The sequence below is a fragment of the Sarcophilus harrisii genome, chromosome 4, assembly GCF_902635505.1.
Source record: "Sarcophilus harrisii chromosome 4, mSarHar1.11, whole genome shotgun sequence".
In the NCBI taxonomy this organism is placed as follows: domain Eukaryota; kingdom Metazoa; phylum Chordata; class Mammalia; order Dasyuromorphia; family Dasyuridae; genus Sarcophilus; species Sarcophilus harrisii.
In genome coordinates this window covers 257,826,339-257,970,517 of record NC_045429.1, presented here as the reverse complement: position 1 = coordinate 257,970,517, position 144,179 = coordinate 257,826,339, and the positions used below count along the sequence as shown (strand labels likewise).

At 35.8% G+C, this 144,179-nt stretch overlaps 2 protein-coding genes and 1 pseudogene across 4 annotated transcripts; 1 reads left to right on the top strand and 2 right to left on the bottom strand.

The window, feature by feature from the left end:
- Nucleotides 1–12,236: 12,236 nt before the first annotated feature.
- Nucleotides 12,237–12,569, bottom strand: LOC100925269 (annotated as a pseudogene).
- A 64,183-nt stretch (nucleotides 12,570–76,752) lies between these two features.
- PAQR8 (progestin and adipoQ receptor family member 8) lies at nucleotides 76,753–125,569 on the top strand. Of its 3 annotated transcripts, none has more exons than XM_003769148.4 (2): nucleotides 76,753–76,903; nucleotides 121,172–125,569. In XM_003769148.4, the coding sequence occupies exon 2, from the start codon at nucleotides 121,229–121,231 to the stop codon at nucleotides 122,291–122,293; it is 1,065 nt and encodes a 354-aa protein (XP_003769196.1). In that variant the 5' UTR covers nucleotides 76,753–76,903; nucleotides 121,172–121,228; the 3' UTR covers nucleotides 122,294–125,569. The 3 variants fall into 3 exon arrangements, with proteins under 3 accessions (XP_003769196.1, XP_031820588.1, XP_031820587.1); XM_031964728.1 differs by lacking the exon at nucleotides 76,753–76,903 and adding an exon at nucleotides 102,896–102,932; XM_031964727.1 differs by lacking the exon at nucleotides 76,753–76,903 and adding an exon at nucleotides 113,204–113,256.
- An 8,337-nt stretch (nucleotides 125,570–133,906) lies between these two features.
- On the bottom strand, nucleotides 133,907–136,344 carry LOC111720633. Its single transcript, XM_023503038.2, has 3 exons — nucleotides 136,291–136,344; nucleotides 134,206–135,073; nucleotides 133,907–134,079 (listed from the first exon to the last, which is right to left on the bottom strand). Exon 2 carries the CDS (start codon nucleotides 135,071–135,073, stop codon nucleotides 134,237–134,239), a length of 837 nt encoding a protein of 278 aa, XP_023358806.1. The 5' UTR covers nucleotides 136,291–136,344; the 3' UTR covers nucleotides 133,907–134,079; nucleotides 134,206–134,236.
- Nucleotides 136,345–144,179: the final 7,835 nt, after the last annotated feature.

Here is a 144,179-nt window from a genome sequence, read left to right as displayed (position 1 = left end):
TTGAATGAAGTAATATGAGAATCCCAAACTACCTCTTCATGAAAGTTATATATTGCATATGTTTCCAGACTTTCCCAATATTACAATCTATTATGTAGATTCTTTTTCCTGCCTCCCTCCTTCCCTTCCTCCCTCTATCTCTCTTTCTCTCTCTCTCAATCTCTCAGAAAAAATATAAAACATTGTTTATATGAATTAGCTTTTAGGAAAGGAAAAGGGCTCAAAAGTCATTCTGTCCAACTGCTTAATTTTAGAGACACAAACTATAATTAGGATACCATAATGGTGTGAGAAATAGAAAATATTAATAACAAATTATTATTTTTTAAAATGAATTGATTTCAAGGACCTCCTAGGTCCTCCTCTGCTCTAAATCCCATTATCTTCTGACTAGAATCAGGTCTCTTTCCTCTATACCACATTCCCATCAATTAATTCCTTTCCTTAGTACTATTTCTTGCTCCAGATGAACATCATACCCAAAGCAAAAGGAATGGGGAGGAGCACAAAGGTTGTGCTATTTGTAGACATTGCTACTAATTGTGTTACCATTAGGCAAAGCATAATCTTTCTGGGTCTTCAGTAGCCTCACCCAAATATAAAGAGGTTGAACCAAATGATTTCTTGGGTCCTTTCTAGCTTAAATATTCCATAATTAATGCTAAAATATTCAATAAGGAAAGACAGGAATCCTTGACAAAGCTTCAGTCTGAATGTTTAATAAGAGAGTATGGTGTGATTGATAGTCCTAGACTTGGCAAAAGGAAGGTTGGGTTCATATCCTACCTCAGATACTTACTAGTTGTATGATGCTTGATAAATAATTTGACCTTTCTTTCCTGTTTATTTATCTGCAAAATGAGGAAGTTGAGCTATGATCCAATAATTCAGGGTGTGAACTGAACCCTTTGCTAGTCTCAGGATGGATATATAGATATCTAAAATGGATATAACACTATTTGATTCGTAGGTAAGGTCAAAATTATTTGGGAAATACTAGCTCTTTAGACTAAAATATGTCATGATATATTATGATTTTATATTTCAGCAAAAGAGATGGAGATATGAGGTTTATTTGATACCTTCTTGATTATTGTAAGCTATTGTTGTTTAGTCATTTCAATCTTACCTGATTCTTTTTTTCCCTGGTTGGAGTTTTCTTGGCAAAGATAATGAAGTGATTTGCCATTTCCTTCTCTAGCTCATTTTTTACACATGAGGTAAATTTACAAATAGGATAAATGACTGCCTCGAGTCTAGTAAGTATTCTGACATGATAAGTTGACTTTAGTACCCAATACTCTATCCATGGTACCTCACCGGTACTGTAACTTGGATTTTGACTAGCAATTCTTCTCTGCTCTTAGGGTATGAGGCATAGTTCCTAGAATTGCATCCCCCCATCATCAGACCCATTCTTACCCTAGGATTTAAAGAATGAATTCTATTTCTATTCCATGTAGCTTCATTTTTCATAGTCTTAAAGTTCTGGCAGCTGGGTGGTGCAGTGGACAGAGTACTGGACCTGGATTTGAGAAGATCTGAATTCAAATCTATTCTCAGACATCTAATTATGTGACCCTGGACTGCCTTAGCCTCAGTTTCCTTCTACTATAGTATCTACCTTCCAGGGTAGTTGTATATGAAATAACATTTGTAAAGTCTTTTGTAAATTTTGAAGTAAAGGCTATCGTTGTCATTATCATCAACATCATCATCATCATCATCATCTTATTGGTACTTTTCCAGTATAGCTAGAAAATCATCTTGGAGTCAGAAACTCATGAGTTTTCATGATTTCTCAGATACTTACTAGTTATAACCTTATTTTGTTCTGTGAATCTCAGTTTTGTCATCTATAAAATGGACTCATCTATAAAACTTCCTCATCTATAAAACTCAGACCTAGGGAGGTTAAATGAGATAAAGCAGTCACTTCCTCACAGAATTTTTGTGAGAATCAAAAAGGTAATATGTAAAACTTTTTGCAAACCTTAAAGTGCTAATAATATAATATAGTAATAACTTCATTATTAGCATTTCCATCATCCTCATTATCATGATTTATATTCTTTTGAGTAGGATTCCTTGTTCTATACCCACTGACCAGAAGGAAATATTTTCTGCACTGTTTCATTTCTAAATTCTCTTTTCCCTCATTCAACTCTTTAATCCCACAATCCATTTTTATGCCCTGGATCTAAAACCCTTCCTATTCCTGAAAGTTCACACCCTATAAATAGGTGAAGTTGGTTGTCATCACCCTTTCCTCTTTAATCATTTTTCAGCCAAATTGCTGACAGGTTACATCTCAGAGCTCATAAAGTCTGTCATATTGCTCTGGTCTCAGCTTTTCTCGTGAGGCCCTAGATTTCTTGGAGGTGCCTTCTGGTATTAAAAATTTTTGGTTTTCAAAAATAATAACAAATAAATTATTAATGATATAATAAAATAAATAATAGTGAATGAAATAATAAATAAAATAATGAATAAATTTCTTTTTTTTTTAATTGTGGATTTCTAAACAGATCAAAAACCATTCCTCTTTGCACTTCTCTCATCTGCTTAGATTGTTGCCTACCTGGAGCTGCTTAGACATATCCCAGTATATACAGAGCACCTCAGTGGTCTGGTTCTGGAGGTTTCCAAACATGACTTACTTAGCTGTCCCCTTGCAGTATGCCCTTTTAACCTAACTGGAAGACCCACAACCAAGATTGGTCAGAACCCAAACTTTCCACCTCCACCAACCCAAAATTTTACATATCTGTAACAGGCATTTCCCCATCCATATCTATACACCTCTGATTTTGCTCTACCTTTGCCTCCTCCCATCTCTTCCCACTTTCCTAAGAATACTGGGTTCCCCAAAGGACCGGGAGAAACATAAACGTATATCCAGGATCTCGTTAAATCACATCACTTGGTTATCCACCAAAGGCACAAAGGGCTTCTGAAGGCTTTTTTGTTTGCTTGCTTCTTTTTGTTTTTGTTTTTAATACTCTTTAAAATACAAAGTAGGACAAGAAAATTCCAATAGTTCCTGTGGCTCCCCTCACTGACACCCTCCCTTTCCTGATCTATATCTGGCCACTGGCCCCAGATGAGTCTGGAGGGGAAAGAAGTCCGTGACCTTGCCCAGCACTCTCACTTAAATCCAATTCACTTGCACGCAGTAGCATCACCTCTCTGACATCAGGTCCTCCTCCGAAGGACAAATAACACATGGACAGACACACACTCTTGCCCCATACCCACACTCGAAGGCTTATTAAAGGGACTACCCCCAGACTTAGTGAGGTCACTTGCCTCAAAGGCGCAAGCTGCTGCGGGGCCTGCTATTTTGAGAAGTGAGGAACCCTCCCTGCGGAGTGGACATTCTAGGAAGGATTAACCAAGTCCTTCAGCATGAGCATGGAACAGAGCCAGTCTTGGCACCAAGTCGGGGACAGGGAAGGAAGGCAGCCACTGCTGCCAAAACAAATGCGGTGTGGAGTAAGGAGGGAGAGAAAGCTCTGAGCAGTCTCATGTGGGAGCTCTGAGGGGAACCGGGGAATTATCGGCAAAGGGAAGATGCTATGATCTAACCAGAAGGGAGGGGCAGGCACCCATGCGTACCCAGCTGGCAAGGGCCGGGCAGGGACCAGGGTAGGGTCACCCCCCCGGCGCAGCGGCTGCCGCAGCTGCTTCTCTATAGTCATGGCCAGCGTTGGGGAAAGCGGGTAGTCCGGACTGCCCGCGCCATGTTGTGTCTCCAAGGGACTCGGTGGGCTCTGCCTTCCCCCTTCTCGTTCCTCATCTCCTTGCTTGTCTCTCTCCTCCCTCCATTCCTTCATTCTGTTTCTCCCCGATCCCCTCCCTTCTCCCTCGACCTTTCACCACATTTCCCCAGATTCTCCTTCCTTGTCCAAAAGTAAAATTGGAGGTGTGGGACCCAATTAATGACAATAGAGGGGTTATAGTTAAGAAGGATATTCACAAAAATGAATAGATAGATAGATAGATAGATAGATAGATAGATAAAAAAGGATATTCACTCTACTCACCCAAAAAGATGAGAGAGAATGGGAAGAAAGAAAAGGTACCTGGGAATTGCCTAGTCCCATCCCCTGATTTTGTAATAATAGTGGATATTTATATAATGTTTTAAAGCTTGCAAAGGATTAGGACAATTATTTATAAAGGGCTTTTCCTCCCCACAACTTTGTGAGATAGATTTACCGAAAATTGTTATCCCTATTTTATAAATGAGGAAATCAAGGCATAAGGAGATTAAGTGACATGATCTGACCAGTATTCAAACTCAGGTTTTTGAACTCCAAAACCTGTCTCTTTCCATTACAACATGATGCTATTTTCAAGGGCTAGATACCTTTCCTTCCTGCCAAAAAATAAATAGCCCAATACCCACAAAAAGAAAAATCAGAAATATTTATCCAGACTTCTCTCCCATTTCCTTCTGTAAAGCTCGCGTTGGTCTGAGACGGGCCAAAAATCATGGCCAATTTTCCTCAGTTTGACTTCCAGGTCCCTTGTCCATTGATCTTATCTCATATTTCATGTCCCTGGAAACTTTCAATTTCTAGAATTGAAGAGGGCTGAAAGTTAACTCTTTCTATCCTCTAAATTTCTATAAACTTTACTATTAAATAGTACAGTAGTATTTTGACTCTATTTTATGTTACATAGTTTGTGTGTGTGTGTGTGTGTGTGTGTGTGTGTTCTTAAAGACTATATAATCTCTTTTGAGACTAGGGTTTAAGTCATCTTTATTTGTTTTCCCCCAAAATATATGCCCAAGAAGTATTTTTAGACTTAAAAATTATGGCAGGAAGCAAAGACTGGAAACAAAATAAATCTTTATAGACAGTGGTATTCTGGAGCACTCTCCCACTATTAAGAGCTGATTGTTAAATTTTCAATATGAATATTTATACCTTTATACCATTCTACAAATCAGAGTTTGTTTTGTTGTGTTGTTCATTATCTAAACTTAAGAAAATAATGGAGAAAATGTTTAATGCAAATTAATTTTAAAATGTATACTGTAGTACATTTTTCCCCTCAGGGATTGTTAAATATTTACCAGCATACTCTCTGAATGTCCAAACAAATTGTGACACATGACCACAATGGAAAATTACTATACCTTAAGAAAGAATAAGAAGAATCATAAAAGTATGGGAAGACTTATATGAACTAATATAGAGTAAAATAAATAGATAGGTTATTCTTGTATTTCATTACTATCAATACTATTTAAAAGGACTGATAAATATTTGAATGTCTACTCACTTATATTAAGCCTGTGATTCACTAAAACCCTGAGATTTTTTTTTTAAAGATGCTCTGTTGCTTAGTTTCACTTTCCTAATATTGTATATATTGCAAGTTGATTTTCTTTTTCCAAATATAAGACTTTATGTTTATACTGATAAAATTGTATCATATTAGTTTCAACCCTAAATGACAAGAATCTAGGTGACACCACAGATAGAGTACTGGGTGTGGAATCAGAAAGACCTGAATCCAAATCTAGCCTCAAATACTTACTAGTAAGTCATTTAACTTACATCTGCTTCAGTTTCCTCAACTATAAAGTGGGGGTAATAATAGCACCTATTTTTCACAATTGTCATGACAAGCAAATGAGTTAATATTTGTAAAGCAACTGGAATGTAGTAGGCATTTGATAAATATTCCCTTTCCTTCCCCTATCATACTGTATTAGTTAGCCCTCACAAATGAATCAATAGTATGATATGACAGACAAAAGAGCTAATGCCATTTTGGGCTTTGCACAGAGAGACTTAAAGCCAGGACCAGAAAAACAATAATAACATTGTTCTCTGCCATTGTCTGTCCACATAAACTGAAGACCAGCCAGAGGAGGTTAAGGAAGTTGGTAAAGAACCTTAAGATAAGGTGGATATCAGCTGATGAAACAGGAGGGCAGTAGGGGGCAAGAGCAATGAAGAATAGAAGACTGGAGGTAGGATAGGGTCCATATAAATGTTCTTAAGTGTAGCCACTTGACCAGAAGATGGAATTAGGAAGAATGAATTGAAATTGCAAAGAGCCAGATTTAAGATTTCTGTGAGGAAAAAACTTTGAACAATTAAGAGTTCTTTGAGCATGGACTGGGATCTTGAGATCATAGATTTAAAGCTGTTAGCAACCATGGAAACCATCTATCACAAATGATTCATTTTATACTTGTAGAACTGAGGCTGGGAGAAGATATGGGATTAAGCAACTATTAAGTATCTGAAGAGGGATTTGAATACTTTTCGATTCAGCTTCAATCTATCAATCATTATTTATTAAGCATCTATTATGTGCCAAGCACTGTCTTAAGTGATGGGGATGCAAAAAGAAGGAAAAGACAGTCTCTGTCCTCAAAGACCTTACTAATCTATTAGGGGAGACAACAAGCAAACAAGTATAGAAAAGCAAGCTATATTCAAGGTGAATAGTAAATAACAGGGAGAAAGCAATTAAGGTAAAAGGAGTTGGAGAAAGCTTCTTGTAGAAGGTAAGATATAATTTGGGACTTAAAAGGAGCCAGGGAGATCAGTAGTCCTTTAAAAATTCTCCTTCAAAGGAGTTTTTCAAGCAAAAGCTATATTTCCGTTGGTTAGAATAGAGAAGGCAAAAGGTATTAAGAGAAAGGAAAGGTCAGTATGAGATGGAGAAGTTGAGGAAGGTTTCAAGGGAAAAATTGAGCTTGGATTTTGAAAGATAGGTAGAACTTGGAAGGGAAAAACAAGAGTGATGATATTCCAGGATGAAGGTTAGAGTGTGAGCAATGCTGGATGACTTGAGCATGATTATAGAAAAGAATAAGGATATTGGTTTGGCTGGAATGGAAGATTCCCACTGGGAGTTAGTTTAACTTGAATAGAATGAAGACAGATTATGGAGGGCCTTGAAAGTCACTCAGAGGAATTAGAATTTTGTTCTCAAGTAGTAGAAAGCCATTAAATATGAGAATCAAGGGATGAAAGCAATGTTTCAAAAGATTAATCTATTTCATCCAATAGTAACTGGAGAGAGGAAAGACTAGAAACAGAGTTAATTAGAGAGCTGTTGCTGTAATTCAGTCACAGGGGTTTTGTGAACTCTCAAAGAGTGTTTTCCTTCTATTTCTTTTGTATCCTTCACAATGAATAGCAAAGTGCTGAGTTTATCTTTTTATCTTTGACTTGAGTTACAAACCACATAGTTGAGAACATAGAGAACTAGGTTTGAACAGACAACAAATTTAATCATTAATCTCTGTGTCTCTTTCAAAAAATATGACAACTTTCATTTAAATTTCCTTTGTTACCCTTGAACTATTCTATATTTATCATCAAGGGTATTTTAATTTGAGGCAAAGCATTAATTTACATTAAATTTCTTTGATGATAGAGGTATCCCTTACCCAGTTCTTACAAATAAGAACAGATGCTTAGACAAGCAGCAGGATCCAGATTTCCTGTTTTTTCACTAAAGGAGAGCAGCAACATGACCCAGTGGACAGGGAAGCATCCAGGAAGTGCTGCCACTTTTAATATACACTGGTTGTAGGATTCTAGGCAAGTCATTTAATCTTGTTCAGACTCAGTTCAAGTTGAATTTGAAGGGTTTGAGATTATGTTTGTGATCTTTCATTTATCTGGCTCATTTCCCTATCCAAGTGCAACCTCAGAACTTTAGTATCTGATAGCCTTAAGCCATTATCTTCCCTTAGACGCACTCAAATTTACAAGTCTTCAAAGTGGAATATTTTTATTTGCATAGTAAAAGATTCCAAAAGGACTTGTATCTTAGTTTACAGCTTTAGGAAACTCTCTAAATATCCTAGCTGCAAAGATGTCAACCTGTATTTTTCCTCATCTTGGAGTTAACCTTGCATAGCTTCAGTCCCTGTCTTTATTCTGATACCAGAGAATTTATATATTTAAAGATAGAAGAAAATTTAGAGACCATTTAATCCAATCCTTTTGTTTTACACAATGTATTTCCCTGTTATAGACTCATGAGAAATCAAAGGTCACATACAAAGGAACATCAGATAGTTGAACCCATGTCCTTTGACTCCAGAGTTAGTGTCCTTTCTGCTGTACCATGCTGCCTCAAATTGGCTACACATTGCTAATTCTGGCTTAATCAGATATTATCTATCAATCATACTCTGTCAATTAACAAGATGATTTAGCTTTTGGATTGACTCCTGACTTGTAATGGGCTATCATCAATAATGATGATGTCAAATTCAATACAAACAGAACCCTGCAATCTGCATGTTAACTTTAAAAAATTAACATTATTTATGCATTTTTATTTCTTTTGATAAAAATTTCCATTTGCACTTTAATTTTGTTTGAGCCTTTTAGGAAGAGCTGCTAAATGGAGCAGTGGATAGAACACTGGACTTAGAATCAGGAAGACTCATTTTCATAATTTAAAATTATGAACTGTGTGAAGCTGGGCAAGTTACTTACCCTGTTTGCCTCAGTTTTCTCATCTGTAAAATTAACTGGAAACAAAATAGAAAACCACTCCAGTATCTTTGTCAAGAAAACTGCAAAATAAACAAACAAAACAAAACAAATAAAGAGCAACAACTCTTGGGAGTTTGACAGGCAGCTAAGGTCAACAGGCTGCAAGTTTGACCCCTATGCTCTAAACTACATTTCCCTGTCTCTCAAATCATTTAGTCTTTTAGGAGTTTCTCTTAGAAACAGAGCTGTTAGGTGAAAAAAGGTTCACTCCATGTGAATTTTACAGATTGTGGGGATTAATTTCTGAGAACCAAATTGATTTTGGATGAAAAGTTAAATGAGAGCCAACCTGGATGGGTGGCTTGAAATTGTTTCTTCCAAAGATTTGGTTGCTCAGAAATTAATCTTTAATGCAGAAACAGAAAAAAAAATCCTAAAACTAAAATATAACTTGGGAGAGCTGCCAAGTTATACATATAATTTGGGATGTACCTTGTACAGGTATAGTCTTGCCTAAGAGATAAAATTTTTAATGGCTGAAGATTTTATCATTTATTCAGCTAGTTCCAAGTTGTTTAATTAGGAAGACCTCATCATTGAAAAATGCCTTTCTTCCAGTAAGGTCAAAGTTTTTAATAAACAAATGATAATAATCTTTTCTTTTTATGAATAATGTTTTGAATTCTGGCAATGAGCAACTGTGTGTGTGTGTGTGTGTGTGTGTGTGTGTGTGTGTGTGTGTGTCTTTACAAAATGCTGTGAGACATCCTCGAAAGTCAAGTACTTGACTTCAGTCGAGGACATAGGTTTTTATTTCTCTCTTTTCTTTGAAGGCAGCTAGATGGCCCAGTGGCTAGAGCATCTAGTCCTAAATTCAGGAAGACCTAAGTTAAAATACTGCCTTAGACATTTATTAGTTGTGTGACCCTGGGCAAGCCACCTAATCCTGTTTGCCTCAGTTTCCTCATCTGTAAAAAGAGCTGGAGAAAAAAATGACAAATCAATGCAGTATCTTTGCCCAAAAAAAAACCCCAAATGGGACACGAAAGAGTTAGACACGACCAAAAAGATGGCTAAACAACAACGAATAATCTGTGAATTTTCCTTGGATAAGAGTCCATTAAAAAGAGATGTAAGGTGTTCAGGTTCTTTGTTGTCTTTTTTTAAAGAAGACAAACTAATATATTTGAATTGTAAGAATATATTTTCAATATATTTTACTTGATCACACATATGTAACCTGTATCAAATTTCTTCCCATCTTAGGGATAGGAAAGGTGAGGGAAGAAGGGAAAAAATTTGGAACTCAAAAATTGTTTTTTTTAATAGTTAATAGTATTTTATTTTTCCAAATACATGCAAAGATAATTTTCAACAATCACCTTTATGAAACCTTGTATTCCAAATTTTTCTCTTTCTTTCCTTCCCCCTTCCCTAAACAGCAAAGAACTGAATACAGGTTAAACAAATGCAATTCTTCTAAACATATTTCCATATTCATCATGCTACTCAAGAAAAAACAAATCAAAATGGGAGAAAACACGATAAAGGGGGAAAAAAGTAAACAAATAACAACAACAACAGAAAAGTGAAAATACACGATGCTTTGATCCACCTTCAGTCCTCTTTCTGGATGCAGTGGCACTCTCCATCACAAGTCTATTGGAATTGCTTTGAATCACCTCATTGTTGAAATGACCCAAGTCCATCACAGTTAAACATCACATAATCTTGTTGTTTTTGTGTATTGTCTTGGCATCTCTCTTGGTTCAGCTCATTTCACTTACTATCAATTCATGTAAGTCTTTCCACGCTTTTCTGAAATCAGCCTGATCATTGTTTCTTATAAAACAATAATATTCCATTACATTCATATACCATAACTTATTCAGTCATTCCCCAACTGATGGGCATCCACTCAATTTCCAGTTCCTTGCCACTACAAAAAGGGCTGCTACAACTATCTTTGCACATGTGGTTCCTTTGGAACTCAAAATTTTTAAATGAAAGTTAAACCTTATCTTTACATGTAATTAAGAAAAATAAAATACTATTTTTAAAAAGAATATATTTTTAACATGTAATTTAGCCTCACAGTAATTTTTTGTGGATGTCATACATTTGGTGCTATCTTCACTTGCATGTAGTAAAATATGAAATGTTCATTAGATTTTAAGTCATAAGACCTAGGTTTGAATTCTGACTTTGCCACTTTCTATGAAAGGAACATTCTTATTCTGAGCCTTGGCTTCTATGCTATAAAATGCCTTTCTAACTCTAAGTTATATGGTCCTATGGAAAATTACAGAGATAATCCAGTAGAGATAAAAATGGGAAGAAGTCTTATTTGGAATTTTTTAAACCTCCTCTTCAAAGCCTAGCTTTTCTTTTATTTTAATAATATTTTATTTTTCCAAATGCATACAAAGAGAGTTTTCAATATTTACCTTTGCAAAACCTTGTCTTCTAAAGTTTTCTTCTTCTCTTCCTCCTTTTCCCCTCCAAGCAATCTGATATAGGTTAAATATGTGTAATTCTTCTAAATATATTTCCATATTCATCAAGCTATGCAAAAAAAAAAAAAAAACTATCAAAAGGGGAAAAAACAAGAGAAAGAAAAACAAACTAACAAAGAAGCAACAACAAAGGTGAAGCTCTTTCTGGATGTGCATGGTATTTTCCATCACAAGTTTATTGCTTTTCTACTAGCTATTAAGTTGCTGAACTCTGATTCTAAGTTTCCTCATCTATAAAAATGGGATAATAATCTATCTACCTCATTGTCAGTGAAGTGCTTAGTAAACTATATAAACATTATCCATCTATTTAAATTTTTTATTTAAATAGATGACATATCTTATGTACATATGCACAGAACTTTGTAAATGTGTGTACGGTGTGTGTGTATGTAATGTGACAAGCAAAAAAAGTCTTCAGCTTTCCTTACAAGATTTCAGGTTTACAAGGCTTCAAAACATAATAGTTTTATTGACATGATAAAACATACAGAAAGCTCTTGAATCTGAGCCCACATATAATCTAGAGACATAACCTTTAGAGGCTACCTTCAGTAACTTATAAAGTCACTGGGGAAGAAGGAAAAGGAATAAACATTTATATAACACCTACTATGTGCCACCCACTTATTTTTTTTTTTTTACAAATGTCTCATTTGATACTTACAACAACCCTGCAAGACAGGTACATTTTATAATGGAGGAAACTGAAACAAGCAGAAGTAACTTATCCAGCATCACACAGCTCGTAAGTGTCTGAGGCAATATTTGAACTCAGGTTTTCCTGACTCTAGGCAAAGCATTCTGCCCACTTTTGTGCCATACTTGGGCCCATACTTGGCTGTTTAAGTTAAAGTATTATCTAAATTGTAAAAACTTTTTTTTTCTTTCCAACCAAGATCAACTGTTTAAAGTCATGAAATCTAAATGTCCCTCTTTACTTTTCTTCCAATCTGCCTTTAACACCTCTGCATTTGTATTACATTATAAAATAATAACTTCTCAATAAATATTTGTGGTATCAGTGAATGAGTGAACCTTAAAAATAAAGTCTAGAATATGATGTATTGAAATTTCTCTGTCATATTTCATACTCATGTTTATTCATTAATAAATACCTATAATTATAGAGTAGAGATAGACAAGATCTTAGAGATTATTGATTCCAATCCTTATACTTTTATTACATATTTCAAAAAGTGTGTAATTTTATTTTATCATTTTCCATATTCTAGATCCTTGAGGGGTAGAACATCACTGGTATTCCTGTGTCCAATAGACTTGGCAGGAAGATTGTTTCTGAACTTGGCTCGAACCATTCCACTGTTTCCATAAGCCCAAGTAACTTTTCCTCAGATCATTCTTGTTCTTTTGGGTTTCCCACCAGGAGTCACTGTGTTGTTTTTGGCTTTTCTACATAAGCACATCTCTTGCCCAAATAGATTCCAGTTTCATCCCAAGCACAGAGTCCTTCAATTTTTGGAAAAGTTGGACATTCCCTCTGGTTTCGTAGGTCTCACTTGTAGCCAACAAAAATAGCTTTGGACCACAATCTTCCAGACATTTTGCTGTTCTAGAAATCCTGTTTCTAGCAGGCCTTCAGCTCCAATATAGAGGAAAAACCTTAAATTTTTAGACGAGGAACTTGGAACCTTTAAGAAATTTATTGACTCACTCCAAGTTGCACAGATATTTTTAAGGCTTAATGGAGGGTGTTACTAATCAAAGTTGATGATATTCAAAAGGGAATTTTGAAGACAGCATACCATTCTTTTTAATTATGTAGCAAGGGGCACAGTATCTGAATTATCCACTAGGTGGCCCTCTACTTGAGCTACAAACTCAGATTTCTGGTCCATGTGCAATATCCTTCCCACCACCAGAGAGCAGTCATTTTTACAAAAGCTTAGATGTTCCCAATATCTCTATTCAACCCCAAAGTCTGTGTAGTGGCTAGAAAATCACTTGTAACTTTTGCTAACTGGATAATCCTCAAAATATGAAATCTGTTGCCTATACTGTGATCATGCATACCACTCTGATAACCCCCCCCTCTCAGTTCACTGCTTGTTACATTCACAGAAAAGTCTTTCCCCTCCTACAATCTATATGTGTTGTGTGGAATCAAAGAAATCAAAGAGTGGCGGTGAAAAAAACCAGTAGAGTTTAGCCAGACAAATCCTAGGATTTAATGGCAGGAAAAAAAACATATCTTCCAACAAGCTGTCATCCCATGCATTAACCTGCCCTTTCTATGACTTTATGGCTTTTTATCTGGCCTTGAATTTCTGCTGCGCTCCTTTCATACTTGCTCAGTTGAAACAGGCTTCAAAATCTTGAAAAACATGCCTTCCACGGCAAAGTTCCCAGAGTTCTCTAAAAAAAACACTGGAGGAAAATGTCTTATATACTCTTGTCAGAGGAAAAATCCTGTTACTAAGGCAGACCATCCATGGTTTCCTTTCTCTAAAGAATTCCCGAGCCTTTGATTCAGCAGTGTCTCTATTGGGTTTGTATCTCAAAGAGATCATAAAGAAGGGAAAGGGACCCACATGTGCAAAAATATTTGTGGCAGCCATTTTTGAAGTGGCAAGGAACTGGAAATTGAGTGGATGCCCATCAATTAGAGAATGGCTAATAAATTGTGGTATATGAATATTATGGAATATTATTGTTCTGTAAGAAACAATTAGCAGGCTGAATTCAGAAAGATCTGGAGAGAGTGACATGAACTGATGCTAAGTGAAGTGAGTAGAACCAAGAGAACATTGTACATAGTGATCAACTTTGATGGACGTGGCTCTTTTCAATAGTGAGGTGATTCAGGCCAATTCCAATAGACATGATGGAGAGAGCCATCCGCATCCATAAAGAGGACTATGGGGACTGAATGTGGATCAAAACATAGTATTGTGTTGTTGTTATTGTTGTTGTTTGCTTGCTTTTTTTCTCATTTTCCCCCTTTTGATCAGATTTTTCTTGTATAGCATGATAAATATAGAAATATGTATAGAAGAATTACACATGTTTAACATATATTGGATTACTTGCTGTCTAGGGGAAAAGGTAGGGAGGAAAAGAGGGAGAAAAATTTGGAACACAAGGTTTTGAAGGATGAATGTTGAAAACTATTTTTGCATGTATTTTGAAAATTAAAAAAACTATTAATTAAAAAAAGAATTCCCAAGGATTTATATATTTCACTAAGTTATTTTTGTTAACTCATCCCAGGGTTTGTCCCCTTAAGCCCAGTATCATATTATGATGAATGTGCAGGATGAATACTTTGGATAGCTTCCCCTAGATCATCTTTTCACAGATTTGCCAGAACTTAGCCCTCTACTTCGGGAACAATTTAGTATAAATACCCTCTGTACTTGAAAGTCTTAATTAATGTCTATAGCCTCCTATAGACTATAGACTAGTCTATAGTCATAACATTATATGACTGTGATGCAATTAGAGAAAACTAGATGGTATGGTGCTATATCTGAATTTAGAAAGATCTGAATTCAAATTCAGCTTCAGAAATTTAACGTTTGATCCTAGGCAAGGCAGCTAACTGTTTTGGCCTCAGTTTCATTATCTATAAAACAGAATAATATTATCACTTATCTCCCAGGGTTGCTATGAGGATAAAAATGACAGGATTCAGGAAGACCTGAATTCAAATATTTTTTCATAGACTTACTAGCTATTGACCATGGGCAAGTGATTCTGTCTCAGTTTCTTCACCTGTAAAATAGGCATAAATAGCAGGGTACTTCCCAGGGTAGTTGTGAGAATAAAATGAAATAATATTTGCAAAGCATTTTATAAACCATAAGGCACTATGTAAATGTTAGCTATTATTTTTACTGTGATTATCTTGAACTATACTTATTTTTAAAATAAATTTTTTATTTTAAACATTCTTTTCTTTTTAAGTTTTGAGGTCCAAATTCATTTTCTCCTTCTTACCCCTCTCCATCCTCTGAGGAGGCAAACAAATGATGGCAGTTTTTTTGTTTTGTTTTGAGGCAATTGGGGCTAAGTGACTTGCCCAGGATCACACAGCTAGGAAGTGTTAAGTGTCTGAGGTCAAATTTGAACTGAGGTCCTTCTGTTAGGGCTGGTGCTCTATCCACTACACCAACTAGCTGTCCCATGATAGCAGCTGATAGATAGCTGATGATTGCCAAAAAAAAAAAAAAAAAAAAAAAAAAAAAAAAAAAAAAAAAAAGGAGGGAGCAAAAAATAAATAAATCAAGAAAGTTATTCTTCAATTTGTACTCAGAGTCCATCAGTTCTTTCTCTGAAGGTGGATAGCATTTTTTTCTTCATGAGTCCTTTGAAATTGTCTTGAGTTATTGTATTAATCAAAGAAGCCAAGTCTTTCACTGATTCACTGATGATCATCATTACAACATTGCTGTTACTGTACATAATGATCTCTTGGGTCTTCTCACTTCACTTTGCATCAATTCATACAAATGTTGCTGTGTTTTTTCCCAAAACAATCTTCTTCATCATTCCTTATAGCACAATAGTATTACATCACAATTATATGTCATAACTTGTTCAACCATTTTCCAACTGATAAGTATCTTCTCAAATAAGCAACTCAGTTCTTTGCCAGAACAAAAAGAGTTGATGTAAATATTTTTGTATACATGGGTTCTTTTTCCTTTTTCTTTAATCTCTTTAAGGTAAGACCTAGAAGTGCTATTTCTGGGCCAAAGAGTGTGTGCAATTTTATACCCTTCGGACATAGTTATAAATTGTGTTCCAGAATGCTCGAACCAGTTCACGATTCCATCAACAATCTGTCTACTTACTTTCCTTCATCCCCTTCAGCACTTGCCATTTCTAATAGGCATGAAGTAATATTTCAGAGTTGTTTTCATTTGCATTTCTCTAATCAATGATTTAAAACATTTTTTACTATAGATAGTTTTGATTTCTTCAGAAAACTATCTGTTTATATTCTTTGTCCATTTATCATTTAGGAAATGGCTCTTATTTTTTACAAATTTGACTCAGCTCCCTATATATTTGAGAAATGAGACCTTTAATCAGAAAAAGTAACTCTAAAAAATTTTATATTGCTTCCTTGCCTATGGGACCCATTAGTAAATTTTGTAGTTTCCCTGCTTAACTCTTTTAATTAAGTCTACTTTTTGCTTTTGTTTGTCTGATACCATGATTTCTAGTCTTTTCTTTTTTTACTTCAACAGAAACATAATAAATTCTGTTGCATCCCTTTATTTTAATTCTGTATATATCTTTGAAATCAAGTGTGTAAATAATATATTGTTGAATTCTAGTTTTTAATTCACTCTGTTAACTTCCATTTTATGGGTGATCTTATACCATTTACATGCACATTATTACTGTGCATTTCTCTGCATCCTATTTTCTTCTGTTTATCCTTCTTCTCTTACTCTTTTTACCATGTCCCTCCACAAAAGTCTTGCTTCTGACCACTGCCTCCTTTAATCTACCCTCTCTTTTATCACCTTTCCCCAGTTTTTTATCTTCTTTCTCTCCTAATTATCTACTGGTTAAGATGAACTTCTGTATCCAAATAAGACCCTCTTTGAACCAATTTTGATGAGAGTGAAGTTCAGGTATTGTCTACCTTCCCCAACACACATCATTTCCCCTTCATTATAAAAGTTCTTCCTTGTCCACCACTTTTATGAAAGAATATTCCCTCATTCTATCTTTCCCTTTTCCTTTCAACTAGTGCATCTTTTTTTCTCATCCCTTCATTTTTTTTTGAGATCATCCCAACATTGATTCACCTCTAGGCCCTGTCTATGTAGACTTCTCCTAACTGCATTAATAATGATAAAGTTCTTAGAAGTAACATGTATTCTTGAGAAGAGCTAAGTCTGTATAGTTGATCATCACTTAGCTCTTTTCAGCAATACTGTGATCTAAGACAGTTCCAATAGACTTGAGATAGAAAATGCCTTCCACATCCAAAGGGAGAACTATGGAGTGTGAAAGCAGATTGAAGCATACTATCTTTACCTTTCTGTTTGTTTGTTTGCTTTTTCTTTCTCATGCTTTTTTCCCCGTTCTGATTTTTTTTTTTTACAACTTGACTAATATGAAAATGTGTTTTAAATGATTCTATATATGTGTATATATACATATATATATGGAAGGTTATTTATATATTGTAATGTTATCTATTTGGGTTTTCCTGGGGTTTCTGAGAGCAGCCTTTGTTTTAGTGCAGTAATCACCACAAGTGCAGCCCTGTGTTAAAGTCCAAATCCTTTATTGTCTCTTTCAAAGTCTTGTCTCCTTTCCTGGGGCCCAGTTAGCTTTCTTAAAAGCCTATCTCTCTCCTTGGTTTTGAGAGCTTGAGCTCCTTCTTGTTTTCTCTGGCTTCTGAATTTCCTGAATACATTCTAGCTAAGGCTCCTAGCTTATATGCTTTACACTAAGTATAAATCAATCATTATATCACTAGGAAACCATTATTTGTTGTAGGATTAAACCAATGCTAAACTAGATTTAACCATTGTCTCAATTCCACTTAGTACCTTGTTTCAAGTTCTGACCCATAACTACACACACACACACACACACACACATACACACACACACATATATATATATATATATATAAACTATAACAGATTGCAAAAATAGGAACTCAAAATCTTCCAAAAATGAATACATATAATTGAAAATAATATTTTTTGAAGTAACATGTATTATCTTCCCATATAGGAATATAAACAATTATCCACTGGGACAGTTTTTCCTTTATAATTTCTAGAAATATGATACATGGGCCTTTTTAGAAATAATTTTTCAGGTAATCCAATCATTCTTAAGTTATATCTCTCTGATCTATTATCTGGGTTAGTCATTCTTCAGATAAGATTTCACATTTTTGTCTATTTTTCCATTCTTTTAACTTTGTTTTGTTGTTTTTTGATGTCTTGTGGAATCATTTTTAAAGCATTTTTTTCTTAGTGAGATTTTGCACTTCTTTTTTCATTTGACCAATTTTGCTTTTTTTTTTTTTTTTTTTTTGTGTGTGTGTGCCTCTTTTACCAAGCTGTTAATTGTCTTTTCATAGTTTCCCTCTATGAGACTTGGTTCCTTTCCCAATTTTTTTCTCTACAACTCTTATCTCTTACTTTAATTCTTCTACGAATTGTTTTTCTCGATAATATTTTATTTCCCCCAAAACATGCAAAGTAGTTTTCAACATTCATTTCTGTAAGATTTTGTGTTCCAAATTTTTTTCTCCTTCTCTGCCTAACATCTCAATCACTCTCCAAGACAAAGACAGCAAGCAATTTGATATAGGTTATACATATACAATACTTTAAAACATATTTCCATATCTGTCGTATTGTTCAAGAAAAATCAGACCAAAAGAGAAAAAAAAATGAGAGAAAAAAAGCAAATAAACAAAAAAAGGTAAAAAAAATTATACTTCAATCCCCTTGTAATTTCCATAGTTCTCTTTCTGGATGTAGTTGACATTTACCTACTAAGTCAATATGTCTTCTTCTAGGAATTCTTGTTGGGCTTGAGTCCAATTAACAATTTTCTTTGAGTCTCTGTTTATAACTATTTTTACACTGTTGTCTTCTGATTTCATATCTTGTTTTCTCTGCCACCGTAGTAGCTTTTTTTTTTTTTGAGTCAACTTCTTTTTTGTTTGCTCATTTTTTCTAGTCTATTTCTTCATTTTGAACTTTATATGAAAATGGAGCTCCACTCACCTAAAGTTAGAGAGGCACTGTCTCAAGCTTCACACTTTTTTGTGCTTCTGTTTTCAAAACTAGTTCTGGGCTCTGCAAGTGTTCATTTCTTCCAAGAGGTATGGTCACTATTCATCTGGTCTGCACTCTGCTCTTTACCCAAGAAGGTCCCTGTTCCTCTGCAACTACAAGTACTAGTGCTCCTCTTGGCCCTGGGGCTAAGACCAGGATTTCCATTCCCTTGTGGCCAACCACATATGTTCCTCTCTGTCCTGGAACCGTGACTTGGAACTGTACGTAGAATTAATTGCCAGCCGATGCCAGTTGTACCCAATGTCAACAAAGAGCCCCTTGTAATCTCTTTATGACAAATTGTTCAGTTCTCTTACCGTTTTTTCTAAGCTGAAAGCTCTTAAAGCTGCCAAGGCTACTACAGCTGTTGCAGCCACCTTCATGACCCACATGGCCCACCGCTGCTGGTGTTGCTGTTGGTGTTCCCACCCTGATATCATAGACCTCTTCTGCTGACCTCCTAAATTGTTTTAAAGTTGTTTGGAGGAGAATGTTGGAAGAGTTCAGCTGTGTTGCTGCCTGTATTCTGCCATTTGGGCTCTGCCCAAAGCATATTTACATAAAGAAATAAAAAATTTAGCATTTTGTCAAAAAGTAAAACAGAAATAATAATTCATATTCATATATGTGTATGGAACATTTTTCTTACATTAACTCCATAAAGTAAATTGAGCACAAATTATTATCCTTACAGTAGACAAGTATGAGAATCAAGATTCTGATTTGGCTCTTGATTTCAAAAACTGTCTCCTGACATTATGACATCTCTCCATAATTAAAGTAATACTTGAGGTCTAATATTGATAACATAGTTCTATTTTATAAAAAACATATTTCCTCCTGAAATCATACAATGATGACTTTTTTTTTTTTTGCTAACAAAGATTTATTTTGACCCAATCTGAGATTTTACTGGCATAAGGCTGTGAAGTCAAGCCAAAATAGAAACAAATCTCTGCAGGTAGCATATTGACTTAGAAAACCTCAAATTAACATTTGTTGTTGTTCGCTTATTTTTCTGTTGTATAGGACTCTTAGTGACTGACCCCAGCTGGGGTTTCATTGGAAAAGATAGTAGAGTCTTTTGCCATTTTCTCTTTTCCCATTCATTTTACAGATGAAAAAACTGAGGCAACCAGTAATAAGTAATTTGTCCAGGATCACACAGCTTGTTTCTAAAGCTGGATTTGACTCCAGGCCTGACACTCTAGCAATTATACTACTTTGCTGCCCCAAATTAACATTATCTGTATTGTATTTTATTTTTATTCATTTTGTTAAATATTTCCCAATTATATTTTAATCTAGTTATGCTGTATTTGATACTTCTTATGCAAGAAATTTTCAGTTAGAAAATTCCTTCTGCTAATTCACATTCGAACCTACTTTATGCCTGATAGGCTTAAAGAGTTGCCTCCCAACTAAAACAAAATTACTTTTCCAAGGCCACACAGCTAGCATTTGTCAGAAGTGGGATTTAACCCACCCAAGTTTTCCTTGATTCTCTGGCCAGTTCTCTATCTACTACACACCCTGCTCTTAATAACACAGATATCTGGAGGATTATAAATATAGCTAAACATATGCAGTGTTGGACAAGTTTTGAGGCTTCATTCTGATCCAAAGGTCTCTCTAGATTAAAAGCTACAGTAATATCTCATTTCATCTGAAAGGAAGACAGTCATAAGAATATTAAAAATAGGTTAAAAGTTTGCTATTAGCTACTACAAACAAAATGAGCTTGTTATATATATCCGTTTTTGGCTGCGGCTGAAACAGAAAATGGTTTTGTTTTCAATGAGCAGACAGAAGTCAGGAGTCACTGATGTCTTTGATTTTGTCTGGTTTCACGGTCATAGAGACCAAAATATCTACACAAGCCCCACCTGACATTCTGTCTGCTGCTGTGATGAAGCTTCTCATTCCAAACTTTCTGTCTTCTCATGACATTTTAAAGGAATGTCAACACAATGGTGACATGTGGTTTGTCAGTTAATTATTGCTTGTGAAAGGGGAAGTACCAAGCAGACGTTCCCTTGTTGCATAATATCACCATTTTAGGAGTAAACAGGGATTAGTACCACCATAAACAATATCAACAGGCATATTTTCCCCTTAAAATTCAACTTTCTTAAAGCTAGTTTAATTCTGTGGCTATGTCCTGACTGATATACTAATTAAACATAATATTCATGGGAAGAACTCTGTGTTCTCTATGGAACTTTTCATGGTTGGTGTACAATAAATTATTTTAAAAGCTTTATTGATGCTTCCTTATGTGAAGGGAATCGGGGAGATGGGTATCTAATTAATAGATTTTAATTAATTCTGTTTCACTGAACATTAATTAATTTTAAATTTTTTATTATTTTTAACATTCTTAATTTAAAAATTTGAGTTCCAAATTTACTGCCTCTCTTCCACCCTTCCCTCACCCATTGAGAAGCCAAGAAATGTGATATCTATTATAGATATGAAATCATGAAAAACATTTCCATATTAGCCATGTTGGGGCTGGGGAAGGAAAGCAAGAAACAAAGAAAGTGAAAAAAATAAGCTTCATTTGGCATTCAGAAAGGCATAAAGCAAGAAAGTTATACTTCAATTTGCACTCAGTCCAGCAGTTCTCTCTCTGAAGCTGAAGAGCATTTTTCATCATAGATCTTTCAGAATTGTCTTGAATTATTATATTGATCAAAATAGCTAAATCTTTCACAGTCAATCTTCTTACAATGTTGCTGTTACTGTGTACAATATTCTTCTGTTCTGTTCCCCTTCATTTTGCATTAGTTCATATTAATTTCCCAGGGTTTTTTCTATGTGACATTTTTGTATATTTTTTCCAACTACATATAATAATTTTTAGTATCCTTTTTTTTAAATTTTGAGTTCCAAATTCTCTCCCTTCTACTCTTCCCTACTTTCTTTTTGAGGAGGCAAACAATTTGAAATAGATTATATATGTACAGTAATGCAAAATATTTCCATATTAGCCATGTTGTGAAGGAAAATGAAAATTAAAAAAAGAAAAAGAAAGAAAAAAATTTTAAACTATACTTCAAACTGCATACAGACTCCATCAGTTCTTTTTCTGAAGGTGGATAACATTTTTCATCATTAATCTTTTGGAACTATTTCAGAACATTCTATTGCTGAGAATAGCTAAGTCCTTCACAGTTGATCCAACATACAGTATTGCTATTATTTTATACAATGTTCTCCTGGTTCTTCTCACTTCACTTTGCATAAATTCATATGGATGTTGTTGGGTTTTTTTCTGAAATCCTTCTTTTAATCATTTTTCATAACATAATAGTATTCCATTACAAGCATATGTTACAACTTATTGAGCCATTCCTTAATTTGATGAGTATCTCCTCAGTTCCCAATTCTTTGCCAGAATGAAAAAGAGCTGTTATAAATATTTTTGTACATATGTCTTTTCCTTTTTCTTTGATCTCTTTGGGATACAGACCTAATATTGGTATTATTAGAACAACATGTATGCATAATTTTATAACCCTTTAGGAACAGCTCCAAATTGTTCTCCAGAATGTTTGAACCAATTCACAACCCCACCAACAATGCAATAGTGTCCCTACTTTTCCACATCCTCTCCAGCGCTTGTCATTTAGCATTTGTGAGATGGTACTTCAGAGTTGTTTTCATATGCATGTCTCTAATCAGCAGTGATTTAGAGCATTTTTTCATATGACTATAGATAGCTTTGATTTCTTCTTCTAAAAATTGCCTGTTTATCTGAGGCACCATCTCACACCTCTCAGATTGGCTAAGATGACAGGAAAAGATAGTGATAAATGTTGGAGGGCATGTAGAAAAACTGGAACACTAATGCATTGTTGGTGGGGTTGTGAAATGATCCAACCATCTTGGAGAGCAATCTGGAACTATGCCCAAAGGGCCATCAAACTGTGCATATCCTTTGACCCAGAAGTCCTACTACTGAGTCTGTCTCTCAAGAAAATAATAAAAGAAGAAAAGGACCCACATGTGCAAAAATGTTTGTAGCAGCTCTTTATGTGGTAGCAAAGAATTGGAAAATGGGTCAATGCCCATCAGTTGAGGAATGGATGAATAAATCGTGGTATATGAAGGCGATGGAATATTATTGTTCAATAAAAAATGATGACCCAGCTGATTTTAGAAAGACCTAGAAAGATTTACACAAACTGATTCTGAGAGAAACAAGCAGAATTGAGAATACATTATACACAATAACAGCAAGAATGTGCAATGATCAACCATGAAAGACTTGGTTCTTCTCAGTAGTTCAGTGATCCAAGGCAAACCCAATAGACTTTGGATAGAAAATGTCATCTGCATCCAGAAAAAAGAACTATGGAGATTGAATATAAAATCAACACATGCTATGTTTACTTCTTTTTCCTAAATAAAAATAAATAAAAAAGAAAATTGTTCATATTATTTGGCCATTTATCAATTGGGGAATGGCACCTGTTTTTATAAATTTGACTTATTTCTCTATATATTTAAGAAATGAGGCCTTTATGAAAGAAACTTCTTGTAAAAAAAATTTTCCCCAGCTTCTGGCTTTCTTCCTAATATTGGCTGCATTAATTTTTGTTTTTATAAAATCTTTTTAACTTAATATAATTGAAATTATCCATTTATCTACCATGATCTCTTCTATCTCTTTTTGTCATAAATTCTTCCTTTATCCATAAATCCGACATAAAATATTCCATGCTGTCCTAATTTGCTTGTGATATTATCTTTTATGTCTAAATCATGTATCCATTTTGATCTTTGTCATTGGTATACAATGTGAGATACTGGACTATACTTAGTTTCTACCAAATAGCTTTCTAGCTTTCCCAGCAGTTTTTGTCAGATAGAGAATTCTTGTCCCAAAAGCTTATATCTTTGAGTTTAGCAGAAATTAAATTTCTATGGCCACTTGTATTTTGTACCTAATCTATTCCACCATTCTATATCTAGGCCAGTACCAGATTGCTTTCATGATTACTGCTTTGTGATGCATTTTGAGATCTGATTCTGCTGGGCCACCTTCCTTCACATTTCTTTGTTAATTGCTTTAATATTCTTCATCTTTTGTTCTTTTTTTTTTTTTTTTTTTTTTTTTTTTTTTTACAACAACCCCTTAAGGTAAGGCAGACAAGTTTTATTGTGCCCATTTTACAGATAAGCAAACTTTAGTCCAGAAGTTAAATGATTTGCCCAAAGTCACCTAGCTGGTGAGCAGTAGAGGCAATGGAACCAGATTTGAAAGTAAATCTCCCAACTCCACTTCCAGTTTTCTCTATTATATTATACTACCAATAAGATTACACAAAATAGATGAAAGTACAAGATAGAATATCTTTGAGTATAGTGTTATGAACTAATTTGGACAATACACAAAAATATTTAATCTTCTAATTCCCCTCAGGCAGATCTGAGGGTCTGGTCTAGTTTCTAGGCTTGGTAAAACCTCAGCCCTTCCAGCAAACTGTTTCCTCATTTTATCTGTGGCTATGGGCCCCATTGAACATTTCCTCTAGCCTCAAATAAAGTTATACTTCCCCTTTGCAATTATTTTGTTCTTGAGAGGAGGGAAAATGGTTCCTGATTATCTGAAGAAGGAGGGCATTTTCCTATCTAATCTTTAGAGATTTCTTTATTGATATTTTTTCTGTTGTGGCTCTTTGTGATCCCAATTGGGATTTTCTTGGCAAAATATTGGAATGGTTTGTCATTTCTTTCTCCAGCTCATTTTTACAGAGGAGGAAACTGAGGCAAACTGTGTAAAGTGATTTGCCCAGTATCACACATATCACAAGGATCTCAGGGCAGATTTTACCTTCCTTACTCCAAACCTGGCACTCTATCCCATGAGCCATCCAACTGCCTCTTTATTGCTCTATAACAGGTCTTTCCTTCATTAAGAACCTATATAGTCATGTCTTTAAACAGTCTTGGAGATCACTAGGTCTCCTAAACCTATAATTTCATCCTTGCCTCTTTTTCACTCCTCTAGCTTTTGTTCTATTTATCTGAATTATATTTATGAGCTAATAATTAGAGTGATTTTCCTTTCCAGAGAAGTTCAGTTTCCTCTATGTTCTAAGTTAGTTTCATAACTGAGTCTCTGGAGTCACCATTTCAAGTTTTCCCAGGAGTTAGTCTACCTTCTAGGAATTTCCAGCTACAATTGATCTCTTCCTGATTCAAAGAATCCTGTCTCTTTAGAGCTATAAATTATTTTGTCCCAGAGACTGATTCTATTCCTTAACTCAATAACAGAATAGAACTGACACAGGTCTGGAGCTCCATGAATGGTGGAGATTTACTTGATTTAAATTCTTTTTCTTCAATGATTCATCCTGAAGGCATCCTAAAGGAGTGGTAGAACACATCCTGAGGTTGGTTAATTATATTCCCACAATACAGTACATTATTCTCTATGCAGAATTTTAGGATTAACGAATTTTAGATTTAAAATCCAACCCCTTCATTTTATATTTGAGGAAACTGAGCTGGCAACTCCAATTAGATCCTGAAACATAAGAGTAGGATTTTGTGTATTGTAGATGGAGTGTTAAAACACAAAGATAAAAATGGAAATCATTCTTGCCCTAAAGGAGCTTAAATCTAATGGGAGTGGGTGGATTTGTACATTGAGAAGATAAAGTTGAGGTTATGGGTACATTACATTCCCACAAGCTGTGTGTGATGGCTCAATCCTCAGATAAAATTGTTCTGGAGAAGAGAGATTTTCTTCCCTTTGGGCCTGTCATCTTCATCCCATCTTCCAAATTCTATCTGGTTTAAGTATAGACCTCCAAATCAAGGGGCAAAGATTTTATTTATACTGCTAAGATCAGGCTAAATTACAAAAGAAAGCAAGAAAAAAAAGTTTTAGCAATTAACAAAGCAGAAGACAAGTACCCTAGTGGAACTCACAATTAACCAGGAGGAAGATGCCATTAAATGGAAGGCACATGTAGGGGAAGCGGGAAAGGTAGTAGTATGCCAGGGGGCTGAACTATAGAAAAGTTAGCAGACTTCTTTAAGTGTCTAAGAGCAGATCTTTTATAGGAAAAATAATCTCAGCGTTTTGACATCATAACTTGGCTTTCAGATAGGATATAGAAAAAGAAGAATTTCTAGAGCCCTCCACCCAGAGTGGGACTGTAATCAAAAGTCCACTTGAACAAAAGATCTACTTAAGAACAAAAGGTCCATTAAGACTCATTTGATTCCAACTCTGCTCTTCCCTATTTGCCTCAGGAAGTATTATAACCTCTATCAGTACTTTAGGCTTTCTTTGATTATGTCCACCTAGAAAACTAGGACCTCATCAGTATTAGTAGAGAGATAGGGTGACAGTTGAAATGACAGTTGAAAAGACCAATCTGTACATGAAAGGACAGACCAACAGAAACATACATATGGACTGACAGGCAGAATGTTACCTTGTCAGTCTTGGTATACCCTTCAAAATAGAACTTCAGAGGAATATTGAGATTTGCTCGTGAGACCGTATCAAGTGGATTTTTTTTCCATACCAGAGTATTTGTTGAAAAAATTAAGGATCACTGGCTATTATTCACATGAGTTCTGTCCAAGGAAAGGATAGTCTTGGTTGTATGGCAACTTGGATTATTTTCTCCCACCATTGCTACTTGTCTCTCTCCTCTGTATCCTCAAGCAAGCCTCCCAGTTTCTCCATTAGTAAAAATGAAGATAGTTATGACTGACCCATCCCCCATACTAGTGGAAGATCTCTCCATCATTTGGAAATACTATGTAAAACATGAAGCATTATCTTGGTCCCTTTGCATTATTGAAATAATCCCACATTGCTGCATCCTAAAATTCTCTTTTCAGTCTGTATAGAACAGATTGATGAAAAAAATTAAAATTTAATTTGTCTTAAATTTAAATTTGTCATAAAATTTAATAATGTCTTAAAATTCCTTAATTCTGAGGCTCCTGTACCAAGTCTTTTCATTGACATCATTAGATGTCTCATTAGAAAAAACCCTTTTGAACTCTGACAAATTGTTCTTACCTGGGCTTTATTCTCAAGGAAAGAAACAGTAAGGGATTCCTTAACTGCTCAGAATTATTATGCCTTTGTGTTGTAGTGCCCAGAAGGTTTATGGTTTGTCCTATAACAGATTTCCCCACCTAGAACAAATTCAACTTTATCTTCCATAAAACCCTGGGAATTGTTGGGTTGACAAAACTTCAGATAAGAACAAAAATCTTAATATAGGGTTTGGAGGATAGTATGAGGAGAACAGGTCCACAGGGAAGAAAATCTCTCTTCCCTAGAACAAAATTTATCAAAGTTACTTGCTCCATAAAAGGGCAAGTAAGAAACTTCATTATCAGAGCAAGCCTATTATGTTTTAGTGTCCTGAACACCTCTAAATCACCTTTTGGCTGTTGAAACATCATACATAGCTAGTGAGAATTCAAAAACAAGAGAGTAAGCTAAAAGAAACTTTTTTAAACTCCTATCTCTGTACTAACCTGTTCATATGATCCATCAGTTTCATTAAACATTCTCCATCTGGCTTTGGTCATATCCTACATATCTTTTCCAAGAAATCTAGAAAGAAGTGTGCCTATCATTTTTGCCTTTTATATTTTCCCTACCTTGTACAACATTGGTCACAGAACTTAAATGAACCTTGGAATTTTATCTAGTCCAATGCTTTCATTTTATAGATGCATAAACTCCAGAGATGAGAAGCAATTTATCCAAGTTTTCTGTGATAGTTTTTGGTATATTTTGCTTTAGATGTATTATAATTCTGATTAGCAGAAGCTCAAGGAAAAGAAAGCACTAGGAAAGGACCCTAAAGGAAAGAGCAAACTTTTTTTTTTCTCAGTTCTTCCAATACCTCACTGATTAAGTGACTCCTTGATGGTTTATGACCAGACTTCCTACATGCAATCCTTGTCACCTCCGTTGTATATGTTTCTGTGTATACTTATGTATATTATTATTAGCTTTTACTAGAGTCAGACATCCAGATGTTCATGGCAGAATTTAAAGGTTATGCATGGCCAACTTAAGCACTTTAAGCAAATCATAAGACAGAAGAGATTCTCCCATTATGCTTTTGTTCTAAAATGTCTTTTTTTTTCCCAGTTAGGGGTATATACATAGGTGCTATGGAAGGCTCAGTTCCATTTTCAGATTATCATTTTGCCTGAAATTCTACCATCAAGTACAAAACCCTTTGGATCTGAAAGAGTGGAAATAATAATACTCCATTTCAATGCAAAATTCCTCCTCAAAATTCTTGGGTTTTTTACATATACCCCTTTTCCTTTGCCAGCCTATGTGTATTTGCAGTGCATATAAATTCCACACATAATAAATGGCAAAGAAATGTGGATTATGGTCTAAAGTTCTTCAATTATCCATTAATCAGTAAGATTTTTTTTAATAATTCTTAACTTCTTTGTTAAGAGGTCTTGGATCCCTTTGGGTTATCTGGTTAAAACTATAGATGTCTTTTTAGATAAATGTTTTTAATGTCTCAAAATGCATTTATTGTTGCTCAATTATGTCTGATTTCATGACCCCATTTGGGGTTCTATCAGGAAAGATACTAGAGTGCTTTGTCATTTCCTTATCCAGTTCATTTTACAAATGAGGAACTGAGGCAGATAGAGTTAAATGGCTTATCCAGGGTCACAGAGCTATTAAGTGTCTGAGGCCAGATCTAAATTTAGGGAAGATGAGACTTCTTGATTTCAGACTGTACTACCTAGCTGCTCTATTAGTAAACATTTACCTACTTTGTGTCTGGCACTATGCTTGGTGCAAAGGATAGCATGAAAATGAAATTACTCCTGCCTTCAAGAAGCTCTTTAATATTCTACTGGATAGTCATTAGGTACATGTAGCAAATGAACCATGTATATAAGAACCAGACGGTCACTCACAAGCCATAGGGATTTATGTGGAATTCTACATCCCCTTTTAAATCTTAGAGAGACTAGAGTTCCATCTTTATGAAAGCAAAATACAGTAGTGGTTTATTTAATCACTCCAACACCTTTTTAACTTCAAGAGTTATAATATCTGTTCATCACATATCAGATATTTGAAATCTAATATTAATTAATATTAGATTTCAAATAATAATTAAGATTACTGGATTCAGGTAAAATCCACTGTCCCTGGTAGCTCCTGGAAAAAATCTCTGACCCAGATCTAAATGACAACAGCTAATCTCTGTCCACTTAGCTTCTCCTCCCACAATATAATTATTACATAAAAGAAAATCACAGGTAAAGAGTAAACATTAACTAAAGCAAGCAAATAAAACAATAATGGAAAAACTATATCAGAGCAGTTTAAGCAATAGAATATACAAAAGTTAAAAGTTAAAAGTTAAATTCAATCTCTGACCAAGATAAAATCTTTACTCAACTAGGGAGGGAATGATCTTACCCAAAGAGTCCATTCTTAGTAGTCTCTAGGAATATAGATGCTAGGAAACACAAGACATGTTAGAATGCTGGGATTATATACTAAAATACTGGAATTACATACATACTACATAATATAGCTCCAGGGTTCATGTGGGGTCTCCTGTTTACTTTCAGAACCTACATTTTCCTTCTCTTGCTCAGTTCCTCTATTTTTCTTTCCAAAATTTTTCAGTTTCCCATGAGTCATTTTGCCCAACAACTATATCATTTAAGGGATCACAAACCCCACATTAAAGTAAGGCTCTATACAAAAATAAATACTTAAGTCATTTATGATCTTTGAACTTCAGTTTCCTCTTTGCAAAATGAGGGGATTTATTATTATGTACAATTATTATGTCTAAACTGATTGACAAAACTAACTTCTTTATTTTTGACCAATCTTCCTTTGGGGAAGGAGATTCAGGGGGCAGAGACCAATACTTCAAGATGAGAAATCATTAGGTAAGGGAAATAGGATACAAAGAGGAAAAGTGAATCTTTTTGAGATTATAGATTTTAAGAAACAGGGACATTTGGTAAAAAAAAAAAAAAAAAAAAAAAAAAAAAAAATTTTGATGACCAATTAAAATTTGCCATAAACTAGTCAATGATTGTGAAACATTGGACTGAACAAGATTTCTTCCATTTCTAAAAATTGAGGATTCTATCTGAAGTAGAAAGTCACCTCTGGTTCTGGGAAAATGGATTTCTTTTCCTTTCCAATCCAGCCTACTTCTCCTTTCCCCCACTCAATCCTACTTCCCCAATTCAAATCTTACTGGAGATGGAAACAGAAAATGGCTAATGATACACTGTCTATATGAAGTTGTTATTGTTTTTAATGTACATTGCTGCTAAGGAAAAGCCATTTATCTTTGCCATCTAATTCCACCAGCTGAAAATTATTATACTGTTACCTTTTTTACAATTAATGAGAGGGGGCCTTTTACACTTGGAAATATAGGGCTCCTAGACTCCTTCCTAGTTATCAGACTGGCTAAGGTTCACACTGACCTGAATGAAATCCAATTGTGGATTTATTAATGGTGCAGAGAATAAGGTCATAGAATCATTATTTAGAGTTGAAAGGAAATATCTGGTTTAACTCCCTTGTTTTCCAGATTAAAGAAGCTGAGACTCAGAGAGATTTCATCTTGGCTAACAACAAACACAAATGCTGTGAAGTGAGGATTCAATCCATTTTTTTGACCAGTATTGGTAAAAAAAAAAAAATAATAATAATAATAATTATATATATACATATATATATATACATATATGCCAGTATTCTTTCTACTATACCAGGTCAGCAGTGAAGGTAGAATTTTGAACTCCTATCTGTTGCCTCCAGCTGATATCAGGCCTAGTTGAGTCAGTCCCCAGAGAGGGTTGGGATTGGTTCTGTCTCCTAAGGGATAACTTAGAATTGGATATCTTTCTTGATTGCTTGTCTCAGAGATTTGAGGTAACCTGTAATCTTCCCAAACAAACATGTCATTACACACTCACATGCACCCTGAGCAATCACTTTGCAAGCCCCAGGAGTCTGACTAAAAAAGAAGGCATAGCATATGTTAATAAAGGAGCTGAGGAGGATGGAAAGGGATGGTGACAAGTGCTTTGCTGGAGACTACATCCTGTAGAGCAGAACACACAGTTATGCTGCCTTTGGACATTTTGGTAAACCCTTAAATGTGCTAGTGACTGACTGCCCTATAATCCATCAAATGATGAGCATGTGGCTGGCTGCCTCTCTTAAAGGTTGGTTCAAAATTTTGAAAAATTCTGTTCAACTCATTAAATTCCTGGATTTATTCAACATCTACTAACTCATCTATTACTCTGGATTATAACAAAAGAAGCAAACTACACCATTCCATTTTCAAGGGAAAACAAAACAAAGATATCATGAAATTATCTTTCTATACTTAAGAATTTTATTTTATTTTTATTAAAGCTTTTTATTTTCAAAACACATACATGGATAATTTTTCAACATTGACCTTTGCATAGCCTTGTGTTCCAAATTTTCTCCTCCTTCCTTTCACTCCTTCCCCTAAATGGTAAGCAATCCAATATATATTATACATGTTTAAATATATGTTAAATCCAATATATATGTAAACATATTAATACAATTATCATGTTGCACAAGAAAAATCAGAATAAAAATGAAAGAAAATGAATAAGAAAAGAAAATACAAGTGAACAACAACAAAAAGAGTGAGAATACCATGTTGTAATTCACCCTCAGTTCCCATAATCCTTTCTCTGGATGGAAATAGTTTTCTTCTTCACAAAATCATTGGAACCGGCATCAATTATCTCATTACTGGAAAGAATCACGTTTGTCAGAATTTTGATCATCATATAATCTTCTTGTTGCCCTGTATAATGATCTCCTGGTTCTGCTCATCTCACTTAGCATCAGTTCATTAAGTCTCTCCAGGCCTTTCTGAAATCATCTTGCTGGTCATTTCTTATATAACAATAATATTCCATAATATTTATATACTGTAGCTGATTCAGTTATGGTATATTCAGCTATTCAGCTATTCTCCAACTGATTGGTGTCCACTCAGTTTCCAGTAAGAATTTTACTTATATAAAGAAAACTAATTTGTTTATTTTTAAAAGAACTAATAAAAAAGCAAAAAGAATATTAAGCAGAAGATATCCATGGCAGTGTTCTGTGGGGAGATGAGATTTATGATTCTTCTGGAGTGAATGCTTAAAGGTCACACAAAATATTTTAAAAGGTCCCCAAAGTGTACATATGTACTGATACTCACAAACCCACCAATAGGGAAAAAAACAAACAAAGCACACACATAATTGGAAAAATAAGAGACTGAAGACAATAAAACAAACAACTAAATATTATTAAATACTAAAACCTTGTGATGTTGAAATATGAAGCTGGGACTGCACATTATGGTCAAAAAGTACTAAAGGGAGACTGAGTGCACTTCTTAGTTATGGTTGAGAGGGGGACTGAGTTTGTTTTTTTCTGGGAGGAAGAACGATAGAACGGTTTACCCTAGGGATACTTAGACCTTTATTAATATCACCAAAAGGTTCCTTGAGTTGTAGGCCTTAATTGGAGTGGAGTAAGGGAAGGAACCATTGAATCATAAATTACAATTCCTATGGGATTCCTATGGGGAGCCCTAAAGAGGCTTGGGGCCCTTAGGTTATTTAACAGGTCTTGGAATTCAGGGACCATGGGATATGGTTGGTGAATCTTGCATAGGATAATGGCTATAAATGGCACTAGCACATATCTCATAAATGCTATGATAGAACATAGGCTCCTTCAATATTGAAAAGATTTAAGAATATTTCATTTTGGTTTTGCACACACACCCTAGCACAATGTTTCTCACAGACAGTATTTTACTATACTATACATACTATATGAAGCAGTTGCTTTGAAGATATTATTTTAAAGAAAATTGCCTGTGTTCTAGGCAGTAACAGTCCCTACCTCTTTGGAATTTTTCACAGTAAACAGATAACACTAATATGATAAGACATCAAGATTTTACAGACAGCTGAATAGGCATGTAGTAAGTACACAGTGTTACAAGATATTCCATATTCCCAAGGTCCTGAAAGTAGGCCAATTTTATGCTTCCTTTTCACATAACACATATAAGATGCAGAAAGATTCAGTGACCCATTCACTATAATCTATGACCCAAGAAGAGTTGGAACTCGTAGTCCTGATTTTAGAACTATTGGATTTGACACTGTCCCTCTCCTACCCTCCAGAAATATTGGTTCTTTGGAATCCAAAACACATGTTTATAATGTATCAACCAAGAGACTATCTACTGGCAGATGTTCCTTTTAGCATTTCCTAAACTGAAAGGAGTTTTCAAAGACTTGACCTGAGGACCAGCAACCCAGAATACAATTGACCCTAGAGGTAGGAGACTTGGAAACCAAAGAAAGAAGATGTGATTAAAAGGTTGAGAAAACAGATACTATGGTGATAGGACAGGGAGGTTATAGTCTAGTAAATCCTGAGCCAGAATAATAAAAACAATACAAATAGGGGCTAAGGTCCCTCTGGATCTGAAGGAGGAGTTATGATAGTCATTCTCCCTTCCCCCTCTCTCTCCCTCGAGACAGTCAAAAATATAGTTAGTCATTTATCCACTTTAATCCTTACCCCCTGTCCATTTACTTCTAGGATTGAGAGAAATTTTAGTTTATTTTTGTTTCTTGAGCCTGCAGATAAGATAAGCTTATTGATTGATAGAAATGTCAAGTTCCCTGTATATTCTATTTAATGCTCACAAGTAGAGGGAAAAGAGAAAGACCATTCTTTATTCTACAAGAGGCAGTTTTCATAGAATTAGAGGTCTGCCAACCAGTTTCATAATACTAACACATTTTGCTTTCTAATAAAATAAACATCAGTAGCTAAAACCACATAAGCAAAAGCTCTTTGGGATCCTCAGCAATATTTTTAAAAGTAGAAAGAGGACCTGAGATGAAAAAAACTGAGAACCACTGTTATATGTTTGGTCTGAACTGAACTTGTTGGTATGGGAGCTACTTCAGAAAAGTTAAATAAAGTGAGTGGATAGTATTGAACCATATAAGCCCACTAATACATATGAAATCTATATACCTCTAAAGATAAAATCACTGGCTAGCCAGGAATGGCAGGCTATGAAGGATGCAAAAGCCTGGGTATATTTTCTTTCCATTTTCTGTTTTCTTCATTATATAGTCAAATGCTGCTCTAGGTTTTTAAAAGTAAAAATAGGGGCAACTAGATGGCATGATAGATAGAACACTGGCTGGGTTCTAGCTGCCCAGGACCCAGGTTCAAATTCAGCCTCAGAAGACTTAGCTGTGTGACCCTGGGCAAGTCACTTACCTGATCACCAAACTGCTACCCAACCCCTGCACAAAAAAATAAATAAAGGTAAGTCATATCCTATGAAGAAAGGAGAAAGTGGGATACTTGAAAAGAGAAAATCATGCCCCTGAAAGAGACATAGTTCCTAAGGAAGGAGGGAAACAAATCATATGAGCATATTCAATGGATCCTCTGGCTACTGGATGAATGACAACCCAGCCGGCCTCCTACATACACAATTAATAAAGTAAAAACAAAAATAACATGAGAAGGGAGCACTAAAAGCTGGGGGGAATCAGAAGTTTCATGTAAGAAACAGCACTTGAGTTGAGCTTTGAAGGAAATTAAGTATCCCAAGAGGCATTTGAAGAGAAAATAAATTTCAGGTGTGGAAGAGGCTCCATACGAAAGTATGGAGTTGGTGATGAAATTTCATGACTAAATGATATGGATAGGCCCAATTGTCTGGACTTTAGAATGTATGAAGAGGAATAGAACCTAGAAGGGTAGTCTGAAGTCAGATGGTGAAGTCTTTAACTAGAGGAGTTTACATCTTATCCTAAAGGCAATTACAGAGATGCAAGAAATGCCATATAACTAAAAATTGGTTAAAATTTAGTGACCAATTGAAAATGGAGTATGAGGGAGAGCTGAAAATAGAAGATGACTATGCAATTGTGAAATTTTGATTGCAATGATTCTGATGTCCTTGCTGGAAATCAAAAAATTAAAAAGAATAATGGGTTTAGGGTTTGGGACCTAGAGTGTAGGGAAGATAATGCATTCTGTTCTAGACATGTTGAATTGAATGTTCTTTTTGGATATCTAATTGGTAATGTACGATAGGCAGTTGGCAATGTTACATGGGAGTTTAGGAAAGAGGCTAGTCCTGGAAATACAGATTTGGGAATTATTCACAAGGGGATGATAGTTAAACTTAAGGGAGTTGTTATGATCTCTAGAGAGAAGAAATACTTTAAACTCTAGACTGAAGACCTTTATTCTTAATTCTGGCAAAATTTTAGAACTAATTATTAAAAGGAACATTTGTAAACATTTAGAAAGAGAAAAAGTAATTACCAAGAGATAGTTAATGATGAATTAAGAACAACTTGTGCAAAATTAATCTCATTTCCTTTATTTTTTAAATAAGGTTACTAAGTGAAGTTATAAAGTCACTAAGTAAATCAGGGAAATACCAAGTATATTGTATATTTTATCAAGATGTCTGAAAACTATCTCCCAGTCCTTGTTGTCCAATATAATCTTAACCTTGTGGAGAAGATGAGGAAATGTGAGCTGGATGAGAAACCTGTAAGTTGGATTTAAAGTCAGATGACTAACTAAACAGACCACAAGAGTTTTAAAGCATCTTCTTGGAGAGGGAGCTCCAGTGAAGCCCAAAGTTTTTTGTTCTATTCATAATCTGGTTCTACTCAACATAAAAGCATAAGAACATAAAGCTGGAAAGGACATCAGAATCTATCTAACACAATCTTCTGATTTTATAGAGAGATCCCAACCACTATCTAATAAACCCAAGATCGAATGATCAAGTTATCAAGTGATAGCTGAGAATAGAACCCAAGTCTTCTCTCTTTGAATTCACTCCATTTTTTACCATACCTCAGCTATTTATTCAACTTTAATATACCCTTAGGGTCCAACTGAGTAATCTGGCTTTGAACCATGCTGCTCTACCTTCTCTATCTATCCTTAGATTATTAAACTATTTTTTACAAATCAATGAATTGATATATCTTTGATGTGTCCTAACATTTAAGTGTCCTTCTCTCCCAAGTCAGTTTTTATTCAGGAGGTTCTGGTATAACTCATGATAAAGAGAGAAAAAATGATAGTTGGTCTTTCTGTTGATAGGAATAAAAAATGCATATGGGTTTGTCAAGTTCAAATGGATAGCTAATGGGGAGAGCAAAGAGGGAATGCCCATTCATTTTGTGTTAGTGAATTCATAGGTCATGGACACATAAGATTTAGAGGGACATTAATTGTACTGGACTTGTAGTACAGTTTCCTTATTTCATACATGAGGAAAGTGTGGACCAGAGGCATGAAGTTCCCTTCTTTAAGTCACATAGAAAGTAAATAACAGAATCAGGGTACAAGCCTTGGTCTTTAGAATCCAACACTTAGAATTCTTGGTTTCCTTTAATACTTAGCTCAAGAGCCACCTTTTCTACAGGAAACCCTCCTTTCTCAAATCACTTTGCATTAATTTTGTGTGTATTTTTACATGTACAAGTTATCTACACCAAACTGAATGTGAGTTCTTTGAGAGAAGAGACTATTTCTGTTTCATTTTTGTACCTCCAGCACCTAACATATTGTCTTAGACATAACAGTTACATAATAAATGCTGATTGATTAATTATGATTCCAAATCTAATGATCTTTTCCTTATGCTATTTTAATAGGGTGGGGGGAGGGAAGGAGTTGGAAAACACAGGATTAGACCACAGTGCTAGGGTACATCAGTTTGTATTTGTTAGATACAGTGGAGATCAAACTGCAAAATAAAATAAAAAATAATAAATACCTTCCTAACCCATACCCCTACACTAATTATGATCAGGGTGGCTATTATGAGCACCACCCAAAGACTCTCCATCTTTTTTTTTGAGGGAGTGGCAACTCTTTATCCTTTTGCTGTGATAACTAGGACTGCTCAGCTTCCTTATTTATAAAATGAGAATAATAATAATAGCACTACCTCACAGGGTTGTTTTGAAGATCAAATAAGATAACATCCATAGAGTCCTTTTCAAACTTTAAAGTGCTATATAAATTATATTGTTTATTACAATTATTAATTGTTAAAATTATTGTTAATTAATTGTTATTGTTTAAGAGCTGCTGGCAGATAGTGTGATATAGTGGAAACTTGGTTCCTTGTTCTACTTTTAGCATAGCAAAGAATAAACTTTCACAGGCCCACAGTTTTTTCTCCTTCTGTAGAATAAGTGGGTTGGGCCAAATGACCTTTAACTCTGCCTGCTAATCTTTAGTCTATTTAGCAAATTATTTCTTATAGTTGTTCAGGGACCTGGTGACTGGGTTGAGCCTACGTCTAAAAGACAAGCATCTAGCATGTCCTAAATGGCCTTTGAATTGAAGTGCCAAATGAGTGGGACCAGTAAAATGATTGACCTGATGACATGAGCTGTGGAGCCACAGATCTTTATAATTTTCTCTGCCTAGAATCTGGAGTGAACTCAGATCCTAATACAAAGATTAGCCTGCAGTACAGGCACCAGCTCACCTTTTTAGCCTTCATATCTAGAACCATAAGAGACTTCAGAGATTTGAAGATACAGAAACTGAGATCTAAGGAATTGTGACTTGGGCAAGATCACAGAGTAAAGATCATATATGAGATCTGAGCTCAGTCTGTATCTCTGGATCAAATACCTTTTCTGAATTGTGTTTCATTTAGAAAATTCTTCATGTACTCCTTGCTTTAACAAAACTGCATTATTCAAAGAATTTCAGAATTTTAGAGCAGAAATGGATCCCAGCCACTATCTAATACAACCCATACATGAAAAGATTCCCCGCAATAGAATATCTAACAAGTAATCATTTGGCTTCTGCTTGAAGACTTTCAAGAAGGCAGAACCTTTCGTCCCTTGAGACAGCTCGTTGTACTTCGAGACAAAGCTCTAACTGTTAAAAAAAAAAAAAAAAAAAAAAAAAAAAAAATTCCTGGGTCAAACCTAAATTGAGCCTTTTGCAACTTGTACTCATTAGTCCCAATCCTGTCCTTTAGGGGCCAAGGACAGCAAAGAGAATTCTTTCTTGATATAATAGGTTTTCACACACTCAAATAGCCCTTCAAATAGAAAGCAATCATATCCCACCTGAGACTATTTTTCCTCCAAGCTAAATATTACTATTTCTTTTAAATGATTCACATAATATGACTGAGAACCGCACATCACCCTTGCTGTGTTCTTCTGAATAGATCCCAAGTCAGCAATGGCCTTCTTAAATCATGGTGCCTAAAACCAAGCACAATACTCTAGTAGGGGCCAGACAAGGGCAAAGTACAGTGGAACCATCCTCTCTCTAGTCCTAGAATTTTTCTCTGTTCCTAGAAGTTAAGTATCCCTTAATAAATACCAAGATTGCATCAACTTTTTTTCCTGGCTGCTACATCTCATTGCTGATTTATATTGAGCTTGCAGTCTTCTAGAATCCCAAAATCCTTTCCTTTCTTTTTCCTTTGAGACAATGAGGATTAAGTGACTGGCCCAAGGTCACACAAGCTATTCTGTGTCTGAGATAGAATTTGCACTCAGGTCCTCCTGACTCCAGGGCCAGTGCTGGATCTACTGTGCTATCTATCTGTCTCTCCACAGATCTTTTTCAAAACAATTGTTCTCAAACCTACACTCTCACTTCCCACCATCTTATGCTTATGAATTTTTTTGGTGCCCAAATGCTAGACTTTCCATTTATCTATAGAATTTCGTCTTTTGCCACCTAAATGTCCCTCTGCAGATGTTTTTCAAAACAATTGTTCTCAAACCTACACTCCCACTTCCCACCATCTTGTGTTTATGAATTTTTTTTGTACCCAAATGCGCAACTTTCCATTTATCTATAGAATTTCGTCTTTTGTTGCCTAAATGTCCCTTTGCAGATCTTTTTCAAAACAATCGTTCTCAAACACACACTCCCACTTTTCACCATCTTGTGTTTATAATTTTTTTGGTATCCAAATGCAAGACTTTCCAGTTATCTCTATAGAATTTCATCTTGGTGGATTCAAGTCAATGCTCTAGAATCTAGACTATCAAGAATCTTTAGATTCTGATTCTATCAGCAAGTGTGTTAGATATGCTTCCTGCTTCAGAACCTTCTTCAGACTTGATAAACATCATTATCCAAGTCACTGACAAAATTGTTAAACAGCATAGTTAAGAATTGATCTCTGGAGTAAGCTATCAGGTTCCTCCTGCTGTGTTAATATTGACTCATTAATACCTACTCATTGAGTCTAACCATTTCCTTCACAGGAAATAGTCTGAGATACTTTCTGAAAGATTTGATTCAAATTTAAATCAAGATAAGTTGTAGCCACAACATTCCCTTCACCTACAAGTTTAGAAATCTTATCAAAGAAGGAAAAGAGGTTAGTCTGGCATGACCTGTTCTTGTCTGTACTCTCTGCCCCCTGACTATGCCCTTGCTTCCCTATCTCTGCATCTTTGCTCTTACTGTTTGTTCTCTCTCACTGTAATGCCTCTTTACCTGTTCAATTCCCACCCATTCTTTAAAGTTCAACTCAAATTTCATCTCTTCCAAGAAACTCTTCCTGATCCTCTAATAATGACCTTTAAGTTTGGATCTTAAATACTTTTGTTTTGTAGCTCCATAAAAATAATATAAGCTATTTGATGTCCTTGGTGGAATGGACAGCAGAGTAATTATCGAGATAGTTTGAGGAGCTGGTTGGAAGAACTGAGGAAAAGTTGGAAGTATGTATCCACTTATGAACCCAGAAGGTAATACTCAAGATGGAAGGGAAGAAGGAAGCATTTAATATTCATCTTCTGTTTGATAAGCATTGAAGAAGAAAATGGCAAACTATTCCAGTATCTTTGCCAAGAAAACTTCATGGCCATCATTGGCATACTATGGTCCACAGGATCACAGATAATTGGGCACAACTCAACAACACTGGGGTAAGCATAATGCTGAGAGGTAGCTATTGCTATTATCCCCATTTTAGAGTTGAGGAAATTGAATAAGAGAGAAATCAAGTGATTTGCCCAAAATTATACAACTAGTAAATGTCTAAGACCAGATTTGAATTTAGGTCTTCCTGACTCCAGACCAGCATTCTAGAGAGCCAAAGATCTGGCCTTAATTGAGATATGAACTAGTATAAAAGTCAGCATCAAGCAATGTTAGTAGCAAGTAACCAGACACACAGATATATCAGTCTCCAGGAAGAGAACATGTGGATATAGGATGACAAGAATTTTGACTTCACTTCTTCATATAACCATAAATTTAAAGCTGGAAGACCAGCTTCTTTTAGTCCAATTTCTTCATTTACATTTGAAGAAATTGAGGCAAAATTAAATAAATTGTTTATGGTCATATAGGGCATAGAAGGCACAGTCAGGATTTGAATCCAGTTCATTTCAGCCCAAATCCAGTATATTTTTCCACTGTTCGGTTTGTAAATGAGGAAACTAAGAAATGACTTACTCAAGTTTATACAGAGAGTAAATACCACAACCAAAATTAAATCCCAAATTCTCTGACTGCAAATTCTAAGCTTTTCCCCACTAATCCAGGGATTAAAAACACAGGGAAAATCGAAGTGATGAAATTGCCGTGGAACACTGGCCCCATAGTCAGAGATTTTGGATTCAAGTTTTGTTTCTGACATTGAATTCAATAAACATTTATTAACTAAGTACCTACTGATATTAGCTTAAAATGGCCAAGATCTTCAACTGCATCCAGGGCCATTTCCAGTCGTCCTGATCCATACTTACCACTGGACACAGATTGCTTTGGAGGAGAAGGTGGTGACTTTGCACAGCCCTCCCTCACTTAAATCCAACTCACTTGCAAGTCATGGCATCACTTCCCTAATGTACTGATCTTCTTCCAGAACAAAGGACAAACAAGAACAATAGTGCCAAACACTGTGTTAAATCCTAGGATATAGAGGCAAAAAAAAAAATAACTCCTGCCCTCAAGGAGCTTACAATCTAATGGAGAAGACAATATGCAAACAAATATATACAAAGCAAAACATAAGCATTATAAATAGGAGCTAATTAAAAGAGGGAAAGCACTGGAATTAAGTGATTGGGAAGGTTTCCTATAGAAAATGGGATTTTCATTGGGACTTAAAGGAACCAAGAAAAGTTAGTAGTCAGAGTAGAGAAAGAAAAGTATTTTAGGTATGAGAGATAGTCAGGAAGAAGGACTGAAACTAAGAGATAAGGTGTCTTGTTCCTGGAAAAACCATGTAATAGTGTCATTGAATCAAAGATTACATGTAAAGCAAGGTGTTAGAAGACTGCAAAGAGAGGAGGGGACTTTGAAGATCAAACCAGAGCATTTTGTGCTTGTTCAAGGAGGTAATTTGAAGTCACTAGTTTATATTGAGTAGCAGAATGATATGATCAGACCTGTGTTTTAGGAAAATTACTTTAATGGCTGAATGAGGAATGGATTGCAGTGGAAAAATACTGGAGGCAGGCAAACCTATCAGCAAGATATAATAATAATCCAGTAACAGGTGATAAGGGTCTACACTAAGGTGGTGGCAGTGTCAGAGGAAAAATGGTTTATGTTGAGGAGATGTTATAAAGGTGAAATGAATAGATACTGGAAACATCTTAGATATGGAAGGTGAGGAAGAGAAATGAGAGATGTTAAGGAAACCAATATACCTCCTAAGTTAGAAGTCTTGGGGACTGGGAAGATGGTGTTGTTCTCTGCAGTAATGAGGAACGCAAAAAGAAGAGAGGGGTCGGGAAAATGATAATGAGTTCAATTTTAGATATGTTTAGTTTTAGATGTCCACTGGACTTTCATTTGGAGATGTCTGAAAGATAGTTGGAGATGTGAGTTTGGAGGTCAGCAGAGAGGTTGGCACAAGAAAAGTAGATTTGTAAATCATCAGCAAAGAGAAAGTAATTAATTCCATAGGAGATGATTAGATCACCAAATGAAGTAATATAAAGGGAGAAGAAATGAGGACCCAGGACAAAATCCTGAGGGATATCTATAGAGAGAAGATGAGATCTGGAGGAAGATCCAGTGAAGGAAACTAAGAGGAAGTATGGTCAGAGTGTGGTAGGAGAAGAGCCAGGAGAAAATGATGTCCTGAAAGTCTAGAGAGAAGAGAGTATCAAAAGGAGAGTGGTCCACAGTGATATTTGCTATCCATGTGAAACTTGGACAAGTCACTTAACAGCTTAGTTTCCTTATCTGTAAAATACGGGGAATGTGGAAGGGGTGAAAAAAATGGACTTTACTCCCATGTTTTATTATGCTTAAGCACAAGTTGAAAACTCGGAAAAATAACTCTGAAGCCTGATTAGGGTTCTTACAAGGCTTAAATAATTTTCAGTTATATCAGAGAGTTAGAGAAATAATTTTCGATCACTTAATCTTAGACATCCTTTTAGGCTATATATGCTAAAGAGACTTGAGTTAAACAGAATCATAATCTCATACATTCTCAAATAAAACCGATTTAGTTTAAAAGACTTAGTATTGGAATTCTTAGGTCAGATAAGTTTGCAAGCTTTAGAGTTTACAATGGGTTAATTGAGACAAAAATAACCACAAAGTCCAAGCCAGTTGGGACCCTTCCATGAAACAAGAAAGTTAAATTACTTTGGGAAACCTGGCATCCCTTTTGGCTTCTTATCTCAGGAACATCTTAAGCCTTCAGCAAATTTTAATATCCCATTGGACAGACATCAGCCAGTTCATTTAATATTAACATACCATGAAGACAGGGTTCAGTCAGCCAAATAAACTCCTAACCAGAAGTAGTAGTCCTGATCAAATAATAATAAAGATTTTTTTAAAAAGGAAAAAAATTATGTAACAAAGGACTATTCTAGAGTTATGATATGACATTGCTTCTAGTTTTCAAGAGAGGCTAGCCTGGTATCTGTAAATGGAGATACAATAAGGATAGAAAGGATAGCTGCTGATATGAGTAGATCCTGACACAATCTTGATTACTCATAGGTTAGCAAAACAAAAGAAACTACTTGAAAGATTTTGTGGGAACACATAGCTTGATAAAAATTGTAAACATTCTAGTCTAAGAGAGGGTCAGGAACTACAGCATGCATCGTAAAGTGGAGCAAGTGAAGTGGGCTGGCCAGCTCAGTCTAGTCCATGGGTGTTTGCATGTGCACATACATAGAAAGTGGAATATCTCTGTTTCAGTTTCTATTTGACTATGCACAGATGAAGTTAAATAGGGCTGACTCTAAGATATTGTCATGGGAATTTTTTATTTCCTTTTATTATTCAGGACTCAGGGCCATTCCTCCTTCAAATGTTGGTTAAATCTGACTTAATATTAATCTCACCTGACCAAAACCTGTCCTAAGGAATATACAATTTAGAGTCTTAAGTATTTTAACATTCCTTAGATAAGAAGTCAGAAAAATAATCTCAACTGTCCCTGACTCTTTGTCACATGTAAATCCTCCTGTACAGTCTTATTTAATCTATGAATCTTCTTCTTGCTGTCTTTCAGTTTGTTCAGGGTTTTTTGTTTTTTTTTTTTCAGTCAAAGCTGATTCCTTGTGGTCCCATTTGGAGTTTTCTTAGCAAAGATACTATAGATGGCTTAGTGGACAGAGCACTGACCTTGAAGTCAGGAGGAGCCGAGTTCAAATTTAGGCTCACTTAACACTTACTAGCTGTGTGACTCTAGGCAAGTCACTTAACTTGGGGGTTGGGGAGAGAACCAAAAATAATGAAGAGATTTGCCATTTCCTTCTCTAGCTCATTTTACAGATGAAGAACTGAGGCAAACAGGGTTAAGTGATTTGCCCAGGGTCACACATCTTCTAAGTATCTGAGGTCATATTTGAACTCAGATGAATCTTCCTGATTCAGGCCTGGTCCTCTATCCACTGCACCACCTAGATGCCCCAGTTTAATTTGGCTTCACATGAAAGTTTGTCCAGGAATCAAAACCACAGCTCACAACTCATCTTTCAGAAGGTCTCCATCTTTAATACCAGATTAAGACATGATAAGAATGATGTCCTGCTTTTCTTTAGGCACACAGAAGCCATTGTTTCCTTCCTATTTCAGCATTTCCCATGAGTCTAAGTAGCAAACAAAACACTTTCATTTCTCCCCAATTGTTTCTTCCAACTCGTAGTCCCTTTGGGAGCAACTGCATTGTTCCAATCCTTTGGGGTTACTAAGCTTGGAGAGTAGAGGGAGGAGACAAAGTTTTGCTACATATGCCATTAACCCTTACACTTAAACTAAAACACATTAACACAAATGAGTTAATTCTCTCAGGTATTTGCCATTTTAGCTCTAAATGTATAAAATCAATGTTCCCTCCTTTGGAAAAATGTCTGATTCACTTGGGGTAGTGGATGTGTATGCAAGTGTGGTGTGTGTGTATGTGTGTGTATGTAAAAATCACAGGACTTCAGAGCTAGCTAGAATGAATTTCAATGCTCTTTATTCCATGATATCTAATGCTGGACCTAAGATGTAAACTCACTCTTGTTACTTTGTGGAGGGGGATAGGTCAGAAGAGATAGTAATAAAATCTTGAACCTCCTTACAGCTTTGGGATTTCTTACCATTCTTTGAGACAGGATGAGCCTAAACTATATGTATTGGAAGGCAAAGTAATCTCATGGACAGAATGCTGGGTTTAGAGAACTAGGAGTCTAATCCTAGCCCTGATACAAGCTGTATGACACTTAACTTCCCTGACCATTAGTTTCTTCAGCATAAAATGAATATATTTACTCCAAGGATGGTTGTAAAGAAAGTGCTTTGTAAAAATTAAAGTACACTTGGCTTAATGGAGCAAATTATAGTCTTAAAATTTTTATTCCCAAAAGCACCCTCTAATACATATGTTAAGATCATAACAAAAAACCCCAAGTTTCCTTGAGAGATGTCATTATGGTGCCAGAGAACCATAACATTATTCAATATTCCACTGACAATCAATATCAAATCAGTCATAAAACAAGGAGATAGATTCTTGCCAGAGGTTCATCACTGGCCTGGAGGATGTCCTATGAAAAGCCCAAATGGAAGAAGGATTTCCTAATAAAGGATGAGGTCATCCAGATGCTCGTGTTTGTGGAAGACATTATGCTGACTGCAGTAAGCCTCAGACTACAAGACCTTCTCTAAGATCTTCATAGTTATTATAATTAAATTAATTATGATTCTATGCTATCATAATCTGCAACTAATTGTAGCTGATTTTATGATTATGATTATTATCTTTGGAACCAGGTACCAAGAACAAAACATTAGTGTTTCTTTTTGATGGTACTCATTATCCAAAAATGTGTCAAAACCATCTGCATGTTCTAGCAAGCAGTCTGATTTGAACACCATTCAACAGTGCCATGGTTTCTGCACTGTGTCCTTGTTCATTGCCTCCTCCTGGATCTACAGAATTGTTTTAAACCTTCCACATTACCCTAGCAGAGCAAATTCAGAATAGACTAGTCTCAGAGCACCAAATACAAAGCTCCTTTTAGGGCTCTTTTCTGAACCTTAATGATGGTTTGGAATATCACCAGCAAGTGGAAGGGTCACTCCTAGACTTTTAATCTAATTGAGAAGGACTGAAGAGAAGGGGAGAATATTGGGCTAAGGTTTCCCTAAGTCACAGTGATACAAAATGCTGTTATATAAATAACTAAGACCATGAGAACTTGAGCGAGTAAATCAGGTGGCAGCATGCATCCAAGCTCCAGAATACTTGAATACTAGAATGTAATGTTATAAAACTGGAGAGAAAAAAATGATATTTTTAACCTACTTTTTTGGGGATGAGGACAAAAAGGAACAATTGGGAAAGGAATACACTTCCATTTTAAAAAATTGTCAAAGCCTTGAGACCAACTTTGCTCATGGACAGTGGCCAGAATTTAGCATGAATAATGAAGTTCTTATTCATTTTGTCCAATGATTTCCATTTTCCTCTTTCTACCTTATTAAAGGGCCACGGAGGTAAAAATACATGTCCCCAGACAGAAATTTCAACTTGGCAGCTTGGGACAGGACATTCTGCCACTTGAGGAAATTTATAACATGCAGCAGGGTATGAACTGTACCTCTGCCATTGTTCCAGACTTTTAAATTATAAATCTACAGGCAGATAAAATTAAACAGTGATAGGCAGTGCACTTGCAGAAAGCCAACACACATCTCAGCAAGTCCTAATGCAAAGCCCAAGGATTCAAGTATGATGACTTTAACCCTTTCCCAGTTTTTCACTTTGATGAATTTGGCTGGTCCTTCTTCCCTATTATCCCTTTGGAACAAAAGCAAAGGGATTCTCTCTAAAACCCTCTCATAGTATAGTCAAAGAAGCACAGAAATAGACCATTAGATCTGGCAATTGAGAGATCATTGGTAACTTTGGATAGAGTAGTTGGATTTTTTTTGTTGTTGTTTGTTTTGTTTTGTTTTTTTCTCAATAGTATTTTATTTTTTTCCAAATATACATAGTTTCCAATGTTCATTTCATAAGATTTTGTGTTCCAAATTTTTCCCTCCCCAAGACAGAAACAAAATTTTCTATTAGTCATGTTGTATAAGAAAAATCAGACCAAAAGAGAAAAAAAACATGAGAAAGGAAAAGCAAATAAACAAAGGTGGAAAATACTATGCTTTGATCCACATTCAGTTATCTCTCTGGATGCAGATGACATTTTCCATCCCAAGTCTACTGAAATTGTTTTGAATCTTCTCATTCTGAGAAGAGCCAACTCCATCACAGTTGATCATCACATGATCTTGCTAACACTGTGTTGTCTTGGTTCTACTCAATTCACTTAGCATCAGTTCATGTAAGTCTTTCCTGGCTTCCCTGAAATCAGCCTGCTCATCATTTCTTATAGAATAATAATATTTTATCACATTCATATACTATGACTTATTCAGCCATTCCCCCACCAATGGGCATCCACTCAATTTCCAATTCCTTGCCACTACAAAAAGAGCTGATATGAACATTTTTGTATATATAGGTCCCTTTCCCACTTTTATGATCTCTTTAGGATATAGATCCAGTATTGATATGCTGAAACAAAGGATACCCACAGTTTTATAGCCCTTTGGGCATAGTTCCAAATTGCTGGGCAGAGTGGATATGATTGAATGATGAGGTTGAAAGTCAAATTGTAGAGAATTAAGAAAAGTGTGAGAAGCATCTATTGTTAAAGTCTCTACAGGCTTTGACATGGATGACTATTGTTTTCTCCTTAATAGTCTCTTTTTTTTAGATTTTCAGAACACTATTATCTCCTAGTTCTAGCCTTAACCATCTGATTGTTCCTTATCAGTTACCTTATTGTTTCTTTCCTTCTCTTCCCCTTTCTTTTTTTCTTCCCTTCCCCATTCATTTCTTTCCCTTTCCTTCTTCCTTTCCCAGTCCCTTCTCTTCTCTTCTTCTATACTACTTTACTTGGTGAAATCATTAGCTTCCTTGGATTTAATTATCATTTATGATGATGATTTTTAAATCTATCTAGCCAGCCAAACCAAGAGCTCCAGTCTTGAACTTCCCCTGTTAAACATCTTGAACTGGATGTCCTATAGGCATCTTAAACTGAACATTTTCAAAACTGAACACATTATATTTTCCCCTAAGCCCTTTCATCCTGTTTTGAGTTCATAACCAGTACTCAAATTTCTTTTTCCTTCTTTCCCCCATTCCATTGGCCATGTCATCAGAAAGAGTGGAATAGTAAAAGACAACACATCCAACCAGCAACAGAGAAACATATAGAGGACAAATATAGTCATCAGAGAGAGGAAGCATAAGCCCTTATGATTTCAGGGGATTTGAGTGTGCAAGCTATGAACTCAAGACAGGAATAAATTCAAAGAAGTTTTAGCCTCACAATTTTGTCCCTAGAACTTGAAGTAACATTATTCATCTGAGTAAATGATAAATTAGGAGCAGTGGGCTATATTACATTTTTGGGGCTTTATCTAGAATATATTTGGGTGCCCTTCTCAATTACAGGAATCCACTGGGGAGACTCTCTATCTGGGACTCTTATAATTAGTTACCCTAGTTTCACAGGAATCCCTTGGAGAAAAATCAGTGTATTTTTATTTTCCTTTAGACTATATTTGGACAGTTAGCTTTCTGGTGTTTCCTTTTCAAATCAGATTATTTCCTTTAAGATAACTTTATTTGAATGCTTTTGTACTATTATCTGCTATGTTACTTTATCTATTATCAATACTATAGTTAATATGAACTGTATGTATTTTGAATCTCGAAAATAATGGTGCCTAGCCATTTGCCTAAAGCATAATGTGATAGTTTAGACATGTTTGTATGTTTTCTTTTGGTTGTTTTTTTTTTTTTTTTTTACTTTTAAGTAGATTTAGATTGCTTGTTTTATTAAGACAAGAATCTAGATGGGTTATCTAAGATCCTTATGGACTGAAGATTCATAGGATAAAAGTTTATCTACTGACCTAGAAACTTTATTTAATCCCAAATTTTTTAATCTCTTTTGGGAGCCTCATACCAATTTGCTGTTTTTACAAATTTGCTTTGTTTTCTAGGCTATTTTTTTCTAGTGAGGGATGAGTTTAGACCTGCCATTGTATTTCCTATGTGTTTCAGAGATTTTTGAGGAAATTTTAAGTGCCCCCAAGAACACTGGAAGAATGTTTCAGGATTAAACCTGGTCTGAACCTGTGGGTCTAGAGAAGTCCTTAACTGGGAAAGGGAGAAGATGAGAACCACAACCCTGACTCATGCCAGATCACATCAAGTATCAGTTTGTTATAGTACATGGTACAAGACTGAGCTTCTGAGTATATGAAGGAGAGGTTAAGTGTCTCAGCCCACATGGTACCAGTAGGTCAGAGTTGTTACACATGTACCAAGTCAAAGAAGTTTGTGTTCTCACATGGATGAGTGGGTCAATTGTAGTCAAACTCAGGTCCTTAATCCCTGTGGACAGAGTCTTACATGTTCTGGGAATCATGTGGGGACCTGTGGGGACCAGGCTTTCACTCTGAGAAGGGAGATTTTATTTTCCTTTCTTCATTTTCTTTATTGTTTGGAGTTGGAAAGAACTTTTCAAGCACTAAAACAGGTAATAATCTATTATAACTTTATAGAATAATATCTGTTTGTTAAGTTGTATGGTCATGCATATGGAAGAATGTTAATTTCCTAATTGTGAACAATTCCACTTTTCTGAGAATCTTTAGTACAAAAGCACTCCAAATCAATAGAGAACTATCTGCAACTTAGGACTATGAGTTTTTGATACTAAGCAGTTTCATGAAACATGACCTTTTGTGACAGAGAAGCACTGGCCATATATTTGAGAAGGAAAGAAATCTTTGGAGTTTAGCTGAGCAGTTGTCCATTAAATACCAACATCTAAGGAGAGTTGTACAGACTCTACAAAGAGAATCAGTAGCAGGATTTGGAAATTGCCCTTTGCCATGTATGTAAACTACATGTATACAATATACAATATACAGTATCAGTCTATTCTAAGTTTAAGTCCACTATGCCTACAGATGTTGTATGTATTTGTGGGACATTTGTGGGGAATATTTTGTAGCAACTTTTCCTACTATACAGTCTTAGTAAATACCTTTGCTAAAATATAATTCAATGTATTGGTTGATTTTTAATGGAAAGCATATTGATGGGGGCTCATGAATATAGTTCCATGAGGTTACTCTTAGAATCTATATAGCAACTTCACTAGTGCAAGTGTTTGAGAAAGTAGTCCCAGAAAAGATGCTGATTTTTTTAAAATTCAGGATAATTCAGGACACATTTGTATGTGTCTTCTTTCTCTCTTCTACATATACCCATCCATTCATTTCTAAATTCACAGAATAGAAGTGAAGAATTTCAGGTTGGAAAAGATTTTAATGGCTATTTAGTTCAAATGCTACTTAAAAAAAAACTCTGCACTACGAGCACCTGATAAATGGTCATCTGATTTCTATGTGATTATCTCGAATTGTGGGAGGACCCACTATCTCTCCAAGTCTATTCCACTTTTGGATAGTTCTAATTGTTAGGAAGTATTTCCTCATAGTAAGCTTAAATTTATCTCTTCTCTACCCAGCATCTACATGTTTTTAGAACTGGAAGAAACCCAAAATTTTTTATAGATGAGGAAATTAAAGAGATTAGGTGACTTGTCCAACATCACCCAGATAATAAGTTGCAGAGCCAGGATTTGAACCCAGGTGTGGCCTCCAAATTCAATATCCTTTCCACTTTCATCCATTGTTTCCAATTCTACCTTCTCAGGCCACATAGAACTCAGTCATAATCCCTTTTCCCACATGTCAGTCCTTCTCTATTCTTTGAGTATTTTTAATATATCAAACCATTCTGTATTAAAATAAAATTATATTCTAATGATCCCTACCAATATATAATTGTTTAATTTTACATACAATATGCAATTGTTTAATTATGAAATAGTTTTAGCCTTTCTCATTTTAGCTATCTTGCTCGTATTTTTGGCTAATGAAAATCTTTTGGCTACTTTTGAGTGACAAGAGGTTTATTAGTCTATGTGGAAGGTATAACAAGAACAACAATAAGTAGTATCAGTTATTACTAATAACAAAGTCATCATCACTTTATTGTTTACAAAGCACTAGTTCTTCCTGACTCTTTGTACCTCTTACTCACTGTGCCACCTAACTATCTAGGTTTTAGTGGTTACGATAAGGTCCTTTTTTCCTCTCCCCATACTCTTCTCATGCCATCTACTAGAACTGCCCATCTGTTTTTTGCTTTTTTTTTTTTTTAATCTTTTTGACACTGAGTCTCCATGTATGATTCAAGCTAGAAGCAGAGTGGCTACTCACACAGCCTGATCCAAATGTCAATCTTTTCAAAAGCTTTAAACTGTTCTGTTTTTCTGGCCTGGAATAGTTTGTCCCTTATTAGGTAGCCTGGTGGATCCTCCCTTCTTATTATCATAATTGTGCTAAGCTTAATGAGGGTACCTGAGCTCAAGTTGGGTCTTGACTCCATTACAACTCAGAGCTTTGAATTCAAGAGATCTAGCAATTTCAATTTCCCAAGAGTAGCAGTGATCACAGGTATGTGACCCATGACCAACCTAACCTGTTCTTTAAATAGGATGGAATAGAGATAAGATTTCTTGAGAGTCTCTCCATTCTCTTAGTACACATCTAACAGTGATTATTCCAGCCCCCAATGTCTGAAAGCCAGCTTTACTTTTCATCCCTCTCCCAGGATTCTCCAGGACCTTGCTAGCATTTGGGATGCATTTAGTTTTTTGTTTTTTTTTTTTAAATCATAGGCACCAGCTCTGACAAATTGTCTTCCCTCAATTTTAAAGGGTCCTCTGTACTCCAGTTCTATTTAGCCAGTTAATTACAAAGGAATAATTTACCTCAAAGGTACAGCAAGAAGAAATATATACAAACATTCCCTCTCCTCAACATGTGAGGGTCATAATCCCCTTTTTACTTAGCCTCAGTTTCTGGAGAAGAAAGAAATTAGGTTTATAACTCAGTTCCTGTATAGCAACGCTTATTAAACTGGGATCATGTGACTGAATGTGGGAGTCTAAAAATTATGATTTATTATCAGTAAATGTGTTTATATACTTACTTTATATACTTATATACCTCTGGTCACATGAAAATTTCTCAGACAAAAAAGGATCACGAATGGGAAAAGTTAAAGAAATCGTGCTATATAGCATGAGCTCACCAAGTTCTAAACCCAAAGTTTCCTCCTTGGGCTTAAGCCAGGGTGCTTCTCATGGCTTCATTTCTGAGCTGGCAATAACAAACTGCCAGAAATCTGGTCTAGAATCCTGCCTCCAAAATCACCATGGCACAAATCAGGATACAAGAAATTCTACTGTATCTGGTTAGAATTGAAAAAGGCAAATAGAACAAACGGAACAAAAGTCCATGTCTGTTTCTTGGGGCCATGAAGTCTTTGAAGGAGATGGGGAAGGAAAATTAGATCTTCCCCTCACCTAGCTCAGTTTATCATACCTGAGCTGTGAATGAACAAAACTTTTTATTCCCTGAATACCTTCATAATGAGTACAAAATGACCCAAACTGGTAGTTTTAAAGATAGGACCTTTTCTAGTTCCTTAGCTTATGGAAAGAAGCTGATTCTACATTCACAACAGGGGGACACACAATGTCTTCACTCAGAAGTAGGTCCCTGCCAATATCTATATCTCCATTTTGGCATGTGTCACTAAGTCCTATTCTAGACCATTAAAATGGATAAAGCAATGATCTTTAATACTTATATTACATGCCAAAGCAAAAAGAATACACCAACAATAAGTTGACTTACAAGCAATTGCATGTTATTCCATTCTTGAGGCAGTTAGGATGGTGCCATTGCATCATATAGAGTGCTGAGAAGTGTCTGATAGAGTGCTGAGCCTGGAATCAGGAAGATCTAAGTTCATATCCAACCTCAGACAGGTAATAGCTATGTAACTAGGTAAGTCATTTAATGTGTTTGCCTCTATTTTTTCATCCATAAACTGGATGATAACCTCTACTTCTCAGGGTTGTTGTAAGAATTGAATGAATTGTAAAGCATTTAGTTAGTACAGTGTCTGGCACAAAGTAAGCGCTATGTAAATGTTAGCTATTATTATTATTTTGCCCCTTAGGGAAGTACTGTGTTATACCAGAAAAAATAGTATAATCAATTCCATGCCCCAGTTTCTCTATCTGAAAGATAAATAATAACTTCTGCTACTTTCCTACCTATTTTTCCCAGATAAGAGCAAATCTGGAATACTGTTTTCAATTTTGGGTGCCAGAGTTTAAGGAAGACATTAATAAGCTCGAGAAAAGGACATCCAAGATTGTCAAGGGCTTTGAATTCATGCCAGATAAACTTTGGTTGAAGAATTAAAATGTTTATTCTGGAGAAGTCTATGAATAATCAATCAACAAGCATTTATAAAGTGTCTATTACATGCCAGGCACTGTGCTAAGTGCTGGGGTAGCTTTCTTTGAGAGTTTGAAAGACTGTTATTTGAGAAAACACAATTAGACTTTTTCTGCTTGGTCTCTGTAGGGCAGAATTAGAAGCAATTGGTGGAAGGTACAGAGAAGCAAATTTAGATCTGACATAAAGAAAAACCACCTAATAATTAGCACCATACACAAATGGAATGGGCTGCCTTCATAGAGAGTGAGAAACCCCTCACAAGAGGTATTTAAGCAAAGGCTAGATTTCCATTTATTGGATATGTTGTAGAGGAAAAATCTTGTCTTGATCTAGATTGAGCCAGATGGTCTCAGAGGTCCCTTTCATTTCCGATATTTCAATGATATCTCCCCCCAAAAAGGCTACAAAGTAGAATAAAATAATGTTTGTATGTCTTAGAGTTTTTTTGGAAGTGATATTATGTAAAAACAAAGTAGTTGTATTGTAAAAAGTGTCAATATGGTATGTATACCACATAAAATAAAAGAAAAATATTTAGACACAAAGTAAGAGAAAAAATGATATGCTCTATCTTGCCTTTACTTTTCTAAAGCTTAGTGTGCTGCTTGAGTCCTTCATTTTATCCTACCTTGTTGCCACCCTCCTCAGGGTTTTGTTGGTGCACTCCAAATAAAGGCTGCTTGGGAAGACAAAACATTTGACTTAATAGGAAAAGAGACTGGATTTGTGATTTCACTGATATGGGAACTCCAGGGAGATACTCCCTTCTACTGATTCAAGTGGGCATTTTCTCTGCAAGTTAATGGTCTTAAATATTTTTTGAAACATTAAATGACTCATCCAAGGTCACACAGATAATATGTCAAGAAGCATTTGAATTCAAGTTTTTCTGGTTCCAAGGCCAGATCTTTATCTACTGCTTCTGGTTTAATTTTTTCCTTTAAAATTTATTTTCAATTCACAAAACAATTTCCATAACATAGCACAATAAAAAAGATGAGTGCACATGAAATTCCAAATCTACCATGTACAATTTGCTATTCCTTCCAAATATACAACAAAATTATCACATAAATTTTTTTTTTTCCCTTTATTGCATTTCTTTTAAAAAATATATCATTCCAATTATCCCAAGTATCCTTCCCTGTCTCCACCCAGAGAGCTATCCTATATAACAATTATTATTTTTAAGAGGAAAAAAAAAACCAACACAACTGAAGAAGTCCAAAAACTTGTGTAACGTGTAATTTCCACTTCCACAAAGATGTAGCTTGGAGTATTCCATGAATTTTGACATAGCCAAACAAAAGATATTTAGATAGGAAAGGTTTCTGACTTAATAGGGATAGAGCTTGGACCTGTGATTTCACTGGTGCAAGGGAATTGCTGGGTGAGATAATTCCTATGATAAATACAAGTACTGTCTATGTGACGCTGGGTGAGACACTTAATGTCTCATTGCTCTGGATAAATCTTCAAGATTATTAAGACTATGTCTTCCTTTGAGTCCTAATTGATCTTTATAATTTTGTTACTTTACATTATTTTTTTGGTGCATAGACAATGTTCTCTCTAAACTAATAAGGGCAACCATGCAGTGGCTGAGATGGCTTCAACACACTGAATTGTGGTCAGACACCTGAAATTTTCTTTTAACAACACTGCTGGTTCTAAGTCACTCTTTACATGGTCGTTTTTGCTTTCATTATCTGACTCTATATATTTGAATTAATTTATCAACTATGTTTGAATTGGTCCAGCTAGGGCCATGTGATCTTGGCTTGCCAAAAGACCTCTTAGGTGAGGAAATTGTCAACTTTCTTATTTCTTTCTTTAAAAAAAACAAAACCAACAATAATAGCTTTTTATTTGTCCAAATACATGCAAAGATAGTTTTCAATATTCACCTTTGCAAAACCTTGTGTTCCAAATTTTTCTCCCTCTCTCCCATCCTCATGCCTCCCCAAGACAGCAAACAATCCAATATAGTTAAACATGTGCATTTCTTCTAAACATTTCCATATTCATCATACACAAGAAAAATCAGATCAAAAGGGGGGAAATGAGAAAGAAAACAAAAAAAAATAACAATAACTACAAAAAAAGTGAAAATACTATGGTTTGACCCACATGCAGTCTCCATAGTTCTGTCTGGATGTGGATGGCTCTTTCCATCACAAGTCTACTAGAATTGCCAGTCACCTCATTGTTCAAAAGTAGCTTTTCTATTTTCAAAGGAAGGGAAAATGATGATGATTAGAGTCATCTAGCTGTAAAACTTGAATTTATTTGAGATAGTTTCAAAGACTTTATGAAGATGATAAAACTGTCAAGGAAGGAAAAACAACCATATTGTGACTAATGATTGTAAATATTCTGATAAAACTATATTAAATTTTATTGTATTACCATCCAACTCAACGTATGTAGATTTTCAGTTATATTTGAAAATGTGCATATTATTTGTGTGTGCATAACCAAAAAAAAAACCCAAATCTTTTAAAGTATCGGATAGTTATTATCATATAAAAAATTTATGCTCAGAGAAGTAGCAGGTCCACACAACACAAGAAGAAATGATATGTGCTATTGCGTTTTCCATTTATATTGTTGCATGTGTATTGTTCTCTTCTATTTACTTCCCTTTGCGTAAGTTCATATAGATGTTTTCATGCTTCTCTACAACTATCACATGAATCATTTCTTAGAGCACTACTACTTCCTTATATTAATGTAATACAATTTGTTTAGCTATTTCCCAATGGATAGGCATCTACTTTGTGATTAATTCTTAACTATCACAAAAGGTGTTGCTATAAATATCTTGTTGAATATAGGGACTTTCTAACTATATGGATATGTATACATATATTGTATTTAACATATACATTGACATATTTAACATGTATTGGTCTACCTGCCATTTGGAGGAGGAGGGGAAGGAGGGGAAAAGTTGGAACAGAAGGTTTTGCAAGAATCAATGCTGAAAAACTATCCATGTATGTATCTTGTAAATAAAAAGCTATTTAAAAAAAAAAAAGAATATAGGGACTTTTTTCTTATCAATAGCTTTCTTGAGGCATAAGCCCAGTAGTAATCAAGTCCTTGATTCAAAAGATAGGGATATTCTAGTCATTTTATTTGCAAAATTCCAAATCCATCATAATGGATGTACCAATTGACAGCTCCACCAACAATGAATTGGTGTGACTATCATTCTATAAACCCTCCAACATTAAGTATTTCTATTTTTTGACATTTTCCCCCAATTTGTAGAGTACAAGATGAAACCTCAGTGTTTCTATTTGATTTTTTCTTATTAACAGTGGTCTAGAGCACTCTTTCATGTGTTTATAAATATTTTGCTTTTGAGAACTGCTTGTTCCTATCATTTGACTCATTATTTATTACAGAATGACGTGTGTGTAAACATACACACACATACACATTGTTCTCCAGAATGTTTGAATCAGTTGACAACCCCACCAATAGTGCTTTAGTGTCCCTGTTTTTCCACATCCTCGTCAGCACTTGTTATTTTCTTTTTCTCTCACATTAGCCAATCTGATAGGTATGAGATGGTACTTCAGAGTTGTTTTAATTTGCATACTCTAATCCAGGGGTCCTCAGACTTTTAAATAGGGAGCCAGTTCACTGTCCCTCAGACTGTTGGAGGGTCGGACTTTAGTAAAAAAACAAAAACTATGAACAAATTCCTATCCACACTGCATATATCTTATTTTGAAGTGAAGAAACAAAATGGGAACAAATACAGTATTTAAAATGAAGTAAAGTTAAATCAACAAACTTACCAGTATTTCAATGGGAACTATGGGCCTGCTTTTGGATAATGAGATGATCAATGTCTGGTTCCATATTTGTCACTGCTAGTCGTAATAAGTGATGCAAGTGTGCATCGTTAGTCTGGATCTGGTTGGAGATTTCCAATGTTTCATTCTAGAAAAAGTCTGTTCACAGACATAAGATGGTTGCCATTTTGAGTGCATGGTTTCTGAGATGAGGATATGTCTCAGAGGGGAGAGATGCATAGAAATTATGAAGGCTGCTTGACTTGAATGCGTCTTTCAGAGAGTCACAATTCTACAATTCAGCCAGTTCTATTTGGTAAATTGTATTCACATTTTCAATGTCAATAGAAAATGGGTTACAGAAAAGCTGTATGTCCTGTTCATGGAGATGAAGCTCTTTAAATCTAAATTAAAACTCCTTTTGCAATTTTTCCAGTGAATCCACACATATTTTGTTTGGGAATGCAATCAGAGGTTTTTCTGCTAACAGATTTTGAATTGTGGGGAGATGGCAGAAGTTTTCCTCCTTTACTTGTTTGATGAGGAGGCCTAATTTTACTTCAAATGCTTTGACATGTGATTGCATATCACAGATGAGCTTCCCCCTTCCTTGAAGTTGCATATTGAAATTGTTGAGTAGCTCTGTTACATCTGTCAGAAAGGCAAGGTGCCATTTCCATTCTGCACCATTGAACTCTAGTACTTCTTTGTTTTTTGAAAGCAGAAAAGTTGTAATCTGTGGAAGTAAGTCATAGAAACATTTCAAAACTCTCCCTCAACTCAGCCAATGGACTTCTGTGTGATATAGAACATCTTCATACTCAACATTTTGTAGAACATCTTTATATTCAACATTTAGCTCAGACAGAAATTCCTGAAATTGTCTGTGATTTAGTGCATTAGCTCTAATGAAGTTAACACAAGATACCACAATTTTCATAACAGAGTCCCACTTCAGTGATTTACTACACAGCGCTAGTTGATGGATGAGGCAGTTTATGGCTATTGGATGAGAAAGGTTATGTTTGTCCATCTCTTGGTTAATGCAAGCAATTACTCCTTTCTTAGGCCCTACCATGCTAGGAGCACCATCAGTTATCACGCTGGCTAATTTAGCCCAGTCCAACTCCAAACTATTCATAGTTTAGCAAACCTTTTCATATCCTCTCCTGTAGTTGTTCCTTTGATGCTTTGCAGTGCAGATAGCTCTTCTATGACTTCAAAATAATCATCATCCCATGAATAAATTGTGCAGAATCATGAACATCATTGCTTTTGTCGAGTGCCAAGGAAAATATGAAATTTTTTTATGGAGTTTTGCAAATGCTGATGCAGATTGTCTCCCATTTCTTCAATCCTCTGTGTGATTGTAGGTCCTGAAAGTCTCACTGCACTAAATAAATTGGCCTTCTCTGGACACATCTCTTTGGCAACAGAAAGAAGGCATTCTTTAACAAATTCTCCCTCCATGAATGGTCTGCCAGTGCATGCTATTAGCTTGGCAACTTGAAAACTTGCTCGCAATGATGAAATATTTAGCTGCTTCTGCTTCACAAAAGTATTTTGCTGAGGTGTTAATGTATTTTTCAGTTTTAATATTTTATCTTTTCTCATTTCTCCAACCAAACAATCATATTTATCTTTATGTTGAGTTTCATAGTATCGACGCAAATTATATTCTTTGAACCCAGACACTATATTCTGGCATATCAGACATACAGCTCTTTCCTTGTACTGCATGAAAAAGTAATCATAAGTCCACTGTTCTTTGAATATCCTACACTCCAAGTCAATTTTTCTTTTTCTTGACATCATTATTTCCTAGGGATTCCAAATTGCTATTAGTAAAATACCAATATATATACAGTGCTACAAAAAAAAATATACCAGCAATAACTGCTCACACAGAGACATACAGACTGCAATGCCCAACTTCCTCCAAGCTGCTTCTGTGCTGTGATGCCTCCGTTTCCCACTCTCTGTCTCTCTCTCTCTCTCTCTCTCTCTCACTCTCTTGCTCTCGCTCTTGCTCTTCGAGCTCCTGCTTCCAACCTTCACTGCTGCAGTGAATTCCCCCTGCAGCGGCCGTGCCATGTACAGCATGCACTGTACATCCCCCACACCTGTCTGTTGTGGTGGCTGCCATTACTGTACAAGGCCATAGGCGGTTAGTTCTCCATCTTCTGCATCTCTCTCCCTTCCCCACACCACAACCCTGGCCTGGGAACTCACCTCACCTTGGTATCGCCTCACACTCTGTCTCTGTCATCTTAGCCCAGTGCCGGAAGTGTGCATTGCTAACTTGAGTTTAGGTCGAACGGCACTTCCGGTCTGATTTTGCCATAACCCGGCAGGCGCATCTGGCCCGAAGCCATAGTTTGAGGACCCCTGCTCTAATCAATGGTGATTTGAAGCATTTTTACTATAAATAGCTTTTATTTTTTTCTCATGAAAACTGTTTAATCATATCCTTTGACTATCAATTGGGAGATTTACTTTTATAAAATATATATATTTGAAAAATGAGGCCTTTATCAGAAAAATATGCCCCTAACAATTTTTGATATTACTTCATTGTTTACAGTGCCATTTAGCAAAATGTAGTTTTCTTGCTTATCTTTTTAAATTAGGACTATTTTTGCTTTTGTTTTGTCTGAAATCATGCTTTCTAGCCATGTCTATTTTATTTTACTTCAACTAAAGCATAAAATATTCTGGTTTTGTCCTTTAACACTGTATGTATCTTGAAATATGATGTTTAAGCTCTCTTTTTTTGGATCATTGTTTTCAGATAGTCCAATAAATTTTAAATTAGATCTTCTTGATCTATTTTCCAGGTCAGATACATTTTACATTTTCTACTATTTTTTTCATTCTTTTGATTTGATTTGATTATTTATTGATGTTTCATTGAATCATTAGCTTCTATTTGCCCAGGTCTCATTTTTAAAGCATTCTTTTCTTCAGTGATATTTTTGTCCCTCTTTTTCCATTCCATTTGCCCAATTCTCTTTTTAAGGAATTCTTTTCTTCAGTGAATTTTTGTGCCTCTTTTACCACTAGGCCAATTCTGAGTTGGGTTTTTTTTAAATGTTATTTTCTTCAGTATTTTTTGTTCTCTTTTACAAAATTGTTAGTTTTTTTCATAATTTTCTTGCATCATTCATTTCTTTTCCCAATTTTTTCTCTTACCATTCATATCTTTCTTGAATTCTTTCAGGAATTTTTGCTGGGCATGGATCCAATAAGAAGTTTTCTTTGAGGCCTTGTTTGTAAGCTGTTTTCATGTTATTGTCTTCTTCTGACTTTATGCCTTATTCTTCCTTGCCATCATAATAATTTTGGGGGGGGAGGGATTGGTCAAGTTTTTTTGTTGTTGTTGTTGACTCATTTTTCTAGCCTCTTATTTGCTTCTGAACTTACACTGAAGTTGGGTTCTGCTCACCTGAGGATAGGTAGGCACTGTCCCAACCTTCAGACTTTCTCATACTACTATTTTCAGAGCTAGTTCTGGGAGTCTGCAAATTTTTTGTGTTTCCTAAATGATGTGATATAGGGAGAAGTGTGGTCACTGCCCTTCTGGTTTCTGTTAAGACTTTTATCTTATCTCTCTGTAACTGCAAGTATTAGTATGTCTCCTGACCCTTGAATTATGCTGCACTCAATCCCCAGCAAAGTGGCTACTGTAATCTGTTTCCAACCAGTCATCAAACCTCCTTGCTGTCTCTGAACTGTGAGAACTGAAGCTATTGCCGTGGCAATAGTTCCTGCTTTGTTTTAAGCTGAGAAAATGTCTCAATCTAAATTTTTCTTGGCTCTGCCTATCAAATCAAGGTTTGATTTGAAGAGTTATTTGAAAGTTATTTAGAAGGGAATGTTAATAAAATTCAGCTGAGTGGATGATTCTGATCTGCCATTTTGGTTCTAAATGCTATTGATTTTTGAAATTTTATTTTGCAGCCTGCAACTTTGTTAAATCTATTAGTTGTTTTAATTAGTATCTTTACTAATTCTCTAAGAATTCCCCCCAAAACCACCATATCACTAACAAATAAGGATAGTTTTATCATTTTTGCCTATTTTCATACTTTAATTTATTTCTCATGTTTTACTGATTGATGTCACTAGCAATACTAGAACAATGTCAAAAAATAGTGGGGAGAATGAGTATCCTTGCTTCAGTCTCACACTTATTTGAAAAATGTTCTAGTTATCCCCACTGTATACAATGTTTTCTTTTGGTTACAGGTAGGTGCTTTTTATGATATTAAATAAAGGTTTCTTTATGCCTATACTTTTTCTTATTAGTATTTTATTTTTCCAAATACATGTAAAGAGAGTTTTCAACATTTGTTTTTCTAAGACTTTGTGCTCCAAATTTTTCTCCCTTCCTCCCTTATCTACCCCTTTCCTAAGAGAGCAAGCAATGTGATATAGGTTAAATATTTGTAATACTTTTAAACATATTTCCATATTTGTCATGTTGTGAAAGAAAAATCAGACCAAAAGGGGAAAAAACATGAGAAAAAAAAAAAAAGTGAAAAACTATACTTCAATCCACAATGTCTCCATAGTTTTCTCTATGGATGCAGATGACATTTTCCATTCCAAGAATATTGGAATTGCCTTGAATCACTAAATTGTTGAGAAGAGCCAAGTTTCATCACAGTTGATCATCATATAATCTTATTACCATGTACAATGTTCTTTTGGATCTCCTCATTTCACTCAGCATGTCCTTGAAATCAGCCTATTCATTATTTCTCATAAAATAATAATATTCCATCACATTCACAAACTACAGTTTATTCAGCCATTCCCCAACTGATGGGCATCCACTAAATTTCCAATTCCTTGCCACATCAAAAAGACTGATTATATAACCAGTCTTGCACATATAGGTCCTTTTCCTTTTTTAATGATCTTTTCGGGAGTGACACTGTTGGATCAAACAGTATACACAGTTTTGTTGCCTTTTGGGCATAGTTCCAAATTGCTCTCCAGAATGGTTGGATAATTTCACAACTCCACCAACAATGCATTAGTGTCCCAGTTTTACCATATGCCTTCCAATATTTAGCATTATCTTTTCCTGTCATCTTAGCCAATCTGAAAGGTTTGAAGTGGATTCTTAGAATCCACTAATTTTCTTAATTTGCATTTCTCTAATTGATAATAATTTCATATGACTAGAAATGTATGTTTATACTTTCTAGAATTGTTATTTTTCTTTAGCATAACAAGAGTATTGTACTTTATGAAAGACTTTTTCTGCATTTATTGAGATAATCATATGATTTGGGACATTTAGATTTTTAATATGATTAATTATGTTGATTATTTTCCTATGGTTGAATCATTGTGATATGCCTAATATAAATTTCACCTGATCATAATGAATGATTTCTTGGATAATTCCCTGTAGAGTGACAAAATTTTGTTTAAAATTTTTGAGTCAGTTTTCATTAATGATGGTTTTCTTTCTGTATGTTCTCATTTCTTAATTTAGACCAGGGGTGAGGAACTTTTTTTGCCAAGAACTATTTGGATATTTATAACATCATCCACAGGTTATACAAAATTACCGATTTATAGAACTCAAGCAGTGGGAGGTTGTTGTACCTAGCTTTTAGCTCATCATCCCTTATTATTGTGTTAACAAATGAGTTTGAGGGTCTTATGTGGCCCATAGGCTGGAAGTTCCCCACCCATGGTTTAGACATTACTTTTTTTTCAGTTATCAGCATCAGAAATATTCCTTTTATTTTTAAAATAATTCAAGTAGGTAACTTTCACAAATATCATACTCCACAGTAATATCACATGTACCTCCACTTCAGCTTTCCTTTTACTTAATTTAGCCTAGAATCAGAAGCAGCAGAGAAGATAGGATAAGGAGGGAAAATGAGAGAGGGAAGGTAAGAAGTGAGTGTGACAAAGATATGATTGTGTGGAGAATGAGGAATTTCATAAAACGTGACAAAGAGAAAGGATAACCTGAAAATGAGAAATATTACTCTGATATATCCCAAGGAAGCTAAAGGACAGGACAGTTTGTACAAGGTGTTAATGGATGCCTAGTACTGTCTTTCTTCTCTCCCAAACTAGATCAGGAGAATTGTCTCAAAAAGATTCTAATAGGATGTTTTCTTTCTCAATTTTTGAAAAAAAAATTGTGAAATATTAGTACTATTCTGTAAAAATTTGATAGCATTCTCCTGTGAATACATCAATACCGAAAAAAATTTTCCCCCTCTCTCTTGGTAGCTCTTTTACACCTCGACCTATTTTTTAAAGTTTGGTTTGAAGATCTCTAAGTGGTCTTCTATAGTCTGGATATGTTATATTTTTGAAAGCATTCTTCTTCTTCTTCTTTTTTTTTTTTTTTTTTTGCAAAACAATTCATTTTATTTTATCTTTTGAAGAAAATAGTATTTCTGAGATTCAGGATATTTAATAAATAGAGATAAGAAAAGTCCATTTCTCCAACAGTTTTACTGAACCAATTCATCAGTTCTCAAATATCAGTTCTAGTGCATTCCTTACATTGACACCAACAATTAAAAAACAAAAACAATCTATTTAGCTGCTATGGGCATATAGTTCTGTTCTCCATTGTGAAGAAACAAGTAGAATATAAGCTCTTCCAGGGCAAAAAATTGTTTCATTTTCATGCATCCAGTGTTTAGTACTGTGACATAATGAACACATATTTGTTGAATTGTAGTAAAACCATTTAGGTATCTTCCAGAAGCCTCATCACCTATCTGAGAAGAGGCTCTAATACAGCCATGTCTAATGCACCATAAGCCCAAATGGATGCCAAGGGCTTTTGCCTAACAGGAGCAAATTCTTTAGGGGGAAGAGAACCATTATTCCAGTGAGATGAATCTAGTCTACAAATGAAGATTTCCTGTAAATTCTCAGTTAAAATAATCCACATTCAGAAAAGTTGTTTTGCAGAATTTATAAATAGTTCTTTCTGTTATTTGAAAAAAGTTTCTTGTCCCCTCCCCCTTTATTTCAACTTTTTCCTCTTCATTTCAAAGTTCCCAAGAATCTCACTTTGCCTAAAAAGTCATGTCAAATTATAATCCCTATTTTCCCTAATCGCATCCCAATCCTGCTAATTCCAGTTGTTCTCTAGCTCTTCCAATCCTACTCTCTTCCTTAATTACATTTTAGTGAAAGTAAAAACAAGGACATCAATAGAAAATTATACAATTTTCAAGAGCTGGAAGTTATTTTAAAGACAATTAATTTCAACCCCTTCCTTTTACATAAAACTGAAGCTTAGAGACAATGAACAACGTCACACAACTAGTGGTAGAGTTGTGACAAAATTCTAAAATTGCTGATTCCTATACTCAGTTCAGTCTAATTGTGTACTCCAACATGAAAATTCCTCCCCACTCTGGTATGAATGGAATACACTCTCCATTGATTGTTTTATCTCTCTATATATCTTGTGCTTGCTTATGCATATCAGTTTTACTTTGCAACTTTAGCATATCATAGCACCATACACAATTTGGTGCTTTTAAATGTTCTGATAGTTTGAGAATCACCATTCTTCTATTTCTTTTGTGTTTTTATTTTGTCATTATATAAATGTCCATGGTGAGTTCTGATTATTCTTTTTATGTATTCCAGTTTTGCTCAAATTTCCTCTTGCTTGCTTTCTATTTTATTGGTTTGATTTTCTGCTGTCTTCTTTTTAATTGGATTAATTAAGTGTTTATCAACTTTGGTATTTCAAAACGAAGAACTAAATTTTAGTTGTATTGATCATTTCTTTGGGATTTTTTTTATTTCCAATTTATTTTATCTCCAATTTTTAATATCTCCTCTTTTTTGCTTATTTTAGATTTTTTTGGTTATTGGATTCCTAATTTTAAATTTTTTTTCAGTTTATTAATCCTTTTTATTTTGTTAACATATATTTATAAGGACATAGTTATTTTTTTTTTTACCCTGACAACTATGTTAGTAGCATTTCAGAAATTTTGGTATTTTTTTTCAGCATTATCATTTTTTATATTGTTATTGTTTCTATGGCTTATTCTTTGCCCTACTCATTATTTAGCATTTTATTGTCAAATCTCCATTTGTGTCTGTATCAGCAAGCTTCAATTCATAGGTTTTGGGGGTTTACTTTGTTTTAACTTTCTTTTTTATTTTGGGTGTTCTAAACCATGGAGACAGCTAAAGTTTCTTTATCTTTGGACATTTCTACTTCAAATAGTTTTAAGAGATAGTGAGGAAATATTTTGTAAAAGAATATAAAAAAGAGATAGTGAGGATCAAAGAATTTGTTTAGTCTTCCACTTTGTTGCTCATGTAACCTGGAAGGGCTCCTTATTTAATATTAATTTTATTTTAAAGCATGATATTTAAGGTCTTGTCTTATTTAAATTTAACAACCAGGTCTAGGGACAAAATTTAGTTGTCATAAATAAGGTAAGTTGGAAGAAAACTAGGAACAAATATCTGTGTGTGAAGACCAATTTCTTTATCTTGAGTGTTGGGACATTTTCTCGTAAGCCAATGCACCTGTGATTTCTCAATGAAGAAACTCCCTCTATCAAAAACAACAAGATGAATAGCCAATATTTATATATCACTTTGAGATTTACAAAATACTTTAAATGTATTATTTCATTTGATCCTCAAATTTACCTGTGACATAGGAGCTATTATCATTATTATTATTTTGCAGATGGAAAAACTAAAACTGAGACAGGTTCAGTAATTTGTCCATGGTCACATAGCTAGTAAGTGTCTAAAAAAAGGTTATAATTTCAATATTCTTTGCATGAATCCTCTCAATTAGATTTTAAATATCATTATTATTGGCACTATTATTGATGGAGTTCAGCTATATATGATGACTAATGAATAAGTTATTATGCTTATTATATTTCTACATTTGGTTTTATGCGGACTTTTATGCAAGTGGATAAAATGACTGGGTTTTGTTTTGTTTGGTTGTTAACTGAACTAAGGATTTAAGTTTATTGTTTTTGAACTGATTAAAAACATTTTTAGAACAGCTCTAGTAGCAGACAAGACAAAAAGGTTGTCTTGTTCTATTCCCAAATGGTTTTAATTTCTTCTACCTCTCTCTATTTTAAAAGCATTTCATTCTTTGTAGTTTGGATATTGAATTTTTAGTATGGTAACATTTATAAAAGCATAGTGCTTAAATCTTTAGAAGACACAAACTCTGTTTGCCTCATTTTCTTATTTGTTAAATGGGGATAGCGATTGTACTTATCTGCCAACATTGTTATGAAGATCAAATGAGATAATTGTAAAGTGCTTAACACTCTAAGATCTATACTCTATTTTTATAAATTTAGAGAACATAAACAAACTGCTAATGTGAGACTGTAATACTGAATAAAGCAATGCAGGTATTATAACATTTTTGAGAGGCTTATTAAATAATCACCCAATTAACAAATTGCCATTTATTCTCTTGAGATTTTTGGTCATTATTATTATTATTCCCTTCAAGGTCCAAATCATTGTTCATTAGCAGTAACAATTAACTACTGGCATTGCAAAGAAAAAAAGCACTTTAGTTTTCTTCATTTTCTCTTTTCCAACCTTGGGAAAATACAATAAGCTCCTATTTTACAGTATATAATGAAAATAACTATTTTGACCCATTACTTACTACTGAAGCAGTGAAAGATGAAATACCTTGTGAGATAATTCATAGTATGAAAGCATGCTTTTGGCTCTAGGTAGGAACAGGAAATAAATAAACTATCTTTAATACATATCTCCTAGAAAAAAAGACAAAGCTTCCCAATTAAACCACTATAGAAGGAATGAATAATGCTAGGTTTCACTTTAAGAAAAAGAACCAATACCAGTAATCAAAGGCAGGAAGACAATCAGCAGTCCATCTTGTGAATTAAGTCTAACAATTTTTTTTACTTAAATTCTTGGGGTTTTTTTATTTTTAAATTTATTTTTTATTGAAGTTTTTATTTTCAAAACATAAGGATAATTTTTCAACATTGACCTTTGAAAAACCTTGTGTTCCAATGTTTCTCTCTTTCCCCCCATCCTTCCCCTAGATAGCATATAATCCAATATATGTTAAACATGGTAAAAATATATGCTAAATCCAATATAGGCATATGTATTTATAAAATTATCTTGCTGCACAAGAAAAATCAGATCAAAAAATAAAAAAGAGAGAGAAAATAAAATTTAAGCAAACCACAACAAAAAGAGTGAAAATGTGTACGTTTTTGTTTTGATACCTTCTAGACCTATTATTATCTATTTTACCAATTCAAAAATATACATTAAGGACTGATATTATCTATGTACTCATTATTTTAAATTTGTTCTTCACATTAGGCTTTGATTTTAGGATGCCAGGCTGATGTTGTAATAATCCACCCTCAGTTCCCATAATCCTCTTTCTGGGTGTAGATGGCTCTCATCATCACAAGATTATTGAAACTGGTTTGAATCATCTCATCGTTGAAAAGAGCCACATCCATCAGAATTGATCATCTTATGATCTTCTTGTTGCCATGTACAATGATCTCCTGGTTCTGCTCATTTCATTTAGCATCAATATATGTTAATCTTTCTAAGACTCTCTGAAATCATCCTACTGATCATTTCTTACAGAACAATAATAGTCCATAACATTCACATACCATAATTTGTTCAGCCATTCTCCAATTGATGGGCATCCACTCAGTTTCCAGTTTATTGCCCCTACAAAAAGAGCTGCCATAAACATTTTTGCACATGTGGATCCCTTTCCCTTCTTTAATATCTCTTTGGGATATAAGCCCAGTAGAAACTCTGCTGGATCAAAGGGTGTGCACAGTTTGAGTACCCTTTGGGCATAGTTCCCCAACCCTTTAAAGAAAAGAAAATTTCAGTATCAAACAAAACATCCTCCACATTTTTAGGCTTATCAGCTCTCACCAAACAGTCCATTCCAATTGCAGGGGGCCTCTTTCAAACTTACTGATACTGTAACTGTGTTTTCAGAATAATAGAGGAAAAACACAAAACTAAACTAAAAACAAAACAAAAAAGTCAGAATATTTCCCCTGATCAACACATGTCTGCTATACATTTTATCCAGGTCTTTGGGATGAAACAAAGTGACTACCTAGGTTTTACAGTTTTTAGATTTAGATAAAAAATTCCTTGAGTTTCTTGGGGTAATGAGGGGCCAGAAAAGGAAAATTTACTTAAAAGATAGCTCAAAATGTTCTCATTTATTCTGAGCTGACTAAAAAAAAGAAAGAAAAGAAAAGTAAAGAAAAAATACAAAACCGAGTAGAAAGAATTGAATTTTGTTTCCAGTCTTTGTTCAGTTACCAACTTATCACTTAAGTTCTCTGTGCCTCAATTTCCTCCCCTGTAAAATGTAGATAATATTTAATATGACAGTATTGCAGGGTTATTGTGGGAATGAAATGAGATAATGAATATGAATATATGGTTAAGAACAAGATACATATAAAAAAACACATATATAAGATATTACTTGGATGTTGTTTTCTGTTGGTGCAGCAAAACTAAAACAGGTGACCATCTGATGAAAAGAAGCAATGTCATAAAGAGGAAAGCATACTTCTCTGGGAAGTAGTAGGCCTGGGGCATGTCTTATTCTGGGCTCTGCCCTTAACTAGTAATGTGATGTTAAGCAATTTCCTTGACTAGTTGTCAATTGTCTCTCTTTAATATTACAGCCTTAGGTGTATGATCTCTAATATCCTTTCTACCTCTAAACATTCTACATTGTGTCATTCTCAGAGAATCAATTAGAACTTAGTCTCAATTTACATGAACGGATGCTGAGTGAAATGAGCAGGACCAGAAGATCATTATATACTTCAACAACAGTACTATATGATGATCAATTCTGATGGATGTGGCCATCCTCAGCAATGAGATGTACCAAATCAGTTCCAATAGAGCATTAATGAACTGAACCACCTACACCCAGAGAAAGAACTCTGGGAGATGACTATGAACTACTACATAGAATTTCCAATCCCTATATTTTTGTCCACCTGCATTTTTGATTTCCTTCACAGGCTAATTGTACACTATTTCAAAGTACAGCAAAATAACTGTTTTGACATGTATACATATATTGTATTTAACATATACTTTAACATCTTTAATATGTATTGGTCAACCTGCCATCTGGGAGAAGGGGTGGGGGGAAGAAGGGGAAAAGTTGGAACAAAAGGATTTGCAACTGTCAATGCTGAAAAATTACCCATGCATATATCTTGTAAATAAAAAGCTATAATAAAAAAAAGAACTTAGTCTCAATCTGAGATTAGATTAATGAATTGACAGTATTTTTCCAAATAAAAGCCAGAATGATGAGACTTCATGAATATACAACTACAAATAGCACTCTCTATTTTCTAGTTAAATATTCAATATATTTCTGTATTTGCCTTTCCTTCAATTTATATTGGATGTTACTTAGGGATGGAATAGGGTTGGAAGAAATCACTTGTAATTCTCTATTCTCTATGAAGCTTGAAAGTGGTAGATTTTCAAAAATGCTAGAGAGAAATACTCTAACGATATTAGTGTGGGCGCTTACCTAGGATCCACTCTGTTTCCCTTTTCTGTGGTTAATGATCTTTGCTTTAATAGCAAAGCCAATTTACTTTAGTAAATGATGATCTGGAACACTAATGTGTTTTTGTCTCAGTGAAATACAGAAAGCATTGTGAGAAAGGTTTGGGATAGTGGAATTTCTGTTTTATGGATGAGAAGAACAGGAAAACAAGTCAGATGATAGGTAAACTGATGCTATAAAAGTACAAGTCAGTAGCTCCCAAGCTGAAAGAGGCTACAATAATTCTTTAATTACCCAGGAGAAGACCATCAGAATGTTAACTCCGTATGAGGACTGGTTGAGAGAACGCAGGATGTTTGCCAGAAAAGAAGATTAAGGAGAGGAGGCAATCAGAGGATATGAATTGTTAATATTTTTTGAAAGATATTTGATAATATATTTTGGAAGAGGACTGGTTTTGTTTTGGTTTAACCATGGGAGACTCTGTAGAAAATGTAATGAAATAAATTTTGGCTTGATAGCAGGAAAAACATCCTAATAATTAGAGCTATACAAAAGTGAAGTGGTCCCACCTCAATAGGTGTCTTCAAGAAAAGACTGAATGACCATTTGCAGGGTATGTTACAGTGGAAATTTGTGGAGAGGGATATGAAATGAACTAGATAATTACCAAGGTCTCTTCCAGCTCTAAAATTCTTTTTAAAAATTTTTTTATTATAGCTTTTTATTTACAAGATATATGCATGGGTAATTTTTCAGCATTGACCCTTGCAAAACCTTTTGTTCCAATTTTTCCCCTCTTTCCCCCCATCCCCTCCCCCAGATGGCAGGTAGATCAATACATCTTAAATATGTTAAAGTATATGTTAAATACAATATATGTATACATGACCACATAGTTATTTTGCTGTACAAGAAGAATTGGACTTTGAAATAGTGTACAATTAGCCTGTGAAGGAAATCAAAAATGCAGGCAGACAAAAATAGAGGGATTGGAAATTCTATGTAGTGGTTCATAGTCATCTTCCAGAGTTTTTTCACTGGGTGCACCTGGTTCAGTTCATTACTGCTCTATTGGAACTGATTTGGTTCATCTCATTGTTGAAGAGGGCCACGTGCATCAGAATTGATCATCATATAGTGTTATTGTTGAAGTATATAATGATTTCCTGGTCCTGCTCATTTTACTCAGCATCAGTTCATGTAAGTCTCTCTAAGCCTTTCTGAAATCGTCCTGCTGGTCATTTCTTACTGAACAATAATATTCCATAACATTCATATACCACAATTTATTCAGCCATTCTCCAACTGATGGGCATCTGCTCAGTTTCCAGTTTCTGGCCACTACAAAGAGACCTGCCACAAACATTCTTGGACATACAGGTCCTTTTCCCTTCTTTATGATCTCTTTGGGATATAAGCCCAGTAGTAACACTGCTGGGTCAAAGGGTGTGCACAGTTTGATAACTTTTTGGGCATAGTTCCAAATTGCTTTCCAGAATGGTTGGATCTGTTCACAGTTCCACTAACAATGCATCAGTGTCCCAGTTTTCCCAATCCCCTCCAACATACTGCATTATCTTTTCCTGTCATTCTAGCCAGTATGACAGGTGTGTAGTGGTCTCTCAGAGTTGTCTTAATTTGCATTTCTCTAATTAATAATGACTTGGCAGCTCTAAAATTCTTTAATCATTTTTGTATATACCTCTTTAAATAGATTTGTTGAATCCTTGTAGGATGTTTCATATAGTGGAACCTTGTTCATGTATAGCTGGATTAAAAAAATTCTTAAGTCTCTTCAAACTCTGAGAGCCTGTGTTTCTTTGTGTGTATTGCTTATGATTTTTGAATGCAAAGCATCAGTGGTTGTGAACATGCTGAATTCATTCACATTTCTATAGGACTTTGAGGCAACAACGTGGAGTAGGTGGTATAAAGTATCAATTTATCCCATATTATAGGGGAGAAAACTGAGGCTTAAAAAGAGTTTAGATGACTTGCTTAAGCTTTCAGAGTTAGGAAATGTCAGGGCCAGGATTTAAACCAAGTCTTCAGACTTCTAAAACTGACCTTCCATTGTACCATGATTTGAGCATATCAGACAAGGTTCCTTCATTTGTCAAAACTATCTCTTGAACTAGTGTAGTCAGGATTATTCCCAACAAGTAGTATGTAATGTCAATGTATGGCTCAAAAGGAGGCAGAATAGGTATTTCTAGCTTCTTCTCTCACTTTTCTCCAAGGAAGATTTTATTTCCTACCAGGAAGGGAAAAAGGAGGTGGAGGTTACCAGGCTAGAATTATGTCTATTTGATCCATTAAATATTATCAGTCTAGGGAATGAGGTTTTCAGATTTAAGATAACAAATGATCTCTGTTTTATTGCAGGGTCAGAGAGGACCCTAAATGCTATATCTAAGACTTGACCCGCTGATGTTAGTTCCACATAGGATAGCAACTAGCAAAGAAACCCATTTATCTGAATCAGTCACAAACCAAATAACACACACACACACACACACACACACACACACACATCAGACAATACAGGGGGAAGTAGTTCTATTGGTAACTGAATAACTCAACTCAACTAAGAAAATCCTAGGTCTCACCCAAAGGAAAGTTCCCTGAAGTTTCTAGTCTAGCAAGCTGAGGATAGGAATGATGGAGACTGCCAGCTCCAGTCATGTCAGCTTCTTCCCATTGTCTTTTCCTTCAACAACCTGAAATGGAGAGGACATTGTGTATCATCTTTCTCAAAGGTAGAAGTCAGAAGTGTCCTATTTGATTGCAGAAATCAGAGATTCTTAGGCTGAAAAGAAACTTGAAAAAAAAGATTAAAGAAATTCTCTTCTTTCCTGCTCTTACCAACTCGGCCTCTCCCTTCACACAAGCAGAAGGCAACCAACTCCATCAATAAGGAAAGAATCATATACCAATTACCAATGGGCAGGAATTATACTAGCAGATTTTATTTTCTCACTGCCTGCTGTTTTTACAACCATGTCTCATTACCTCTCACCTCTAGTTTACTGAAATTATCTAACAATTCAAGACTAAAGTTGTCTAGACTTTACTAATTCCAATCCATCCTTCATACCTCTGCCAGCTTACTCTTCCTTAGACATCCATCAGATCATTCAAGCCACTGATAAGGATGCCTCGATGGCTTCTGATTGCTTAATTGAATAAACTCCATAACTTCTTAACCTGACTCCATAACCTGACATTTAAGACTACATTCCAATTTCATCTGCCTTTACAGCTTTATCTGACATAACACACATTTACTTAGTCTACACTCCCTGCAAACCAAACCTCCCTTTGTGCAAACACTTTCAAGTTTTTTTTTTAACTTCCCCAACTTTGTTTACTGTTCCCTAAAAATACCATACCTCTCCTCCCTTTCACCATCTCTGCTGGTTAAAAATCTAACTCATTCTTCAAGTCCAAGGTTCAAAGTTTCCCCTTCTTTATTCTCTTTCTTCTAATTTCTCCCCTCTCCCCCAAAAAGAAAAGAAAACCCTTAGATATAACATATAAGCTTAATTAAACATATTGGTTTTCTTGTAGTATAGTTGATATTAAATTTTAAGCTTCTTGAAGACAGAAACTTTATTTTTTCTACATACTGATTTAAAGCTAAAAAAGGATACTGTAGACCATCTTATTCTGAGGTCATATTCTGGGCTCTGCTCTTATTAGCAATATGACTTGTCAGCGCTCTCATTTTATAGATGAGGTCTTTAATGTGACTTGACCACATTTACATTTAGTAAATGATAGGGACAGGACCTAGACAAAGTTGAGATTTGAACAGAGGGCCTCTGACCTCAAAGCCAGTGCTCTTTCCACTGCACAAGCAGTTTCAAGAATTGTTTGTTCAGTTAAAAAATTGAAGAAGAAAAATGTGTTTTAAATGTGAACAGGGATTCATATGTAGGGTGACTATAAATAGGAATGCCTATGATCTCTGATACATGACTGAACATGGTGTGAAGTTTTACAGATCTAAAACTGAAAATGATCTTGGTGGTCAACCAATCCTCTCACTCTAAAGATGAGGAAACTGGGGTTCAAAGAGGTAACAGCTTGCTGCAGATCATCCTTCTTAGTAGGTGGCTGAGCTGTTATTTGAACTTACCCCTCAAGTTTAGTCTTATTTCCTCTGCACTATGACACAAGCAGGTGACCAGATCTGAATAAATAAGCCACAGTCTCCTCCTACCTTCCCGCTAACACACACACAAACACACAGACACACACACACATTTTCTGGTAGTAATGGAATGAAGTAAGGGAAATGTGCTTAAACACAGAGACACAGACACACACACACACATATTTTCTGGTAATTATGGAATGAAGTAAGGGAAATGCACTCAAACACACACACACACATTTTCTGGTGGTGATGGAATGAAGTAAGGGAAATATGCTCAAATACACAGACACACACACATTTTCTGGTAGTAATAGAATAAAGTAAGGGAAATGTGTTCAAACACACACACATTTTCTGGTAGTAATGAAGTAAGGGAAATGTGCTCAAACACACAGACACACACACACACACATTTTCTGGTAGTAATGGAATAAAGTAAGGGAAATGTGTTCAAACACACAGACACACACACATTTTCTGGTAGTAATAAAGTAAAGGAAATGTGCTCAAACACACACACACACACACACACACACACACACATTTTCTGGTGGTGATGGAATGAAGTAAAGGAAATATGCTCAAACACACAGACACACACACATTTTCTGGTAGTAATGAAGTAAGGGAAATGTGCTCAAACACACAGACACACACACACACACACATTTTCTGGTAGTGATAGAATAAAGTAAGGGAAATGTGTTCAAACACACAGACACACACACATTTTCTGGTAGTAATGGAATAAAGTAAGGGAAATATGTTCAAACACACAGACACACACACATTTTCTGGTAGTAATGGAATAAAGTAAGGGAAATATGTTCAAACACACAGACACACACACATTTTCTGGTAGTAATGGAATAAAGTAAGGGAAATGTGTTCAAACACACAGACACACACACATTTTCTGGTAGTAATGGAATAAAGTAAGGGAAATATGTTCAAACACACAGACACACACACATTTTCTGGTAGTAATGGAATAAAGTAAGGGAAATATGTTCAAACACACAGACACACAGACACACACACACATTTTCTGGTAGTAATGGAATAAAGTAAGGGAAATGTGTTCAAACACACAGACACACACACATTTTCTGGTAGTAATAAAGTAAGGGAAATGTGTTCAAACACCACCAACACACACACACACACTTTCTGGTGGTGATGGAATGAAGTAAAGGAAATATGTTCAAACACACAGACACACACACATTTTCTGGTAGTAATGGAATAAAGTAAGGGAAATGTGTTCAAACACACACACACATTTTCTGGTAGTAATGAAGTAAGGGAAATGTGCTCAAACACACAGACACACAGACACACACATTTTCTGGTAGTAATGGAATAAAGTAAGGGAAATGTGTTCAAACACACAGACACACACACATTTTCTGGTAGTAATAAAGTAAAGGAAATGTGCTCAAACACACACACACACACACACACACACACACACATTTTCTGGTGGTGATGGAATGAAGTAAAGGAAATATGCTCAAACACACAGACACACACACATTTTCTGGTAGTAATGAAGTAAGGGAAATGTGCTCAAACACACAGACACACACACACACACACATTTTCTGGTAGTGATAGAATAAAGTAAGGGAAATGTGTTCAAACACACAGACACACACACATTTTCTGGTAGTAATGGAATAAAGTAAGGGAAATATGTTCAAACACACAGACACACACACATTTTCTGGTAGTAATGGAATAAAGTAAGGGAAATATGTTCAAACACACAGACACACACACATTTTCTGGTAGTAATGAAGTAAGGGAAATGTGCTCAAACACACAGACACACACACACACACACACATTTTCTGGTAGTAATGGAATAAAGTAAGGGAAATATGTTCAAACACACAGACACACACACATTTTCTGGTAGTAATGGAATAAAGTAAGGGAAATATGTTCAAACACACAGACACACACACATTTTCTGGTAGTAATGGAATAAAGTAAGGGAAATATGTTCAAACACACAGACACACACACATTTTCTGGTAGTAATGGAATAAAGTAAGGGAAATATGTTCAAACACACAGACACACACACATTTTCTGGTAGTAATGGAATAAAGTAAGGGAAATATGTTCAAACACACAGACACACACACATTTTCTGGTAGTAATGGAATAAAGTAAGGGAAATGTGTTCAAACACACACACACATTTTCTGGTAGTAATGAAGTAAGGGAAATGTGCTCAAACACACAGACACACAGACACACACACACACACATTTTCTGGTAGTAATGGAATAAAGTAAGGGAAATGTGTTCAAACACACACACACACACATTTTCTGGTAGTAATGAAGTAAGGGAAATGTGCTCAACACACAGACACACACACACACACATATTTTCTGGTAGTGATGGCATGAAGAAGTGGAGGAAATGTGCTCCAATACAGATACACACCCCTTTTTTTGGTGGTATCTGGAATGAAAGAGTAAAGGAAATGTACTCAAACACACACATTCCTGTTTTGTTTTGTTTTTATTTTTATTTTTCTAGTGGTCGCTGGAATGAAGGAGTAAGGGAAACGTGCTTAAATAACACAGCCGGCAGACTTGGCTATTTTTTCCTTCCATAGGAAACCTCCAAGAGTCTGTTTCAGGAGGACTGTGCCATTTACTAGCCTTGTCACCGTGGGGAAGTCATTCAATCACTTTTCTTAGCCACAATTCTCTCCTTTGGCAAATGGCCATGATAAAAAAAAATCCATACCCTGAATCCCCCATTCGTGTGAATGAGCAGTGTGGCTCAGTAGGAGGGTGGTCTCCAGCTCGGAGGGGTTCGCGGCCAGTCTGTTGCCTTTAACCTCTAAAAGATGAAATATGCAATTAGCAGCGTCCTACTTCCGATGTAAAGGCGCATAAATAACCACAATACCCCCCCCAAAAAAAAAAAAAAACCCTCTTCTGGGGAGAGGCTGCTGCTAGGAGGTCACGCACTACCCTCCCAGCCCAAGCAGAATCTTACTTGAAAGAGGGAGGGGAAAAGTTGGAAGGGGTGCGAGAGGGAGGGAGAAGGCGGCAGCCCCTGGAGCCGCGGCCAGCCAGACTGACAAACAGCCAGCTTCCTCCTCCTCCTCCTCCTTTTTCTCCTCCTCCATCAGCCGTAGCGGTTGCGGGGCTGTGGTACTTGCACCAGCACCCCCCCCCTCCGATGCCCCCCCCGCCGGTCTCTGAGAAGGAGGCGGAGCCCGGCTGACCCCGCCCTCTCCGGAACCTTCTCCCGTCCCCCACTGCCGAGCAGCAGCAGCAGCAGCAGCAGCAGCATCCAGTCCCCAGTGCGGCGCGCTGTGTGCCCGGGGAGCCGCGGAAGCCAGGCGCGCGACTGGTCCCGGCAGGGCAGGGCTGGGCTGAGCCAGGGCTGGAGGCTGCCCCCGCCCGCCTGCCTTCCCGCCCCGGGTGAGTCTCGGCGGCTTGTTGCTCTGGAAGTGTATAGGGAAAGGGGGCGGGGGGAAGATGCGGGGGAGGGGCGGCTGGGAGATGTCAGGGAGCACGGAGTGGGCGCGGGGAGGGCGCCGGAGCTGCAGACGCAGCCGACCTGTCAACAGATGGGCGCTTCTGCGGGGGACCCTGAGCTCACTGGGGGGGGGGGCGCCTCGGGCGGGGCCGCAGGCAGGGGAGAGGAGGGGCCGCAGAAGTAGCTGCTGGAGGGGGGCTCGGGAGGGTGTGGCTTGTGGGGAAAGAGGGAAGAGGCTCGTTGGGGGGCGGGGGGCGCTGGAGATTCCCGGAGCAGGGTGGTCGAAGCAGCCGGACTCGGAAACTTAGAAGCGCGGAGGAGGCGGCAGCGCTCTGCCCGCCTTTAATCCTGGTTTTCACCTATAGTAGGGGAAGTGGGGTCCTCAAGGAAAGGAGGTGCTTCAGGCGGGCCAGGGGGCGCGTCCCCAAGCGTCCACTTTTTCTAGAAAGGGAAGAGCCCCCTGCACCACCCACCCCCTCCAAAAAAAACAAAAAGCAAAAAACCTCCCCCCCTTTCTCCCAAGGTTCTACCTGGGTCTTTCCCCTTGTTTTTGCAATTCAGCCTTGTCAGTTTAGGTGTGAACTTACTTGGAGTCAGAGATGGACCCGAGAGCCTCTGACTTTTGAGTGCCTCATTGGAAATGGAAATATCTTCTCTAAAAGTGTTCCGCCTATGTAAAAATGCATAAATAAAAGCATCAAATAAACTACCTTAGATCATTTGTCTGTCCTAGATAATTTTGCAAGTCCTTCCCCTTATAATTCCACTTCGGAAGTGAAAATTCTTTTGGAAAGTGGCTGTCATAAACCAATTTGAATGTGAACAAGTGTACGTAGATTTGGTATAGTGGAAACACTTGGAATTTTGATTTAGAGAACCTCTGTTTAAATTCCAGCCAAGCTGTTGATGCTATATATATATATATTTTTTTTTTTTTACTGTATAAATATCAATTGCAGGTTTTTTTAATAACTTTTTATTGACAGAACCCATGCCAGGGTAATTTTTTACAACATTATCCCTTGCACTCCCTTCAGTTCCGATTTTTCCCCTCCTTCCCTCCACCCTCTCCCCCAGATGGCAAGCGGTCCTATATATGTTAAATAGGTTACAGTAGTGTTGATGCTGTATTTTGCAAGCTACTTAACTTTGTGAAATTTGTATTAGAGGGATGAACGACTAGGTCTATGATTTCATTGGTGTAGGTAGCCCCTGGGTCACTTCCTCTACTAAAGAAGGCCAATACTTGCTACTTGTAGTCTCAGCGTTGCCAACCTAGGGCATGTGAGGTTTAGTAGTTCCCCAGTCAGTATGTTTTAGAAGCAGGACTTGAAAACAGTTTTCTTCTGGCTTCAAATTTGTCTACAAGGATACTTTGCAAATGACTAATCAGTCAATTTTAGTTTTGACCCTCATCTTTTCTCTGTATCTTAGTTTTGATCCTCATCTTTTCTCTGTGTCTTAGTTTTGATTCTCATCTTCTCTCCAGTGGGGAACATTCTTTGAAGTTCCCTTTCCACTGCCCAATCATGTTTCCCTGAATACATACTAATATTAATAATCAGTTTTGACATACCATAATTAGGAAATTAAAGCTAAAGTGTAGTCCTGTACACATAGCATTCCACATAAGTCAAAGAAAGATTAATTATCCAATTTTTAAATTTTTCATGACACTGCTCCAACGTAGTTGATTGAGATCATAGATTTAAAACCATAATAAGAAGCTGACCATATTTAAATGGATTGTCCTTGTCAGGCAATAGTGCAACGTCCATAACTTGTATTCTGCCACTGACTGCCCGGCTGTATCCTGGGTTACTGACATTGAGAACAATCCTGGACTCTGGTCTGGTTAGGGTGGGGCATAGACAGGAATGAATGACTAGGAATTGTATAGAGGACTAAATCCTTTGGATTGCCTGTTGTTTGTATTAGCTACACTCCTCTCCTCCATCATCTGAATAATCAAAAATGTTTCTTTCCTTCTCTAATTTGCTTCCTCTTCTCTTTCTGTTTTTTGTTTTTCTCTCTGTACCTCTGTCTTTCTGCTTTCTCCCTTTCCCTTGATCTCTCATCTTAGCAAAGGATTTGGCACCAGAGAAAGCCTTATCACTACGTGTAATATTTATTGACCAAGTCACTGAATCTTTCTGGATTTCACTTGCTTTATGGATAAAATGTAGGCTATATTAGATGGTTTCTAAACATACAGCTTAAAACTGCACTTAGACTTTGGGACCCTGGTTTATCAAGATGATAATCATGTAATAAGTTATGGTTCTTTGGAGTAACATCTCCTGTATACAGTTATGGAGGCTGCTTCTAGAGAGGTCCTGGTTGTGGATCCTGTTGTTAGTTAGAATCATGGATTTAGAATCCTAGACCCTTCATAATATAGATGAGTAATCTGAGACCCATAGAAATAAAGTGATGAGCCTATAATCAGTAACAGAAACCTGGATCCTCTGGCTCTTTTCACTCCACTCCACTGGTATTTTTATATATCTTGCCACCACAACTCTACACTTCAGTCATTTGACAAGTTTTCAGTACCAGTCATCTCCTTTGGATGGTTTCTAGATTAGAGTAGGGGTGGATGCTCCAAGATCCATTTACTTGAATTTAGTGAATGTTTTCCCAATGTCTGACAGGTATTAAGACTTGAAGCTGATTGTCAGAATCAGGAAGCTGTTGTCACATGTTGGGCAATATGATATGTTAAGAAGAAGGGAAAATTTGGCAATGTTTATTTTAATGGAGTTGAAACCCTAAAATTATTTTATTGAAATAATATGAACACATGATTTGCTTTACAAAAAGAAGTTTTCATACATTTTGAGGAAAGCATTCTGTTTTGTTAGGCAAATCAGACCATGTCTAATAAAATAGGATACATATAACTATAACCATAATACAAAACAATATAAAATAAGTGTCAATACATCCAGGATCTGTGATTTCATTGATATGAATTTGTTGTTTATTGTGTAGTTCTTTCAGTCACATTCAGCTCTTTGCAACACTATCTGGGATTTTCTTGGCAAAAATACCAGAATAAAAGGTTTGTCATTCTTTCTCCAGTTTATTTTACAGATGAAGAAACTGAGGCAAACAAGGTTAAATAAGTGGGTCACACAGTTATTAAGTGTCTGAGGCCAGATTTCAGTTCAAGAAGATGAATCTCTCCAGGTCTAGGACTTTATCTACTGTGTCTGGCTGCCATCTTGGTGTGGATTGCAGCCTCCTAAGTGTTAGAGAGCTGCTTGAAGTTTAGAAAAGTTAAATGACTTGACCATTCTTTCCTCCATTTATCTAGGTCCAAATCTAATTGGAGAATAGCATGACAGCTGATACCAGACTTTAAATATAAGAAGCAGAATTTGAACCCAGCCCTTTTGAACTCCATGGCAAGGATGCAGTACTCCCATATCTTTTCTATATGGATATATTATAGAACAAAACAAAATGTAAAGACTGGAGGAAATTGCTTAAGCTCAAAAGGGCAAATCTAGATAAATTACAGTGATATTGTAATGTGACATTTTAATACACAGAGCTTAAACATCCACATTCAGCATTATTCCCTTTCACAGTAGTTACTTCAGGAGACTATGCACTTATTCTAACAATGCTGCATTGCCAGAAACATTTTTTTTTATTTTTCTTCTTGAATTGCTTTTAAAACTTTGGAGCATATTATTTTGTTACATGACTTCTTTTAAGTTGTGAATTGTTGTTGTTGTTGTCGTTTTTTAATAGCCAAGTGTCTCTGTGGAGCCAACTCGAAGAAATGAGGTGGGTGATGAAACTGGTTTGTAGACTTAGTGTTGCCCTAAAATAATGAGATAATTTTCTTGTGTAGTTCAAAACCAGATGTGAAAGTAATTTCAAAAGAGGATTTTCCCCTAAGGCTTTAAGCAAATGGCAGCAGCATCATTGGGGTAAGTGTATGTTTTAATCAGTACGTTGATAACATTTATTAAGTGCTTAATATATGCCAGGTACCCATATTAAATGCTGGGGACACAAAAAGAGGCATAAGACAATCCATGCCCTTAATTTTAATGGGAGAGCTATATGAAACCAAATATAGACAAAGCAAGCTATATACAGAATAAATAGGAAATATAGTTTGCCAAGATGACTATTTTGAAAGACAACATCTGATTAGATGTATAATTTTTGGTCAAGAAGCATCATGCTATCTTAGATAGAGGGTTGACTTCAAGAATCAAGAACTTGATTCCAGTTTTTCCTTTACTGCTACATGCTAAGTAAGCTTGTAACCTTTCTCTCATCATTTCCAATCAACTCTCTGTGAATGGAAATTACAGATAAACTACTAGTCTGTTAATTGAGATATTAATTTATACTCATTTCCCTTTAGGGAGGCATACTGGTATAATGGGAAGACTCTGGCTATGGAGTGAGAAGACCTGGATTCCATCTCAGATATTTATTAACCTGTGAGACCTTGGGGACATCACTTGAGTTTGATAGGTTTCAGATCTCTCAGTTGTCTTGAATATCCTCTGAGCTCTCTTAGGTCAGTGAACCTAGAGAGACACAAAGAAAAGAGTTTTCCTCTGTCTCCATACTTCATTTTCTGTTTTAGTCTAACAGTTTCCCCTACTGTGCCGATATATACAACAGCTGAAAAAACAGATCACCAAAATTGAATGCTAGGAAATCCTTGCCAGGAAATGTATGGAGATTGGTTAATATACATGTCTGAGATTTTGGATGTTAACTTTATCTGGAGGCAGAGGGATAAACTAGACGATTCTAGTCTTAATATTTTGTGTGTTTCTCTTTCTTTTCTTCATTTCCTAAACTTCCTGATATTTTCAGGTTTTGAGGCTAACTACTTGTCACTTTTCTTACATCTGAAAGCCCCTCTGGCGCTCTGTAGAAATTTGTCATTCTCCCCAAAGTTCACATTGTCTTCAGGAACAATACATTCCCTTGGAAATAGATCTTGCACACTGGAACAGGGATTGGATACATTTTGTTTTCACCCTCATGGCCACCTACTGGTTTCTAAAGGATGACCTTAAAAGCTGCCCTTTTTGAAGTGACATATTGAATGCAGACTTTTCAATAGAGCACATTTATTAAAAGTATGATTAGAAATTGGCAGTGTTCTGCCATGAGAGTGAACATGAGGGGAAGAGAGAATCACATTAAAAAATTTTCTCCTGCCAAATAAAAAAAATTTTTTTTGCCCTTTCAATGAAAACAGTCTTCCAAAAAATAACTGCAGTCCCCTTGGCAGTTATTGAAAGAGGTGATGCCAGTTTAATCAAGGTTCCCCCCCCCTTTTTTTTTTTTTTACAATATGGAAGCATAACTAGAGCTTTGATTCTGATTCATAGTCTAAATATCAGATTAAAAGTTTTTATAGTTCTCCAGTTTATGAGTGTTATTAATGTAATAAAGAACTAAGAAGTCTGGGGTGAACTTCTGGAAAAAATGTAATAAATTTTTTCATGGCATCATTGAACACTTGGTGTTATCATTAAACCAATGATAATGGTCTCTACCAACTTTCCCTATTGTGTCTAGATGTTATACTTTGGGAAAGTTCCTTTATGGAGAAGGAATTCTTTATTTCCTCTCTAGCCAAAGATTGTGGTAGTCAAGGGCGATTTGAATTTCTATATTGATGAGTCCATTTATGCTTTTTCTAGCTTCTCCTTTAATTTTCTCAGAAATGCTAATTTGATAGGACTCTCCAGTAATTTTTATTCCATTTTGCACATATTATCTCTTTGAATTAATTTTTACCATTCTGTCTTGAAGGCCTTGCTGGTCTATCAAATGCATATATTATTTGTAGATGTGACATCATCTTCCTAGTTTTTTTTTGCTGCCTTTTGAATTGGAGGTTTAAAGTACCTATTGGGGCATTTTGGCACCAAATCTAATAACACTCCTGTAACAATGTAATATAATATAATTATAATAAGTACAGATTCTTTATGTCAGATTGTTGAGTTTCTATCTGAAAAGGAAGGACAATGCCATATCCCTGACCTGGTTCTTCCTTCTGGAATTTTGCTAGTGTATTATGATCAGTTGGTTATACTTATGGGAGTTTAACTTGTAAGTCTATCTATACAGGATCAAAAATGTTGCTGGCAGGCTTTGGGTCCTCTTAAAACATGGAAAGAGACTAGTCAAGAAAGAAGGAATGATGTTCTAACTGTATTCCACCATGCTGTACTTTTTTTCACATTTAATCACACAACTAGGTAAAGAATATCATGATAGTTCATATTTATCCTTTGACCAGAATATAAGACTATCATGCCTAGGAATGCCTATGTTTACCACTTCTAGGTTTTTGGTTGTTCTACTGTGATGGTCCCAATCTATATTCTAGAATGCTTTCTTTGACTATATAATAGGTTTGGGTAGAGGTTGGAATGGAAGGTTGCACATAGGATGGAAGACAGTTTGGTAATTTTTCTTCAATCTTAGTTCCCTAAGCAACCTTTTTAGAGAGTTCACTTGCCTTTTGTCTATTCCAAAATTAACATATCTCTAGCCGCCCTAAAATGGATGGAATTGTTCAATCGGTGTAGAAAGAATGATTAATTCCAACCTCTGAGGAACTGGATTCAATCCTATATCTTTTACTTATTGGACAGTTCATTTAGTCTTTGAGGCTCATTTTCCTAAATCACAAATGAGGGAGAAGGACTATGACTTCTAAGGTCCTTCCCAATTCAAAAATCTATAATGATATGAATTTTCAAATCTAAAAGAAGGTCCTTTGTCTCTTTCATCTCACTTTTAGCCTCTTTGCTTTTTGTATTCTTCCAGTGCTTATGTTGTTAAGCAAGAGGATTATTCTTCTACTTCCAGAACTTAGAAGTTGTCTATAAATTCACTATTCTTGGTACCTTAGAGCTCATAAAATTGTGACCTAGTTAAGTACCTTGTTGTTCTTCAGTCATTTTTCAATTGTGTCTGAGTCTTTATGACCTCACTTAGGGTTTTCTTGGCAAAGATTTTGGAGGTGTTTGTCATTTTCTTCTCCACCTCACTTTACAGATGAGGAAACTGAGGCAAGCAGGGTTAATTGACTTGCCCAGGGTCACACAGCTAGGAAGATGTGAGTTTGGAATTGAACTCAGGAAGATGAGTATTTCTGACTCCATGTTGGGCATTCTATCCATTGTTTTCTATTAAGGACCTTAGAGATCATCGAGTTAATCTCTTTTTTGTCCCATGGACTGCCCTTTGGCAGTCTGATGGAAATCTATCATCCCCATCACATAATAACATTTTAAGATGCATATACATAGGATTACAAAGAAAATCAAATATAATGAAATAGCTATAAAATATTTTAAATAAATTATAGATTTCAGATTAAAAATCTTAAGTTCAATGCTCTCATTTTACAAATGAAGTTGCTGAGGTATGAATCCTACATATTGAACGTTACTGTATGTTACTAAGTCCTAAATATTGAATAAATGTTGAAAGAGCACAGAAGCTATAAGTAGGAAGGGGCTTTTGCTACTACTTGGCTTTAGACTTGATCTCTTGGGGCCACTTTGGTTCCTGTCTCTTCCAAGTATCTGGAGATTCATGATGAGGGTGGGGATGTAAAGAAGAGGGCTGTAGATAGTTGACCCCTTTTTAATATATGTCAGCCTAGAGCCCTCTAGTGGTGAGGGAAGAGATATAGCTGGATGCTGACAAAGTGTTTAGGAAAATCCTGCCTTTGAAACGTCACTCAGGTCCTATAGTCCTGCAGAGTATGGTGTGTCTAGAACATCTGTTAAGGAGAGAAGAAACCCCAAATCCAAACTCTTCAGTTTGGGGTTACAGAAGTACAATTAATCAGATCAACTTTTTAAAAAAGCATTGTTTAAGTACTTGGCTATTTGCTAGGTATTGTGTTAAAAAGTAGGGATACAAAGAAAATGCAAAGTTACTTTTTTACAAACCTTGCATTCTAACAGGGGAGATTTTATATACACACACATAATATAGATATTTTTCTTGGAGGTTTCATGGTCATGGGATCATAGATTTAAAGATTATAGCAATCTTAGAGATCATCCAGACCAACTCCCCAGAGTTTCCCCACTTACCCACTTTTACAGGAAAACAAACTGAAACAAAGAAAGTGACATAGCAGGAAGTATCTGAGGGAAGATTTGAACTCAGGTGTTTTGGATTCTTAAATTTAGTTTATCTACAGAGGAAAAATCAATAACATTTCACAGAAATATGAAATTGCTTTAATTACATATATTTATTAATTTGTTCAATAAACATTTATTCATTAAGCACTATTTTACAGGTTTTATATAAATACAGAAAAGAAATCTGTCTGGGGATTCAAAAGGGTGCATGTAATCATATCACATTTTTAATTGTTATTTTACGGATTAAAAAAAAAAAAAAAACCTTACTTGCTCCCCATTGCCGCTTATAAACTCTTTAAAGTTCTGTACTAAAAGGCAGGACTTATTGAACTTTTTTCCACTCACAATGCCTTTTTGCCTGAGAAATTTTTAAAACACCAGGGATACGGGTATAAAAAATAGGTATACAAATCAAACATTTACTGGTAATAAATCATAATTTTGCAAACCCCACTTTCAGTTATGCAACTCCATGTGGTTTCCTGATCCACAATTTAAGAAGCTTTGCGATAGGGTTCCAATTTACCATTTTGACCTTGTTTGAAATTTTATGTTTAAGCTAAAATAGGCTCAAAATGCTTTTCCCCACTTTGGTGTATTAGTTCATATAAGCAGTCATTTCTTCTGAATCTTTCAGGGTTCTGTTTGAGTATCTGCTCTTTTCCCTAGTTACAGTTTTCTCCATCTGCAAATTACTTAGCTTTTACTGATCTATGTACACCTAGTAAAAAGCAAATACCTTGAGGCCAGGGATAGTTTTCATTTTAACCTCAATGTCTTCATCACCCAGTTCCACACCTATCATGTGGTAGGTACTTAATAAACGTTGAATTGAAATGTATACAACCTCATCATAATGTGGTAATGAGGATAAAAATTTGCATCTTTGCTTTAGAATTAAGCAGCACCTTATACATAGTTACTTTTGATCCTTCTAACAGCTGAGTGATGTAATTAGTTAGTTCAAGTAATATTACCTCTATTTTATTTTTAAGGAAACTTTATTAAGGTGATTTGCCCAAGACATACAAGAAGTAACAATGTAGATTCAAACTCATGCCCCCTTACAGATTTCAGTGTTACTTCCACTACACCACATTGTATCAATGTGACCCAGGACAAGGATCACTAGATTTGTAGTCAGATGACTTGGGTTTGAATCATTGACTCTGACACTAACAGTGAGATCTTGGGCAAAAATCATTTAACTTATTGGATTTTGGTATCCTTTTTTGTAATGTTCTCTGTTTTGGTTTTCTTGGGGTCTCTGGGAGCAGCCTTCGTTTCAGTTCAGTAATCACCACAAGTGCAGCCAGGTGTTAAAGTTCAAATCCTTTATTATCTATTTCAAAGTCCTATCTCCTTCACTTGGGGCTCGGCTAGTTTTCTGGGGGCCTTCCGGAGTCTTGGTTTCAGTGGAGAAATAAAGGAGGAGAGCCTGCCACCAACGCGGTGTAAAATGGGATGAATCTGAGTAGAAGGGTTTGTGCTCCAGCCTTCAGCCTCCAGTCTTCTGTCCGTTTATCTCTTGGCCCTGAGAGCTTCTTGCTTATATGCTGTTCACTGAGTACAAACCAATCATTACATCACTAGGAAACCATTATTTGTTGTTGGATTAAATCAATGCTAAACTAGATTTAACCATTGTCTTCTCAATTCCACTTAGTACCTTGTTTCAAATTCTGGCCCATAACATCTCCTTGTAGGATCAAATCAATCATACTGAACCACACTAAATTATCAATTCTATTGACTTAGTACCCTGTAAGAATCCTTTGTTTCAAGTTCAGAGTTCTGGCCCATAACACTTTTCTTTAAATGGAAGGGATCGTTTAGATGCTTTCTAACTCTATTTGTATCATTTTATATTATATCTGCTATTGTTTACTCTGAATATTGTTATTTAATTATGTCTGACTCTTCACAATCCCATTTAGGGTCTTTTTAGCAGAAATAACTATAATTGTTTTAATGTGTTTGAGTTTAGCACCAAATGATGAGATTGATGTTTACACCAATTGTTGAGATAGAGGAGAGCAGTTGGCACCAGTTGAGGTTTGATCAGGGTAGCAATTCCTAGTTCAAAATAAACATGTGACAAATTCACAATAGTCATTTTCTTTGCCAAAATGAGCATTTATTTAGGAGAAGAGGTTACAGACGAAATGAAGAGCTACAATAGACACCAGGAATGATTAATATGAAATAAATTTGGGAGAGCATTAGTTACCAGGGAAAAAGGTTTTTTAACAATTAACAATGAAAAAGACAAGTTCCCTAATGGAACACAGAATTAACCAGAGAAAGAGTATATACCATAAAGATGGGAGTATATCATTGACTGGTAGGCTAAATCTAAGAGAGATTTAGCACCCTAAAAGAATTAGTTAGCTATAACAAGGAGAAAGATACCATGAAACAAAATGTCGTAGCAGGCTATCATCCCAAAATGGTATGGGCCATGGGCCCATAGGGAAAATTTAATCTCAGAAGTTTGCTCTAACTCAGCTTTCTGCTTAGAAATAGTAAAGTGGGGTAACGCATGATCTCTATAAGGTGTGGAAATGGCTGTAAGGTTGCACTGATCCCCAAGAATGCCTTCCTTGTTTGCCTCAGAGTATAATCTTATCAACATTTCAGGTTTTCTCTGCCAACCCCACCTGGTAACCCAGGACCAGTTCTCCAGTTCATTTTACAGATGAACAAACGAAGAAAAGCAGAGTTAAGTGACTTGCCCAGGATCACACAGGTAGTAAGTATATGAGATCAGATTTCAACTCAGGTCTTCCAGACCCCAGACTGAACAATCCACTTTACGACTTAGCTGAATTTATTCTGTGTATTACTGTGCACAAAATCATTTAACTTTTTGGAGCCTCAGTTTTCTATTCTGTAAAATGAGAGGTTTGGCCTAGGTGACCTCTAAGTTCTAAATATATGAAATGATATAAAACCAGATCTCTCCCCTTCCCCCTGCTGAGTTATTTCCTGAGCATGCAACAACCCCTAAACTGTGGAACTGTAAGAATTTAAGGAAGACCAGAATTTGTGTGATTGGGCAGGGTATTTTTAGATATTTAGGCTGGTGGGGTGAAGGGTTTGGGTCCTCTTGCTTGGGATAGATGGTGTCTGTGCAATGGGAGTGATACTTCTTTCAGAATAGTGGTTTCCCCAATTTTGAAAAGTGAAGTCAAAGGGTAATGAAAATTGCTCTTTGCATCCTCATTTTTCAACTAAGTCCTATTTGGGCTGAGCTGAAGAGTTTGCTGCTTAATGAGTCTGCAAGTTAAAGTGTGTCACCCGGAAATGCTGGGAGGGGCTGAATTGAAAGACAGCAATTGTAGAAAACGCAGAAATCAGAAGTTGGCCCCTGCATACCCAGTTGTCTCCCATAGACCTCAAGTTCTTAACAGGGGGTTTACACCTCCTCAAGGGATCTGTGGGTAGAGTTCATTGGGTCCATAAATTTGGATGGGAGGGGGAAAAGCTATTATTTATTGTTTTCCTAGGTAATTCCCAAGTCTTTCATTTTAGCATTTACAAGCATTTCTTTGAGAAGGGATCTGTAAACCTTAAATTACTTAAGAGCCCTTGCCATAAAAATGTTTCTCTAGGAAAATATAATATATTTTTTGTTTGTTTTCTGAATTTATATTCCTAAAGTTATTCTAAAGAGAGGATGTAAAGGGAAAACTAGTACTATAATAATAATAATAATAATAATAAGAAGAAGAAGAAGAAGAAGAAGAAGAAGAAGAAGAAGAAGAAGAAGAAAGATAATAGCAGGAATATACTGGCTCTTGAGTTAGGAAATGTAGATTTCCCACTCCCCTTAAATCCTCCAGAAAGTTTAAATTTAGCCCCTTGGACCTCTAGACATTTACTAGCTATATTACTCTGGGCAAGCCACTTAACCCTCTTTGCCTCAGTTTCCTCAGCTGCAAAATGAGCTGGAGAAGGAAATGGCTAGAAACTACTCTAATATTTTTGCCTTGAAAAAACCTCAGATGGGATCACAAAGAGTCAGACATAGCTAAACAACAACCACAATTATTTTTAAAAAAAAATTAGGGTGTGAAATCACTTTTTAAACCTTTCTAAGAATTGCAAATCACTCTAAAAACTGGGAGCTTCCTTTGTGTGCTAATGGGGTTGATACAAAGTAGTAGCTCCTTTAGAGTATACTATACCCTCAGAGATAGTTAAACACCCTCTTTAACAGTAGGGCACTTGAAAGGAGCTAGAGGCTGTTTCTCCATCATAGAGTTTGGTCAAAAGGTGCTATTCACTACGATATTCTCTAAGTGACTCAAGTTTTATGTTCATTCTGAATGACGATTTTTTCTTGTAGCTTGCCTCTCTAACAGGTCTGACTCAGAGGAAATCTTGCCACAGAATGAGTCATCCTGACCCCTTCCTTTGGCCTCTGGCATCTTTCCATCTAACTGGGACATCACTCCTCCAGACTCTTTCTTGCTATAGCCAGCCTGGAAAATGGAAGCTTGGGAGAAAGAAGGGGAGATGAATGCAAATAAAATGGGAAATAGAGAAAACACATAAAAGTACAGGGAGTTGAAAAGAAAGAGGGTGGTCAGAGAAACATGCAACGGGGTTTGGTGACCCAGAAACCTGGTTCCTGGCAAAAGAATCATAGATAAAACAAAAGCTTGCCTATGAGAGTCTAGTGTCCCAGGGGTAGAATCGTAGATTCTTTTGGGCGTGAAATGAGGATGAAGGTGGAGTTCAGGTGAAGAGATCCATGAGAGCTGAAGAAGTTTGCCTTCAGCCTTCATATGAAGGATGTGAGATTGAACTCTTTCATCATCAAAGAATGGATCTGTGATCTCATTGAGTTAGGTACTTCCTCTGGTAGTGTGGGCTACCCTGAAAGATACAGATTGCAGTCAGTATAGGCCCTCTCATCTCATAAAACTCTTTTTCATGTTCCTTATAATACCTTACACATAAAGAAGGACATTAATAAATGCTTTTTCATTCATTCATTCCACCTGTGCATATTTCACTGGAGATCCACCCAACATATAGGAGAGCTTCTTGATCTCTTAACATTGCAAAAAGATATTTCTATGTCCCTCTTCTATTTACTTTACTTACAAATTTTACTTAATTTTTTAAAGATCAAGTTCAAGTCCCATTTGGATGACAGGTCTTTTCTATTTCTTTCTCCTTTGTCTGATGTCTTGTAGTAACTTAGAGGTAATTCTGGTTTCTCAAAGTTTAAGACAACTCTCTGTAAACTCTGTGATCTTATGTTCATTCTGAATGATGATCTGTTGTACCCCTTATAGTGGGATTCTAATAAATCCTGAAAATTCAGAAATGCTTTGTATATAGTCCTAGCAACAGATTTTGACTCTTGTCTAAGAGCCAGGATAGTTAAATTCAGAGTACCTCATCACTAGACCATTGGACATAACATGATGAATGATTTTTTAGTTGTAGAAGTTCATTCAGATGCAGTATCCTTTTAGGAATCTTAAACTTCTATCAATCTGATGCTCATTTATCATCAGCCAGTAGGCCTAATTAGTTTTTACTAATTTTAATTTTACTAATACTATATCATTACTATATATTATATATAATACTATACCATTACTATATATTACTAATTTTACTAATACTATACCATTACTATATATTACTATACCATTAAGATGGTATAGTAAAAAATTGGTATAAAACATTCTCCTTAAAATCTGGGCTACACATTTTCACAAAAACAAGTTTACGGGGAAAATTGGATCAAATGTAAAGTACAATGGTAGTGAGATACACATGTAGGGACTCTGTATGGCAAAGGGATGCATTCTCACTCTTGGTCATGGAAGTCTTTTTCTCCATTTGTGGCAACCTCATGAAGTTACCCCTTAGATATATCACTCAAGCTTCAAAGGCCAGTGCATTTTTAGAGTTCATAATCCTTACTTTTCTGTATCATTTGAGGTCATCATGTAACTTAAAGCCGCCACCATTCTTGGGTGACTTTTTTGAATCTGTTACTACTTTGACTGATAATTCCTAGTAGTCATTCCTTTTGTCATCATTTAGCTCTGATTAATGGAAGATCCTGTAATAGGACCTCTGGAGCTTTCAGAATCACAAGGTTGCTTGGAGACTTCCATTTCCAAATATTTACTCATCTCAGATTAAGAAATAATGAACATAGAAGATAAAGGCCACATGTTAATGGCCACATGACACATGGTGAGAGAGAATGGTTATACTCCCCACTGTGCCTATCTTAGAGTTAATTCAAAGTTTTCTCTGCTCATAACCATACACACACACACAAAAGAGAATGATGAAAGTTAGTCCCCCCTTTTTTAATGTCTATTTCATTCTGGCTTAGTAACCCTGAGTCATCAATTCTTTAGACTTCACAGCTGATTAGAAGAATTTTCATTTTCACACAATACCAACCTTTCAAGTCATGTGTGGCTAGAAACAGATTCATTCCAAGCTTCCTGGGAGTCACTTAAATTGAAGCAGGCGGGGAATACTTGTTCATGCTTCAGGGACTGAATCACAACCCCATGCCCATTGGCCAGTCTGTTACAAAGATCATATACAAAGGTATAAAGAGGGTGTGATCTGAGGTGGAGGAGGAAATGACAATGAAAACATAAAAACCTTGGAGTGTTGGGTATGGCAGAGGCAGGTAAAGGGCCCTAGGTAGAATGAGCATACTGTTTGCATAAGGATCTGGCTTGACTGGAGCAGAGGACATTTGTAGAATAGAAGGGGGATCGTAAAGTTGGGGTGGAATAGGACCCAATTATGGAGTGCCTTAAAGCTAGACAAAAGAGTTCGCTTTTGATGTGCTTGGCAATAGAGATCCATTGTCTGGAGGGAAGAATGGTGATATAAAATGATGAAAACTGGTTTAGAAAGATTTATTTGGCAATAAGAGCATGTAGTTTAGAGGAGAAGATGTCCTGATACAGGAAATTAAGCAACCAGATTGCTTAAAAGAAACATTTTTGATTGGGTCTGAAGATGAGATAAAGGAAAGCTCTTTTGAGGGGCCAATGTCACTCTATGCCTATTAACATTATTTGTTACTTAGCAGCTATAGAAAGCCTGGTCTATAAACACTCTATAAAGTGTTCCTTGACACTTGAATGCTCCTAAGTTTTGATACTTGAGCTGATCTCGTCCTTCTTGATGTAGGAGCTCTCAAGTGACTGAGGTGCAGATGAGGTGAACAAAGCCAGAGGTGAAACTTGGCTTGGGAAGGCTGAAAGCTTATATATATGTAATGAGAAAATCTCCAGTCATGTCCCTAAAGGATAAAGTCCAAATTAAGCAGCCTGCTGTTTAAAGTATTATATAATCTTTTCTACTCTACTAGCCAAACTTATTTTCCATCATTCCCCTTTCCTAATTTTCCACTCTTGCTAGTTGTATTTCTTTACATTCTCTAAACACATTCTATTTCTATAATCCCATGTTTTACCTTTATAATTTTCTTTCCTTTCTCCCATTCTCATTCCCCCAATAGAAGACCCTTCCTTAACTTAGACCTATTAAAATCTTTATAATCATCTATCTGTGGTTCAGCTCAAGTCCAACTACTTCCAAACCCCTTCTGACTAGTCTAGCCTAACTTGCTCTCTCATTTTTCTTCTTTTTCTACCATCTCCAAGTCCATCACCATTCTGGACTAACCCCTGGATTCAAAATATTCTTTCATGTTCTTTCTTAGCTTTAATATGCTCAAGCCTTATACTGCGATACCCTCAGTACATAGTATTCCCATGAGATTAAAATTAATTCTAGGACAGCCCAGAGATCCAATTCTATTTCATGTTAGGATTTGGGACAGATCTTAAGATCACAGATAAATAGATATAGATCAAATACTTTTTAAACTCTTGCTACATATCAGACAATGTGCTGACTTTTAGGGCTACAAATGCCAGTCTTTACCCACAAAGAGCTAACATCCTAATGGGAGAAGACCACAAACAAAGGGGAACTGGAAGTAGGAAAGAGAACATGAAAATTTTTAAGGAGGAGAAAAAGAAATCTGTAGAATTGAGTTAGTTGTGATATGAAGCATGGTGGGGACCCCTCCTGAAACAGTGGTCTGGGCAGATGACACCGATCAGGAGACTGGATCCTCAGAGTAACAATCACTCCTAGAACAATTACTTCTTGGTGAGCAAGAAGAAAAAACAGGATCATGTCCATGGACTTGGCAATGGGATCAGTTAACTCTCCTGTAGTTCACGACTATCCTCATCCTCCTCAGCTCTTTCTTCTATAACGTGAATGGTTGGAAACATCCTGGAACCAAATCAATTTAGAGGCTAGGAACATTTGCCCTGCTTTCTGGATGCTTAACACATGCCATCTTAAAATAGTGACATTTTACCCAATCCCTCTGCCGTAGAGAAGAACTTCATGGGCTAGAAACTTTCTCAAGACAACAGGGAGCCCTATCACTTTTTTGCTATGTAACACTTTTGCTCACGTTTTCCTGCCTTGTGACACGATGGCAAGAGATTTGACGTTGGGTAACTTACTTCCCCTTTCTTTCTGTCTTTTTATCAATTTACTGGTTGAATTTTATGATCTCTAAGGTCATGTATATCTACAAATAAATGCAGAATTAAAAAAAAAAACTGAGAAAGACAGAGACTTTCCCAGAATCATGTAGCTATTAAGTATCTAAGTCGAGAGTTAAACTCAGGTCTTCTGTTTCTGCTCAGCCCCCCTATTCACTGTGCAATCCTGAGCAAGTCACTTATCTCACATCTAAGATCAACTCTAAGACTAAGTTACAGAGTTACAGAGAAGGTATCTCTTGGTAGAGGGAGTTTCCAAACCCGGGAACTATTTATGCTGATGAAATCACATGTCCACATGTCCATTGCCTATCCCTATGCTCTCTTATCCCTTTTCTCAATTTTTTTTTTTTAATTTTGGGAAGGCAGTCAGGATTAATTGACTTGCCAAGGGTCACACAGCTAGTAAGGGTCAAGTATCTGAGGCTGGATTTAAACTCAAGTTCTCCTCATTCCCAGGACAGTATTCTAAACATTGTGGTTAGCTGCCCTTTCCTTTCTTGATTCAAACCTGGGCATTGATTACATATTCCAACCAGGACTGTAGCAATTCTTTCTTTGGTAGATAGCATTTCTTCCCTGTTAAGAACGGCATTTTTCTTTATCAAGTCCCCACTATTGGGGAACCCTTGTAACAAATAGGTATAGCCAAGCAAAACAAACTCCCACATTGGCTATATGTGAAAAATCTATTTCTCATTCTGCACCATCAGAAGGTGGGTATCCTACAGAAGAGTGGGATTAGATTTCTTTTAAGGGTCAAATCATTCAAGGTCCGTACATAGCATTCTAGAGAAGTAATATCTATTCATGTGTGTTTGTGTGTGTGTGTGTATGTTTCTATATCTATCTATCTATATCTATATCTATTTCTTTGTGTGTACATAAGCCCACCATCAAAAATGTCTGAGCACTTGACATCTTTTTTTCTCAGAAATCTGTGAAAAGATTTACTTATTCCCTTTCAGAGTAGCTGGGAAACAAGGTGAGATGTAATTATGTTAAATTTTTAATTGACATTTTGAAGTACAAGTTAAAAGAGGTGGTTTCAAATTGTGGTTCTGCCTTTTTTCTTCCTCTGTGACACTGAACAAATTTCTTTCCTTCTCTTGTTGGCCTCATGTTCCTTATCTGTAGAATGAGGAGGTTGAAGGAGTTGATCTCTAACTTCATGTACATATGTAAGTGCAGTTATTCCTTCCACATCAAGATTTTCCCCATCATGGTTTTGATATATCATGGTTCAGCATAAGAAATAAAATGGGAGTTTTTTGGAAGCTATCTCAAAAATGCATAAAATATATATAGTATTAAGTATAATATCAATGTATTTTATATTTTAATACCATAATAATTCATACTTCTTCTCTGGTATGAAGGAAGGGTCAAAAAATTAATAACTACCAGCACTAATATAGTGCCTGCTATATGCCAGATACTGTGCTAAGCACTTTACAATTGTTATCTCCAATTTGATTCTCTAAATAACCCTGAGAGGTAGGTGCTGCTATTATTACTTCAAAATTTTACAGGTAAGGAAACTGAGACAAACATTTCATGCCTTGTATTCTATTTACTGTGCCACTTAGGTGCCCTAATAAATATAAATTAGTTAAATATCAGGGAGTTGAGAAAGCATTGGAAGTTGGGACTTAAGAAGAGACTCTTGTAGAAATCCCTTAAACTTCTGTTTATTCACCTGTGTTGTAAGTATAATCTCAGTCTCCTTGTGTATAAAATGAATGGTTTAGAATGGACTCCTTCCAGCTGTAGCTTGTGATCCTGTGAAAAATCTTATTGTTTATTATTATGACCTTAGTCTCTCCTTGCATAGAGTGAGCCTTGTAGGGAGTATGACTGAATTAATAAGTGGATGAATTAATGAATTAATCACTTGTTGCCAGTTGCAGGTTTCTTGGCAGTTTCCTTCTCCAAATCATTTTACAGATGAGGAAACTGAGGCAAACAGGATTAAAGTGACTTGCCCAGGGTAACATAGCTAGTAAGTGTCTGAGGCAGGATTTGAACTCCTAAACATGAGTCTTTCTGATTCTAAGCAGAATGCTTTATCCACAGTGTTATCTCAATTAATCATTATGTGCAAAGTACTATATTAAATACTGGGGATGCAAATAGAGTCCCCACTCCCAAGGAGCTTGGATTCAAATGAAGGAGACAATACTTAGGGGATTTTTCAGTTACAAATCAGATGGAAGAGTCCCATGTTCCTTAGGATACAGAGGCAAAAACAAGATAGCAATGCCTTTGATGTCATTTCCATGGGTAAAATGCTATCATTTTCTGGTGCTGAATCATGGGATGATGCCAAAGACTTTAGTGGCAAGAATTTTCTTTTTCTCAACACCAGGTATGGCCACAGAATGGTGCAGGGGCTGGATGGAGGAGAGAGGCACAAACATCATACTTAAAGGAATTATGGTTAGCAACTACTCTGAATATGATAGAATGTTAGTACAGAGCTTGAGGTGAATGTACGTATCAGACTTCTGATAGCCACACAATCTGAATTGATAGGATATTATTCCTCCCACACTCCACCTAATTGGAGAATATTATGGCTATTAGATTTTTTTCCTGAGACTGCAAAGTAACTCCTATTTGGTTATGTTACAAAAAAACATCTTGTACTTGGCAATCTCTTGGGATTTGATTTTATTTTTCAGAAGCATAGGAAATAATTTCATCTAGATTCCAAAATCCAAGATTTGGAGGTGGGAGGGGGGTAAGAGAAAGTAGAGAAGTAACAAGCATTTATTAAATATTTGCTTTGTACTAGGCACTATGTTAAGCACTTTATAAATATTGTCTCACAATAACCTTTGGAGATAGGTGCTGTTATTATCACCACTTACAGTTAAGGGAATTGAGGCAGGCATATGTTAAGTGACTTGCTCAGGATCATTCAAATAGTAAGTAGCCACGCTGGGATTAGAATCCCTGTCTTCGGTTTCCAAATCTGATATTCATTCTACTATACCCTTAAAAATGCATTCTTCTAAGAATGAGATTGCCATTAAAGTTCTTTTTTTTTTCCTTTTCTTTTTTAAAAAAATAATCTTGGGGTTTTTTATTTTTTTTTTATTGAGGCAGTCAGAGTGAACTGATTGCCCAAGGTATGTGTTACATACCTTGTTATGCATTTGAGGCTGAATTTGAACTTAGGTCCTTCTGACATAAGGGCTGATGCCCTATCCATTTTACCACCTAGCCGTTCCAACCCTAAAATTTTTATGAATAAATTTCTGGTTTATTTATATTCATCATATCCTATGTCCCCACTAGCCATATGCTCAACCAAAACAAGGATAATCTCCCAAGACTTATAGTCCTTTAACAGTAGAAGGCCAAATTATCAATATTGGCAATGCATTATCATAATCATTACTTTTCCTAGCCCAGAAGCTATTTTACCTGCTGACTGAACTGTGTAAATTGATCTGAGACTGGTATTGCCTACTGTGATGGAGATAATTAGACCATTTAGACCTAGAGGAAATCTCTCAGCATATTGGGACTTCCATCTTCCCCATTTCTACCCTCTAAGATTTATGGGAGAACAGTGACAAGAATCACATGGGATAAGAAAGAATAAATGAGTTGGAATCTGTACCCACACTGATGAAGTAACAGATCCACCAACATATCAAAATACTCTCCCTATGTGGAATCAGTGGAGGCAACTAGATAGCTTTAAAAGGTATTCAATCTCCTTGGGTGTCTCTGCTCTGAGTGTCTGGCTCTGGGTATTTAATCAGCTTCCAGCAGAGTGACAGAAAAAGTACTACTTGCATATCAATATAGTATAGAATTCAGGGAAGTCATTTTCTATCGTTCTGAAGATTTTTACTCCAATTCTGAAGGTCAGTTTCTTTTGGGACTAGCTCTGGATATGCAGATTTATATTTATATTGGAATTGGGCCTAGGAAGTAATCACAGATATTTAGTCAATTCTGATAATGAGGGTAGTTCAAGAGATGACCTTGGATTCATTTCATTAGGGGATGAATGAGCTCATAGAAGGACTGAAGATGCTATAGAAACTTTTCATATAGGTCCCAGACCTCTAATTCTCTGTCTCTGGGGGCTTTAGGGAATGACCCTGTTGCAGGCCAAGCTCATGGTACCTCTGTGGACTGAAAGGGAACCCTTCCTAGCCAGCTCTAGTTTGCATTCAAGCCAGTTGGGTTGTGCTAGAAGTAAATTTGTCTTTAATTTAGAAAGTTGTTGTGCTATTGTACTTTCTGTGTCCTACTTTTTATGTATGTGGTGATGCATCAAGGAAAGATCCTGGGAATGGTCAGCCTTGGAAAAAAAGAATTGACCTGACATTTTTTGGAGAACAGGTTCAATACAGACACTAAACTTTACTTGAACTAATGGGGAAGTAATAAAGATTACCCAATTCTTTCCAAACCAGACTAAATTGGCTATTCCCTAAAAAGGATTTTAAAGAAAAAGCCTATTCCACAGAGCCACAGCTCTAAAACTTAAAGCAAAGTTTATTGAAAGTCAATTTTCTCATGTTGTTCCCTTTTTAACATGAGTCCAAGAATCTTTCCAGTCTGCACCAGTGTTATTCTTACCCCAGTTGTTAAAACTGGGGTTCTTAAAGAGTATACCACATTTATATTGGGGTGTTAAGAATTTTTCAGTGTGTGCTATGATATTCCTCCCTATATTCAGTGACTTCTGTATCTCCAACTCTTAATCCCAGCAGTCTTTTGCTTCCTTTTCTTCCTGAATTGATATAGAAATACAGAACTGCCCTCTCAATGAGTCTTGGAGAAGTAAAAAAAGATGGTTGAGAGGATAGAAGAGGGGGAAAGAAGGAAGATGAATCCCAAGATCCAGATAAGGAATGGATTTGGAGGCCCAGCTAGCCCAGAACCATTACTTGTTACATACCTAAATGTTTGGTCTTCAGGATGAAAAATATTACGTCATGAGTGAAATGATTTTGAGAATCATTCTTTCTTTCTCGTGTGTGTGTATATGCGTTATATATAAGTACACACACACATATATATGTGTATATATGCACATGTATATCTACACATAAATATGTGTATATATACACACATATATAATGACTGCAACAATGTACCTCTCCTTATTTTGGACAAAGGCTAAGATTTAGTCGAGTTAACATTAGAGATGAGAATAAGCTCTTAGTGTTGACTCTTTGATGACTTCACTTGGTTAGTCACTAGGATTGTTTAAACCTTGGCTTCCTCATCTATTTAAATAAAACATTAGACCAGATAATCTATTAAGTGCCTACTAACTCTCCTACATGTTAGTGAATAACCCTTTGATAATCATGTACTGCTTTTTACTGCCAACATGGTTCTTTTTTTGTTAGAGCATCATGAACTATTTCACAGTACAGGGTGTGTGTTAGAGAGGATTTACATATAACTTCCCTGGTCCTTTGGAGAAAAAGAAGTGAAGCAAGCCCAAATAATAGGGGAAGGAAAATTAGGAGTGTCAAGTATTGCATATATTGTCAAATTTCAGTGTCCGGTTTTGCTGAAAAACTGGTTACAAAAGAAGGCTAGCTGAGGTGAAAGGGAAATATATTTGTAAATGATTGTGATTATCAAAAAAAAAAAAAAAAAAAAAAGGGAGACTTGGGGCATGTGGAGTAGGGGAGAAAGAAAGAGGGAAGATTTGCAACCTGATGATAAGCTCCTGGAGGGCAGAAACTAAATCCACTTTCTGGTCCTGCTAAAGCACGCACATTTGAGCTGTCAAGGATGTCTTTGGGAAGAGGAACAGTGGATGCCAGTCAGTCAGGGCTTCTAAGATTAGGGGTTTTATTTTGCCAGCATTAAACTAATGCCTAAGAAATCTCAAAACCAAAATTCATTTCAGAATGCTCTGATTTAATGGCAAGGTTTGGCGGTCATGCTCTTTTCCTTTTAGAACTTTCCACTCGATTTGGAAAAGAAGAAAAAAAATGTATAGGTCAAACAAATAATTGAATTGGCTAAGCCTTTATAGTTGTGCGTGGGCTTTTAAAATCTCTACAAACAAGATTTTTGGGGGGTTTCTTAAAATCCCCTTTAAATGTGCATTTTCACTCATGTAATTTTATATGAAATCACCTCTTACTTGATTTTATTCTCTCTGCCACTTTCCCTCTTCTAAAATGTCAGAGTGAAACAGATGCCAAATAAATCACACTGTTTGTTCTTGTTATTTGGGTACAGCCCAAATAATTGAACCCTCCAGAGGGATGAGTGCAGAGAGAATCTGAAATAACCACTCAGTAAATGAATGCAGTGTTTTATTGAGTAATACGGACCCCTTTGTCAGGGGGAAGAATTGAGGCAATGGAAATTAAACTGCAAGTGCTGACCTTGAATTTTCTGGTAACATTAAGTGCTTGTCTCTTCCTAGCCCACATGATCACTGGAACTTGCCTACGAGGTCTTTCTTGTTAGCACTGAATCCTTTGTTTTCAAAAGGCTCCCAAGGCCTTTTTGAAAAATTGTAGACTGGCCTTTGAACTTTAAAATGTTTCCTATACATTTGATTAGCTTGGTATTTGATAATTCATTTTGCTAACTTAAAACTTTTAAAGGAACCCTTTCCTGATTTTTTTTTTTTGTTTTAATGACTTTCCCAGTATTATATTTTTCCATCAATTCTAAAGAGCCTCAAAGTAATTTGACTCATGTTATGCCCATTTTATAGATGGAGACATTGAGGGGGAGAAATATATTGTTATTTGTTTGTTCTAAGGGCATATCTATACTCTTTCTTCTTCATGGTCTATCTATTTCCTCACTCCCTTTGGTCAGGTTTCTCCTTTGACCATTCTATTAAAACTGTTTTCTAGATCACTAACAGCATCTGATTATGAATATGGTATTCTTTTATTAATCCACATTTTTTTGTGATGGATTTCTGTATTTGATCTCCTTGAAAATTTATCCTTCTTTGACTTTGATGACATTATCCTTAGCTTATTCTTCTGTCTTAATAATTTCTCTGCTATATCTCCACCTACTGTGTATTCTCTAAGTGTATGAGGTTCCATCCCCTAGCTCTTTCTTAAACCCTCCTATCTCCTGTCTTTTTATTTGACCCACTCCACTTGCATGGTTTTACCTATTACCTCTATACAATCAATAAACATTTATTAACTGCCTAATATGTCCCAGACATTGTGCCAAGTGCTGGGGAGATTCAGAAGAGTCAAAAGTCTGTCCATTTGGAGATTACAGTCTAATGGGGGGGCACATATACAAATATAAACAAAGCAAGCTAGATACAGGAGAAATAGAAAATAATTAAATTGCCTTTTTCTGCCTTCTCTTCCCAAATTGGTATAGCGTTACAAAAGCTGCCTTCTCAATGACTCTTGGAAATAATTAAGAGAGAAAAGGCATTGGAATTAAGAGGAACTGGGGAAACTAGATAGATCTTTCTTCTGATCTCTAGTCAAATTATCTTTTGGCATCTCCACCTGAACAGTTCACCAGAATCTTAAACTCAACACCTCAGAAAGAAAATTTATCGTCCCCCCCCCACCACCAAGTTTTCTTATAGATGTTGATAGCATCCCCATCTTTCTAGAAATCTAAGCTTAAAAGAGAATCATTGTTTTGACTTTTTCCATCACCATGTCTCCTCATGTTCAAGGGATTGCTATGTTATATCAATCCTATGCTCCCTTCCTCTCCACTAACACTACCATTTTCCCCATTTACCCCCACTTCTGCCTGAACAATTCCAATAGCCTCTCAACTAGTTTTTGCTTCAGAACTAGACCTTTACTTCTAGGTCCCACAGCTGCCAAGTTAATCCTCCTAATGTGCAGATTGGACCATGTTATTCCCCTATCACAAAAAAAGAGTGGCTCTTTATAAACTGTATAAGATATGAATTATACAGGATAAACTAAGAACTCTTTCATTTGGTATTTTAGCACTTTTAGCTTTAATTTACCAGCCTTATTTCATTCCACCTTTCTTTTCACATATTTTTTCATTCTAGCCAGAAGGAAACTATTATCTTCATCCTGCTCTCTTTCTGCTTTTTTACATTCCCATCTTGGGAGCATATTCTCTTCATCTTTTCTTGTTGAAATCCTTCTCTTCTTTCAAGATCCATCTCCTTCATGAAATTTTTCCTCTCTCCCTTGAGCTGAAAATTATTTTTTCCTCCTCAGATTTTCTTGGACTTCTCTGAGTTTTTTCTTTGTCCATATCACACTTTACATCATATATTTAGTAATGCAAATATCTTAACCCACCTATTAGATCGTATACTTTTTGAAGCAGGGCTTCTGTTTTTCTTTTTTGTCTTCAGTACCAAAAGGAGAGAAGTTGAGTTACATAGTGGGTGGAGATTTGGACAGTGAGAAAAAGCTATATTCAAGTCCTCCCTCTGACATATATTGGGATCCTATCTATCCTATCCAACAAATCAAATTGACACTTGTTGTTCAGTCATTTCAACTGAAAAGACTCTTTGTGACCCCATTTAGGATTTTTTTTTGGCAAAGATACTAAAATGGTTTGCTATTTCCTTCTCCAACTCATTTTTACAAATGAGGAAACTAAGGCAGTATTAAGTGATTTGCCCAGGGTCACACAGCTAAGAAGTCTGACTCTTCCTGACTCTGGGCTTGGCATTCTACCCACTGTATCACTAGCTGTCCAAAATAGATAGTTTTTTAAATTTTATTATAGCTTTTTATTGACAAAACATATGCATGGGTAATTTTTCAACATTGATCCTTGCAAAAACTTCTGTTCCAACTTTCCCCCTCCTTTCCCCCACCCCTCCCCTAGATGGCAGGTAGTCCCATATATGTTAAATATGTTAAAGTATATGTTAAATACAATAAATGTACACATATTTATACAGTTATCTTGTTGCACAGGAAAGCTCAGATTTAGAAAGAAGGTAAAAATAACCTGAGAAGAAAAAAAACAAAAATGCAAGCAAACAGTAACAGAAAGAGTGGAAATGCTATGTTGTGGTCCATACTCATTTCCCAGTGTTCTTTCTCTAGGTGTAGCTGGTTTTGTCCATCATTGATCAATTGGAATTGATTTGGATCCTCTCATTGTTGAAGAGAGCCATGTCCATCAGAATTGATCATCATACAGTATTGTTGAAGTATATAATGATCTCTTGGTTCTGCTCATTTCACTTACCATCAGTTCATGTAAGTCTCTCCAAGCCTCTCTGTATTCATCCTGCTGGTTATTTCTTACAGAACAATAATATTCCATAACATCCATATACCCCAATTTACTCAGCCATTCTCCAATTGATGGGCATCCATTCATTTTCCAGTTTCTAGCCACTACTGCTGCAAACAGGGCTGCCACAAACATTTTTGCACATGTGGGTCCCTTTCCCTTCTTTAATATCTCTTTGGGATATAAGTCCAGTGGAAACACTTCTGGATCAAAGAGTATGCACAGTTTGATAACTTTTTGAGCATAATTTCAAATTGCTCCTCAGAATTGCTGGATCCATTCACAACTCCACCAACAATGTATCAGTGTCCCAATTTCCTAACATCCCCTCCAACCTTCATCATTATCTTTTCCTGTCATCTTAGCCAATCTGACAGGTGTATAGTGGTGTCTGTGGTGAGTCCAAACTCTGAGATCAGAGTTGTCTTAATTTGGTTTTCTCTGATTAATAATGATTTGGAACACCTTTTCATATGAGTAGAAATAGTTTCAGTTTCATCATCTGAAAATTGTCTGTTCATATTCTTTGACCACAAAATAGATACTTAATAAATATTTTTAGTGTTACTTTTATTTTCAGTTCCACATTCTCTTTCCTCTCTTCACACTTCTTTCCCATCCATTGAGAAGGTCAGAAATATCGTGCCCATTATACATATACAGTCTTGCAAAATATCTAACATACATTTGGCAGATTTAAATGATGTTATTTGATAAAGTCCAATAGAACAAAAAGACTCAGGTCTTTTGTTTTCTGACCCATTTTATCCACAGATTAAAAAGTCATTTAGAAGAAAAAGCAGATCACTTCTTTATATATTTGTCATAGGTTCTCAGAGGTCTTTGTTAGGATAACTAAACATCACTGGTAATGCAGCAATAAAATGGAACCTTCCACTGAGCTGAATATTTTAGTTGCTTTTCACTTTGATGAAAAAAAAAAGAGTCAAGTCACAGCAATGCAAGCTCATATTAGGGGGTTGGTTTAACTTGGGTTTTTCCAGATTAGCTTCTGGACTGTGTCTTGGACTCACCGCAGACACAGTTCAGTTCTGTATATCATCCACATCTGCACTAATGCATAGAATGTCAGGGTTGGGTCTTGAGACCCAGGCAATGACCTTTGATATTTGTAAGAGTGATGATAAGGAATGGCAGAATTCTGATGTACCCCCCCCCAAAAAAAGAAAGAAAGATCCCTTTATTTTTGCTGAGTCTAAGTCACCATAAAAGAATCTATTCAGTTATATTTCAGTAAACCAGCAAAGTGAACTAATACATTTCAGAAGGATTTTAACCAATAATGTAGAATCAGAATAGAAAAAGAAAAAAAAACTATTTGTAGTTACTTAGCCTTATAGCTAGAAGGGACCCCAGGAAGTTCTCTAGTTCAATTATCTCATTTTACAGATGAAAATCCAGAGGCCTAGATGAGTTAGATAATTTGCCCAAGGTCATATAAATATTATATAAAACAGAGTTTGAACCTAGGTTATCTGTGTACAAAGTATCTAGTTCTTTTCCCATGATACCATGAAAACTAATTCCCATCTCATGACTGTTACTATTAATGATGACAACTAGAGAGCTGTACCCCTTACTTGGTTCACCTATATATTTCCTATAGGACACTAAGGGAAGTTTTACACTTTAAAAAAACTCTAGTTCTAGCCTAGTAAATTGTGGTGAGAGTAACAGTTATTTGACATTTGCAAAAGGCATTTATGTTGTGATGGAGTTCTGCCAATAGATGTAAATATATTATTCCTTAAGGCAGTATTTAGTTCTAAATACTTTCCCTGAGTAGGTGCTGGCCAAAAGGTAAATATATTTGAGGCCATTAAGCGTTTGGCTCACAGAGTCTATGTACTCTTGGTACATTCTCCCAGGCAGGAGACTAGGTAAAACGCTAATAAAAAAAGGCAAGTGGTTGTACCTTTCTACCCTGGATTCAAGGGATAAGCCGATTGAGGAATTGCTGGCACAGGTATTTTCAACTAAATTGGAAAAACAATCCTAGGAACTCAAGTGACTTTTGCACAGATTATTATCAGGTGTCATCTGATCCTGGAGGTAATGTTCATCAGTGTAACAAGAGAGACATTAGTCCTTAAGTTCTTCCCCTTTCAAAAAATCAAATGCTATGAACACCATGATGAAGATCAAAAGTTTGATTTTTCGGTTTTACTGTTGAATTTGTATAGTTCGGTTTAGTTCATTGAGGCATGGGAAAACAACCTATTTCTGTTGTGAGTTGTAATCTCCTTTCGAAGAAAGGGTTATTCAGCTTTGGGATTTAGGCTGGTATTTCAGCCAGTCCCTGCGTAAGCACAGTTACACTTGGCAGCAAGTCTGTAGGGGATATTGATTTCACTTAGTTTTCATTATCTACCCACAGGTTGCACAGCATGGAAACTTGGTAAACAATTTAAAACAAAACAAAACAACCTTGTGGAAATGTGTGTGTGTGTGTGTGTGTGTGTGTATTAATTTATTCCTGAGGCTGTTAGAGACACAAGACCTGAGTTTTCAAGTTCTGCATCTTGACAGAAATTAAGTTTTTTCTGAGACTGAAGTAATTCTCTGAAAACTTATAGCTACCAGAGGATAGCAGATTTGTATTGCTCCAGGCATTATACATGCTCAAAGTTCACCATTCCAATGAAATCACTGGTTAAGACCTCCAACTTAAAAGAGTATATTTCATTTTACTATTATATGGACTGATGAAAAAGTAAATTTATAAAGATGTTGGATTATGAAATCTACTTTCTACCATGTTTTACCTTCCTTTATCAAGTTCAATAAAAAGTGAGCAAATTTCTTTTTTGGACAAAAGTAGGACACTATCATACACTCAACCTGGAAAAAAGATGAACCTCTTGAAGGCCGTGTAATACACTGGATAGAAAATAGTATTTAGAGTTAGAGGAGCTGTTTAAATTCTAACACGGTTTACTATAGGCCAAAGCCTCTTAAACTGGCTTCCAATATTTGAGTTATAAAATTAGGATTTATTATCAATAAGTGTTTGATTTATATGCCTATTTTATATACCTATATACCCTTGGTCACATAAAAATTTCTTGGGTGAAAAGAGGTTACAAGTGGACAAAATTTAAGAAGCCCTGCTACAGACTAGTTGTGTGACCCTTAGGCATGTTGCTTTCTAGGCCCTATTCTTCATCTGTCAAATGAGAAGACTGGGCCAGATAAGAGGTTCTTAATCTTTTTTTTTGCATCTGGAAGTCTAGAGAAGTCTCTGGACCATATCTCAGAATAATGTTTTTAAAATGCATAAGATGAAATACACAAGATTACTAAGACAACCAGTTACATTAAAATAGGTACCAAAATTATATTTTTTTAAAGAAATTAAAATTTCAAGAGATGATCTCTTAAATTTCCTTCCAGCTCTGAGATCCTATGATTGTCTATAGAATCCTGCTTCCATTCTCTACTCTGACTAGATTAGGGCAGTAGTCATTATCAGTTTATGGAGCTCTCTTTGGCCAATGAAGCTGTGTAACAGTAACACCTGAAGTCATGTTGAACTGAGATTGGAGAGAGAAAGAGAGTATGCTGACTTGGCAGATGACATCAGTTGTTTGAGAAGTTATATCTCAAATTCCAGAAAGAACTTGTACAAATATTTGCCAGATAGTCCTTGACGTGCCTCATACTTTTTTTGAGGAGAGTGGCAGTCCTTTTCTTTGCCTTTTCCCTAATGTCCCACCCACCTCCTTTTTAAGATTAATCTTCAAAATCCTTACAATCAATAGTCCAATTTCCAGAAAATCATATACTTTCAGGAATTCTGTCCCCTAATTTCATGAAAATTGGTTAGCCCATTGGGCAGAGGTAGCTTGATTCTGCACAGCTGATTGGTTTTGAAACACTTCTCTCAGTCAGAAGAAATAAGATATTAAGCAGTTAAGTAGATAGCAGTTTGTCTTGGACCAAGCATAAGTATGAGATTGAAATATCATTCAGTGAATTTGGATGAGGGAGACAATCTCACTAGCTAGACAAGTCATTTCACCTCTGTGGGGTTATGTTCCTCACCTGTAAACTGAAAAGATTGTCATCTCAGCTCTAAATCAATGATCCTGAAACATTTTTGCTCTCTCAGAATTAAGACGGCAGTTCTCAAATATCTTTCTGCATCAGTTTACAGAATATTATTATAGTTCTAAATTTTGTTTGTTCCATGTCAAGCTAGTCAAATCATATAGATCTGCTTTGATTATTTCAGGAATCAAGAGAAAAAAAAAAAAAAATATATATATATATATATATATATATATATATATATATATAACCATTGCCCTTCCTTGAGCCAAACTCTCCTCTCAAAGCAGGATAAATAAATAAAGGAATTATTTTTTTAGGCCCATATTTGTGATTTCTGAATTCTAGAACATCTACAGTTATCTAATGGAATAAGCAGTATATTAAAAGTCAAGAGATAATGGTGATAGTCCTTGTTATGTATGGAATCTGTGTGTAACTCTGGTCAAGTCTCACAGTAATCTCTGAGCTGCTCATAAAATAAAGATAAGAATCCTTGCTCCTCTCCACCTTATTTGCCCACATTTACTGTGTAAGGATAAATAAGGTTAAAGTAGCAAAAGATATTTAAGTTATTCAAAAGAAATACAAGAGCCTGTTATAATTCTCCTTTTTTCAGATCATTCTTTTTTTATGTATTGTTAGAATGTGAATGCTACCCAAAAGGATTAGAATAAATTGTGATTGAACCATAATCTCTTGCGGAAAGAAGAAAATAAGCATTAATTAAGCTCTTACTATTTGCCAGGCACAATGCTAAAGGCTTTATCCTCACAAAAACTTTGGGAGGCAAATGTTCTTATGTTATCTAATTTACAATTGAGGAAATTGAAGGAGATTGAGGTTAAATGGTAGTGACTTGCCCAGGATCACATAAATTATCTGAGGCTGGATTGAATTCAGGTCTTCTTGACTCCAGGACTGTGCTTCCATCCACTGTACCACCTACTTGCCTCTCAATAGTGCCATTTTTCATTTTTGCTAATATCTGGTGTTTTTGCAACCCTTTTTACTTTCCCAAAGGATATAGAATCACAGATTTGCAACTGGCCCAGAATGAGATAAAAATAGCCAAGTGCTTAGCACAGTATCTAAGACATAGTAGGCATTATAAATAAATATTGGCTATCATTATTATCTAATCCAACCTCTTCACTTTACAGATGAGGAAAATGAGACCCAGAGAGGTTAAGTAACGGCTGGCAAATGACAGAGTTCAAATTTGAACTTGAGTTCTCTGACTCTAAATCCATTGCTTTATCTATAGTACTGTGTTGCCTTCTTGGCCATAGATGGGTATTTCTGTGGGTAAATTATTACTTTGCTTATTACTTTTGTTATTTGTTTCTTATTTAATTGTGTCTGACTTTTATAATCCCATTTGGGAATCTTCTTTTTTAATTAATCTTTTTTTGGGGGAGGGGAAGGTAGTTGGGGTTAAGTGACTTGCCCAAGGTCACACAGCTAGGAAGTGTTACGTGTCCGAGGTCAAATTTGGACTCAGGTCCTCCTGACTTAAGGGCTGGTGCTCTATGCACTGTACCCTCTAGCTACTTCTATTTAGGGTTTTCTTGACAAAGATACTGAAAAGTTTTCCATATTCTTCTCCAACTTATTTTACAAATGTGAAAACTGAGACAGAAAGATGTTAAAAGACTTGCCCAAGGTCACACAGAAGGTTGTGTGTGAAACTGGATTTGAACTCAGAATTTCATAATTATAGACTGTGTACTCTATCCGCTCCTTATTTTTAAAAATAAAATTACTTTAAAATAATTGCTTATTATAAGGTTTATTATTATACAAGATTATATCTTGTTTTATGAATGATTTTTATTTGTTTCAGATCAGAACACTTAACAGATATGATTTCACCTAGTTTCATAACACCTGTTTCCATGCCAAAGGAAGCCAAAATCAAATAAATAATCTACCTAACAAGGAGCATTTAGCAAAAATAGTAGCAGAACAGGATTTAGAATTAGGGTCTCTTTCTCCAACTCTTGTTATTTAGCCTGTTAAACTACCAAGATGAATTAAATTCAATTAATTCTCAGGCGAGAGGTATAAAAAATAACCAAGATTTTAAAGCAGATCCCTTATTTATTACAGGAAGTTATTTTTGGTGATAGAAAATGTCACATTTTATGGTGGGAAGGAACAAACATCTCTAACCCTGCTTTGGATTCCTATCCCCAACTCCCATGTGTCCTATATTCCCATGTGTTGCTAGTACCTCAAAGTCAACATGCCTGGAATAAAATTAATTTTTCTCCCTAGATCTCTTTTTCACTTTACTTTTTTCATCAGGGGTATTATCATTCATCCAAAATCCCATGTTTGAAACTTTTGTGCCAATTTTGATTCTAATATCACCATCATCCCTCTTATCCAATTAGTTACTAAATCCAGTGGATTCTAAATTTGCCCACTGGTCTATTCCGTCCTTCACATAACAGTTAGACCAAATAACTTTATTCAAAGATTTAGCCACATCACTTTCCTATTGCCTATAGAGTAAACTTCATTCTTCTTTTGCCTGAAATTCTTTTTTTTTTTCTTTTTTTTTTTTCTCTCTCTTTTTTTTTTTATTTAATAGCCTTTTATTTACAGGATATATACATGGGTAACTTTACAGCATTAACAATTGCCAAACCTCTTGTTCCAATTTTTCACCTCTTACCCCCCCCACCCCCTCCCCTAAATGGCAGGATGACCAGTAGATGTTAAATATATTAAAATATAACTTAGATACACAATAAGTATACATGACCAAAACATTATTTTGCTGTACAAAAAGAATCAGACTCTGAATTATTGTACAATTAGCTTGTGAAGGAAATCAAAAATGCAGGTGTGCATAAATATAGGGATTGGGAATTTAATGTAATGGTTTTTAGTCATCTCCCAGAGTTCTTTTTCTGGGTATAGCTAGTTCAGTTCATTACTGCTCCATTAGAAATGATTTGGTTGATCTCGTTGCTGAGGATGGCCTGATCCATCAGAACGTCATCATCTAGTATTGTTGTTGAAGTATATAATGATCTCCTGGTCCTGCTCATTTCACTCAGCATCAGTTCGTGTAAGTCTCTCCAGGCCTTTCTGAAATCATCCTGTTGGTCATTTCTTACAGAACAGTAATATTCCATAATTTTCATATACCACAATTTATTCAGCCATTCTCCAACTGATGGACATCCATTCAGTTTCCAGTTTCTAGCCACTACAAAAAGGGCTGCCACAAACATTCGTGCACCTTTTGCCTGAAATTCAAGGCCATCTAGATTGTGGTGACATTTTGCCATTTTTAGTTTTCAGCCAAATTCATTCACACTACATGTTTTCTACTGGACACCTTTGTTCACATAGTTCTCAGGGCCCAGGAATCTCTCACTCCTACATATAGATAACTAATTTCTACCTGTCCAAGTAAGAAGCTACCTTCAGGAAGTCTTTCTTGGTGCTCCAAGTTGATATTGACTTTTCCCTGTTTGTTCCTTATGTGTCATTTGCATCTCTTTTATAAAGATAAGCCTGGACCTTTGATTTCATTGATATAAGGAACTCCCTACTATTCATATAGATTAGCATATCACTGGCTTGCCCAACGTTACACAACCTATATGTGTCTGAGGATAAAACTTGAATTCAGATCTTTCTGACTTGGAGGCTGGTTTTCTATGTACTATACTACACTACCACTTAAGGGAAATAGAATAAGAAAATACACAATCTTTTTAGTTTATATTTTAGTGGAAATGATAAAATAAGCGCATTTAGCAGTTAAACAAGGCTAGGCTGTACCTGGTAAAAGTGTTTAAATGGATGGAACAGACTGTTCTTGAGCAGAACAGATAGTACTTTAGGAGATCAGAGATGGGAGAGATTACAGTCAGCTGGGATGGGAGGGGAAAACTAAATGGAATTTATGAAATTTGAGCTTTACCCTGAAGGAAGTTTAAGGGAGAACTGAGACTTTCTCAAAACCACAGAGCATATTTGGTGCTGCATTCAAAGAGTGTCATGATAGACCTGGGGTTGTCTGTGTGATAATTAGCTATTTTAAGTCTAAAATTTTAATTTAATACCTCTTTAATTTCCATATATTCCTCCTAACTCTGTCTCCAGCAAGCTATACCTTGTAACAAAATTGACATCATAACTGAGCCTGACAGTATGTGCCATGGTCCCCACCCATGATCCCATGCTTCACCCCACCTCTCCCACTCATGCTTCTTCAAAGAAGGGAGATATAGTTTCTCATCCATTCTTCAGGATCAAGCAAAACTTAGCTTTTTAACAACTACTTTTATTAATAGGCTTTTTTCTATTGCCTATTTTTTCTATTTTTCTATTTTTTTTCTCCAGAGAAAGAAATGTAGAAGAGGGAGAAATGGAAGAGAAGCTCAAAGGAGTGGGGGGAGTTATTTATAAGGACATAAAAAGAGATTTCCCCTTTTTATTAAAAAAAAAAAAAAAAAAAAAAGTTCAGTCCCAAATTTTCTTCTTTCCTTCACATACCCACTAACTTTAAGAAAACAAGAAATATGATATCCATTATACATATAAAATCATGCAAAACATTTCCACAATAAGAACAGATTCTCGATCTCCTTTTCCTCCCCCTTGCCTTTCTCTTTTTGTCTCCAACATTCCTCTCAGTCTCTATCCATTGCTCCTTTCCACCCTCAGTGGAGTAATTTCTTAAAACTAATTTGATGTCAGTAGGAATCAACTCATTTCTTGGTGGTCCTCTTGGCCTGTCCCACGGCTTGGAATATCTGTGATTCATAGTTGAACCTGGCTTACGATTAGAATGTCTGAGGATCTGCAGGTCCTATTTACCAGTATTATCTAGGAGCTGATTTACTCACAAGGAGAGAGCCCTGGGAGAATTCTTTACCTAGCCTTAAATTAGTATGCATGTCAGGCATCAGCACTTTTTCCAAAAAGAATGGCTCAAAAGGAAAATTATCATCATCTGGTATTGACTTTTCATCCTTGTCACTCAGGTGTACTCCAAGATGTCCATTCCCCTGACCCTTTCCTTGCCTAAGTCTTACTTTCCAATTTTCTTCTTGCTACACATCAGACAAAATAGACAGGTGCCACTTTGTCTTACTTTGCCCTTCACAAGACCTGTATTGGTACAATTTTAAAATGGTTACTCAAGCAAAATGAGATGAAATGAAATGGAGGCAGGAGAAGGAAAATAAGAAATTAGTCAATTGAAGGGTAACATCAGCCTACTAAAGAGTTCTAACCAAAAGATCTTCATCAGATTGTGCTATATTCTTTCTCCCTTTTCAATTGTCTAAAACAATTCAAAGATTTTCTTTTCTTTTTTCTGCTATTAGTAGCATAATGAATACCTGTTGATCGACTGTGCTGTGTTGTAGCCTACTTATACTACCGTGTGCCTCTTGCGATAAATGAAAAACCCTAGGGACAGTTTTTCTGTGTAATTAATAATTTATTAATTATGGCTAGCAAATAATAAATTGAGGTCAGTGGTTTCTCTCCAACCAAAAATGAACCCTGGAGAATATTGAATGCTTAATTAGATTTGGAAAAGGGGGTTGTCCCTAATGGGAAGAAATCCATTCTGATTGGTTAACAGTTAATGAAAATGAATACTATAATGAGAGGTGACCTTATTCTAATGAGAGATTGGGGGGGGGGGGGGGAACAAGCCTGTAATCATATCAGTAGTCTTAGATCATGTCTCTACAGCTTATACAGAAGAACTATTTAACAGTCACTACTACTTGAGTAGAGCAATGGGCCAGAGTTCATCTATATAACATTCTCTTTAACCTTTAATCAGAACTATGTTCTCCCAGTTGCATGGGGTTCTGCCCAAGATTGGAGAGAACTTTCTTTGTCAGCCTTGTCCTTACAAGAAAGGAAAAAAGGAAAATAAAACTTCTTTGGGTCCCGTATATAAAATTGGTTAACATAAAAATATATTTATACCATAATCTTGCTGCACAAGAAAAATCAGATCAAAAAGGAAAAAAAAATAGAAAGTGAAATATAAGCAAACAACAACAAAAAAAGCGAAAATGTTATGTTGTAATCTACATTCAGTTCCCACAATCCTCTCTCTGAGTGTAATTGGCTCTCTTCATCACAGGATCATTGGAACTAGCCTCAATCATCTCATTGTTGGAAAGAATTACATCAGTCAGAATTGATCATCATATAATCTTGTTGGTATGTATAATGATCTCCTGATTCTGCTCTTTTCACTCAGGATCAGTTCAAGTAAGTCTCTCTAAAATCATCCTGCTGATTGTTTCTTATAGAACAATAATATTCCATAGCATTCATATACCACAATTTATTCAGCCATTCTCCAATTGATGGCATCCACTCAGTTTCCAATTTCTTGCCTCTACAAAAAGGGCTGCCACAAACACTTTTGCATATCTGGGTCCCTTTCACTAGGACATCTTTCTAATGCTTATTTTTCAAGGAGAAGACAAAATAATCTCTTTACAAACTAACCAAACCTTTTTGACCTTTAATGTTAGGGAAAATATAATTTGACTTATGACATATTCTAATTCTTTTATTAGAGTATAAATTGGAGAGCAGATGCTATTCAACTTTGGTAGACAGTTTCCTTACTGAGAGTTGGCTATATAGGTCCAATTTTTAAAAGGCAAAAATATTTTCAATTTATGTAAATATATAACCTGCATTATAACTCATTGTTGTGAAACTCAAATACATATATAAAGATCCCTGTGGCCTGCATATTGATCTAGTTTTAAAATGCAATATTACCTATGTTTTGTTACATTTTTATTTATTTGGTTAAATATTTCCCAATTGCATTTTAATATGATTTGGGTCTCACTCTTAGTGTTTGACATTTCTTTAACTTCTTTTTAGTGCCATGATTTGGAGTGAAGAGACTTAGATTTAAATACTGGCTTTGACACTTAAGAAACATGTGATCCCTTGACCAGATCATGTAAACACCAAAGCCTCTATTCTTTCATCTATAAAAGCAGGGATGTATTTGTGTGTGTAATTGCTATCTATAGCACATGGTTGTTGTGAAGAGAGTGCTTTGCAAAGCTGCTATACAAAAAGTGAGTTATTTATTTAAAAGTCATGGATTAAACAAAGATGACAGCTAACTGTGCAGAGCTACACAGGGGCAGGTGTGACTGAAAAGATCCATGTGGATCCAACCCTTCTTTCTCTTGACCATTATTGACTATAATGGGAAGCCTGGTTGCTATTTGCAGCTCCATCTCTGACCCCTTCTGGGCAGCTCAAAAGCTTTGCCCTCAAAAAGAAATCCTGTTCCTTATCATCCCTTACCAAATTGGCATTTTAACTGCCGTTCTTAACCAATCATCTATGATTGTGCAGTCTTGCCTGAAGCTGCACTTTAGGGAGTCCTTGAAGTGTATCTTCTACTTTCCCTGCTGATGATTGACCCACTTTAGCTCATTGTGTGGCAGCAGCTGCTTGACTGTCCTGCTGTGTGTGTGTGTGTGTGTGTGTGTGTGTGTGTATGTGTGTGATGAGCAGCTGACATATGGAATCATAGAATTCTACAGGAGGAGAGAATTATAGAGATCACCTAGTTTGATCTGATGTCTTCTTCTCAAACCTCATTCTTCTTGACTCTGTTAATCACCTTCTTCTGGATTTTTGTGCCAGTGCTCTCTCTTGGTTTACTACCTATAGTTTTGCCCACTCCTGAATCTCCTTTGCTAGATCGTGATTCTTATCCCCATCCCCTAATCACGAGTGTCTGCTATGATTTTTGTACTCTATACCAGTGGTTTTCATGCTTTTATTTTCTATATATTTATAGTATTAACAATTATTGAGGATCTGTCCAAAAAGTTTTTATGTGGGTTATATTTATAATTATTTACCATATTAGAAATAAAAACTAATTTTGAATTTATAGACTCTCTGAATAAGTTTCAAAGCCTTCTCAGGATTCTCCAAACCACACTATGGAATCAGTTCTCTAAACTATCTTGATGATTTCATTAACTATCATAGGTTCTATTATGGGAAAAAGGGAAGATTTGGGTCACAAGTAGTCATTCAGAGAATGCTGTTAGGTATGTTACAGTGTTTGATTACAGGTAAATAATCTACTCCAAATAGGTTTAAATTTTATAGAGCAAAATGGATTATCTAAAAATCAATTGTGTTTTTTTTTACATCACAGTTATTTTTTAACATACTCATCCAGAAGAAAGCCATTACTTTATACTGAAAAAGTAAAAAAGAAAGGAAGAGGAAAAGTAGTTTTCTAAAACTTGTTGTTTGTCCTTCATTCTCTAAGAGGACCATACATTGGGAGGTGAGGACATGACATGCAAGCAAATTGGGTTTAAGTGAGGGAGGGCTAACCAACACACTAATCTTGTCTAATGGTATATGCAATGTTCCATATCCACAGTCCTCCAGCTCTGGGAGTAGACCTTGGCAAAGTCTTTCCCTGGAAGCGTTTCACACTCCCCTGATATCATGAAAATGGACCTAACCTATTCCAAAGAATTTGTTCAATTCTGGAGGATGACAGCTGGATCCCCCAGCAATGGTGAACACTCAATGAAAAGAATGGGGTGTGAATTGGGAGTACATAAAAAGAGTACAGAAAAATCCCTGCCAGGTAGCAAAATATTTTTAAAATTTTAATTTTAAAATTTCTAAAAAACTGGGCTCCCAGAGAGAATCCACCTATTTTTCAACACCAGATGTGAGGGTTGAAGACTTGCAGAAGAGACTTGCCATTATTTTGCGCATGACCCCCAGGCAATTGTGATTGTTTCCAGGGACTGTTGAGTTGTATGAAATACCCCAGGGAGATTCTGGTTATAGACAAGTCTGTTTTGCTGAATAATGTGATAGAAGAGTCTCTGAGAGCACTATTATGCATTTTAAAACAGAGCCCTAGAAAGAAGAGGAACCCTTTGCAAGAAAAAGACCCTTCTTAGCTTTTAGCTTTTTAATCTAGGGTTTTTTTGTCCCCCTTGAAATTTGAGATTATTTTCCATAAGTAATGTCCCAATTATCCCTCTATTCTCAGTTCTGTCTCCCTTCTTCAGAGGTCCATGGGAAAATAAAAATAATAGAAATTATCTGTTTCTGAGATGAAAAAGAGTTTTTGAAGGGAAAACTTCAATGAGAAATGAAGGGTAATTGTGATGAAATGATCATTGTAAAAAGGTACTGGTATCTGAGGAAAGAGTATTACTGACTCTGGGTCAGAGGCCCTGGATTCAAATCCTACCTCTGATGATTATTAACTTTGTGACCTTGAGTAAGTTCCTGGGCCCTCAGTGTTATTCTCTGTAAAATCAGGAGGTTCACTTATGATCCTCCTGTTAGAGTCTCATAGGCTGTGACATTCTATACATCTCCATGTCAGTTTATAATTTACAGTGTCATTTAACTTAATTGATACTGTTTTTCAGCAGATTTTTAGAGGTATATAGAACCAAGAGGAGAACAGTTCATTATCAAATACTGATGAAATAGTGAAGGTTTTTCACTTAGAATATTCAGGGATCTCTTCCTCCATCCTCCCTATTTTCTCATTAATTCAATGTGGGGGAATAGTGAGTAGGTAATACAGTGGATAGAGCATTGGGTGTAGGATCCAGTTTTGGACTCTGAATAGCTGTCACTTAAGCTCTTAACCTTAAACCTCAACTTCTTCATCTGTAAAATTGGAATAATAATAGCTCCTACCTTCCAGGATTGTTGCAGGGATTAAATAAGATAATATTTATAAAACACTTAGGATAGGGCCTTAGCATATCATAAGCATTCTATAAATGCTATAAATGCTAGCTGTTATCATTATCATTGTATGTCTTGATTTCTATCACCTGTAAAATGGAGCTGATGAGTACATTTTCCCTGAATGCCTTATTCAAGAAGATAAACATCTTTCTATTGAAATGATGCTATTTGAGCTTTTCAGGAAGATACCATATGGGTACAAAATATGACTTTGTACCCCACTGAAGAAAGACTGTCCCTAGAAACTCTGATTCCCTTTCAATTCCATAGGGTAGGACACCATGGAAAATTGTCAGTTACCCATTCTACCTCATACTCTCTGTGTTTTATCTGCCACTCAGTCCACCAAACCTCGTGTTTGCCAACAGAAAATAATTGGGAAAATGTCCATTCAAAAATATCTCTACTAAAATTATTTCCTTTCTAGTAAATGCAAGAGCCCAATCCCCCTTGCCTATTATCTGACAGTCTATTTCTTTTTTTAATGGAGATATTTTTAATTCTTTCTCTTCCTAATTCTGTCTTTTTCATTGCTTATTTCTCTCTGATGAAGCTTTTAGACTCCTCAGAATATTTTTTACATGTACAAAATAAAATACATAGGATTACAAAAATCCCCAAATTACATTAGAAAATATTTATCCAAAAATATATATTTTTAAAAGTTCATAAACCTCAGCTTAAGAACTCCTACTCTGGTTCAACACCTTCCTTTTGTAAATGAGGAAAATGAAGTCTAAGGAGGCTTAGGGGAAATGATGAATAAGTGGATTTCAGAAAAACCTGGAAGGACTTACATTGAATGGGTGCTGAGTGAAGTGAGATGTACCAGGGGAACCTTGTACACAATAACAGCAACATTGTGCAATGATCAACTATAATAGGTTTAGCTATTCTCAGCAATACAATGATCTAAGACAGTTCCAAAGGACTCATGATGGAAAATGCTATCCATATCCAGAAGAACTGATGGAATCTGAATGCAGATCAAAGCATGTTATTTTCATTTCTTTGTTTTGTTTTAATGCTTTTTCCTTTTGTTATGTTTTTTTTCTCTCACAACATGACTAATGTGGAAATATATTTAATATGATTACACATGTATAACCTATATCAGATAGCTTGCACCCTTGGGAAGTAGGGGGGAATCTTATTTTATTTTAACTCATTTTTAATTAAATTATTTTAAATCAAAATCTTATTTTTAAAAATGAATGTTGAAAATTACCTTTGCATGTAATTTGAAAAAATCAAGTATACTTAGACTTTTTTTAAAAAAAGAAAAGTTAAAAAAAGAGAGAGAGAGAGAATTAGTGTCTTACCCAAGATCATCATGGTAGTCAGTGGCAGAGCTGGGATTAATTAGGATTCAGATCCTTTGACTTAAAATTAAATTTTGTTTTCTTTTTTTGGGGGGGGCGGGGCACGCATTGAGAAAGTAGTAGGCAGATTGAATATTTTATCCTCAACTCTTCACATAACCTCAACCATATCACAAATCCTGTAACATTTGCTATATTCTATACCCCAACTTTTGTATCCTCACCTAATAAGTCCTTATTGGCAATAACCCCAAACCTAAGGTCATAATTGTAGGAAGAGATAATTGTCAGGAATAGAGTAAAATATTCAGGATTCTGTCTGGAAAAGAGCGTAACATAGTTGCCATTATAGTTTCTTACCTGTTAGCTCTCTTAGTGATGGTTATAATCATTTTTCTGAATGGCCAACGGTGCTCATGTGGCTGTTTTAGAGAATCTCTGGAAAGCAAGCATGATGTAAGTGAGAGAACATTGGGTTATTTTATAGTTTGGGTTCTTTCATCATCTTATGTGGGACCTTGAGCCAGTTTTACTTTGTTTTCAGTCTGCGATCATAAGTTTGAATTGCAGAAGGGACCTTAAAAATCTTCTGGTTCAATCTTTTCATTTTACTGATGGGGAAAAGGAGGTCTAAATAAGTGAAATAACTTTTCCAAGTTCTAGATATTAAGTCAAGGAGCTGGTAGTATTCGAGCGCTGGTCTTTTGATTTCTAGTTCCAGTATTCTTTCTACTGTTAGTGTTGCCCTATAAAGAAATATATGTATACTTGCTATATACATATATATGTATATGTATACACACACACACACACACACACACCACATAACACTATAAAAAAATGAGATTGGACTAGATGATCGCTAAAGTGCTTTCCAGTTGTGATGTTTTAATATCTTGAGAACAATGACTACTTGTATATAGTAGTAAATACTTGTTGGTTGGATGATTATTAGTGTTACTGAATGTCATTGTTGATATTAATAATGATAATAAGATGATTATCCCATATTTTTGTAACATGGAGTCACATAATGGTTAGAGTGATATATTTAAAGCCATTATAATTTTGAGATTTTTTAATATCCCCAGTGCTTAGCACAGTTCTTGGTATATAGTAGATGCTTAATAAATGTCTATTGAGACTTGTAATGGAGAGAGTCATCTGCATCCCTAGAGAGAACTGTGGAGATTGAATGTGGATCATAACATAGTATTTTCACCTTTTTTTATTGTTGTTTACTTGCTTTTTTTTTTTTTTTTTTTTTTTTTTTTTTTTTTTTTTTTTTTTTTTTGCTCATTCTTTTTCCTTTTTGATCTGATTTTTTTTTTCTTTTTTTGTGTGCATTGTCCTGGCCCATTAGTCATGATATATATTCAAGACTTAGCTACATTTGGATCCAGAAAGAGGATTGCCAGGACTGAATGTGGGTCACAAAATAGTTTTTCTATCTTTTTGCCTGTATTTCGTTTTCTTTCTCATTCTTTTCACTTTTTGATCTGACTTTTCTTGTGCATCATCCTGGCCCAATATTTGAATTCAGAAAGAAGACTGTTGGGACTGAATGTGGACCACAAAATAGTTTTTTCACTTTTTTTTCTTGTATTTTGTTTTCTTTCTCATGTTTTTTCCTTTTTGATGCGATTTTTCTTGTGCAGCATGATAAGTATAGAAATATATTTAGAAGAATGCACATATTTAACCCATGTTGTATTACTTGCTGTCTAAGGAAGAGAGTGGAGAGAAGGGAGGGAGAAAAGTCTGGAACACCAAATTTTGCAAGCGTAAATGTTGAAAACTATCTTAGCATATATTTTGAAAATAAAAAGCTATTTAATTAAATGTTAATTAAATAATTCATTATTAATTATTTAAAATTAGTTAAATTAAATATTAAAAGTAAAAATAAATAAATAAATGTATACAGGTTGATTGCTAGACTAGAAAATATATGTAGTTTCTTCCCTATTACTCATGAATCTTTGACTGCATTTAAATTTTTTTTCTAGGATAATTTATTGTTAATTAGTAAAAATTAATTAAATTAAACATTAAAATTAAAAATAAATAAATGTCTATAGATTGATTGCTACACTAGAAAATATATGTAATTTCTTTCCTATTACCTATGAATCTTTGGCTGAATTAAAAAAATTTTCTTCTAGGTTAATTAATTATTAAAATTAAAATAAATTCTGTAGATTGATTGATAGATTAGAAAATATATGTAGTTTCTTCTCTATTACCTATGAATCTTTGGCTGCATTAAAATTTTTTCTTGTAGTTTAATTTATTATCAATTATTATTATTAATAATTAATATTAATTAAATTAAACATTAATAAAAATAAATGTCTGTAGGTTGATTGCTAGACTAGAAAATATATGTAGTTTCTTCCCTATTATCTGTGATTTTTTTTGACCAGTAGATGTTAAATATATTAAAATATAAATTAGATAGACAATAAGTATACATGACCAAACCATTATTTTGCTGTACAGAAAGAATCGGACTCTGAAATATTGTACAATTAGCCTGTGAAGGAAATTCAAGATGCAGGTGGGCAAAAATATAGGGATTGGTAATTCAATGTAATGATTTTTAGTCATCTCCCAGAGGTCTTTTGCTGGGCGTAGCTGGTTCAGTTCATTACTGCTCCATTGGAACTTATTTTTACCTATGAATTTTTAACTACATTTAAATTTTTTTCTTCTAGGATAATTTTTATTAATTATTAAAATTAATTAAGTTAAATATTAAAAATAAAAAATAAATCTATAGATTGATAGCTAGACTAGAACATATATGTCATTTCTTCCCTATTACCTATGAATCTTTGACTGCATTTAAATTATTTTTCTTCTAGGATAATTTATTATTAATTATTAACAGTTAACTAAATTAAATACTAAAAAATAAATCTATAGATTGATTGCTAGACTAGAACATGTATGTAGTTTCTTCCCTATTACCCATGAATCTTTGGCTGCATTAAAAAAAAATTTTTTCCTTCTAGGTTAAAGACTCCCAGGTCCTGGCCAGCTATATAGAGAGGCCCTAGTTCAGAGCAACCATGACAACAGCCATCTTAGAACGCCTCAGCACGTTCTCAGTCAGCGGGCAGCAGCTCCGCCGCCTGCCCAAGCTCCTGGAGGATGGCCTTCCCAAAATGCCTTGCACCGTCCCAGAGACTGACGTGCCCCAGCTCTTCCGGGAGCCCTACATCTACACCGGCTACCGCCCCACGGGCCATGAGTGGCGTTACTATTTCTTTAGCCTCTTTCAGAAACACAACGAGGTGGTCAATGTCTGGACCCACTTGCTGGCAGCCCTGGCCGTGCTCCTGAGGTTCCAGGCCTTTGCCGAGGCCGAAGCCCTGCCGTGGACCTCGGCCCACTCCTTGCCCCTGCTCCTCTTCATCTTGTCCTCCATCACCTACCTCACCTGCAGCCTCCTGGCCCACCTGCTCCAGTCCAAATCAGAGCTGTCGCACTACACCTTCTATTTTGTGGATTACGTCGGGGTGAGCGTCTACCAGTACGGCAGCGCCCTGGCACACTTCTTCTACAGCTCCGACCCGGCCTGGTACGAGCGGTTCTGGCTTTTCTTCCTGCCGGCGGCCGCCTTTTGCGGTTGGCTGTCATGCGCCGGCTGCTGCTATGCCAAGTACCGCTACCGGAGGCCTTACCCGGTCATGAGGAAGATCTGCCAGGTGGTGCCGGCGGGGCTGGCCTTCATTCTGGACATCAGTCCTGTGGCCCATCGAGTGGCACTGTGCCACCTGTCTGGCTGTCAGGAGCAGGCTGCCTGGTACCACACCCTGCAGATTTTCTTTTTTCTGGTCAGTGCCTATTTCTTCTCCTGTCCAGTCCCAGAGAAATATTTCCCAGGCTCCTGTGATATTGTGGGTCACGGCCATCAGATCTTCCATGCTTTTTTGTCCATCTGCACGCTCTCCCAACTGGAAGCCATCCTCCTGGATTATCAAGGACGGCAGGATATCTTTCTTCAGCGCCATAGCCCTCTCTCTGTCTATTTGGCCTGCCTCTCGTTCTTCCTCTTGACTGCCTGTAGCGGTATTACTGCAGCCTTCCTAAGGCGCAAGATCAAGGCCAGACTGACCAAGAAGGATTCCTGAGGGTGGCAGGTTGGGGCTTGTATGGTTTCTTGGAAATTTGCTTGGAAAAAAATAATTCTAAAAAAGGTGGGGGGAGAAGATTAAAAAAAACATTTTTAAGAACTATACTTTAAATTAAATTTTATTTCTAAGTATGAGCTTATGGCTGTAACGATTGGAAAACTTAAAAGTCTTTTCTTATTTTAATAATGGGAATACTTCTTTTCCTTCAGTCGTACATCCTCACATGGCACAGTAAGGGATAGGTTCCATCATAACTTCGAATCAAGGAGAACCCAGATTGACTGGTCCTAATTGGGCAGAATTTCAACTCCAGACTCCTCAGGCTTACGAGTAACCTTCAGAATGAGAGGGATTTAATACTGAACTGGATAAAATGCTGAATGAAATGCTGTTGGAACATCAGCCCAGTTATGCTGATATCTAAAGGGTGGGATGATCTCAGAACACTTTTTCAATTGAATTTAGAACACAAAGGGCCCAGAGATCAGTGACCAAAACCTATAAACACATTGAATTGTTTGGTTCCTCTGATCTTTTCTTTTTCTTCCCTAGCCCTTTTCTCAGAATGACTGTCAGCTGCTTGGGGCCAAGCCATTCAGCCAATTCTGAAGTGTACAGAAAAGACTGTGTATCAGCTATGTTTTCCCCAAGATGGAATCTGCAGAGACATTCAGAAAACCATGTGTTCTGATATTCATTCAGCCTCAGTGAAATGCTAAGAATATCTAGGAGGGCCTTGCTCTCCAGAATGTATTTTGGTGGGCACTGTTCTTTTGCATTCCAACTTACTTTGGAGATATCATAGTTGTTTTTAGGCTGGGAAACCCTATGGGTTGAGCAGGGAATCTGCTCTCCTCTTCAACCAGCCAGATTCTGACTTGTGGAAGGGTGAGCTGTTTCCATGTTTTTCTCATTGATTTAGAGAACACTTGGGGCCCTGTCTAGACATTATTTTTCCTACTTTTCCTACTTTATCAACTCCAAGTAAATCATCCCAGCCCATTGAGGGAACTTATAAAAATAGTCTACTGTGAATCTCCAAGTGAGTAGTAAGTCTACTCTGACCTGGAACAAATCATCCAGAATTGCTCTGAATGTCTAAGAAAAGTCCATATATATTATTCCTAGGTTTGGACATATTTGGACTTTATTTCCCATTAAGAACAAACTTCAACTAGAATTGCACCATAGAATGGAAGATTCCTGTGGTATGTGTCAGGACGGGCAACACTAATAGAGAACTTTACATGATCCAAACTAGCTTAGATCTCTGGCACAGCCATGAAATCCTTCTTTCTTAGAAGCTACCAATTCTCCTTTAGCCTGTATCAGCAGTTGTCAAGCTTAATGATGAGTCAGTCTGTTGTCCTCTCAGATCAGTATTTAAAGCCCCCATTCACTGAGATTTATGTTTACAAGCTCTAACTCATCTTTTTTTTCTTGGTCAGCCTTCAAGGTCCATTTCCATTGGGCCCAAAATATTTGTTTAAATTTTTTTTTTTTTAACTATGATTTCATTGAGTCAGAGAAATGTCCTATTGGGAAAACTCCCTCTACTAATAAGGAACTTATCTATTATTTTTTATTTCACTTAGAGAGTTGTCTAGTACTTAGAAGCCCAAAGTCACACAAACCAGTATGGGTCAGGAGCAGGATTTGAATCTCTAGTCTTCTAGACTCAAAGCCAACCTAGTTCCTTATTTTCTAGGCCAAGCTGACTGTTGTTTGAATTTAGTGCCTTATAAATTCAAATGTATTCATTGTTTTCATATTTGACTAGGTGGTGATTTTCCTTTTTAAAGATTAAGACAATAAGGCCAAGGAGTATTTCATTCTCCCAACCAGCAAATAGAGAAGATAGGAAAAGGCTGGGTATTGTTTTTTACAACTTTAAAAACCCCCAAAATGTTCAAGAAAACATTATTACATTTATTAATTGATCATAAGAAATCTCATATTTATGTCACCTTTCAACCAACTGGATATATCATGATTGAACTTTAAATTCCAGAGAATTTATGAAACAAGTTTTTCATATATTTAACAGCTGTGATATTTAATACAAATAAAGCCAAATAAACTGAATAGGCTTGAGCTAAAATTACATTGAAAAAGTGTACAAACATATAGAGCAAGCCTGGTTTCAGTATTGCCATTTGGCCCAACAACTAGACGATGGTGGAAGTATTATTGATGATGTCTTGAAAAACTTTATTTTTAAAGGAATTAGAGTGAAGAGAATTGTCTTTTCATTAAGTCAGTTTTTGTGATTAACCTGTAATTCTATTTAATACCAAAGATCTTTACACTAAGACCAGATGTTTACAAAAGGAAGCAAAGGATTCCAATATTGCTGAGATGGAAAGGATATTTCAGAATATCACTGATCAACATTGAGTGCAGGTACCAGGCTAAAGATAGGAAGTAAAAGAGATAAATAACATATTAAGGGTATATGTACTAAACAGTGGGAATGCAAATACAAGCAAGCAAGACAATCCTTGCCCTCAAGAAACTTACATTCAAATGGAAAGGTAATACATAGAGAAGAACTGAAAAGGGGAAGGAAAGCTGTACAGACTGCAGGGAAGTGGACTTCCTAATAGGCAAGATAATGTGAAGGCCTCCCTATTTGAGTTTTGTGTCTAGAACTCTAGTGAAATTTAATTTTCTAGTACCCAGAGGGAAAAGAGACAGGGCAGTTAATGTGATGGTGTAGAAATGGTAGTAGCTTTGCTCTAGATACATTCAGAGTCTGCCTTGGCTACTTCCCATATGTTATGACAGCTTATTTAAGATTTGTTCCCCCATTCATGTATTTTTACCAGCCATCTGTTTTAAATGCTATGATCATATAACCTTTCTGGAGCCAATTAACTCTAAATGATTATCATGAAAAGGAAATATAATTAATCCAGTCTAGATTCATCTCAAAGATTTAAAGAGGACCAGAGCAGTGAACTCTTAAGAATTAGATTCCAAAGAGGGCAAGTTTAAATGGACAATAATGCAGTTTGGGTATTTGTCAATACGTATGAACATTAAGAGCCCAAGACTGTTAATAAATCTTCTTAGTTCTTCCCTGAGATATACTTCCATCTAGTGGTGTTCTGAAAATCATTTTAAGTTCCATATTTAACCAACTGTCTGAGATCCTCTGTATTATATAGACCCCCCCCCCCTCTTTTTTTATCTAGAATGAGTCTGTTATCCCCATGGCTTAGAACTGGGTGATTTAAAAAAAAAAAAAAAAAGATTAGAGAAAGAGTTATTGAGTCATTTTAGTCATGTCCAACTTCCTGTGACCCCATTTGGGGTTTTCTTGGCAAAAATATTGGAAATGGTTTGCCATTTTCTTCTCCAGCTCATTTTACTGATGAGGAACTAAGGCAAACAGGGTTAAGTAACTTGCCCAGGATCACACAGCTAGTAAATGTCTGAGTCTGGATTTGAACTGAAGTTCACCTGACTACAATTTGGCATTCTATCCAGTGTGCACCTAGAAAGAATAACTACTTCTAATGGGGTGTGCCTCTCAAAAGCTTACCACAGAAGGCTAGAAAATTGACGGAATACTGCTATTTATTCCAGTATACTCTTAAGTTGCTTTTTTCTGTATGGGTGCTAGCTTCTTTTTTTAATTTAAAAAATTCTAATCATACTTTTTTTTAAGTTCTTAAGCAGTAGAAAAAGAATCCTAGATTCCTTAATTATTGTATGAGTTTGCCAATTATCATTAAGGGGCTCTTAAAGCTTTAAGCCCTATGATACTAATCTTTTATTGTTAAAGGAAATGTTATATACAGGCATCCCACACATTGGTTGGGTATGAAATTGGAAAAAGCATAACAGCTTTATGACTTTAAGAAATTCAGATTGGCATCAAGAAATATAAAGACATTCTTAGAAATAAAAGTAATAAGCTTTTAAAAATTGCTTCAAACAGATTTTGAGAGATGAGATAAAAGAAATGATTATGACCAGCAAAAATTCCAGGTAAATCTCAGATAGTTTAAAGAAGTTTGGTTATACATAAAAAGTATATATTACGGTAAAACAAATTCATTTTGTATAATAATGGAAATGGAAAAAGAAAATGAGGATGTGTAATTTTAGAACAGGTTGGATCAAAGCATTCATAAGATAATAGTAAGGGTACTAAGAAGATACCCAATTGGGATTAGATATTCTGAACCATTGCACTGACAGATGTGATTTTTCAATGAACTTTTTGATACTTTTTAAAAATGTATGTTCATCTAGGAGAGCTAATATTTTAAGCTGTCACATATTCCTAAGGACTTCAAATCCCAGTTTTCAAAGTGTATGGGGGCACATTAAAGGATAGAGATAAATTTGCTTATTGTCCTTACAAAGAGATTCAGCAATAAATTAGTTATCCAAGTCATTTACTTGTGCATAAGAAATAGTGCCCTTATTCCCAACTTTATTGTAAGGACACTATCAAAGAAAATTCCTCTTAAGTCTCCTACTAAAAGCATGCAGATTGCAAGGAAAAAATTGGAACTCAAAATGTTATTAAAAATAAATGTTTTAAATTATCCATACATATAACTAGAAAAAAATACTATTAAAAAAGACTTGGAGATTCGAGGTTTCAAAAGTAAAGCAGGGAGTAATGAAGCTAAGATGGTAAGTTAAAGGCAAGGATTCACCTAATCTCTCCCAAATTCCCTTCCTAACAACTTGAAAATAAAGCCTCAAAAAAGAATTTTGGATCAACCGTACAAACAAAAATAATTGGGGGAAACAATTTTATAGCCCAAGAGAATTTAAGAGGTTGGCAAGAAAGATCTGTCTCACTAGTGTAAGAGGGAAGAATAGTTCAGGCCACCTTTATATAAGCCAGCAGCAAGTCCAGAGCCCTGGATCAAGCCAACAGCAGGTTTTGAGAGCAACTGAATAACTAGGTAGGAAGAGATTACAGGGGACCCTTAGTTAATCATGGTTGCATTGCCCATGTGGGAATCCCAAATTGCAGTTTCAGGGTGAGGAGGAACACTAATACACTGGAGCTCCTAGCAGCAGAGAAATGGGGATCCTGGTCTGTTTCAAGGTAGAAAACGGTACCTTTGAATGCTCACAGAACAGACCATCGGCCACGAGAACTATGACCAGACCTTTCCTTAGATTGAACTACCTCTGAAGAACTGAAAACTTACAACCCTTTCCCCTTTCCCCCCCAGAATTACCTCTGAAAACAAGAGAACAAAAAACCTGAAGCTTGGAATAGTGCCTTGTCCATTTCAGAAGCACAGCCCAACTTTAACATAAAGCTAAAGTAGAGAAATAGGCTGAAAGGTGAGCAAATAAAAAAAGCATAGAAACCAAAAAAAGGGGGGCCTTAGAAAATCACTATGATGATTGGGAAGATCCAAACACAAGTTCAAAAGAGGATAACAGTGTCAAAATGGCTATGTACAAAGCCTCAAAGAAAAAAAGTGAATTGATTTCAGATTTATAGGAAAAACTTTAAAAGGATTTTAAAAATCAAATGAGAGGTAGAGGAAAAATTGGGAAAAGAAATGCGTGATGCAAGAGAATCATGAAGAAAGTTAACAGCTTATGGAAGGAAACCAAAATAATGAAAAAAATTTTAAAATGAAGAAAACAAAAGTAAAATTGTCCATTTGGAAAAGGAGATACAAAAACTCACTGAAGAAAATACTAACTTAAAAATTGTAATTGATTGGATTACTTGGTATCTAAGGGGATGGGATGGAGGGAAGGGAGAAAAAAATTGGAATATAAGGTTTTGCAAGGGTGAATGCTGAAAACTTATCTATGCATAAATTTTGAAAATTAAAAAGCTAAAATAATTAATTGTGCAAGTGTAAGCTAATTATTTCATGAAGCTTATTAAGAAATAATAAAACAAAGGTGAAACAAAAAATGCTAGAGCTAGAATCAGGATTTAGGTTTAAATCTTGGCTTTGCCACTAGCTGTGTGACCTTGGAAACATTATTTAATCTCTCTGGCCTCCATTTCCTCAACTTGAAAATGAGGGAGAAGTAGGAGATTAGAATGACACAAGTCTTTTCTAGCTTTAATTCTATATTCCTGGGATGCTATGACCTGTACTTTCTTATCTGTGAAGAAAAGATGGAACTATATAGCCTCTGAGATCCTTCCCAGTTCTAAATCTGTGATCCTATGAAAATGAAATCCTTTCCACATTTTACCTTTCCTCTTTTGGCAAGTGAATAAAGCAAATGGTTTCAAATATTGAACCTTTGGGTGCGGCATTTGCAATTTCAACTAATTTCCCTAGATGGCACTCTTTTCTTAGAAATCCTCTCCAACAACTATTCAAGTCAATTTTTCCTCTGACAATTTTGTTCAGTTATTGATCAACAAACAAGCATTTACTTGTTGCCATCTATGTGCTGGGCATTGTATAGACACTGGGATACAAATAAAAAACAGTTCTGGAATTGTGTTTATAAATGTATACTTATGTGAACAACTTGTTAAAGAAAATGTTTTGGTATTTTTTCTGTGACAACAATTTAAAGTCATTTTACCTATTCTACAATTTGAGTTGGTTTTCTTTAATCATAGAAGTCATTCATTAAACAAGGAATTGTTAAGCATGTATTATGTGCAAAGGACTATGCTAGGTACTGCTGAGACAAAAATACCTGAAAAAGTCCTTTCTCTCAAGTAGTTTACATTTTATTGGGAGTCAAGGGTGAGAATAGTATAGAGCTCATTTGTTGCCCTTTAGAAGTAGAAGAGAAAAATGCTGTCAGAATGATGAGACTCGGTCTTTCCTCCCTCACATCTCTTTGTTAATAACAGGTTAATTTTTAATAAATAAATAAATATATGTTTATAAGAATCTATAGGAAAGCCAGGAAAATAATGGGTCTTGAGATCTTGCCATCAGAATTGAAAATCATCATATATTTAATCTCAAGAAGAGTAAACTTGAGGTTGAGGTAAATATGATAGCCTTGTTCATTTGAAGGGTATCACAAAGAGGGAGTATATTTGTTCAATTTGCCTCCAGAAAACAGTACTAGGAACAAGATCATAAGTTAGAAAGAGACAGATTCTAGTTTGACAAACGGAAAACTTCTTCAAAGTACTATCCCCAAATGGAATAGGCTTATTTTAATAGGCAGTGGGTTCCTCCTCACTAGAATTATTTGAATTTCTTGTATAGGCTTTCTAATGCCAAAATCAGTATTTTTACCTTCCTTCTTTCTCACTTTCCTCAATAATTAAGGAACAGTCTTTTTTTTTTTTTTTTTTTTTTTTAATGGCCAATTGGAAGAGAACTAATCTTTATTCTATGTACTTCAGCATATCTATGACCTTATCAGCATGGGTATTTTTTACTGTAGAATGGATCATAGTCTATCTCTGCCTTCTCATAACTGACCTTCTGAAAGGGACATCAAGGCAGTCTGCCAAAGTGGTGAAAACACTGGACTTAGTCAGATAATATTCACTGGCTGTGTAATACTAGTCAAGTAGTTTAACCTCTCAAGGCTTTAGCTTCTTCATCTCTCCTCTGTAAAATGATAGTTTTGGACCCAAGGACTGCTAAGGTCTATCCCAGCTATAAATCTATAAACCTTTTGTGGTAGGTCCACCCAATTCTGCCTTGAACTCGCTTAATTGTTCTGTGGGTATTCAGGTGATACTCAAACTATCTCTGTTATCCCTAACTCTGGCTCCTTGACCTTCCTATCTCCTTTCTAAGCATACATATCATAAAACATATCCCTTACCAAGGGTCCTCAAACTTTTTAAATAGGGGGCCAGTTTACTGTCCCTCAGATTGTTGGAGGGCCGGACTATAGTAAAAACAAAAACTTTGTTTTGTGGGCCTTTAAATAAAGAAACTTCATAGCCCTGGGTGGGGGGGATAATCATCCTCAGCTGCCACATCTGGCCCCTGGGCCGTAGTTTGAGGACCCCTACCCCATTTCTCTGGTATCAGTGGTCTTCAGTACTATACTGAAGCCCAATTATGGCTTCCAATCATCTCTAATTTTAGTTCTTCAATGATGATGTTATACAATTAATATCGCCAAAAAATAGGTTATAGCGTGACATTATTTCTATTGTAAAATAATATGAATTGGCTTTGTATCTGAAAGGAATTTCTGAGGTCTCTATAACATAGCAAAATTATATTTCTATTCAAAAGGCTTCATTACATAGAAAAACTAGCTACATGAGTTGAGTATGTTGCAGAGATGATGTTCATTCAGGTATGAGTTGGACATTTTGACCTCTGAGATCTCTCCAATTCAGATATTGCTTGAATCTGAAATCTTTATTTAGGAACTAGAAAATGCAATTATATGAGTAAAAATGCAAAACTTTCCATTCAAGTTATAGGCAAACAAAAATAGTTAAATGAACCTCTCCTCTTACTAGTGAGAAATTATTTAATGATTTGAGATCCAGAGTTGCCCGTTTTATCTAAAGTCCTGATTTTAAAAGTTCAGCCTCTTGAAGGATATTACTGATAATGAGATTAAGCTAACTTTATACTTAAGGATGTGCTTTTTGAAGAAGGTGGGATTTTAGCTTAGACTTGAAGGCAGCCAAGGACTACATTTCATCCAGGAGGGGATATGGAGCCATTGGGGTTTATTGAATAGCAGGGTGACATGGTCACACCTGTACTTTAGGAAGATGAATTTAATGACTAAGGGGAGGATGTATGAGGACAGAAAGATATGAATTAAGGAAGTCCACTTTCAGATTATTTCAGTAGTTCAGGTGTGAGGTAATGAGGGACCCATTCTCTCAGTATCAGAATAGAAGAGACAAAAATGAGAGATTAATTAGGAAGATAGAAATGGCAAGATTTGACAACTAAGGGGGTTTAAGGAGTAAGAGTGAAAAGGCACAGATGACACTTAGGTTGTGAGCCTGAGTAACTAGTAGAATTTTAGTATCTTAGTAATAGGAAAATTAGAAAGACGACAGGGTTTAGGGGAAAAAACAATTAGTTTTATTTTGGACCTGTAGAGTTTAGGTTGTTTGAAGGACATCCAGTTGGAGCTGTCCTATAAGGAGATAAAGATGAGAAACTGAAGGTCTAGAGAGAGATCAAAGTAGATAATTCAATCTAAGAATTATTAGCAAAGAGATGATCACTGAATGGATCAAGAGGATTTGGGACAGGATCTTAAGGAATTCTTATGCTTAATGCATGTGAAGCCTCAGCAGAGGAGATAGAAGTGGAGAGACAGGTAAGAGAACCTGGAGAAAGCCACATGAAATCTAGAGTGTGTCAGAGAAAAGGGTGATCAGCAGTGTCAAAGGGTGCAGAGACATCAAGAAGGAGAACACATGGGACACACTAGCCAAAATGTTGAGCTCAGAGTCGGAAGATTTCAGTTCCAGTCTCGTTTCTGACATTCATTTGCTGTGAAATTCTAGGCAAGTAAACTCCTCAGTGCTCTAAGCATTTGATTAAGACCACAAGTTGCAATGAGGATGTCAATTTGCTTTGGTACAGGGAGTTTTCCTGTTCTGGGAGATCCTTATATTAATGTTATCACAAATCCAGTCTCTATAAAATGTTGCTGTTTAACAATCTTCATTCTCCAAGAGGACCAATGACAGCACGAGGGTAACATCTTGACTCAAATGGGAATTGGACTGAAACGGAGTTGCAACTCATTGACAAGAACTGTCCATTACCTTCAATTTGGTTGAGCCCATCTGCAGGGAAAGTTTTACCATTTGCTTTAGAGCTTCTTGAAGCCAAACTACTGACACGTAATCTTCTAAAGAGGAAAAATCCCATGAGGTTTACTAGAAAGTACTTTCTTAGTCATAGATACTATGATTTTTTAATTTTTTTAGGAACTGGAGAATTACATATGATATGTACATATCTCTAACAAAACTAATATAAAAGTACTTCATATATGATATGAATGTAGACAAGGTGGGGAGGGGAAGGTAAGGAGAGGAAACAAAAGAACAAACCTTTATTAATCATCTGCTATGTGGCAGCCACTATGCTAAGGACTTTACAAATATTAAAGATCAATCTCATTCACTATTTTGCAGATTATAATGTCTATGAAGTGAAAACATTCATTTTTAGATTGCATTCTACTAGTGATAGAATTGTGAAGACCTAAAATAATCCATCAATTGACTTTATTCTTAGAAGATTAGCTACTTTATCAGCTCAATCTCACTTTGGTAGTTTTTATACACCCATAATCCAGCGGTCCATTTACATCAAAAAACTAAGATTTTAGCAACTGTTCCTGTTACCTCTTGTCAACCAGAAGGAGAAGAAACGGAAGCAGTGTCAGATTTTTATATTCTGGAGCTCAAAGATCACTGCAGATAGCAACTGTAGCCATGAAATTAAGACACTTGCTTCTTGGGAGGAAAGTTATGGCGAATTTGAACAGCAGAGACATTATCTTGCCTACAAAAATCCACATAGCCAAAGATTTTTTTCCAGTAAAAATATATAACTATCCAAAGGGCTATGAAACTGCAGTACCCTTTGATCCAGCAGTGTCTTTTTTTGGGTCTATAACCCAAAGAGATCATAAGAGGGAAAAGGACCTACAAACAAAAATGTTTGTAGCAGCTCTGTGGTAGAAAAGAATAATGCAGAATAAAGGTAGAACTCACTGGAGGAGACCTTGATGTTGGAAAAAAAACAAAGGAAAAGAGCATAACAGATGATGAGACAGTATCATGAAAGCAAACATGAATTTGGATAAATTTGGGGGATTAGTGGAGAATGAATATCTTCTATACCATGCTACTATTCATGAGTCTCAAAGTCAGACATGACAATGATTGAACCTATTGGTCTTCTTACAGTGATTTGGAAAGTTACTGGGAAATGAACAGTGTAAGTCCTTCAAGTAAATTCCTACCTCCCCTAAATATAGCTTACAATTAATTTCATATTCTGCCATTTCCATTTTTTTCCCCAATTGGATTAGTTCTGATCCCAAGATAGAATGGAATATCTTTTATTTGCAAAAATGGAAGTGAGGAAATACAGATCCCCTTTCCCTCACTACACTCTTACTTAAGGTACAAGGATTCAAGATAGTGTTCCTGTTTTAATCCTAATTGAACTTTTTTTGGGGGTGGGAGAGAGGTCCTAGGAATGACTATTTACCTAGGTCAAATACTGAATTGCGGATAGGATCATCTTACTTTAAGATTCCTACTTTTAGACTCCTTGAAATTCAACCTAAATTTGACAGACTGAAAACTATTGATTTTCTTCTCCCCACCCCCAAAGGAAAAAAATTTGTCTTGCTACTTTTGACTTGTCTGTGTGATTTAGTTAATCTTTTTCTCTCATATCTTTCAGGGATTTATGTCTCTTATAAAGTATAAGAACTCTAGTATAAATTCTCCACATCTTACCTTTAACAAGCCAAAGGAAAAAAATCTGTGCTACTTCCACACCCCCATGAGGTCACACAGGTGAAAAAACTAGACAAAATCAGCTGCTTAATTTTTTTTTATTTCTAGAAGGAAAAAACCCATTACCTCCTTCCCTTTCTCTTCTACCCCCCCCCAAAAAAAATTCTTAAATTGCTTTTCAGTATTTTAAGATCATGAAAAATAGTGGAAGGAGGACCCCAAAGGTTTGTCTCATTTGAAGATTCTTCGATCAAATCCTGCTGCTTAAGTTTCCCAGTAAGACAGTAATTGGAGGCTAACAGATGCCACGCTTGATTTTTCTTCCTTTGTCTTCATCCATACAAATATCAGGTATCTTTGGCCAACTAAAAGTCTAAAGAAGAAATTGGGGAACTTTTAATGGAACCAAACTATCTTTACAATGCAAGTCCTATGATACAGAGGAAAAAAAAAAAAAAAAACAAAAACCATAACAAAAACAAAAAAAAAAAAAAATCACCTGTTTATGGCCAGGATGGGTTGTGAAGAGGTCAGTCTTCCACTTTTTCTTGGGAAGAGAGTTCCGAAATAATCACTTCAGAGATCTGCCTCAATTCTGTGAGCAGGAAGTCCATGACTTCACATTCTTCCAGAGCCTTACAGCAGACAATTTCTTTCTGGTGTTTTCGGTGAATGGACACCATTTTCTCTATCTCCACGTTTTTCCCCTCAATTCGTCTTTTCTGTAATATCATGCCAAGTTGGGCTGCCATGGCAGCCTGAAGGAAGAGTCTCTTCAACAGCTTTTCCCACTTCTCTCTCTTCTCAATCATTTCCAATGACTTTTTTGCTGACGATATCCTAGCCTCTGCCAACTCCACACATTTCTCCAATAATGTCCACCAGTTTTCAGCCAGACTCAGAGAAATATACTCCAACTCACTGGCTTCTTTTGTTTTAGCATCCTTTGGTCCCTGGGCTGCTGTCTGTGAATTCCTAAAAGCTGCTTCTCTAGCAGCCTTCTTGACCAATTCCCCCACTTCTTGAGCCAGGATTTTACTTCTCCTGACCAATGTTATCTTAATTTTCATTTGGTTCTGACAATTCTCAATTTCTTTACGCATGGCACACTTCTTGTAAAAAAAGACTTTTGTTAGATCTTTCAGATTCTCAGTCACGTCTCTGAGCTCAATTACCTTCTTTTGGCACCTCTTAAGGACTCTAAGCATCCACAGGATTAGATTGAAGTGAGCTTTTGCCATTTTTATCATCTCACTTTCCATTCTGTTAAGGAAATATACAAATCCCCCCATTTTGGCAACCAGTGCCCGAGTTTCTTCAGCCAAAATAATTTCCATTGATGATGCACTGCCACTTATTGAGGTCATCTAGAAGAGATCAACACTTGGTTAATTTGCTAAAAGAGAAAAATAGTATTCACATGTGACTGGGGGAGGCAACAGAAGAATTTCAGGCTTTTCATAGCCTTATTTAGTTGGTTTTTTGTTTGTTTTTTAAAATTTGAAAGTGGGTGGGGTTTGGAGTCCAAAGACCTAGTAATATAGTGGATAGAACATTGGGTTTATTGTCAGAAAGACCCAAGTTCAAATTTTACTTTGGATGTTTGAGATGTGACCCTGCGCAAGTATTTAACCTCTGTCGGCCTCAGTTTCCCCTTCTGTAAGATGCAGAGAATAACACCTACCTTTCAGGATTGTTATGAGGATAAAAAAAAAAAAAAAGAGTCACATAACGTTTGTAAAATGTTTTGCTATATTTGTGCTAACCATTATTGTCATCCCTTTAGCTTAGTTAGATTCATAGTCCTATTAAATTTTTCCCATATGCCCAATGGGTTTGCTTGAGATTCCTTGGATTTGAACCATAGCATTCCTCCTTCTAGTTCTTGAATTTGGTCAAATTAATTCAGCAAACTCTGTCCCATTTCTACCCTCATTTTAGTTGGGTCCCCTTCACCACCTGCTCAAAGAAGGAGCCCAGGAATGTCTCAGTTGTGACTGAGAAATTAAAGAGAAAAAAATTCTTTCCTCATATAAAAAGTAAAAATGATTTTTTTTTTTAGATCTCAGGCCAGATCTCAGTGGCTTTGCTGACACATCCAGGCTAATTATTGAATAGCAATCGAAATATTCAATCACCTACAATATCCTCTTGGCACAGACAATCTAGGGATTGATACTAGCTAGGTGGATGCTATGGAGCATTTCTCCCATCCCTAAATTCCCCCTAATTCTTTGGAGCCTCTAGAAGCTCCCCCTCTCCCTTTCTCCTTCTCCCTCTCTATTTTTGCCTGCTGTTCCTAAAGTAGGAATTCTTAACCTGTAGACCTTCTGGAGATCTATGTTTCTTTCACTTAGGATTTTAGATAGCAAAACTAAGAACCTATGAATTAGACATAAGACTCGACTCCGTGGCTCTTTTGATTAATTCCCCCTGTTCCTCAGCACAATCCATAAGCTTTCTTGAAGTGGAGCCAAGTTAAGAGAGAAGCCACTTAAGTCTGAATCTAAGACAATCCTCAAGATCCCAATTTCTCTTCTTTTTCGTTGTATCTCTCCTTTTCTCTAAGGACCTCCAAACTCACCTTTCTGTGAGTTGGAATAGTTCTTATCCACTTCTTGGTCAGTGAAGAGAAGCCACTTGGACTACCTTAGCCCAAAGCCCAAAGTACTTAAAAGTAGGTATTTCAGGTGAATGGGATGCTCTCATTAACAACTTGAGGAACCAATCACATTTCCTGTCTTTGGAAGTTCAATTTGTAAGAGATCAGAAAAGGAAAAGTTTTGCCTATCAAAAAGCAGAACTTCTACTCTAAAATCCTCAACCCAAACTCCCAAAATTATAGCAACTCTGTCTCCCACTTTCTTCCCCCCTTAACACAGATACCACACTAAACCAGGAATGAGCCAACTTTTTTTTAAGTGTGTACCATCAATTCACAGAAAACATCAATTAAAACAATCAAGCAATCTGATGGTTTTTAGCTGATGTTTTCTGTGGGTCAGTGTTATTCAATTAAAAAATAAAATGCTACCAGTTCCTGTGCTAAAGCCTACCATACCTCAGCCTTTAAATACCTTTATTTTTTCCTTTTTCTCTTTCCATACTCACCCTTGTAGAATATTTACATTTTTTTCAATTCCCCACCCCACTTCCCAGAACTGTACAAGCTTTCCTTCTTTTTGTTTTTGAAAGTCCCTTTTTTTGTGAATAATTAGCTCATTTTTATAATTGCTGGGATGGGATGGGGATGGGGGTAATTGTTACAAAGCACTTCCTTTATAACTCTGTCAAGATGACAGTGCCAGTACTAGTACAGACAAAGAAACAAGATTAAAGAGGTTAAGTAATTTGCCCAAGTTTACACAATTATTAAGTAGTGAAGCTTTTGATTTGAACCCAGATGTCTTTGGTGTTTTTTTTTTTTTTTTTTTTAAATTCCAAGTCTAGAGCCCTTTCTACTGTATTATGCCATGTTCCCCATCACTAAACTGGGAAAATTCTCTCCCATGGAGCATAGTTTGACTGAAGAGGAATCAATAGGGCTTCTAATATAGGCTAATATAACCTAAAATCAACCTAATTGGCTAATATAAGAGCAGCCCCTTCACTCAAAGATGGATGGAAGACATATAGAGACACATGGAATGACTGATGACTATGAGCTCAGACCTTGACTATACAGGAATCCTACTAATGTTGGTGATGGGATCTGGGAGTAGATCCAGGACAGGAACCTCATCATTGATGTCTAAGCCAATCTAGTAAGTTCACCAATGGAGCTTTCAAAGACAGCTGGAGTTTGCTTTCCCTAAATTGGGATATCAGTAAACCTACAGCCCCTACTTAGCCAGCTGCCCAGTACCAGTTGGCTACCTGGACTGGGCTAGTTCTTTAGAATTCAGCTATCCTTACTTTCCCCCATGAGTGGCCAAAGTGGGGCCTTGAAGTAGACAATGATTTTGGCCACTACAGTGTTATGTACTCTCAATAAACCATAACATTAGATCAACTTAGTGTGAAGGTTTTTTATTGTACTCCTTGAAATCCCCATACCTATCCCACATCATAATTATGGACAGTTGTGTAAATGTGACAATAATGGATAATTAACAGTAGAAGGGGAGAAATTATTATTTGACAATAGGTTAAATTTGTATTTTTTTCTTAGGATTAGCCAAGTAACACTTTAAATCACAAGTTCTTTATAAATGCTAAGATAAAACACTATATATAATATTAATTACATATCTGTACTCTGTAAGTTCCATTGGCTCCCTACTATTTCCAGAATCAAATAAAAAATTATATATTAGGATATATCATGTATAATATATGATTATATATATGTGGTTATATAACATATGATATAAAATAAAATGTATAATTATTTAACATAATGATATATATCATTAAGATGTGATATAAATATATATATATATATATATTTAATTATGGAGATAACACATAGCCATTGGAAGGGGTACGAACATAACATAAGCAAACTATCTTTTAAGAAAATCACTTTGTTTTCTAAGTAGGAGATGGATTACAGTGGGGAGAAACTTGAGGCAGAGAAACCAATTAGAAGGCTATTATAAGAATCCAGGTGAGACTTGATGATGGCCTGAACTGAGGTGATGGTTGTATGAATGGAAAGAAAAGGGTGTTACAAATTTAGAAAGGATGAAAATTGGCAACACATTGGTTATATTGGATAAGCTCAAGAGCTGAGGATGACCAGAAGCTTTGAACCTGAACAACTTGGGAAAAAACTGAGGAGTGAAGAGAATAGAGGTCATGGTGAGGAGGGGCTAAGTGTGGGGTTAGTGAAGAAGCATGAGGAAAGAAGGAATGATAAAAAATTATAATCAGATTTTTAAAATGTTTGGACAACATTTAATTGCTGCTTTTGTTTTTTATACTGTAAGGATTTCTAAATACTTCCTTTACTCATAACCTCTCTCCTTTTTAATGATGGTAAAGTGTGGTCATATTTAGAACAGAACAGGAGATTCAAAGGGGAAGACAGTGGGAGAATAATAGCTAGGGTAGAGTAGGATTTAGGAAGATTTAGGCTAAACTGGTAAGAGTAGGATTTGAGTAGGAATGAGGTAGCAGTGGGGTGGGGTTTCTGCCTTTGGTGGCAACGCTAGTTAGAAAGGATCAGGGAACTAGCTAATCTGGAGGGTCAAATTAATAGCTAAGGAGGAGGGGGTGGTGATCATCAGAATTTAGTTACTGACAGAGCTAACAGAATTGTTTTTAAATACAAACATATTTTTAAAATTTGTGTATTTTATTTTTCCTAAGTAAATGCAAAAACATTTTTAATATTTGCTTTTTTAAAGTTTTGAATTTCAAATTCTCTCCCTCCCCTTTCCTCTTTGAAAAGTCAAGCAATTTGTTATAGATTATACATGTGCAATCATGCAAAATGTATTCTCCTATTATCCATGTTGCAAAAGAAAATATAGACTGACCCTTCCCCCTCTCAGAACAAAGAAATTTAAAAAGCACAATTCAATCTGCATTCAGACTCCATCAGTTCTTTCTCCAGAGGTGAATAGCATTTTTCGTCATAAGTACTTCAGAATTGCCTTAGATCATTTTATTGCTTTGAATAGCTAAATTATTCACAGTTAATCTTCATAAAATATTGCTATTAGAGTGTACAGTTATACATTTCTCCTGGTTCTAAAGAGTTAGTAGAATTAACCAGCCTCAATATCCCTGTTAGAATGCTGGTGAGATGGAATGTTGGTCTCTGTTAGGAAAAGGAAAATTTATTGGGGTGGAGGGTGGGTCGGAAGAAAGAAAGAAAAGTTGGGAACCTACCATCACAGATTTCCTTCTGGTTCTGATTAGCAGGATTATGTTTTTTTTTGTCCTTCCAGAACTCTAAATGGTTTGTGCAAATTTATACAATACTTTCACTGGGCCTCCTGTCAGCTTGTGACCAATGCCCATTTGGGACCAAACTGAAGCTAATTGGTTTCATAGCATAATCAATACTTTGGGCCAGTTATTGCAGAACTCTAACCAACTGAGCTATGCTTGTATGAAAGCTTATTCAGGGAGAGATGAACCAGCCAGAATAAGGTACTGGAATAGGACATGCTTTCACATGGGATGAATGTTCCTAGAACCTCACAAGCTCACACAAAAGAGACTACTTGTTGTACAACAAGGTATATGCCCTATGGTACATCTTCCACATGACCATATTGATTATTTACTTCACAGACAGGTGAAAATTTGCTACCCAGTATGGTTTAGAGTTAATGATATATTTTGACATCTGGTAGCCAAGTGTATTTTATAAAAATAAATACAAATAATTCAATGGTAAAGAATTTTAATATCTTCTGTGTCCTATGCTGTATATTGGTTACAGTAGTAGTGCAGAAGAAGTATGTCATGGTCTCTGTCTTCCAAAATAAAATAATTTAGTAGACAAAACATGAATGAATGAAACAACTAGAGAACATTTCAATGATCATCTCTATGGTACTGTCTATAAATATAATATAGCAGAGAAGGAGATTGATGTGGGTTAAAACAATTAGAGAAAGCATCATGAAGGTAAGAATTAGAGTTTGATTAGTTGATTTGTTTTGCTGAATCTTTTTTTTCTTTTCAAAGTTTGTTGTTAGAAAGAGTTTGTTGGGTAGGGGAAGATGAGAGATATTCAGAAATGAAGCTGCAAAGCACTAAGGATATCAATAAAAATTAAAATATTTTAAAAAGAGAAAATTAGCAATTTAGCAGGAAATGGATTTAGACACGAATCTCATGTCATGTGTCTCAGTGAATTACAGCTGGATAATAGATAAACTTTTTAAAAAAGTATTAAAAATATAGAAGAAAGGTGAATAACATATTTATCTGAATTATGGGACAAAGATAGCATTTTTCAATTGAAAAAGAAAGCATCAAGGACAAAATAGATGTTCTTGATTATATTGAATTTCTGTACAACAAAAAATAATCAAATTAAGAGATCATGTGACATGTGAGATGGATATAATACTATTAAAATTTTAGAAAGGCATGATCAAAGGGTATGTGTTATGGGCCTGAACTCTGAACTTGAAACAAGGTGTTAAGTCAGTGGAATTGATAAACACAATGGTAGTTCAGTACATGTACTTAGTACTACAAGATTCTACACCTATGATAAGAGTTCTACAAGATTCACACCTATGATAAGAGAGCATTTAAGCTCGGACAGACTCAGCCAGAAGCAGAACTGGAAGACAGAGACCATGTTGGTGATCCTCCTGCCTCCCCCACAGAAACCAAGATACATTCAGGAGGACCTGAGAAAGCTGGCTCAGGCCCCAGGCAAAGAGATAATAAAGGATTTGGACTTTAACTCCTGGCTACTCATGTTGTGATTTCTTTAGAAAACCGAACCAGAGAATATTACATTTTCCCCATTTTCTTTTGTTTTAGAACATAAGGTGATCACGCCTTCCCTGACTCCTCAAAAAGGGGTGAGAACACCATAAAAGGAGGTGATCACATCCTTCTTGATGTCTCAGGAAGATGAAAACCAAAGGAAAATGGGGAATCAAATCAAATTAGCAGGTTTTTGAAGGGTCTCATTTGAAACAAATATACATAAATCCATCAATATGGGAGGTATTACACATAATTACATAAATTGTAAAATTTGGGTTAAGTGTTTGGTCATAGGTTTTATGTGGGTCAATGTTAAGTAAAAGGACTATATATATCTGCATTTCTCAATTTCTAAACTTTTTCTGTTATCCTCTGGCCTTTGCATGTCATCTGTAACTTCCACAAAACTCCCTCAAAGTTCTCATTTAATTTCTTACACCAACCTGAATCATATTGAAATGGCTATGGAGATGTGAAAGGGATTACTGTAGTTGCAAAGCAAATCTAACTGGATGTATTGATGTTTAATATTAAAGTTGATAATAAACACTTTAATTTAAAAAGTAGTCATCCAATCAATTCTGATGGACTTGGCCATCTCCAGCAATGAAATGAACCAAATCAGTTCCAATAGAGCAGTAATGAATTGAGCCAGCTAAAACCCAGCGAAAGGACTCTGGGAGATGACTATGAACCATTACATAGAATTCCTAATCCCTATATTTTTGTCTGCCTGCATTTTTGATTTCCTTCACAGGCTAATAGTACACTATTTCAAAGTCTGATTCTTTTTGTACAGCAAAATAACTATTTGGACATGTATATTTATATTGTATTTAATTTATACTTTAACATATTTAACATGTATTGGTCAACCTTCCATCTGAGGGAGGGGATGGGCGGAAGGAGGGGAAAAATTGGAACATCAAGGTTTGGCAATTGTCACTGCTGTAAAATTATCCATGCATATGGATAACTTGTAAATAAAAAGCTAAAAAAAAAACCATTAAAAAAAAGTCATCAATTTGTTCATCTAATTACCTTATTTTAAATCAATCAATAAAAAAATACCTATTAAACATCTACTATGTTCCAGGAATTGTGCTTAAGTGCTGGGAATACAAAAAGAAGCAAAAGATAGTTCCTGTCCTCAAGGAGCTTATAATCTTTTTTTAAAAAATAGTCTTTTATTTTTCCAAATACATGCATAGATAGTTTTCAGTATTCATTTTTGTAAAACTTTGTGTTCCAAATTTTTCTGCCTCTCTCCTTTACCTCTCCCCCTCCCCAAGACAGAAACATATTTCCATATTTATCATGTTGTACAAGAAAAATCAGACCAAGAGGAGAAAAAAATGAAAAAGAAAAAGCAAGTGAATAAACAAAAAAACTTGAAAATATTTAGCTTTGATTCATCTTCAGTCTCCATGGTTCTCCCTCTGGATGTGGATGGCATTTTCCATCCCAAGTCTTGAAAGAAGGAAGGAAAAGTGAAAGAAAGAAAGAGAGAGAAAAAGAAAGAAAGAAAGAGATGGAATTGTCCTGAATCTTCACATTGACATATACATATATATATATATATATATATATATATATATATATATATATTCTATCAAAGCAAGCTATATACAGGATAAATAGGAAATAACTAAAGAGGGAAGGCACTGGAACTACCACAGGGAAAGTAAGCCTTCCTGTAGAAGGTAGGATTTTTAGTTTGATATTAAAGTTGTTTTATGAGCATGGAACCTCTGAACACTGATATGGTGAATACTGGATACATTTATCACAAAGAAGGGATTTTTGATGGGTTTTGCCCAAAGTGAGAAGCAGTATCTGATTTAGGAAAACCTAGAGGCTGTCACTGATACATACTAGTTGTATGACATTGTAGAAAGTTGTTTTCCAAGTTCTAAGATTATAATGGCGGAAGAGTAATAGATCTCTTGGTGAAGAAAGGTTCCTTATTAGGAGTTGCCTACATCAATGAAATTATAGGTCTGGACAAAACAAAACAAAATAGAAAAAAGACATCACATATCACAGTGCTCAGTATGTTAAACTCCACTTAGAATGTGAGTTCAAATTTCTGTTCTGTTTCTATTTGTGCTTAGTTTCCTCATCTCTAAAAGGAAAGTGTTAGGCTATAGAGTCTCTGAAGTTCTGTTCATCTCTAGACTTATGATCCTGTGACTAAAACTCATCTCAAGAGTCTTTTAGCTTTATATTATGATTCTATGATCTAATGATTTGCGCTTAAGAGAATTAAGAGAACACACTATTTCTGGGATCAAAGATTCCTATCACAGGTCTGAAATTGAACAAGAAAAATATTTTCCATCATTTGTTTGTCCTCCTGACATCACTTTTATTGCTGTTTCTATTTAGGAATGACCATTGCTCTCTATACCAACCTATGAAAAGTACACTTTCCTCCCTTTGAAAACCAAAGACATGATATTCAACTTTTATCCAGCAGAGAGAAGCAGAACACCAGAATTGCATTAGATTATGTGTTGGCAAGAGAGTCAGCTTGGTGTAAGTGTTAAGGAGAGATAAGTGGGCTTTGGAACCAGGAATACCTTGCTAGATGATCCTGGTTAAGTTAATTGCTTGACTTGCTTCTGATAGATGGAGTTTCCTCATTGGGAATTCCCTTCATGGGTGAAATCATAGATTTGGACAAAAACAAAAGCATTGCCAGACTTTATGGGCTCTTGCACCTAAAAGAGAAAAAATTATGAAATCCCTACCTTGTTTAGGGGTATATTAAGTTCCAAAATCATGGAGCTGACAAGTCCTTCAGGGCTCTGGTCTCAAATACTGATATAGATGAGTTAGTCTTTCATTCACTTTATTGTACCTTCCCCTGTCCTGGCAGTTAATGCATTCTGGCATTGCTACCTTCTTGGAAAGTCATCTCGCCCAAATCATTGAAATCTAGATTCCAAAGTAGTCAGTGTTCAGACTTTGTTTTTCAGAGACCCTTGGTATTTGTACATTAGTCAAACTTCCTAATTTTTTTTTAAGAGGACCAGCATCCCATCAAATGTCACAGCAATAACA

What these genes read in the sequence shown, in the direction of transcription:
- LOC111720633 (XM_023503038.2), bottom strand. Translation starts at nt 135,073, where the DNA reads ATGACCTCAATAAGTGGCAGTGCATCATCAATGGAAATTATTTTGGCT.
- PAQR8 (XM_003769148.4), top strand. Translation starts at nt 121,229, where the DNA reads ATGACAACAGCCATCTTAGAACGCCTCAGCACGTTCTCAGTCAGCGGG.